Source organism: Vicugna pacos, unplaced genomic scaffold, assembly GCF_048564905.1.
Source record: "Vicugna pacos unplaced genomic scaffold, VicPac4 scaffold_20, whole genome shotgun sequence".
Taxonomy (NCBI): domain Eukaryota; kingdom Metazoa; phylum Chordata; class Mammalia; order Artiodactyla; family Camelidae; genus Vicugna; species Vicugna pacos.
The window spans coordinates 96,715,042-96,859,220 of record NW_027328741.1 but is presented as its reverse complement, the minus strand read 5'-3'; positions in this window follow the sequence as shown (position 1 = coordinate 96,859,220).

The window sequence follows — 144,179 nt, the reverse complement described above, 5'->3', positions numbered from 1 at the left end:
GAAGGTTGAGAATACTCCCCGGAATAGAAAAGCAGCAAGATGAAATGGAAAGAAGAAAACCATTATTGGAAATGCAAGAAGAGCATGAGTGGCAAAGAAGAAACAAGAAGAAGGCAAGGAGGACATCAAAACCTTAAAGATTGGAGAGGGAAGCAGGAAATCATAGGTGATTGGAAGCACTCTCTTAAGTGAATCAGCTTATTTGACTCTCTGTTTGAAGTGAAAGGAGAGATGCATGTCCTGACGTGTTTGCAAAACAAGCGAGAAGCAGACCAACAAAGAATCAAACCAACAAACATGCACCAAAATGGTACGGTTGGCTGACATATACCATGGGAAACATGATTATTCAAAAGAAAATACTCAAGGTGATGTCAAGGATCATTCAGCACGCATCGACCCAGTATTGCGGCTTGCATGTACTCAGCACACTTGTATTCGGAAATCAGAGGCGTGCATTCATATTCGTAAATATAGATTCATAAGAGCATATCGTGACCTCACCCAAATGCCGATTTGGAATCCAATGGATTCCTAGTCCGTGATGTAGTCTTGTATGTCTTCCAACAGGATGAAGGAATGCCATATTCTACGCTACGTAGAGAAGAATTGTAAGAAGCCTATAACAAAGGCAAGTAGCTCTGCCAAAGTGTACTAAGAGCAAAAGAGACAGACAGTAACGTGTACATTGGGGTTGGTTTCATTTCTTGGAAATTCAGCCCCCATGAAACCAATAGATCCATGTCCTGAGAGTGTGGGTTTTTCAGCAGAAATCATGCGACGCATATGTATTCCGGTTGTACGGATATTATAGGAACATAAGTCTCCTTTACTGGGTCTCTGTGTACTGTGAACTCTTAGAAAGTTTAAAGACGTGTGAAACCTTCAACTGAAAAGGGACACACTTCTCTCCATTGGTACTGTGCATACAGATCTGAACAAAAGGAAAGAGGGAAGATGAAAGGCCCATGGGACGCTAGTGGGCAGAACCACATTTACTTTAGGAACCTCTCGTCGGATGCAGCCCCTCCCCCAACACTGACAAGATGCAGCAGCCATTGGGGATGGCAGTTACCGGTTGGATTCCAGGTGGAATGTTGGTGTGTTCCACGAGGCTTGTTGTGGCTGTTGGATCCTAGGTAACCGGGCCGAGTTCTGTGGGTGGATCAGTGTGATGGAGGGGCTGCAGGCCTCTGTGGAGCTTGGCTTAGGTGTTTGGTCCGGGAAGCTGTGTAAGTTCGAGATACTTCTGCTGCCCAAAGACCTGAGTTCACAGGTCAGTTTCCAGAACCTGAAAGGGCAGACAGTGGAAGATCTGCCTGTCATCAGCTTACTGGTGAGGCTCCGAGGTACTTTCAGACTTGCCCAGTCCTGGTGAAGTCGACTTTAGGGGAGTCACGAAGAGAAGCTGGCCGAAAAGCTGGCTGCACGGATTGAGGAGAGATGCGAACACATGGATGAGAGATGTTCTGCTACAATGGAGAATACTGTCGTGGAGACAGCTGTAGAGGATACCAGGCTCAAAAGACATTCAGGAGACATATTGAACCTCGCTGATACTGGCAGAAACATACGGAGTGCCAACGTGGACTTGAGGAAGTTCCTCAATTCTCTTCTCCAAGAACGGGTCCAAGGTCCCTGACGTGTGCAAGAGAAGAGATGGCAGAGATGATCAAAACGCTCCTGTTCTTGGAAGAGGTCGTGAGAATCCACACGTCCCAAGGGGCCTTCCCAAGCCATTCAGACCAAAATTCACCAAGCCCAGGTAAGCCTTTTCCCAGGTTTGGTCCTAGCTAGCAAGCACTTGCCCTTCCCTCCCCTCCACTCACGCATCCATTTTGAAGGTTCAGTACCTGAGCGGCAATGAAGCCATTAGGAGAAGGGCAAGTCCCTCCTAGAATCAGAGTTCCTCCAGCTTCACACTCTGTGAACAACAGTGAACTCCTTAAAGGTCAAATATTCTCGGCTGAAATAGATAGGAATTGAATAGTTAGCTCACACCTAGAAACGATGGCCTTCCGCTAGATTCAGCAAATGTTGTGTTTATGTCTTCCCTGGGGTGAAGGGAGTGTGGTAAGTGAGGGGAATCTTTGACTGAACTTGAATCTGTATTAGGCCTCAGTTTTTCAAGACAGTATAGGTAAATAGTACAAGTCAGAAAGTGAAGTGTACTGTAAAAGTCGCCAATGACATTAAAGACACAGCTTATGTGGATCGTCTTTCACTTGAGTCAAGACCCCGGGGGCACTATATCATGTGGGTGTAGACTTGGTTGCGTTAAATGGCTTTACCCAACATGATCGGAAGATTAACTGTTCTCATCACTGATAGAAGAACACCTGGTCCTCCTTAGACAAGCATAAATGCAGCAGGGTTCTCCTAGCTATAATGCCTCTAGGTGCTTTTGGATTCAAACCTAAATGTATATATTTGGATTGTTTCCTCTTGTATTTTCCTAGAGAGGGATGTTACCCCTTGAAATGCCAACATTGGCCAGTAGGTGACAAATAGGACTAAAGGGCACCACATGCCCAAGTGTATCCAAGGTTGGGGGTTATTTCATGTTTCCAATAGTTATTTCATGGTTCCTGTTGGTCTCGGAGGCTTCAACCGTAAAGAGCTGACATGACCCCTTTAACAGTTTGGACTGCTAGTTTGCATTCTATCTGTCTAGGTTTTCCGTAGAGCTGACACAATGTTACCAAAATTGACAAGTCTGGCTTCTAGGTCGATTTAGTGTGTTTCAAAAAATAACTTCATTTTCGTATAACTCCCAAAACATGGAAATGAATTCTGTTAAAATTCTTAAAGACTGCAAATGAGATATCAACACAATGTCAAAACAGGTTTCTTTGGACAACCCCTCCCACCACGGCTGTATAGAAACCAAGAGCTAAGCAAATATCACATTTCTGTGAAATGTATCTGGATAGAGTTGATTCATCGATGCCCAGTTGGCAGAGAAGAAGTGCAACCTGCACTCACGCGCTCCTTTGTACAGAGAAATGTAAAACCCCACTCACCCAGCCTTTGGCACAGGACACTTGCCGAAGAGAGGTCTGTTACTTCCAATGACAGGATGAGGCCTCAGGACACCTGGAAGCAGGAGAAGGCAAAGCAGGGAATGGAAACCAGTGCAGGGTCTGACCAACAAGGGTGAAACCCTGTTTAACTTGGACGCACCCTCTCAAGCGGACAGGAGGCATGAGATTGAAGGTGATGTGCTGAGATTTACAAGAGTGCACAGCAGATGCTTGGCTGACAGAACTCAAAGTAACCAGTGCAAAATATCCCCACAGTTGATTCTGAGACCAAGATCCGTGATGCCAAATTACAGTTAGCAGAAGCATCGGTAAGTGAGGTATTGGGCTACGGTTGATGGCATACGCTGAGTCTCAGGGATCTGGAGTGCGTTGTGGGATGTGGTGGGTCTAATCAAGAGAGCAAACCGAACAGTGTACCAATGATAAATCAACCACACTGGTCGCGCGGTTGAGATTACCGATATGTCCCATGGCCACACCCAGTGCATCTGCAGGACCAGGGACCAATTGGGCATTTTGCCAATAGAGCACGTGTGGGGCTGAATCAGAGCTATCGTGCATCTGGTCTGAGGGATCCAGGGGGCCTTGGGTTTGAAATCAGAATGAAAAGCCTTAGGATCTGCTACATTCATAACCTGGGCTGGGATTATGGTTTGGTTTGAGGCACAGGATGCGAAACAGCTCTGTGGTGGCCTTCGTGCACCCGTGCCACAAGGATGATAGGACAAGGTAGAGTGGTCCAAGTCCACAGCGTGAGAAGAGGAAGCATTTCCTTCAGCACTATCTCCCAAAATCGGATGCTACATTTTGGATGGCACCGGCACGGTACGGCAGCGAGGACACCAAGGTCGGTCTGCGGGATCATTCCAGCAGGCCCTGATTTGTGACATCCATGGATGTGCTTCCACTGGTGTTTCAGTAGACAGAGAAGCTCTGGGAAGAACTGCTTTCATTGGGACATTCCCGTGGCACTACAAAGCACAAGCGCACTCTCAGTTTGCTGTTTTGGAAACACTCCAAAATGACATAGAGCAGAATGCAGAGCTGAGAAACTTTAGAATCCTCATTTCCACAAGAGGCCGTGTCCTGCGCACTTTCAGAATTGTGAGATAAGCGTAATCAAAATGAAGTTATGCTAATCGAAATAGTATGGGTTGTTCATCACAACAAATGCAACACCAGCAATTGGAGATATACCAGACAACACACACAGGAAGAGAATATGGCATCAATGTCTAGGAGAAATTGTCCTCACAGAAATCCCTTGGAATTGCGTAGAGACAAGAGTCTAAAGTTTTCACTTAACATAGCCCTAAAAATCTACATTAGATACCTGATATTACCTGACCAGTAGAGATGAAGAAGTACAGTAAAAGAAATAGGAAGTACCATTTTCAGTTCCAAAGATATTGAAGGCCCAAAAGATAAGCTTTCAAACAACTAGACTGCAAAACGCTATGCAGTCCAAGTGTTGAAAATGGAGGTCAGGAAAACACTGAATAACAAAAGAGTCTCAGAATCACAAAAGGCAGAATACCAGAAAAGGGGAAGAGAAAGTCTAAAGACGAGCCAAAAGATATCAGAAAACTCAGTGGATGTGATAATATCAGGGCTAAAATTCAGTCCTTAGCAGACTAGATAATGCAGAGGGACGCATGAATGACTGTGAAGACAGGGGAACAGAAATCCCTCGGTCAGATTCGGACATAGGAAAGCAAGTGCAAAACAATGAAAATATTGCTGTTGTATCCTGGGTTAAGACATGGCATGAAAGACTAGAATTCATAAGAGTCCCAGATGGAAAAGCAAGAGATAAAGAAATAAAATATGTCTGAAAATTTATCTATAGAATTATCAGACTGAAACTTGTTGAAAGCCAAGAAAAAATCATCTATGCGAATTCAGGAATTACACAGCATCCAAAGGAGGAGGAATCCCAATAGACCTACCAGCAGCTGTATGATTCCATTCAACAAAGTTCACGAATATCACAGTGATTTAAAATGCACCTGGAGGAAACAACATAGTCACAAGGGAACCTCCAGAGGGGTTTCAGCTTATAACTCGGCAGCAATATTGCAGGACAGGGAGGAGTGCCAGGACACAGAACATATCCTGAGTGGCCAAATGCTGCCACCTAGGGTAGCCTATGCCACATGACCACCATTTCTAATAACGGCAGAGCTAGAGCAATCCACAGACCGGCAAATCATAAAAGAATTCAGCAGTTCAAAACTTCTTCTAAAAGGAAGGTTGAGAATACTCCCCGGAATAGAAAAGCAGCAAGATGAAATGGAAAGAAGAAAACCATTATTGGAAATGCAAGAAGAGCATGAGTGGCAAAGAAGAAACAAGAAGAAGGCAAGGAGGACATCAAAACCTTAAAGATTGGAGAGGGAAGCAGGAAATCATAGGTGATTGGAAGCACTCTCTTAAGTGAATCAGCTTATTTGACTCTCTGTTTGAAGTGAAAGGAGAGATGCATGTCCTGACGTGTTTGCAAAACAAGCGAGAAGCAGACCAACAAAGAATCAAACCAACAAACATGCACCAAAATGGTACGGTTGGCTGACATATACCATGGGAAACATGATTATTCAAAAGAAAATACTCAAGGTGATGTCAAGGATCATTCAGCACGCATCGACCCAGTATTGCGGCTTGCATGTACTCAGCACACTTGTATTCGGAAATCAGAGGCGTGCATTCATATTCGTAAATATAGATTCATAAGAGCATATCGTGACCTCACCCAAATGCCGATTTGGAATCCAATGGATTCCTAGTCCGTGATGTAGTCTTGTATGTCTTCCAACAGGACGAAGGAATGCCATATTCTACGCTACGTAGAGAAGAATTGTAAGAAGCCTATAACAAAGGCAAGTAGCTCTGCCAAAGTGTACTAAGAGCAAAAGAGACAGACAGTAACGTGCACATTGGGGTTGGTTTCACTTCTTGGAAATTCAGCCCCCATGAAACCAATAGATCCATGTCCTGAGAGTGTGGGTTTTTCAGCAGAAATCATGCGACGCATATGTATTCCGGTTGTACGGATATTATAGGAACATAAGTCTCCTTTACTGGGTCTCTGTGTACTGTGAACTCTTAGAAAGTTTAAAGACGTGTGAAACCTTCAACTGAAAAGGGACACACTTCTCTCCATTGGTACTGTGCATACAGATCTGAACAAAAGGAAAGAGGGAAGAAGAAAGGCCCATGGGACGCTAGTGGGCAGAACCACATTTACTTTAGGAACCTCTCGTCGGATGCAGCCCCTCCCCCAACACTGACAAGATGCAGCAGCCATTGGGGATGGCAGTTACCGGTTGGATTCCAGGTGGAATGTTGGTGTGTTCCACGAGGCTTGTTGTGGCTGTTGGATCCTAGGTAACCGGGCCGAGTTCTGTGGGTGGATCAGTGTGATGGAGGGGCTGCAGGCCTCTGTGGAGCTTGGCTTAGGTGTTTGGTCCGGGAAGCTGTGTAAGTTCGAGATACTTCTGCTGCCCAAAGACCTGAGTTCACAGGTCAGTTTCCAGAACCTGAAAGGGCAGACAGTGGAAGATCTGCCTGTCATCAGCTTACTGGTGAGGCTCCGAGGTACTTTCAGACTTGCCCAGTCCTGGTGAAGTCGACTTTAGGGGAGTCACGAAGAGAAGCTGGCCGAAAAGCTGGCTGCACGGATTGAGGAGAGATGCGAACACATGGATGAGAGATGTTCTGCTCCAATGGAGAATACTGGCGTGGAGACAGCTGTAGAGGATACCAGGCTCAAAAGACATTCAGGAGACATATTGAACCTCGCTGATACTGGCAGAAACATACGGAGTGCCAACGTGGACTTGAGGAAGTTCCTCAATTCTCTTCTCCAAGAACGGGTCCAAGGTCCCTGACGTGTGCAAGAGAAGAGATGGCAGAGATGATCAAAACGCTCCTGTTCTTGGAAGAGGTCGTGAGAATCCACACGTCCCAAGGGGCCTTCCCAAGCCATTCAGACCAAAATTCACCAAGCCCAGGTAAGCCTTTTCCCAGGTTTGGGCCTAGCTAGCAAGCACTTGCCCTTCCCTCCCCTCCACTCACGCATCCATTTTGAAGGTTCAGTACCTGAGCGGCAATGAAGCCATTAGGAGAAGGGCAAGTCCCTCCTAGAATCAGAGTTCCAACAGCTTCACACTCTGTGAACAACAGTGAACTCCTTAAAGGTCAAATAGTCTCGGCTGAAATAGATAGGAATTGAATAGTTAGCTCACACCTAGAAACGATGGCCTTCCGCTAGATTCAGCAAATGTTGTGTTTATGTCTTCCCTGGGGTGAAGGGAGTGTGGTAAGTGAGGGGAATCTTTGACTGAACTTGAATCTGTATTAGGCCTCAGTTTTTCAAGACAGAACAGGTAAATAGTACAAGTCAGAAATTGAAGTGTACTGTAAAAGTCGCCAATGACATTAAAGACACAGCTTATGTGGATCGTCTTTCACTTGAGTCAAGCCCCCGGGGGCACTCTATCATGTGGGTGCAGACTTGGTTGCTTTAAATGGCTTTACCCATCATGATCGGAAGATTAACTGTTCTCATCACTGATAGAAGAACACCTGGTTCTCCATAGACAAGCATAACTGCAGCAGGGTTCTCCTAGCTATAATGCCTCTAGGTGCTTTTGGATTCAAACCTAAATGTATATATTTGGATTGTTTCCTCTTGTATTTTCCTAGAGAGGGATGTTACCCCTTGAAATGCCAACATTGGCCAGTAGGTGACAAATAGGACTAAAGGGCACCACATGCCCAAGTGTATCCAAGGTTGGGGGTTATTTCATGTTTCCAATAGTTATTTCATGGTTCCTGTTGGTCTCGGAGGCTTCAACCGTAAAGAGCTGACATGACCCCTTTAACAGTTTGGACTGCTAGTTTGCATTCTATCTGTCTAGGTTTTCCGTAGAGCTGACAAAATGTTACCAAAATTGACAAGTCTGGCTTCTAGGTCGATTTAGTGTGTTTCAAAAAATAAATTCATTTTCGTATAACTCCCAAAACATGGAAATGAATTCTGTTAAAATTATTAAAGACTGCAAATGAGATATCAACACAATGTCAAAAGAGGTTTCTTTGGACAACCCCTCCCACCACGGCTGTATAGAAACCAAGAGCTAAGCAAATATCACATTTCTGTGAAATGTATCTGGATAGTGTTGATTCATCGATGCCCAGTTGGCAGAGAAGAAGTGCAACCTGCACTCCCGTGCTCCCTTGTACAGAGAAGTGTAAAACTCCACTCACCCAGCCTTTGGCACAGGACACTTGCCGAAGAGAGGTCTGTTACTTCCAAAGACAGGATGAGGCCTCAGGAAACCTGGAAGCAGGAGAAGGCAAAGCAGGGAATGGAAACCAGTGCAGGGTCTGACCAACAAGGGTGAAACCCTGTTTAACTTGGACGCACCCTCTCAAGCGGACAGGAGGCATGAGATTGAAGGTGATGTGCTGAGATTTACAAGAGTGCACAGCAGATGCTTGGCTGACAGAACTCAAAGAAACCAGCGCAAAATATCCCCACAGTTGATTCTGAGACCAAGATCCGTGATGCAAAATTACAGTTAGCAGGGGCATCGGTAAGTGAGGTATAGGGCTACGGTTGATGGCATACGCTGAGTCTCAGGGATCTGGAGTGCGTTGTGGGATGTGGTGGGTCTAATCAAGAGAGCAAACCGAACAGTGTACCAATGATAAATCAACCACACTTGTCGCGCGGTTGAGATTACCGATATGTCCCATGGCCACACCCAGTGCATCTGCAGGACCAGGGACCAATTGGGCATTTTGCCAATAGAGCACATGTGGGGCTGAATCAGAGCTATCGTGCATCTGGTCTGAGGGATCCAGGGGGCCTTGGGTTTGAAATCAGAATGAAAAGCCTTAGGATCTGCTACATTCATAACCTGGGCTGGGATTATGGTTTGGTTTGAGGCACAGGATGCGCAACAGCTCTGTGGTGGCCTTCGTGCACCCGTGCCACAGGGATGATAGGACAAGGTAGAGTGGTCCAAGTCCACAGCGTGAGAAGAGGAAGCATTTCCTTCAGCACTATCTCCCAAAATCGGATGCTACATTTTGGATGGCACCGGCACGTTACGGCAGCGAGGACACCAAGGTCGGTCTGCGGGATCATTCCAGCAGGCCCTGATTTGTGACATCCATGGATGTGCTTCCACTGGTGTTTCAGTAGACAGAGAAGCTCTGGGAAGAACTGCTTTCATTGGGACATTCCCGTGGCACTACAAAGCACAAGCGCACTCTCAGTTTGCTGTTTTGGAAACACTCCAAAATGACATAGAGCAGAATGCAGAGCTGAGAACCTTTAGAATCCTCATTTCCACAAGAGGCCATGTCCTGCGCACTTTCAGAATTGTGAGATAAGCGTAATCAAAATGAAGTTATGCTAATCGAAATAGTATGGGTTGTTCATCACAACAAATGCAACACCAGCAATTGGAGATATACCAGACAACACACACAGGAAGTGAATATGGCATCAATGTCTAGGAGAAATTGTCCTCACAGGAATCCCTTGGAATTGCGTAGAGACAAGAGTCTAAAGTTTTCACTTAACATAGCCCTAAAAATCTACATTAGATACCTGATATTACCTGACCAGTAGAGATGAAGAAGTACAGTAAAAGAAATAGGAAGTACCATTTTCAGTTCCAAAGATATTGAAGGCCCAAAAGATAAGCTTTCAAACAACTAGACTGCAAAACGCTATGCAATCCAAGTGTTGAAAATGGAGGTTAGGAAAACACTGAATAACAAAAGAGTCTCAGAATCACAAAAGGCAGAATACCAGAAAAGGGGAAGAGAAAGTCTAAAGACGAGCCAAAAAATATCAGAAAACTCAGTGGATGTGATAATATCAGGGCTAAAATTCAGTCCTTAGCAGACTAGATAATGCAGAGGGACGCGTGAATGACTGTGAAGACAGGGGAACAGAAATCCCTCGGTCAGATTCGGACATAGGAAAGCAAGTGCAAAACAATGAAAATATTGCTGTTGTATCCTGGGTTAAGACATGGCATGAAAGACTAGAATTCATAAGAGTCCCAGATGGAAAAGCAAGAGATAAAGAAATAAAATATGTCTGGAAATTTATCTGTAGAAATATCAGACTGAAACTTGTTGAAAGCCAAGAAAAAATCATCTATGTGTATTCAGGAATTACACAGCATCCAAAGGAGGTGGAATCCCAATAGACCTACCAACAGCTGTATGATTCCATTCAACAAAGTTCACGAATATCACAGTGATTTAAAATGCACCTGGAGGAAACAACATAGTCACAAGGGAACCTCCAGAGGGGTTTCAGCTTATAACTCGGCAGCAATATTGCAGGACAGGGAGGAGTGCCAGGACACAGACCATATCCTGAATGGCCAAAGGCTGCCACCTAGGGTAGCCTATGCCACATGACCACCATTTCTAATAACGGCAGAGCTAGAGCAATCCACAGACCGGCAAATCATAAAAGAATTCAGCAGTTCAAAACTTCTTCTAAAAGGAAGGTTGAGAATACTCCCCAGAAAAGAAAAGCAGCAAGATGAAATGGAAAGAAGAAAACCATTATTGGAAATGCAAGAAGAGCATGAGTGGCAAAGAAGAAACAAGAAGAAGGCAAGGAGGATATCAAAACCTTAAAGATTGGAGAGGGAAGCAGGAAATCATAGGTGATTGGAAGCACTCTCTTTAGTGAATCAGCTTATTTGACTCTCTGTTTGAAGCGAAAGGAGAGATGCATGTCCTGACGTGTTTGCAAAACAAGCGAGAAGCAGACCAACAAAGAATCAAACCAACAAACATGCACCAAAATGGTACGGTTGGCTGACATATAACATGGGAAACATGATTATTCAAAAGAAAATACTCAAGGTGATGTCAAGGATCATTCAGCACGCATCGACCCAGTATTGCGGCTTGCATGTACTCAGCACACTTGTATTCGGAAATCAGAGGCGTGCATTCATATTCGTAAATATAGATTCATAAGAGCATATCGTGACCTCACCCAAATGCCGATTTGGAATCCAATGGATTCCTAGTCCGTGATGTAGTCTTGTATGTCTTCCAACAGGATGAAGGAATGCCATATTCTACGCTACGTAGAGAAGAATTGTAAGAAGCCTATAACAAAGGCAAGTAGCTCTGCCAAAGTGTACTAAGAGCAAAAGAGGCAGACAATAACGTGCACATTTGGGTTGGTTTCATTTCTTGGAAATTCAGCCCCCATGAAACAAATAGAACTATGTCCTGAGAGTGTGGGTTTTTCAGCAGAAATCATGCGACGCATATGTATTCCGGTTGTACGGATATTATAGGAACATAAGTCTCCTTTACTGGGTCTCTGTGTACTGTGAATTCTTAGAAAGTTTAAAGACGTGTGAAACCTTCCACTGAAAAGGGACACACTTCTCTCCATTGGTACTGTGCATACAGATCTGAACAAAAGGAAAGAGGGAAGAAGAAAGGCCCATGGGACGCTAGTGGGCAGAACCACATTTACTTTAGGAACCTCTCATCGGATGCAGCCCCTCCCCCAACACTGACAAGATGCAGCAGCCATTGGGGATGGCAGTTACCGGTTGGATTCCAGGTGGAATGTTGTTGTGTTCCACGAGGCTTGTTGTGGCTGTTGGATCCTAGGTAACCGGGCCGAGTTCTGTGGGTGGATCAGTGTGATGGAGGGGCTGCCGCCCTCTGTGGAGCTTGGTTTAGGTGTTTGGTCCGGGAAGCTGTGTAAGTTCGAGATACTTCTGCTGCCCAAAGACCTGAGTTCACAGGTCAGTTTCCAGAACCTGAAAGGGCAGACAGTGGAAGATCTGCCTGTCATCAGCTTACTGGTGAGGCTCCGAGGTACTTTCAGACTTGCCCAGTCCTGGTGAAGTCGACTTTAGGGGAGTCACGAAGAGAAGCTGGCCGAAATGCTGGCTGCACGGATTGAGGAGAGATGCGAACACATGGATGAGAGATGTTCTGCTACAATGGAGAATACTGGCGTGGAGACAGCTGTAGAGGATACCAGGCTCAAAAGACATTCAGGAGACATATTGAACCTCGCTGATACTGGCAGAAACATACGGAGTGCCAACGTGGACTTGAGGAAGTTCCTCAATTCTCTTCTCCAAGAACGGGTCCAAGGTCCCTGACGTGTGCAAGAGAAGAGATGGCAGAGATGATCAAAACGCTCCTGTTCTTGGAAGAGGTCGTGAGAATCCACACGTCCCAAGGGGCCTTCCCAAGCCATTCAGACCAAAATTCACCAAGCCCAGGTAAGCCTTTTCCCAGGTTTGGGCCTAGCTCGCTAGCACTTGCCCTTCCCTCCCCTCCACTCACGCATCCATTTTGAAGGTTCAGTACCTGAGCGGCAATGAAGCCATTAGGAGAAGGGCAAGTCCCTCCTAGAATCAGAGTTCCTCCAGCTTCACACTCTGTGAACAACAGTGAACTCCTTAAAGGTCAAATAGTCTCGGCTGAAATAGATAGGAATTGATTATTAACTCACACCTAGAAACGATGGCCTTCCGCTAGATTCAGCAAATGTTGTGTTTATGTCTTCCCTGGGGTCAAGGGAGTGTGGTAAGTGAGGGGAATCTTTGACTGAACTTGAATCTGTATTAGGCCTCAGTTTTTCAAGACAGTATAGGTAAATAGTACAAGTCAGAAAGTGAAGTGTACTGTAAAAGTCGCCAATGACATTAAAGACACAGCTTATGTGGATCGTCTTTCACTTGTGTCAAGACCCCGGGGGCACTATATCATGTGGGTGCAGACTTGGTTGCGTTAAATGGCTTTACCCAACATGATCGGAAGATTAACTGTTCTCATCACTGATAGAAGAACACCTGGTTCTCCATAGACAAGCATAACTGCAGCAGGGTTCTCCTAGCTATAATGCCTCTAGGTGCTTTTGGATTCAAACCTAAATGTATATATTTGGTTTGTTTCCTCTTGTATTTTCCTAGAGAGGGATGTTACCCCTTGAAATGCCAACATTGGCCAGTAGGTGACAAATAGGACTAAAGGGCACCACATGCCCAAGTGTATCAAAGGTTGGGGGATATTTCATGTTTCCAACAGTTATTTCATGGTTCCTGTTGGTCTCGGAGGCTTCAACCGTAAAGAGCTGACATGACCCCTTTAACAGTTTGGACTGCTAGTTTGCATTTTATCTGTCTAGGTTATCCGTAGTGCTGACAATATGTTACCAAAATTGACAAGTCTGGCTTCTAGGTCGATTTAGTGTGTTTCAAAAAATAACTTCATTTTCGTATAACTCCCAAAACATGGAAATGAATTCTGTTAAAATTCTTAAAGACTGCAAATGAGATATCAACACAATGTCAAAACAGGTTTCTTTGGACAACCCCTCCCACCACGGCTGTATAGAAACCAAGAGCTAAGCAAATATCACATTTCTGTGAAATGTATCTGGATAGTGTTGATTCATCGATGCCCAGTTGGCAGAGAAGATGTGCAACCTGCACGCACGCGCTCCCTTGTACAGAGAAATGTAAAACTCCACTCACCCAGCCTTTGGCACAGGACAATTGCCGAAGAGAGGTCTGCTACTTCCAAAGACAGGTTGAGGCCTCAGGACACCTGGAAGCAGGTGAAGGCAAAGCAGGGAATGGAAACCAGGGCAGGGTCTGACCAACAAGGGTGAAACCCTGTTTTACTTGGACGCACCCTCTCAAGCGGACAGGAGACATGAGATTGAAGGTGATGTGCTGAGATTTACAAGAGTGCACAGCAGATGCTTGGCTGACAGAACTCAAAGAAACCAGCGCAAAATATCCCCACAGTTGATTCTGAGACCAAGATCCGTGATGCCAAATTACAGTTAGAAGGGGCATCGGTAAGTGAGGTATAGGGCTACGGTTGATGGCATACGCTGAGTCTCAGGGATCTGGAGTGTGTTGTGGGATGTGGTGGGTCTAATCAAGAGAGCAAACCGAACAGTGTACAAATGATAAATCAACCACACTGGTAGCGCGGTTGAGATTACCGATATGTCCCATGGCCACACCCAGTGCATCTGCAGGACCAGGGACCAATTGGGCATTTTGCCAATAGAGCACGTGTGGGGCTGAATCAGAGCTATCGTGCATCGGGTCTGAGGGATCCAGGGGGCCTTGGGTTTGAAATCAGAATGAAAAGCCTTAGGATCTGCTACATTCATAACCTGGGCTGGGATTATGGTTTGGTTTGAGGCACAGGACGCACAACAGCTCTGTGGTGGCCTTCGTGCACCCGTGCCACAAGGATGATAGGACAAGGTAGAGTGGTCCAAGTCCACAGCGTGAGAAGAGGAAGCATTTCCTTCAGCACTATCTCCCAAAATCGGATGCTACATTTTGGATGGCACCGGCACGGTACGGCAGCGAGGACACCAAGGTCGGTCTGCGGGATCATTCCAGCAGGCCCTGATTTGTGACATCCATGGATGTGCTTCCACTGGTGTTTCAGTAGACAGAGAAGCTCTGGGAAGAAATGCTTTCATTGGGACATTCCCGTGGCACTACAAAGCACAAGCGCACTCTCAGTTTGCTGTTTTGGAAACACTCCAAAATGACATAGAGCAGAATGCAGAGCTGAGAGCCTTTAGAATCCTCATTTCCACAAGTGGCCGTGTCCTGTGCACTTTCAGATTTGTGAGATAAGCATAATCAAAATGAAGTTATGCTAATCGAAAAAGTATGGGTTGTTCATCACAACAAAAGCAACAACAGCAATTGGAGATATACAAGACAACACACACAGGAACAGAATATGGCATCAATGTCTAGGAGAAATTGTCCTCACAGAAATCCCTTGGAATTGCGAAGAGACAAGAGTCTAAATTTTCACTTATCATAGCCCTAGAAATCTACATTAGATACCTGATATTACCTGACCAGTTGAGATGAAGAAGTACAGTAAAAGAAATAGGAAGTACCATTTTCAGTTCAAAAGATATTGAAGGCCCAAAAGATAAGCTTTCAAACATCTAGACTGCAAAACGCTATGCAGTCCAAGTGTTGAAAATGGAGGTCAGGAAAACACTGAAGAACATAAGGGTCTCAGAATCACAAAAGGCATAATACCAGAAAAGGGGAAGTTAAAGTCTAAAGACGAGCCAGAAGATATCAGAAAACTCAGTGAATGTGATAATATCAGGGCTAAAATTCAGTCCTTAGCAGACTAGATAATGCAGAGGGACGCGTGAATGACTGTGAAGACAGGGGAACAGAAAACCCTCGGTCAGATTCGGACATAGGAAAGCAATTGCGAAACAATGAAAATATTGCTGTTGTATCCTGGGTTAAGACAGGGCATGAAAGACTAGAATTCATAAGAGTCCCAGATGGAAAAGCAAGAGATAAAGAAATAAAATATGTCTGAAAATTTATCTGTAGAAATATCAGACTGAAACTTGTTGAAAGCCAAGAAAATATCATCTATGCGAATTCAGGAATTACACAGCATCCAAAGGAGGTGGAATCCCAATAGACCTACCAACAGCTGTATGATTCCAATCAACAAAGTTCACGAATATCACAATGATTTAAAATGCACCTGGAGGTACAACATAGTCACAAGGGAACCTCCAGAGGGGTTTCAGCTTATAACTCGGCAGCAATATTGCAGGACAGGGAGGAGTGCCAGGACACAGACCATATCCTGAATGGCCAAAGGCTGCCACCTAGGGTAGCCTATGCCACATGACCACCATTTCTAATAACGGCAGAGCTAGAGCAATCCACAGACCGGCAAATCATAAAAGAATTCAGCAGTTCAAAACTTCTTCTAAAAGGAAGGTTGAGAATACTCCCCAGAAAAGAAAAGCAGCAAGATGAAATGGAAAGAAGAAAACCATTATTGGAAATGCAAGAAGAGCATGAGTGGCAAAGAAGAAACAAGAAGAAGGCAAGGAGGATATCAAAACCTTAAAGATTGGAGAGGGAAGCAGGAAATCATAGGTGATTGGAAGCACTCTCTTTAGTGAATCAGCTTATTTGACTCTCTGTTTGAAGCGAAAGGAGAGATGCATGTCCTGACGTGTTTGCAAAACAAGCGAGAAGCAGACCAACAAAGAATCAAACCAACAAACATGCACCAAAATGGTACGGTTGGCTGACATATAACATGGGAAACATGATTATTCAAAAGAAAATACTCAAGGTGATGTCAAGGATCATTCAGCACGCATCGACCCAGTATTGCGGCTTGCATGTACTCAGCACACTTGTATTCGGAAATCAGAGGCGTGCATTCATATTCGTAAATATAGATTCATAAGAGCATATCGTGACCTCACCCAAATGCCGATTTGGAATCCAATGGATTCCTAGTCCGTGATGTAGTCTTGTATGTCTTCCAACAGGATGAAGGAATGCCATATTCTACGCTACGTAGAGAAGAATTGTAAGAAGCCTATAACAAAGGCAAGTAGCTCTGCCAAAGTGTACTAAGAGCAAAAGAGGCAGACAATAACGTGCACATTTGGGTTGGTTTCATTTCTTGGAAATTCAGCCCCCATGAAACAAATAGAACCATGTCCTGAGAGTGTGGGTTTTTCAGCAGAAATCATGCGACGCATATGTATTCCGGTTGTACGGATATTATAGGAACATAAGTCTCCTTTACTGGGTCTCTGTGTACTGTGAATTCTTAGAAAGTTTAAAGACGTGTGAAACCTTCCACTGAAAAGGGACACACTTCTCTCCATTGGTACTGTGCATACAGATCTGAACAAAAGGAAAGAGGGAAGAAGAAAGGCCCATGGGACGCTAGTGGGCAGAACCACATTTACTTTAGGAACCTCTCATCGGATGCAGCCCCTCCCCCAACACTGACAAGATGCAGCAGCCATTGGGGATGGCAGTTACCGGTTGGATTCCAGGTGGAATGTTGTTGTGTTCCACGAGGCTTGTTGTGGCTGTTGGATCCTAGGTAACCGGGCCGAGTTCTGTGGGTGGATCAGTGTGATGGAGGGGCTGCCGCCCTCTGTGGAGCTTGGCTTAGGTGTTTGGTCCGGGAAGCTGTGTAAGTTCGAGATACTTCTGCTGCCCAAAGACCTGAGTTCACAGGTCAGTTTCCAGAACCTGAAAGGGCAGACAGTGGAAGATCTGCCTGTCATCAGCTTACTGGTGAGGCTCCGAGGTACTTTCAGACTTGCCCAGTCCTGGTGAAGTCGACTTTAGGGGAGTCACGAAGAGAAGCTGGCCGAAATGCTGGCTGCACGGATTGAGGAGAGATGCGAACACATGGATGAGAGATGTTCTGCTACAATGGAGAATACTGGCGTGGAGACAGCTGTAGAGGATACCAGGCTCAAAAGACATTCAGGAGACATATTGAACCTCGCTGATACTGGCAGAAACATACGGAGTGCCAACGTGGACTTGAGGAAGTTCCTCAATTCTCTTCTCCAAGAACGGGTCCAAGGTCCCTGACGTGTGCAAGAGAAGAGATGGCAGAGATGATCAAAACGCTCCTGTTCTTGGAAGAGGTCGTGAGAATCCACACGTCCCAAGGGGCCTTCCCAAGCCATTCAGACCAAAATTCACCAAGCCCAGGTAAGCCTTTTCCCAGGTTTGGGCCTAGCTCGCTAGCACTTGCCCTTCCCTCCCCTCCACTCACGCATCCATTTTGAAGGTTCAGTACCTGAGCGGCAATGAAGCCATTAGGAGAAGGGCAAGTCCCTCCTAGAATCAGAGTTCCTCCAGCTTCACACTCTGTGAACAACAGTGAACTCCTTAAAGGTCAAATAGTCTCGGCTGAAATAGATAGGAATTGAATACTTAGCTCACACCTAGAAACGATGGCCTTCCGCTAGATTCAGCAGATGTTGTGTTTATGTCTTCCCTGGGGTCAAGGGAGTGTGGTAAGTGAGGGGAATCTTTGACTGAACTTGAATCTGTATTAGGCCTCAGTTTTTCAAGACAGTATAGGTAAATAGTACAAGTCAGAAAGTGAAGTGTACTGTAAAAGTCGCCAATGACATTAAAGACACAGCTTATGTGGATCGTCTTTCACTTGTGTCAAGACCCCGGGGGCACTATATCATGTGGGTGCAGACTTGGTTGCGTTAAATGGCTTTACCCAACATGATCGGAAGATTAACTGTTCTCATCACTGATAGAAGAACACCTGGTTCTCCATAGACAAGCATAACTGCAGCAGGGTTCTCCTAGCTATAATGCCTCTAGGTGCTTTTGGATTCAAACCTAAATGTATATATTTGGTTTGTTTCCTCTTGTATTTTCCTAGAGAGTGATGTTACCCCTTGAAATGCCAACATTGGCCAGTAGGTGACAAATAGGACTAAAGGGCACCACATGCCAAAGTGTATCAAAGGTTGGGGGATATTTCATGTTTCCAATAGTTATTTCATGGTTCCTGTTGGTCTCGGAGGCTTCAACCGTAAAGAGCTGACATGACCCCTTTAACAGTTTGGACTGCTAGTTTGCATTTTATCTGTCTAGGTTATCCGTAGTGCTGACAATATGTTACCAAAATTGACAAGTCTGGCTTCTAGGTCGATTTAGTGTGTTTCAAAAAATAACTTCATTTTCGTATAACTCCCAAAACATGGAAATGAATTCTGTTAAAATTCTTAAAGACTGCAAATGAGATATCAACACAATGTCAAAACAGGTTTCTTTGGACAACCCCTCCCACCACGGCTGTATAGAAACCAAGAGCTAAGCAAATATCACATTTCTGTGAAATGTATCTGGATAGTGTTGATTCATCGATGCCCAGTTGGCAGAGAAGAAGTGCAACCTGCACGCACGCGCTCCCTTGTACAGAGAAATGTAAAACTCCACTCACCCAGCCTTTGGCACAGGACAATTGCCGAAGAGAGGTCTGCTACTTCCAAAGACAGGTTGAGGCCTCAGGACACCTGGAAGCAGGTGAAGGCAAAGCAGGGAATGGAAACCAGGGCAGGGTCTGACCAATAAGGGTGAAACCCTGTTTTACTTGGACGCACCCTCTCAAGCGGACAGGAGGCATGAGATTGAAGGTGATGTGCTGAGATTTACAAGAGTGCACAGCAGATGCTTGGCTGACAGAACTCAAAGAAACCAGCGCAAAATATCCCCACAGTTGATTCTGAGACCAAGATCCGTGATGCCAAATTACAGTTAGAAGGGGCATCGGTAAGTGAGGTATAGGGCTACGGTTGATGGCATACGCTGAGTCTCAGGGATCTGGAGTGTGTTGTGGGATGTGGTGGGTCTAATCAAGAGAGCAAACCGAACAGTGTACAAATGATAAATCAACCACACTGGTAGCGCGGTTGAGATTACCGATATGTCCCATGGCCACACCCAGTGCATCTGCAGGACCAGGGACCAATTGGGCATTTTGCCAATAGAGCACGTGTGGGGCTGAATCAGAGCTATCGTGCATCTGGTCTGAGGGATCCAGGGGGCCTTGGGTTTGAAATCAGAATGAAAAGCCTTAGGATCTGCTACATTCATAACCTGGGCTGGGATTATGGTTTGGTTTGAGGCACAGGATGCGCAACAGCTCTGTGGTGGCCTTCGTGCACCCGTGCCACAAGGATGATAGGACAAGGTAGAGTGGTCCAAGTCCACAGCGTGAGAAGAGGAAGCATTTCCTTCAGCACTATCTCCCAAAATCGGATGCTACATTTTGGATGGCAGCGGCACGGTACGGCAGCGAGGACACCAAGGTCGGTCTGCGGGATCATTCCAGCAGGCCCTGATTTGTGACATCCATGGATGTGCTTCCACTGGTGTTTCAGTAGACAGAGAAGCTCTGGGAAGAACTGCTTTCATTGGGACATTCCCGTGGCACTACAAAGCACAAGCGCACTCTCAGTTTGCTGTTTTGGAAACACTCCAAAATGACATAGAGCAGAATGCAGAGCTGAGAGCCTTTAGAATCCTCATTTCCACAAGAGGCCGTGTCCTGTGCACTTTCAGAATTGTGAGATAAGCATAATCAAAATGAAGTTATGCTAATCGAAAAAGTATGGGTTGTTCATCACAACAAAAGCAACAACAGCAATTGGAGATATACAAGACAACACACACAGGAACAGAATATGGCATCAATGTCTAGGAGAAATTGTCCTCACAGAAATCCCTTGGAATTGCGAAGAGACAAGAGTCTAAATTTTCACTTATCATAGCCCTAGAAATCTACATTAGATACCTGATATTACCTGACCAGTTGAGATGAAGAAGTACAGTAAAAGAAATAGGAAGTACCATTTTCAGTTCAAAAGATATTGAAGGCCCAAAAGATAAGCTTTCAAACATCTAGACTGCAAAACGCTATGCAGTCCAAGTGTTGAAAATGGAGGTCAGGAAAACACTGAAGAACATAAGGGTCTCAGAATCACAAAAGGCATAATACCAGAAAAGGGGAAGTTAAAGTCTAAAGACGAGCCAGAAGATATCAGAAAACTCAGTGAATGTGATAATATCAGGGCTAAAATTCAGTCCTTAGCAGACTAGATAATGCAGAGGGACGCGTGAATGACTGTGAAGACAGGGGAACAGAAAACCCTCGGTCAGATTCGGACATAGGAAAGCAATTGCGAAACAATGAAAATATTGCTGTTGTATCCTGGGTTAAGACAGGGCATGAAAGACTAGAATTCATAAGAGTCCCAGATGGAAAAGCAAGAGATAAAGAAATAAAATATGTCTGAAAATTTATCTGTAGAAATATCAGACTGAAACTTGTTGAAAGCCAAGAAAATATCATCTATGCGAATTCAGGAATTACACAGCATCCAAAGGAGGTGGAATCCCAATAGACCTACCAACAGCTGTATGATTCCAATCAACAAAGTTCACGAATATCACAATGATTTAAAATGCACCTGGAGGTACAACATAGTCACAAGGGAACCTCCAGAGGGGTTTCAGCTTATAACTCGGCAGCAATATTGCAGGTCAGGGAGGAGTGCCAGGACACAGACCATATCCTGAATGGCCAAATGCTGCCACCTAGGGTAGCCTATGCCACATGACCACCATTTCTAATAACGGCAGAGCTAGAGCAATCCACAGAACGGCAAATCATAAAAGAATTCAGCAGTTCAAAACTTCTTCTAAAAGGAAGGTTGAGAATACTCCCCAGAATTGAAAAGCAGCAAGATGAAATGGAAAGAAGAAAACCATTATTGGAAATGCAAGAAGAGCATGAGTGGCAAAGAAGAAACAAGAAGAAGGCAAGGAGGGCATCAAAACCTTAAAGATTGGAGAGGGAAGCAGGAAATCATAGGTGATTGGAAGCACTCTCTTAAGTGAATCAGCTTATTTGACTCTCTGTTTGAAGCGAAAGGAGAGATGCATGTCCTGACGTGTTTGCAAAACAAGCGAGAAGCAGACCAACAAAGAATCAAACCAACAAACATGCACCAAAATGGTACGGTTGGCTGACATATACCATGGGAAACATGATTATTCAAAAGAAAATACTCAAGGTGATGTCAAGGATCATTCAGCACGCATCGAACCAGTATTGCGGCTTGCATGTACTCAGCACACTTGTATTCGGAAATCAGAGGCGTGCATTCATATTCGTAAATATAGATTCATAAGAGCATATCGTGACCTCACCCAAATGCCGATTTGGAATCCAATGGATTCCTAGTCCGTGATGTAGTCTTGTATGTCTTCCAACAGTACGAAGGAATGCCATATTCTACGCTACGTAGAGAAGAATTGTAAGAAGCCTATAACAAAGGCAAGTAGCTCTGCCAAAGTGTACTAAGAGCAAAAGAGACAGACAGTAAAGTGCACATTGGGGTTGGTTTCATTTCTTGGAAATTCAGCCCCCATGAAACCAATAGATCCATGTCCTGAGAGTGTGGGTTTTTCAGCAGAAATCATGCGACGCATATGTATTCCGGTTGTACGGATATTATAGGAACATAAGTCTCCTTTACTGGGTCTCTGTGTACTGTGAACTCTTAGAAAGTTTAAAGACGTGTGAAACCTTCAACTGAAAAGGGACACGCTTCTCTCCATTGGTACTGTGCATACAGATCTGAACAAAAGGAAAGAGGGAAGAAGAAAGGCCCATGGGACGCTAGTGGGCAGAACCACATTTACTTTAGGAACCTCTCGTCGGATGCAGCCCCTCCCCCAACACTGACAAGATGCAGCAGCCATTGGGGATGGCAGTTACCGGTTGGATTCCAGGTGGAATGTTGGTGTGTTCCACGAGGCTTGTTGTGGCTGTTGGATCCTAGGTAACCGGGCCGAGTTCTGTGGGTGGATCAGTGTGATGGAGGGGCTGCAGGCCTCTGTGGAGCTTGGCTTAGGTGTTTGGTCCGGGAAGCTGTGTAAGTTCGAGATACTTCTGCTGCCCAAAGACCTGAGTTCACAGGTCAGTTTCCAGAACCTGAAAGGGCAGACAGTGGAAGATCTGCCTGTCATCAGCTTACTGGTGAGGCTCCGAGGTACTTTCAGACTTGCCCAGTCCTGGTGAAGTCGACTTTAGGGGAGTCACGAAGAGAAGCTGGCCGAAAAGCTGGCTGCACGGATTGAGGAGAGATGCGAACACATGGATGAGAGATGTTCTGCTACAATGGAGAATACTGGCGTGGAGACAGCTGTAGAGGATACCAGGCTCAAAAGACATTCAGGAGACATATTGAACCTCGCTGATACTGGCAGAAACATACGGAGTGCCAATGTGGACTTGAGGAAGTTCCTCAATTCTCTTCTCCAAGAACGGGTCCAAGGTCCCTGACGTGTGCAAGAGAAGAGATGTCAGAGATGATCAAAACGCTCCTGTTCTTGGAAGAGGTCGTGAGAATCCACACGTCCCAAGGGGCCTTCCCAAGCCATTCAGACCAAAATTCACCAAGCCCAGGTAAGCCTTTTCCAAGGTTTGGGCCTAGCTAGCAAGCACTTGCCCTTCCCTCCCCTCCACTCACGCATCCATTTTGAAGGTTCAGTACCTGAGCGGCAATGAAGCCATTAGGAGAAGGGCAAGTCCCTCCTAGAATCAGAGTTCCTACAGCTTCACACTCTGTGAACAACCGTGAATTCCCTAAAGGTCAAATAGTCTCGGCTGAAATAGATAGGAATTGAATACTTAGCTCACACCTAGAAACGATGGCCTTCCGCTAGATTCAGAAAATGTTGTGTTTATGTCTTCCCTGGGGTGAAGGGAGTGTGGTAAGTGAGGGGAATCTTTGACTGAACTTGAATCTGTATTAGGCCTCAGTTTTTAAAGACAGTATAGGTAAATAGTACAAGTCAGAAAGTGAAGTGTACTGTAAAAGTCGCCAATGACATTAAAGACACAGCTTATGTGGATCGTCTTTTACTTGAGTTGCGTTAAATGGCTTTACCCATCATGATCGGAAGATTAACTGTTCTCATCACTGATAGAAGTACACCTGGTTCTCCATAGACAAGCATAACTGCAGCAGGGTTCTCCTAGCTATAATGCCTCTAGGTGCTTTTGGATTCAAACCTAAATGTATATATTTGGTTTGTTTCCTCTTGTATTTTCCTAGAGAGGGATGTTACCCCTTGAAAAGCCAACATTGGCCAGTAGGTGACAAATAGGACTAAAGGGCACCACATGCCCAAGTGTATCCAAGGTTGGGGGTTATTTCATGTTTCCAATAGTTATTTCATGGTTCCTGTTGGTCTCGGAGGCTTCAACCGTAAAGAGCTGACATGACCCCTTTAACAGTTTGGACTGCTAGTTTGCATTCTATCTGTCTAGGTTTTCCGTAGAGCTGACAAAATGTTACCAAAATTGACAAGTCTGGCTTCTAGGTCGATTTAGTGTGTTTCAAAAAATAACTTCATTTTCGTATAACTCCCAAAACATGGAAATGAATTCTGTTAAAATTCTTAAAGACTGCAAATGAGATATCAACACAATGTCAAAACAGGTTTCTTTGGACAACCCCTCCCACCACGGCTTTATAGAAACAAAGAGCTAAGCAAATATCACATTTCTGTGAAATGTATCTGGATAGTGTTGATTCATCGATGCCCAGTTGGCAGAGAAGAAGTGCAACCTGCACTCACGTGCTACCTTGTACAGAGAAATGTAAAACTCCACTCACCCAGCCTTTGTCACAGGACAGTTGCCGAACAGAGGTCTGTTACTTCCAAAGACAGGATGAGGCCTCAGGACACCTGGAAGCAGGAGAAGGCAAAGCAGGGAATGGAAAACAGGGCAGGGTCTTACCAACAAGGGTGAAACCCTGTTTAACTTGGACGCACCCTCTCAAGCGGACAGGAGGCATGAGATTGAAGGTGATGTGCTGAGATTTACAAGAGTGCACAGCAGATGCTTGGCTGACAGAACTCAAAGAAACCAGCGCAAAATATCCCCACAGTTGATTCTGAGACCAAGATCCGTGATGCCAAATTACAGTTAGCAGGGGCATCGGTAAGTGAGGTATAGGCTACGGTTGATGGCATACGCTGAGTCTCAGGGATCTGGAGTGTGTAGTGGGATGTGGTGGGTCTAATCAAGAGAGCAAACCGAACAGTGTACCAATGATAAATCAACCACACTGGTCGCGCGGTTGAGATTACCGATATGTCCCATGGCCACACCCAGTGCATCTGCAGGACCAGGGACCAATTGGGCATTTTGCCAATAGAGCACGTGTGGGGCTGAATCAGAGCTATCGTGCATCTGGTCTGAGGGATCCAGGGGGCCTTGGGTTTGAAATCAGAATGAAAAGCCTTAGGATCTGCTACATTCATAACCTGGGCTGGGATTATGGTTTGGTTTGAGGCACAGGATGCGCAACAGCTCTGTGGTGGCCTTCGTGCACCCGTGCCACAAGGATGATAGGACAAGGAAGAGTGGTCCAAGTCCACAGCGTGAGAAGAGGAAGCATTTCCTTCAGCACTATCTCCCAAAATCGGATGCTACATTTTGGATGGCACCGGCACGGTACGGCAGCGAGGACACCAAGGTCGGTCTGCGGGATCATTCCAGCAGGCCCTGATGTGTGACATCCATGGATGTGCTTCCACTGGTGTTTCAGTAGACAGAGAAGCTCTGGGAAGTACTGCTTCAATTGGGACATTCCCGTGGCACTACAAAGCAGAAGCGAACTCTCAGTTTGCTGTTTTGGAAACACTTCAAAATGACATAGAGCAGAATGCAGAGATGAGAACCTATAGAATCCTCATTTCCACAAGAGGCCGTGTCCTGCGCACTTTCAGAATTGTGAGATAAGCGTAATCAAAATGAAGTTATGCTAATCGAAATAGTATGGGTTGTTTATCACAACAAATGCAACACCAGCAATTGGAGATATACCAGACAACACACACAGGAACAGAATATGGCATCAATGTCTAGGAGAAATTGTCCTCACAGAAATCCCTTGGAATTGCGTAGAGACAAGAGTCTAAAATTTTCACTTAACATAGCCCTAAATATCTACATTAGATACCTGATATTACCTGACCAGTAGAGATGAAGAAGTGCAGTAAAAGAAATAGGAAGTACCATTTTCAGTTCCAAAGATATTGAAGGCCCAAAAGATAAGCTTTCAAACAACTAGACTGCAAAACGCTATGCAGTCCAAGTGTTGAAAATGGAGGTCAGGAGAACACTGAAGAACAAAAGGGTCTCAGAATCATAAAAGGCAAAATACCAGAAAAGGGGAAGTGAAAGTCTAAAGACGAGCCAAAAAATATCAGAAAACTCAGTGGATGTGATAATATCAGGGCTAAAATACAGTCCTTAGCAGAGTAGATAATGCAGAGGGACGCGTGAATGACTGTGAAGACAGGGGATCAGAAATCCCTCGGTCAGATTCGGACATAGGAAAGCAAGTGCAAAACAATGAAAATATTGCTGTTGTATCCTGGGTTAAGACAGGGCATGAAAGACTAGAATTCATAAGAGTCCCAGATGGAAAAGCAAGAGGTAAAGAAATAAAATATGTCTGAAAAATTATCTGTAGAATTATCAGACTGAAACTTGTTGAAAGCCAAGATATATCATCTATGCGAATTCAGGAATTACACAGCATCCAAAGGAGGTGGAATCCCAAATGACCTACAAGCAGCTGTATGATTCCAATCAACAAAGTTCACGAATATCACAGTGATTTAAAATGCACCTGGAGGAAACAACATAGTCACAACGGAACCTCCAGAGGGGTTTCAGCTTATAACTCGGCAGCAATATTGCAGGACAGGGAGGAGTGCCAGGACACAGACCATATCCTGAATGGCCAAATGCTGCCACCTAGGGTAGCCTATGCCACATGACCACCATTTCTAATAACGGTAGAGCTAGAGCAATCCACAGACCGGCAAATCATAAAAGAATTCAGCAGTTCAAAACTTCTTGTAAAAGGAAGGTTGAGAATACTCCCCGGAATAGAAAAGCAGCAAGATGAAATGGAAAGAAGAAAACCATTATTGGAAATGCAAGAAGAGCATGAGTGGCAAAGAAGAAACAAGAAGAAGGCAAGGAGGACATCAAAACCTTAAAGATTGGAGAGGGAAGCAGGAAATCATAGGTGATTGGAAGCACTCTCTTAAGTGAATCAGCTTATTTGACTCTCTGTTTGAAGCGAAAGGAGAGATGCATGTCCTGACGTGTTTGCAAAACAAGCGAGAAGCAGACCAACAAAGAATCAAACCAACAAACATGCACCAAAATGGTACGGTTGGCTGACATATACCATGGGAAACATGATTATTCAAAAGAAAATACTCAAGGTGATGTCAAGGATCATTCAGCACGCATCGACCCAGTATTGCGGCTTGCATGTACTCAGCACACTTGTATTCGGAAATCAGAGGTGTGCATTCATATTCGTAAATATAGATTCATAAGAGCATATCGTGACCTCACCCAAATGCCGATTTGGAATCCAATGGTTTCCTAGTCCGTGATGTAGTCTTGTATGTCTTCCAACAGGATGAAGGAATGCCATATTCTACGCTACGTAGAGAAGAATTGTAAGAAGCCTATAAAAAAGGCAAGTAGCTCTGCCAAAGTGTACTAAGAGCAAAAGAGACAGACAGTAAAGTGCACATTGGGGTTGGTTTCATTTCTTGGAAATTCAGCCCCCATGAAACCAATAGATCCATGTCCTGAGAGTGTGGGTTTTTCAGCAGAAATCATGCGACGCATATGTATTCCGGTTGTACGGATATTATAGGAACATAAGTCTCCTTTACTGGGTCTCTTTGTACTGTGAACTCTTAGAAAGTTTAAAGACGTGTGAAACCTTCAACTGAAAAGGGACACACTTCTCTCCATTGGTACTGTGCATACAGATCTGAACAAAAGGAAAGAGGGAAGAAGAAAGGCCCATGGGACGCTAGTGGGCAGAACCACATTTACTTTAGGAACCTCTCGTCGGATGCAGCCCCTCCCCCAACACTGACAAGATGCAGCAGCCATTGGGGATGGCAGTTACCGGTTGGATTCCAGGTGGAATGTTGGTGTGTTCCACGAGGCTTGTTGTGGCTGTTGGATCCTAGGTAACCGGGCCGAGTTCTGTGGGTGGATCAGTGTGATGGAGGGGCTGCAGGCCTCTGTGGAGCTTGGCTTAGGTGTTTGGTCCGGGAAGCTGTGTAAGTTCGAGATACTTCTGCTGCCCAAAGACCTGAGTTCACAGGTCAGTTTCCAGAACCTGAAAGGGCAGACAGTGGAAGATCTGCCTGTCATCAGCTTACTGGTGAGGCTCCGAGGTACTTTCAGACTTGCCCAGTCCTGGTGAAGTCGACTTTAGGGGAGTCACGAAGAGAAGCTGGCCGAAAAGCTGGCTGCACGCATTGAGGAGAGATGCGAACACATGGATGAGAGATGTTCTGCTCCAATGGAGAATACTGGCGTGGAGACAGCTGTAGAGGATACCAGGCTCAAAAGACATTCAGGAGACATATTGAACCTCGCTGATACTGGCAGAAACATACGGAGTGCCAACGTGGACTTGAGGAAGTTCCTCAATTCTCTTCTCCAAGAACGGGTCCAAGGTCCCTGACGTGTGCAAGAGAAGAGATGGCAGAGATGATCAAAACGCTCCTGTTCTTGGAAGAGGTCGTGAGAATCCACACGTCCCAAGGGGCCTTCCCAAGCCATTCAGACCAAAATTCACCAAGCCCAGGTAAGCCTTTTCCCAGGTTTGGGCCTAGCTACCAAGCACTTGCCCTTCCCTCCCCTCCACTCACGCATCCATTTTGAAGGTTCAGTACCTGAACGGCAATGAAGCCATTAGGAGAAGGGCAAGTCCCTCCTAGAATCAGAGTTCCTCCAGCTTCACACTCTGTGAACAACAGTGAACTCCTTAAAGGTCAAATAGTCTCGGCTGAAATAGATAGGAATTGAATACATAGCTCACACCTAGAAACGTTGGCCTTCCGCTAGATTCAGCAAATGTTGTGTTTATGTCTTCCCTGGGGTGAAGGGAGTGTGGTAAGTGAGGGGAATCTTTGACTGAACTTGAATCTGTATTAGGCCTCAGTTTTTCAAGACAGTATAGGTAAATAGTACAAGTCAGAAAGTGAAGTGTACTGTAAAAGTCGCCAATGACATTAAAGACACAGCTTATGTGGATCGTCTTTCACTTGAGTCAAGCCCCCGGGGGCACTATATCATGTGGGTGCAGACTTGGTTGCGTTAAATGGCTTTACCCAACATGATCGGAAGATTAACTGTTCTCATCACTGATAGAAGAACACCTGGTTCTCCATAGACAAGCATAACTGCAGCAGGGTTCTCCTAGCTATAATGCCTCTAGGTGCTTTAGGATTCAAACCTAAATGTATATATTTGGTTTGTTTCCTCTTGTATTTTCCTAGAGAGGGATGTTACCCCTTGAAATGCCAACATTGGCCAGTAGGTGACAAATAGGACTAAAGGGCACCACATGCCCAAGTGTATCCAAGGTTGGGGGTTATTTCATGTTTCCAATAGTTATTTCATGGTTCCTGTTGGTCTCGGAGGCTTCAACCGTAAAGAGCTGACATGACCCCTTTAACAGTTTGGACTGCTAGTTTGCATTCTATCTGTCTAGGTTTTCCGTAGGGCTGACAAAATGTTACCAAAATTGACAAGTCTGGCTTCTATGTCCATTTAGTGTGTTTCAAAAAATAACTTCATTTTCGTATAACTCCCAAAATATGTAAATGAATTCTGTTAAAATTCTTAAAGACTGCAAATGAGATATCAACACAATGTCAAAACAGGTTTCTTTGGACAACCCCTCCCACCACGGCTGTATAGAAACCAAGAGCTAAGGAAATATCATATTTCTGTGAAATGTATCTGGTTAGTGTTGATTCATCAATGCCCAGTTGACAGAGAAGAAGTGCAACCTGCACTCACGCGCTCCCTTGTACAGAGAAATGTAAAACTCCACTCACCCAGCCTTTGGCACAGGACACTTGCCGAAGAGAGGTCTGTTACTTCCAATGACAGGATGAGGCCTCAGGACACCTGGAAGCAGGAGAAGGCAAAGCAGGGAATGGAAACCAGTGCAGGGTCTGACCAACAAGGGTGAAACCCTGTTTGACTTGGACGCACCCTCTCAAGCGGACAGGAGACATGAGATTGAAGGTGATGTGCTGAGATTTACAAGAGTGCACAGCAGATGCTTGGCTGACAGAACTCAAAGAAACCAGCGCAAAATATCCCCACAGTTGATTCTGAGACCAAGATCCGTGATGCCAAATTACAGTAAGCAGGGGCATCAGTAAGTGAGGTATAGGGCTACGGTTGATGGCATACGCTGAGTCTCAGGGATCTGGAGTGCGTTGTGGGATGTGGTGGGTCTAATCAAGAGAGCAAACCGAACAGTGTACCAATGATAAATCAACCACACTGGTCGCGCGGTTGAGATTACCGATATGTCCCATGGCCACACCCAGTGCATCTGCAGGACCAGGGACCAATTGGGCATTTTGCCAATAGAGCACGTGTGGGGCTGAATCAGAGCTATCGTGCATCTGGTCTGAGGGATCCAGGGGGCCTTGGGTTTGAAATCAGAATGAAAAGCCTTAGGAACTGCTACATTCATAACCTGGGCTGGGATTATGGTTTGGTTTGAGGCACAGGATGCGCAACAGCTCTGTGGTGGCCTTCGTGCACCCGTGCCACAAGGATGATTGGACAAGGTAGAGTGGTCCAAGTCCACAGCGTGAGAAGAGGAAGCATTTCCTTCAGCACAATCTCCCAAAATCGGATGCTACATTTTGGATGGCACCGGCACGGTACGGCAGCGAGGACACCAAGGTCGGTCTGCGGGACCATTCCAGCAGGCCCTGATGTGTGACATCCATGGATGTGCTTCCACTGGTGTTTCAGTAGACAGAGAAGCTCTGGGAAGAACTGCTTTCATTGGGACATTCCCGTGGCACTACAAGCACAAGCGCACTCTCAGTTTCCTGGTTTGGAAACACTCCAAAATGACATAGAGCAGAATGCAGAGCTGAGAACCTTTAGAATCCTCATTTCCACAAGAGGCCGTGTCCTGCGCACTTTCAGAATTGTGAGATAAGCGTAATCAAAATGAAGTTATGCTAATCGAAATAGTATGGGTTGTTCATCCCAACAAATGCAACACCAGCAATTGGAGATATACCAGACAACACACACAGGAAGAGAATATGGCATCAATGTCTAGGAGAAATTGTCCTCACAGAAATCCCTTGGAATTGCGTAGAGACAAGAGTCTAAAGTTTTCACTTAACATAGCCCTAAAAATCTACATTAGATACCTGATATTACCTGACCAGTAGAGATGAAGAAGTACAGTAAAAGAAATAGGAAGTACCATTTTCAGTTCCAAAGATATTGAAGGCCCAAAAGATAAGCTTTCTAACAACTAGACTGCAAAACGCTATGCAGTCCAAGTGTTGAAAATGGAGGTCAGGAAAACACTGAAGAACAAAAGGGTCTCAGAATCACAAAAGGCAGAATACCAGAAAAGGGGAAGAGAAAGTCTAAAGACGAGCCAAAAGATATCAGAAAACTCAGTGGATGTGATAATATCAGGGCTAAAATTCAGTCCTTAGCAGGCTAGATAATGCAGAAGGACGCGTGAATGACTGTGAAGACAGGGGAACAGAAATCCCTCGGTCAGATTCGGACATAGGAAAGCAAGTGCAAAACAATGAAAATATTGCTGTTGTATCCTGGGTTAAGACACGGAATGAAAGACTAGAATTCATAAGAGTCCCAGATGGAAAAGCAAGAGATAAAGAAATAAAATATGTCTGAAAATTTATCTGTAGAAATATCAGACTGAAACTTGTTGAAAGCCAAGAAAAAATCATCTATGCGAATTCAGGAATTACACAGCATCCAAAGGAGGTGGAATCCCAAATGACCTACAAGCAGCTGTATGATTCCAATCAACAAAGTTCACGAATATCACAGTGATTTAAAATGCACCTGGAGGAAACAACATAGTCACAAGGGAACCTCCAGAGGGGTTTCAGCTTATAACTCGGCAGCAATATTGCAGGACAGGGAGGAGTGCCAGGACACAGACCATATCCTGAATGGCCAAATGCTGCCACCTAGGGTAGCCTATGCCACATGACCACCATTTCTAATAACGGCAGAGCTAGAGCAATCCACAGACCGGCAAATCATAAAAGAATTCAGCAGTTCAAAACTTCTTCTAAAAGGAAGGTTGAGAATACTCCCCGGAATAGAAAAGCAGCAAGATGAAATGGAAAGAAGAAAACCATTATTGGAAATGCAAGAAGAGCATGAGTGGCAAAGAAGAAACAAGAAGAAGGCAAGGAGGACATCAAAACCTTAAAGATTGGAGAGGGAAGCAGGAAATCATAGGTGATTGGAAGCACTCTCTTAAGTGAATCAGCTTATTTGACTCTCTGTTTGAAGCGAAAGGAGAGATGCATGTCCTGACGTGTTTGCAAAACAAGCGAGAAGCAGACCAACAAAGAATCAAACCAACAAACATGCACCAAAATGGTACGGTTGGCTGACATATACCATGGGAAACATGATTATTCAAAAGAAAATACTCAAGGTGATGTCAAGGATCATTCAGCACGCATCGACCCAGTATTGCGGCTTGCATGTACTCAGCACACTTGTATTCGGAAATCAGAGGCGTGCATTCATATTCGTAAATATAGATTCATAAGAGCATATCGTGACCTCACCCAAATGCCGATTTGGAATCCAATGGTTTCCTAGTCCGTGATGTAGTCTTGTATGTCTTCCAACAGGATGAAGGAATGCCATATTCTACGCTACGTAGAGAAGAATTGTAAGAAGCCTATAACAAAGGCAAGTAGCTCTGCCAAAGTGTACTAAGAGCAAAAGACACAGAGAGTAAAGTGCACATTGGGGTTGGTTTCATTTCTTGGAAATTCAGCCCCCATGAAACCAATAGATCCATGTCCTGAGAGTGTGGGTTTTTCAGCAGAAATCATGCGACGCATATGTATTCCGGTTGTACGGATATTATAGGAACATAAGTCTCCTTTACTGGGTCTCTGTGTACTGTGAACTCTTAGAAAGTTTAAAGACGTGTGAAACCTTCAACTGAAAAGGGACACACTTCTCTCCATAGGTACAGTGCATACAGATCTGAACAAAAGGTAAGAGGGAAGAAGAAAGGCCCATGGGACGCTAGTGGGCAGAACCACATTTACTTTAGGAACCTCTCGTCGGATGCAGCCCCTCCCCCAACACTGACAAGATGCAGCAGCCATTGGGGATGGCAGTTACCGGTTGGATTCCAGGTGGAATGTTGGTGTGTTCCACGAGGCTTGTTGTGGCTGTTGGATCCTAGGTAACCGGGCCGAGTTCTGTGGGTGGATCAGTGTGATGGAGGGGCTGCAGGCCTCTGTGGAGCTTGGCTTAGGTGTTTGGTCCGGGAAGCTGTGTAAGTTCGAGATACTTCTGCTGCCCAAAGACCTGAGTTCACAGGTCAGTTTCCAGAACCTGAAAGGGCAGACAGTGGAAGATCTGCCTGTCATCAGCTTACTGGTGAGGCTCCGAGGTACTTTCAGACTTGCCCAGTCCTGGTGAAGTCGACTTTAGGGGAGTCACGAAGAGAAGCTGGCCGAAAAGCTGGCTGCACGGATTGAGGAGAGATGCGAACACATGGATGAGAGATGTTCTGCTACAATGGAGAATACTGGCGTGGAGACAGCTGTAGAGGATACCAGGCTCAAAAGACATTCAGGAGACATATTGAACCTCGCTGATACTGGCAGAAACATACGGAGTGCCAACGTGGACTTGAGGAAGTTCCTCAATTCTCTTCTCCAAGAACGGGTCCAAGGTCCCTGACGTGTGCAAGAGAAGAGATGGCAGAGATGATCAAAACGCTCCTGTTCTTGGAAGAGGTCGTGAGAATCCACACGTCCCAAGGGGCCTTCCCAAGCCATTCAGACCAAAATTCACCAAGCCCAGGTAAGCCTTTTCCCAGGTTTGGGCCTAGCTAGCAAGCACTTGCCCTTCCCTCCCCTCCACTCACGCATCCATTTTGAAGGTTCAGTACCTGAGCGGCAATGAAGCCATTAGGAGAAGGGCAAGTCCCTCCTAGAATCAGAGTTCTTCCAGCTTCACACTCTGTGAACAACAGTGAAATCCTTAAAGGTCAAATATTCTCGGCTGAAATAGATAGGAATTGAATACTTAGCTCACACCTAGAAACGATGGCCTTCCGCTAGATTCAGCAAATGTTGTGTTTCTGTCTTCCCTGGGGTGAAGGGAGTGTGGTAAGTGAGGGGAATCTTTGACTGAACTTGAATCTGTATTAGGCCTCAGTTTTTCAAGACAGTATAGGTAAATAGTACAAGTCAGAAAGTGAAGTGTACTGTAAAAGTCGCCAATGACATTAAAGACACAGCTTATGTGGATCGTCTTTCACTTGAGTCAAGCCCCCGGGGGCACTATATCATGTGGGTGCAGACTTGGTTGCGTTAAATGGCTTTACCCAACATGATCGGAAGATTAACTGTTCTCATCACTGATAGAAGAACACCTGGTTCTCCATAGACAAGCATAACTGCAGCAGGGTTCTCCTAGCTATAATGCCTCTAGGTGCATTTGGATTCAAACCTAAATGTATATATTTGGTTTGTTTCCTCTTGTATTTTCCTAGAGAGGGATGTTACCCCTTGAAATGCCAACATTGGCCAGTAGGTGACAAATAGGGATAAGGGCACCACATGCCCAAGTGTATCCAAGGTTGGGGGTTATTTCATGTTTCCAATAGTTATTTCATGGTTCCTGTTGGTCTCGGAGGCTTCAACCGTAAAGAGATGACATGACCCCTTTAACAGTTTGGACTGCTAGTTTGCATTCTATCTGTCTAGGTTTTCCGTAGAGCTGACCAAATGTTACCAAAATTGACAAGTCTGGCTTCTAGGTCGATTTAGTGTGTTTCAAAAAATAACTTCATTTTCGTATAACTCCCAAAACATGGAAATGAATTCTGTTAAAATTCTTAAAGTCTGCAAATGAGATATCAACACAATGTCAAAACAGGTTTCTTTGGACAACCCCTCCCACCACGGCTGTATAGAAACCAAGAGCTAAGCAAATATCACATTTCTGTGAAATGTATCTGGATAGTGTTGATTCATCGATGCCCAGTTGGCAGAGAAGAAGTGCAACCTGCACTCACGCGCTCCCTTGTACAGAGAAATGTAAAACTCCACTCACCCAGCCTTTGGCACAGGACACTTGCCGAAGAGAGGTCTGTTACTTCCAAAGACAGGATGAGGCCTCAGGACACCTGGAAGCAGGAGAAGGCAAAGCAGGGAATGGAAACCAGTGCAGGGTCTGACCAAAAATTGATACCCTGTTTAACTTGGACGCACCCTCTCAAGCGGACAGGAGACATGAGATTGAAGGTGATGTGCTGAGATTTACAAGAGTGCACAGCAGATGCTTGGCTGACAGAACTCAAAGAAACCAGCGCAAAATATCCCCACAGTTGATTCTGAGACCAAGATCCGTGATGCCAAATTACAGTTAGCAGGGGCATCGGTAAGTGAGGTATAGGGCTACGGTTGATGGCATACGCTGAGTCTCAGGGATCTGGAGTGCGTTGTGGGATGTGGTGGGTCTAATCAAGAGAGCAAACCGAACAGTGTACCAATGATAAATCAACCACACTGGTCGCGCGGTTGAGATTACCGATATGTCCCATGGCCACACCCAGTGCATCTGCAGGACCAGGGACCAATTGGGCATTTTGCCAATAGAGCACGTGTGGGGCTGAATCAGAGCTATCGTGCATCTGGTCTGAGGGATCCAGGGGGCCTTGGGTTTGAAATCAGAATGAAAAGCCTTAGGATCTACCACATTCATAACCTGGGCTGGGATTATGGTTTGGTTTGAGGCACAGGATGCGCAACAGCTCTGTGGTGGCCTTCGTGCACCCGTGCCACAAGGATGATTGGACAAGGTAGAGTGGTCCAAGTCCACAGCGTGAGAAGAGGAAGCATTTCCTTCAGCACAATCTCCCAAAATCGGATGCTACATTTTGGATGGCACCGGCACGGTACGGCAGCGAGGACACCAAGGTCGGTCAGCGGGATCATTCCAGCAGGCCCTGATGTGTGACATCCATGGATGTGCTTCCACTGGTGTTTCAGTAGACAGAGAAGCTCTGGGAAGAACTGCTTTCATTGGGACATTCCCGTGGCACTACAAGCACAAGCGCACTCTCAGTTTGCTGTTTTGGAAACACTCCAAAATGACATAGAGCAGAATGCAGAGCTGAGAACCTTTAGAATCCTCATTTCCACAAGAGGCCGTGTCCTGCGCACTTTCAGAATTGTGAGATAAGCGTAATCAAAATGAAGTTATGCTAATCGAAATAGTATGGGTTGTTCATCCCAACAAATGCAACACCAGCAATTGGAGATATACCAGACAACACACACAGGAACAGAATATGGCATCAATGTCTAGGAGAAATTGTCCTCACAGAAATCCCTTGGAATTGCGTAGAGACAAGAGTCTAAAATTTTCACTTAACATAGCCCTAAAAATCTACATTAGATACCTGATATTACCTGACCAGTAGAGATGAAGAAGTACAGTAAAAGAAATAGGAAGTACCATTTTCAGTTCCAAAGATATTGAAGGCCCAAAAGATAAGCTTTCTAACAACTAGACTGCAAAACGCTATGCAGTCCAAGTGTTGAAAATGGAGGTCAGGAAAACTCTGAAGAACAAAAGGGTCTCAGAATCACAAAAGGCAGAATACCAGAAAAGGGGAAGAGAAAGTCTAAAGACGAGCCAAAAGATATCAGAAAACTCAGTGGATGTGATAATATCAGGGCTAAAATTCAGTCCTTAGCAGGCTAGATAATGCAGAAGGACGCGTGAATGACTGTGAAGACAGGGGAACAGAAATCCCTCGGTCAGATTCGGACATAGGAAAGCAAGTGCAAAACAATGAAAATATTGCTGTTGTATCCTGGGTTAAGACACGGAATGAAAGACTAGAATTCATAAGAGTCCCAGATGGAAAAGCAAGAGATAAAGAAATAAAATATGTCTGAAAATTTATCTGTAGAAATATCAGACTGAAACTTGTTGAAAGCCAAGAAAAATCATCTATGCGAATTCAGGAATTACACAGCATCCAAAGGAGGTGGAATCCCAATAGACCTACCAGCAGCTGTATGATTCCAATCAACAAAGTTCACGAATATCACAGTGATTTAAAATGCACCTGGAGGAAACAACATAGTCACAACGGAACCTCCAGAGGGGTTTCAGCTTATAACTCGGCAGCAATATTGCAGGACAGGGAGGAGTGCCAGGACACAGACCATATCCTGAATGGCCAAATGCTGCCACCTAGGGTAGCCTATGCCACATGACCACCATTTCTAATAACGGCAGAGCTAGAGCAATCCACAGACCGGCAAATCATAAAAGAATTCAGCAGTTCAAAACTTCTTCTAAAAGGAAGGTTGAGAATACTCCCCGGAATAGAAAAGCAGCAAGATGAAATGGAAAGAAAGAAACCATTATTGGAAATGCAAGAAGAGCATGAGTGGCAAAGAAGAAACAAGAAGAAGGCAAGGAGGACATCAAAACCTTAAAGATTGGAGAGGGAAGCAGGAAATCATAGGTGATTGGAAGCACTCTCTTAAGTGAATCAGCTTATTTGACTCTCTGTTTGAAGCGAAAGGAGAGATGCATGTCCTGACGTGTTTGCAAAACAAGCGAGAAGCAGACCAACAAAGAATCAAACCAACAAACATGCACCAAAATGGTACGGTTGGCTGACATATACCATGGGAAACATGATTATTCAAAAGAAAATACTCAAGGTGATGTCAAGGATCATTCAGCACGCATCGACCCAGTATTGCGGCTTGCATGTACTCAGCACACTTGTATTCGGAAATCAGAGGCGTGCATTCATATTCGTAAATATAGATTCATAAGAGCATATCGTGACCTCACCCAAATGCCGATTTGGAATCCAATGGTTTCCTAGTCCGTGATGTAGTCTTGTATGTCTTCCAACAGGATGAAGGAATGCCATATTCTACGCTACGTAGAGAAGAATTGTAAGAAGCCTATAACAAAGGCAAGTAGCTCTGCCAAAGTGTACTAAGAGCAAAAGACACAGAGAGTACAGTGCACATTGGGGTTGGTTTCATTTCTTGGAAATTCAGCCCCCATGAAACCAATAGATCCATGTCCTGAGAGTGTGGGTTTTTCAGCAGAAATCATGCGACGCATATGTATTCCGGTTGTACGGATATTATAGGAAAATAAGTCTCCTTTACTGGGTCTCTGTGTACTGTGAACTCTTAGAAAGTTTAAAGACGTGTGAAACCTTCAACTGAAAAGGGACACACTTCTCTCCATAGGTACTGTGCATACAGATCTGAACAAAAGGAAAGAGGGAAGAAGAAAGGCCCATGGGACGCTAGTGGGCAGACCACATTTACTTTAGGAACCTCTCGTCGGATGCAGCCCCTCCCCCAACACTGACAAGATGCAGCAGCCATTGGGGATGGCAGTTACCGGTTGGATTCCAGGTGGAATGTTGGTGTGTTCCACGAGGCTTGTTGTGGCTGTTGGATCCTAGGTAACCGGGCCGAGTTCTGTGGGTGGATCAGTGTGATGGAGGGGCTGAAGGCCTCTGTGGAGCTTGGCTTAGGTGTTTGGTCCGGGAAGCTGTGTAAGTTCGAGATACTTCTGCTGCCCAAAGACCTGAGTTCACAGGTCAGTTTCCAGAACCTGAAAGGGCAGACAGTGGAAGATCTGCCTGTCATCAGCTTACTGGTGAGGCTCCGAGGTACTTTCAGACTTGCCCAGTCCTGGTGAAGTCGACTTTAGGGGAGTCACGAAGAGAAGCTGGCCGAAAAGCTGGCTGCACGGATTGAGGAGAGCTGCGAACACATGGATGAGAGATGTTCTGCTACAATGGAGAATACTGGCGTGGAGACAGCTGTAGAGGATACCAGGCTCAAAAGACATTCAGGAGACATATTGAACCTCGCTGATACTGGCAGAAACATACGGAGTGCCAACGTGGACTTGAGGAAGTTCCTCAATTCTCTTCTCCAAGAACGGGTCCAAGGTCCCTGACGTGTGCAAGAGAAGAGATGGCAGAGATGATCAAAACGCTCCTGTTCTTGGAAGAGGTCGTGAGAATCCACACGTCCCAAGGGGCCTTCCCAAGCCATTCAGACCAAAATTCACCAAGCCCAGGTAAGCCTTTTCCCAGGTTTGGGCCTAGCTACCAAGCACTTGCCCTTCCCTCCCCTCCACTCACGCATCCATTTTGAAGGTTCAGTACCTGAACGGCAATGAAGCCATTAGGAGAAGGGCAAGTCCCTCCTAGAATCAGAGTTCCTCCAGCTTCACACTCTGTGAACAACAGTGAACTCCTTAAAGGTCAAATAGTCTCGGCTGAAATAGATAGGAATTGAATACATAGCTCACACCTAGAAACGTTGGCCTTCCGCTAGATTCAGCAAATGTTGTGTTTATGTCTTCCCTGGGGTGAAGGGAGTGTGGTAAGTGAGGGGAATCTTTGACTGAACTTGAATCTGTATTAGGCCTCAGTTTTTCAAGACAGTATAGGTAAAAAGTACAAGTCAGAAAGTGAAGTGTACTGTAAAAGTCGCCAATGACATTAAAGACACAGCTTATGTGGATCGTCTTTCACTTGAGTCAAGCCCCCGGGGGCACTATATCATGTGGGTGCAGACTTGGTTGCGTTAAATGGCTTTACCCAACATGATCGGAAGATTAACTGTTCTCATCACTGATAGAAGAACACCTGGTTCTCCATAGACAAGCATAACTGCAGCAGGGTTCTCCTAGCTATAATGCCTCTAGGTGCTTTAGGATTCAAACCTAAATGTATATATTTGGTTTGTTTCCTCTTGTATTTTCCTAGAGAGGGATGTTACCCCTTGAAATGCCAACATTGGCCAGTAGGTGACAAATAGGACTAAAGGGCACCACATGCCCAAGTGTATCCAAGGTTGGGGGTTATTTCATGTTTCCAATAGTTATTTCATGGTTCCTGTTGGTCTCGGAGGCTTCAACCGTAAAGAGCTGACATGACCCCTTTAACAGTTTGGACTGCTAGTTTGCATTCTATCTGTCTAGGTTTTCCGTAGGGCTGACAAAATGTTACCAAAATTGACAAGTCTGGCTTCTATGTCCATTTAGTGTGTTTCAAAAAATAACTTCATTTTCGTATAACTCCCAAAATATGTAAATGAATTCTGTTAAAATTCTTAAAGACTGCAAATGAGATATCAACACAATGTCAAAACAGGTTTCTTTGGACAACCCCTCCCACCACGGCTGTATAGAAACCAAGAGCTAAGGAAATATCATATTTCTGTGAAATGTATCTGGTTAGTGTTGATTCATCAATGCCCAGTTGACAGAGAAGAAGTGCAACCTGCACTCACGCGCTCCCTTGTACAGAGAAATGTAAAACTCCACTCACCCAGCCTTTGGCACAGGACACTTGCCGAAGAGAGGTCTGTTACTTCCAATGACAGGATGAGGCCTCAGGACACCTGGAAGCAGGAGAAGGCAAAGCAGGGAATGGAAACCAGTGCAGGGTCTGACCAACAAGGGTGAAACCCTGTTTGACTTGGACGCACCCTCTCAAGCGGACAGGAGACATGAGATTGAAGGTGATGTGCTGAGATTTACAAGAGTGCACAGCAGATGCTTGGCTGACAGAACTCAAAGAAACCAGCGCAAAATATCCCCACAGTTGATTCTGAGACCAAGATCCGTGATGCCAAATTACAGTAAGCAGGGGCATCAGTAAGTGAGGTATAGGGCTACGGTTGATGGCATACGCTGAGTCTCAGGGATCTGGAGTGCGTTGTGGGATGTGGTGGGTCTAATCAAGAGAGCAAACCGAACAGTGTACCAATGATAAATCAACCACACTGGTCGCGCGGTTGAGATTACCGATATGTCCCATGGCCACACCCAGTGCATCTGCAGGACCAGGGACCAATTGGGCATTTTGCCAATAGAGCACGTGTGGGGCTGAATCAGAGCTATCGTGCATCTGGTCTGAGGGATCCAGGGGGCCTTGGGTTTGAAATCAGAATGAAAAGCCTTAGGAACTGCTACATTCATAACCTGGGCTGGGATTATGGTTTGGTTTGAGGCACAGGATGCGCAACAGCTCTGTGGTGGCCTTCGTGCACCCGTGCCACAAGGATGATTGGACAAGGTAGAGTGGTCCAAGTCCACAGCGTGAGAAGAGGAAGCATTTCCTTCAGCACAATCTCCCAAAATCGGATGCTACATTTTGGATGGCACCGGCACGGTACGGCAGCGAGGACACCAAGGTCGGTCTGCGGGACCATTCCAGCAGGCCCTGATGTGTGACATCCATGGATGTGCTTCCACTGGTGTTTCAGTAGACAGAGAAGCTCTGGGAAGAACTGCTTTCATTGGGACATTCCCGTGGCACTACAAGCACAAGCGCACTCTCAGTTTGCTGTTTTGGAAACACTCCAAAATGACATAGAGCAGAATGCAGAGCTGAGAACCTTTAGAATCCTCATTTCCACAAGAGGCCGTGTCCTGCGCACTTTCAGAATTGTGAGATAAGCGTAATCAAAATGAAGTTATGCTAATCGAAATAGTATGGGTTGTTCATCCCAACAAATGCAACACCAGCAATTGGAGATATACCAGACAACACACACAGGAAGAGAATATGGCATCAATGTCTAGGAGAAATTGTCCTCACAGAAATCCCTTGGAATTGCGTAGAGACAAGAGTCTAAAGTTTTCACTTAACATAGCCCTAAAAATCTACATTAGATACCTGATATTACCTGACCAGTAGAGATGAAGAAGTACAGTAAAAGAAATAGGAAGTACCATTTTCAGTTCCAAAGATATTGAAGGCCCAAAAGATAAGCTTTCTAACATCTAGACTGCAAAACGCTATGCAGTCCAAGTGTTGAAAATGGAGGTCAGGAAAACACTGAAGAACAAAAGGGTCTCAGAATCACAAAAGGCAGAATACCAGAAAAGGGGAAGAGAAAGTCTAAAGACGAGCCAAAAGATATCAGAAAACTCAGTGGATGTGATAATATCAGGGCTAAAATTCAGTCCTTAGCAGGCTAGATAATGCAGAAGGACGCGTGAATGACTGTGAAGACAGGGGAACAGAAATCCCTCGGTCAGAAGCAGACATAGGAAAGCAAGTGCAAAACAATGAAAATATTGCTGTTGTATCCTGGGTTAAGACACGGAATGAAAGACTAGAATTCATAAGAGTCCCAGATGGAAAAGCAAGAGATAAATAAATAAAATATGTCTGAAAATTTATCTGTAGAAATATCAGACTGAAACTTGTTGAAAGCCAAGAAAAAATCATCTATGCGAATTCAGGAATTACACAGCATCCAAAGGAGGTGGAATCCCAAATGACCTACAAGCAGCTGTATGATTCCAATCAACAAAGTTCACGAATATCACAGTGATTTAAAATGCACCTGGAGGAAACAACATAGTCACAAGGGAACCTCCAGAGGGGTTTCAGCTTATAACTCGGCAGCAATATTGCAGGACAGGGAGGAGTGCCAGGACACAGACCATATCCTGAATGGCCAAATGCTGCCACCTAGGGTAGCCTATGCCACATGACCACCATTTCTAATAACGGCAGAGCTAGAGCAATCCACAGACCGGCAAATCATAAAAGAATTCAGCAGTTCAAAACTTCTTCTAAAAGGAAGGTTGAGAATACTCCCCGGAATAGAAAAGCAGCAAGATGAAATGGAAAGAAGAAAACCATTATTGGAAATGCAAGAAGAGCATGAGTGGCAAAGAAGAAACAAGAAGAAGGCAAGGAGGACATCAAAACCTTAAAGATTGGAGAGGGAAGCAGGAAATCATAGGTGATTGGAAGCACTCTCTTAAGTGAATCAGCTTATTTGACTCTCTGTTTGAAGCGAAAGGAGAGATGCATGTCCTGACGTGTTTGCAAAACAAGCGAGAAGCAGACCAACAAAGAATCAAACCAACAAACATGCACCAAAATGGTACGGTTGGCTGACATATACCATGGGAAACATGATTATTCAAAAGAAAATACTCAAGGTGATGTCAAGGATCATTCAGCACGCATCGACCCAGTATTGCGGCTTGCATGTACTCAGCACACTTGTATTCGGAAATCAGAGGCGTGCATTCATATTCGTAAATATAGATTCATAAGAGCATATCGTGACCTCACCCAAATGCCGATTTGGAATCCAATGGTTTCCTAGTCCGTGATGTAGTCTTGTATGTCTTCCAACAGGATGAAGGAATGCCATATTCTACGCTACGTAGAGAAGAATTGTAAGAAGCCTATAACAAAGGCAAGTAGCTCTGCCAAAGTGTACTAAGAGCAAAAGACACAGAGAGTAAAGTGCACATTGGGGTTGGTTTCATTTCTTGGAAATTCAGCCCCCATGAAACCAATAGATCCATGTCCTGAGAGTGTGGGTTTTTCAGCAGAAATCATGCGACGCATATGTATTCCGGTTGTACGGATATTATAGGAACATAAGTCTCCTTTACTGGGTCTCTGTGTACTGTGAACTCTTAGAAAGTTTAAAGACGTGTGAAACCTTCAACTGAAAAGGGACACACTTCTCTCCATAGGTACAGTGCATACAGATCTGAACAAAAGGTAAGAGGGAAGAAGAAAGGCCCATGGGACGCTAGTGGGCAGAACCACATTTACTTTAGGAACCTCTCGTCGGATGCAGCCCCTCCCCCAACACTGACAAGATGCAGCAGCCATTGGGGATGGCAGTTACCGGTTGGATTCCAGGTGGAATGTTGGTGTGTTCCACGAGGCTTGTTGTGGCTGTTGGATCCTAGGTAACCGGGCCGAGTTCTGTGGGTGGATCAGTGTGATGGAGGGGCTGCAGGCCTCTGTGGAGCTTGGCTTAGGTGTTTGGTCCGGGAAGCTGTGTAAGTTCGAGATACTTCTGCTGCCCAAAGACCTGAGTTCACAGGTCAGTTTCCAGAACCTGAAAGGGCAGACAGTGGAAGATCTGCCTGTCATCAGCTTACTGGTGAGGCTCCGAGGTACTTTCAGACTTGCCCAGTCCTGGTGAAGTCGACTTTAGGGGAGTCACGAAGAGAAGCTGGCCGAAAAGCTGGCTGCACGGATTGAGGAGAGATGCGAACACATGGATGAGAGATGTTCTGCTACAATGGAGAATACTGGCGTGGAGACAGCTGTAGAGGATACCAGGCTCAAAAGACATTCAGGAGACATATTGAACCTCGCTGATACTGGCAGAAACATACGGAGTGCCAACGTGGACTTGAGGAAGTTCCTCAATTCTCTTCTCCAAGAACGGGTCCAAGGTCCCTGACGTGTGCAAGAGAAGAGATGGCAGAGATGATCAAAACGCTCCTGTTCTTGGAAGAGGTCGTGAGAATCCACACGTCCCAAGGGGCCTTCCCAAGCCATTCAGACCAAAATTCACCAAGCCCAGGTAAGCCTTTTCCCAGGTTTGGGCCTAGCTAGCAAGCACTTGCCCTTCCCTCCCCTCCACTCACGCATCCATTTTGAAGGTTCAGTACCTGAGCGGCAATGAAGCCATTAGGAGAAGGGCAAGTCCCTCCTAGAATCAGAGTTCTTCCAGCTTCACACTCTGTGAACAACAGTGAAATCCTTAAAGGTCAAATATTCTCGGCTGAAATAGATAGGAATTGAATACTTAGCTCACACCTAGAAACGATGGCCTTCCGCTAGATTCAGCAAATGTTGTGTTTCTGTCTTCCCTGGGGTGAAGGGAGTGTGGTAAGTGAGGGGAATCTTTGACTGAACTTGAATCTGTATTAGGCCTCAGTTTTTCAAGACAGTATAGGTAAATAGTACAAGTCAGAAAGTGAAGTGTACTGTAAAAGTCGCCAATGACATTAAAGACACAGCTTATGTGGATCGTCTTTCACTTGAGTCAAGCCCCCGGGGGCACTATATCATGTGGGTGCAGACTTGGTTGCGTTAAATGGCTTTACCCAACATGATCGGAAGATTAACTGTTCTCATCACTGATAGAAGAACACCTGGTTCTCCATAGACAAGCATAACTGCAGCAGGGTTCTCCTAGCTATAATGCCTCTAGGTGCATTTGGATTCAAACCTAAATGTATATATTTGGTTTGTTTCCTCTTGTATTTTCCTAGAGAGGGATGTTACCCCTTGAAATGCCAACATTGGCCAGTAGGTGACAAATAGGGATAAGGGCACCACATGCCCAAGTGTATCCAAGGTTGGGGGTTATTTCATGTTTCCAATAGTTATTTCATGGTTCCTGTTGGTCTCGGAGGCTTCAACCGTAAAGAGATGACATGACCCCTTTAACAGTTTGGACTGCTAGTTTGCATTCTATCTGTCTAGGTTTTCCGTAGAGCTGACCAAATGTTACCAAAATTGACAAGTCTGGCTTCTAGGTCGATTTAGTGTGTTTCAAAAAATAACTTCATTTTCGTATAACTCCCAAAACATGGAAATGAATTCTGTTAAAATTCTTAAAGTCTGCAAATGAGATATCAACACAATGTCAAAACAGGTTTCTTTGGACAACCCCTCCCACCACGGCTGTATAGAAACCAAGAGCTAAGCAAATATCACATTTCTGTGAAATGTATCTGGATAGTGTTGATTCATCGATGCCCAGTTGGCAGAGAAGAAGTGCAACCTGCACTCACGCGCTCGCTTGTACAGAGAAATGTAAAACTCCACTCACCCAGCCTTTGGCACAGGACACTTGCCGAAGAGAGGTCTGTTACTTCCAAAGACAGGATGAGGCCTCAGGACACCTGGAAGCAGGAGAAGGCAAAGCAGGGAATGGAAACCAGTGCAGGGTCTGACCAAAAATTGATACCCTGTTTAACTTGGACGCACCCTCTCAAGCGGACAGGAGACATGAGATTGAAGGTGATGTGCTGAGATTTACAAGAGTGCACAGCAGATGCTTGGCTGACAGAACTCAAAGAAACCAGCGCAAAATATCCCCACAGTTGATTCTGAGACCAAGATCCGTGATGCCAAATTACAGTTAGCAGGGGCATCGGTAAGTGAGGTATAGGGCTACGGTTGATGGCATACGCTGAGTCTCAGGGATCTGGAGTGCGTTGTGGGATGTGGTGGGTCTAATCAAGAGAGCAAACCGAACAGTGTACCAATGATAAATCAACCACACTGGTCGCGCGGTTGAGATTACCGATATGTCCCATGGCCACACCCAGTGCATCTGCAGGACCAGGGACCAATTGGGCATTTTGCCAATAGAGCACGTGTGGGGCTGAATCAGAGCTATCGTGCATCTGGTCTGAGGGATCCAGGGGGCCTTGGGTTTGAAATCAGAATGAAAAGCCTTAGGATCTACCACATTCATAACCTGGGCTGGGATTATGGTTTGGTTTGAGGCACAGGATGCGCAACAGCTCTGTGGTGGCCTTCGTGCACCCGTGCCACAAGGATGATTGGACAAGGTAGAGTGGTCCAAGTCCACAGCGTGAGAAGAGGAAGCATTTCCTTCAGCACAATCTCCCAAAATCGGATGCTACATTTTGGATGGCACCGGCACGGTACGGCAGCGAGGACACCAAGGTCGGTCTGCGGGATCATTCCAGCAGGCCCTGATGTGTGACATCCATGGATGTGCTTCCACTGGTGTTTCAGTAGACAGAGAAGCTCTGGGAAGAACTGCTTTCATTGGGACATTCCCGTGGCACTACAAGCACAAGCGCACTCTCAGTTTGCTGTTTTGGAAACACTCCAAAATGACATAGAGCAGAATGCAGAGCTGAGAACCTTTAGAATCCTCATTTCCACAAGAGGCCGTGTCCTGCGCACTTTCAGAATTGTGAGATAAGCGTAATCAAAATGAAGTTATGCTAATCGAAATAGTATGGGTTGTTCATCCCAACAAATGCAACACCAGCAATTGGAGATATACCAGACAACACACACAGGAACAGAATATGGCATCAATGTCTAGGAGAAATTGTCCTCACAGAAATCCCTTGGAATTGCGTAGAGACAAGAGTCTAAAATTTTCACTTAACATAGCCCTAAAAATCTACATTAGATACCTGATATTACCTGACCAGTAGAGATGAAGAAGTACAGTAAAAGAAATAGGAAGTACCATTTTCAGTTCCAAAGATATTGAAGGCCCAAAAGATAAGCTTTCTAACAACTAGACTGCAAAACGCTATGCAGTCCAAGTGTTGAAAATGGAGGTCAGGAAAACTCTGAAGAACAAAAGGGTCTCAGAATCACAAAAGGCAGAATACCAGAAAAGGGGAAGGGAAAGTCTAAAGACGAGCCAAAAGATATCAGAAAACTCAGTGGATGTGATAATATCAGGGCTAAAATTCAGTCCTTAGCAGGCTAGATAATGCAGAAGGACGCGTGAATGACTGTGAAGACAGGGGAACAGAAATCCCTCGGTCAGATTCGGACATAGGAAAGCAAGTGCAAAACAATGAAAATATTGCTGTTGTATCCTGGGTTAAGACACGGAATGAAAGACTAGAATTCATAAGAGTCCCAGATGGAAAAGCAAGAGATAAAGAAATAAAATATGTCTGAAAATTTATCTGTAGAAATATCAGACTGAAACTTGTTGAAAGCCAAGAAAAATCATCTATGCGAATTCAGGAATTACACAGCATCCAAAGGAGGTGGAATCCCAATAGACCTACCAGCAGCTGTATGATTCCAATCAACAAAGTTCACGAATATCACAGTGATTTAAAATGCACCTGGAGGAAACAACATAGTCACAACGGAACCTCCAGAGGGGTTTCAGCTTATAACTCGGCAGCAATATTGCAGGACAGGGAGGAGTGCCAGGACACAGACCATATCCTGAATGGCCAAATGCTGCCACCTAGGGTAGCCTATGCCACATGACCACCATTTCTAATAACGGCAGAGCTAGAGCAATCCACAGACCGGCAAATCATAAAAGAATTCAGCAGTTCAAAACTTCTTCTAAAAGGAAGGTTGAGAATACTCCCCGGAATAGAAAAGCAGCAAGATGAAATGGAAAGAAAGAAACCATTATTGGAAATGCAAGAAGAGCATGAGTGGCAAAGAAGAAACAAGAAGAAGGCAAGGAGGACATCAAAACCTTAAAGATTGGAGAGGGAAGCAGGAAATCATAGGTGATTGGAAGCACTCTCTTAAGTGAATCAGCTTATTTGACTCTCTGTTTGAAGCGAAAGGAGAGATGCATGTCCTGACGTGTTTGCAAAACAAGCGAGAAGCAGACCAACAAAGAATCAAACCAACAAACATGCACCAAAATGGTACGGTTGGCTGACATATACCATGGGAAACATGATTATTCAAAAGAAAATACTCAAGGTGATGTCAAGGATCATTCAGCACGCATCGACCCAGTATTGCGGCTTGCATGTACTCAGCACACTTGTATTCGGAAATCAGAGGCGTGCATTCATATTCGTAAATATAGATTCATAAGAGCATATCGTGACCTCACCCAAATGCCGATTTGGAATCCAATGGTTTCCTAGTCCGTGATGTAGTCTTGTATGTCTTCCAACAGGATGAAGGAATGCCATATTCTACGCTACGTAGAGAAGAATTGTAAGAAGCCTATAACAAAGGCAAGTAGCTCTGCCAAAGTGTACTAAGAGCAAAAGACACAGAGAGTACAGTGCACATTGGGGTTGGTTTCATTTCTTGGAAATTCAGCCCCCATGAAACCAATAGATCCATGTCCTGAGAGTGTGGGTTTTTCAGCAGAAATCATGCGACGCATATGTATTCCGGTTGTACGGATATTATAGGAAAATAAGTCTCCTTTACTGGGTCTCTGTGTACTGTGAACTCTTAGAAAGTTTAAAGACGTGTGAAACCTTCAACTGAAAAGGGACACACTTCTCTCCATAGGTACTGTGCATACAGATCTGAACAAAAGGAAAGAGGGAAGAAGAAAGGCCCATGGGACGCTAGTGGGCAGACCACATTTACTTTAGGAACCTCTCGTCGGATGCAGCCCCTCCCCCAACACTGACAAGATGCAGCAGCCATTGGGGATGGCAGTTACCGGTTGGATTCCAGGTGGAATGTTGGTGTGTTCCACGAGGCTTGTTGTGGCTGTTGGATCCTAGGTAACCGGGCCGAGTTCTGTGGGTGGATCAGTGTGATGGAGGGGCTGAAGGCCTCTGTGGAGCTTGGCTTAGGTGTTTGGTCCGGGAAGCTGTGTAAGTTCGAGATACTTCTGCTGCCCAAAGACCTGAGTTCACAGGTCAGTTTCCAGAACCTGAAAGGGCAGACAGTGGAAGATCTGCCTGTCATCAGCTTACTGGTGAGGCTCCGAGGTACTTTCAGACTTGCCCAGTCCTGGTGAAGTCGACTTTAGGGGAGTCACGAAGAGAAGCTGGCCGAAAAGCTGGCTGCACGGATTGAGGAGAGCTGCGAACACATGGATGAGAGATGTTCTGCTACAATGGAGAATACTGGCGTGGAGACAGCTGTAGAGGATACCAGGCTCAAAAGACATTCAGGAGACATATTGAACCTCGCTGATACTGGCAGAAACATACGGAGTGCCAACGTGGACTTGAGGAAGTTCCTCAATTCTCTTCTCCAAGAACGGGTCCAAGGTCCCTGACGTGTGCAAGAGAAGAGATGGCAGAGATGATCAAAACGCTCCTGTTCTTGGAAGAGGTCGTGAGAATCCACACGTCCCAAGGGGCCTTCCCAAGCCATTCAGACCAAAATTCACCAAGCCCAGGTAAGCCTTTTCCCAGGTTTGGGCCTAGCTAGCAAGCACTTGCCCTTCCCTCCCCTCCACTCACGCATCCATTTTGAAGGTTCAGTACCTGAGCGGCAATGAAGCCATTAGGAGAAGGGCAAGTCCCTCCTAGAAACAGAGTTCCTCCAGCTTCACACTCTGTGAACAACAGTGAACTCCTTAAAGGTCAAATAGTCTCGGCTGAAATAGATAGGAATTGAATACTTAGCTCACACCTAGAAACGATGGCCTTCCGCTAGATTCAGCAAATGTTGTGTTTCTGTCTTCCCTGGGGTGAAGGGAGTGTGGTAAGTGAGGGGAATCTTTGACTGAACTTGAATCTGTATTAGGCCTCAGTTTTTCAAGACAGTATAGGTAAATAGTACAAGTCAGAAAGTGAAGTGTACTGTAAAAGTCGCCAATGACATTAAAGACACAGCTTATGTGGATCGTCTTTCACTTGAGTCAAGCCCCCGGGGGCACTATATCATGTGGGTGCAGACTTGGTGGCGTTAAATGGCTTTACCCAACATGATCGGAAGATTAACTGTTCTCATCACTGATAGAAGAACACCTGGTTCTCCATAGACAAGCATAACTGCAGCAGGGTTCTCCTAGCTATAATGCCTCTAGGTGCATTTGGATTCAAACCTAAATGTATATATTTGGTTTGTTTCCTCTTGTATTTTCCTAGAGAGGGATGTTACCCCTTGAAATGCCAACATTGGCCAGTAGGTGACAAATAGGGCTAAAGGGCACCAAATGCCCAAGTGTATCCAAGGTTGGGGGTTATTTCATGTTTCCAATAGTTATTTCATGGTTCCTGTTGGTCTCGGAGGCTTCAACCGTAAAGAGCTGACATGACCCCTTTAACAGTTTGGACTGCTAGTTTGCATTCTATCTGTCTAGGTTTTCCGTAGAGCTGACCAAATGTTACCAAAATTGACAAGTCTGGCTTCTAGGTCGATTTAGTGTGTTTCAAAAAATAACTTCATTTTCGTATAACTCCCAAAACATGGAAATGAATTCTGTTAAAATTCTTAAAGACTGCAAATGAGATATCAACACAATGTCAAAACAGGTTTCTTTGGACAACCCCTCCCACCACGGCTGTATAGAAACCAAGAGCTAAGCAAATATCACATTTCTGTGAAATGTATCTGGATAGTGTTGATTCATCGATGCCCAGTTGGCAGAGAAGAAGTGCAACCTGCACTCACGCGCTCGCTTGTACAGAGAAATGTAAAACTACACTCACCCAGCCTTTGGCACAGGACACTTGCCGAAGAGAGGTCTGTTACTTCCAAAGACAGGATGAGGCCTCAGGACACCTGGAAGCAGGAGAAGGCAAAGCAGGGAATGGAAACCAGTGCAGGGTCTGACCAAAAATTGATACCCTGTTTAATTTGGACGCACCCTCTCAGGCAGACAGGAGACATGAGATTGAAGGTGATGTGCTGAGATTTACAAGAGTGCACAGCAGATGCTTGGCTGACAGAACTCAAAGAAACCAGCGCAAAATATCCCCACAGTTGATTCTGAGACCAAGATCCGTGATGCCAAATTACAGTTAGCAGGGGCATCGGTAAGTGAGGTATAGGGCTACGGTTGTTGGCATACGCTGAGTCTCAGGGATCTGGAGTGCGTTGTGGGATGTGGTGGGTCTAATCAAGAGAGCAAACCGAACAGTGTACCAATGATAAATCAACCACACTGGTCGCATGGTTGAGATTACCGATATGTCCCATGGCCACACCCAGTGCATCTGCAGGACCAGGGACCAATTGGGCATTTTGCCAATAGAGCACGTGTGGGGCTGAATCAGAGCTATCGTGCATCTGGTCTGAGGGTTCCAGGGGGCCTTGGGTTTGAAATCAGAATGAAAAGCCTTAGGATCTGCTACATTCATAACCTGGGCTGGGATTATGGTTTGGTTTGAGGCACAGGATGCGCAACAGCTCTGTGGTGGCCTTCGTGCACCCGTGCCACAAGGATGATTGGACAAGGTAGAGTGGTCCAAGTCCACAGCGTGAGAAGAGGAAGCATTTCCTTCAGCACAATCTCCCAAAATCGGATGCTACATTTTGGATGGCACCGGCACGGTACGGCAGCGAGGACACCAAGTTCGGTCTGCGGGATCATTCCAGCAGGCCCTGATGTGTGACATCCATGGATGTGCTTCCACTGGTGTTTCAGTAGACAGAGAAGCTCTGGGAAGAACTGCTTTCATTGGGACATTCCCGTGGCACTACAAAACACCAGCGCACTCTCAGTTTGCTGTTTTGGAAACACTCCAAAATGACATAGAGCAGAATGCAGAGCTGAGAACCTTTAGAATCCTCATTTCCACAAGAGGCCGTGTCCTGCGCACTTTCAGAATTGTGAGATAAGCGTAATCAAAATGAAGTTATGCTAATCGAAATAGTATGGGTTGTTCATCCCAACAAATGCAACACCAGCAATTGGAGATATACCAGACAACACACACAGGAACAGAATATGGCATCAATGTCTAGGAGAAATTGTCCTCACAGAAATCCCTTGGAATTGCGTAGAGACAAGAGTCTAAAATTTTCACTTAACATAGCCCTAAAAATCTACATTAGATACCTGATATTACCTGACCAGTAGAGATGAAGAAGTACAGTAAAAGAAATAGGAAGTACCATTTTCAGTTCCAAAGATATTGAAGGCCCAAAAGATAAGCTTTCTAACAACTAGACTGCAAAACGCTATGCAGTCCAAGTGTTGAAAATGGAGGTCAGGAAAACACTGAAGAACAAAAGGGTCTCAGAATCACAAAATTCAGAATACCAGAAAAGGGGAAGAGAAAGTCTAAAGACGAGCCAAAAGATATCAGAAAACTCAGTGGATGTGATAATATCAGGGCTAAAATTCAGTCCTTAGCAGGCTAGATAATGCAGAAGGACGCGTGAATGACTGTGAAGACAGGGGAACAGAAATCCCTCGGTCAGATTCGGACATAGGAAAGCAAGTGCAAAACAATGAAAATATTGCTGTTGTATCCTGGGTTAAGACACGGAATGAAAGACTAGAATTCATAAGAGTCCCAGATGGAAAAGCAAGAGATAAAGAAATAAAATATGTCTGAAAATTTATCTGTAGAAATATCAGACTGAAACTTGTTGAAAGCCAAGAAAATATCATCTATGCGAATTCAGGAATTACACAGCATCCAAAGGAGGTGGAATCCCAATAGACCTACCAGCAGCTGTATGATTCCAATCAACAAAGTTCACGAATATCACAGTGATTTAAAATGCACCTGGAGGAAACAACATAGTCACAAGGGAACCTCCAGAGGGGTTTCAGCTTATAACTCGGCAGCAATATTGCAGGACAGGGAGGAGTGCCAGGACACAGACCATATCCTGAATGGCCAAATGCTGCCACCTAGGGTAGCCTATGCCACATGACCACCATTTCTAATAACGGCAGATCTAGAGCAATCCACAGACCGGCAAATCATAAAAGAATTCAGCAGTTCAAAACTTCTTCTAAAAGGAAGGTTGAGAATACTCCCCGGAATAGAAAAGCAGCAAGATGAAATGGAAAGAAGGAAACCATTATTGGAAATGCAAGAAGAGCATGAGTGGCAAAGAAAAAACAAGAAGAAGGCAAGGAGGACATCAAAACCTTAAAGATTGGAGAGGGAAGCAGGAAATCATAGGTGATTGGAAGCACTCTCTTAAGTGAATCAGCTTATTTGACTCTCTGTTTGAAGCGAAAGGAGAGATGCATGTCCTGACGTGTTTGCAAAACAAGCGAGAAGCAGACCAACAAAGAATCAAACCAACAAACATGCACCAAAATGGTACGGTTGGCTGACATATACCATGGGAAACATGATTATTCAAAAGAAAATACTCAAGGTGATGTCAAGGATCATTCAGCACGCATCGACCCAGTATTGCGGCTTGCATGTACTCAGCACACTTGTATTCGGAAATCAGAGGCGTGCATTCATATTCGTAAATATAGATTCATAAGAGCATATCGTGACCTCACCCAAATGCCGATTTGGAATCCAATGGTTTCCTAGTCCGTGATGTAGTCTTGTATGTCTTCCAACAGGATGAAGGAATGCCATATTCTACGCTACGTAGAGAAGAATTGTAAGAAGCCTATAACAAAGGCAAGTAGCTCTTCCAAAGTGTACTAAGAGCAAAAGAGACAGACAGTAAAGTGCACATTGGGGTTGGTTTCATTTCTTGGAAATTCAGCCCCCATGAAACCAATAGATCCATGTCCTGAGAGTGTGGGTTTTTCAGCAGAAATCATGCGACGCATATGTATTCCGGTTGTACGGATATTATAGGAACATATGTCTCTTTACTGGGTCTCTGTGTACTGTGAACTCTTAGAAAGTTTAAAGACGTGTGAAACCTTCAACTGAAAAGGGACACACTTCTCTCCATTGGTACTGTGCATACAGATCTGAACAAAAGGAAAGAGGGAAGAAGAAAGGCCCATGGGACGCTAGTGGGCAGACCACATTTACTTTAGGAACCTCTCGTCGGATGCAGCCCCTCCCCCAACACTGACAAGATGCAGCAGCCATTGGGGATGGCAGTTACCGGTTGGATTCCAGGTGGAATGTTGGTGTGTTCCACGAGGCTTGTTGTGGCTGTTGGATCCTAGGTAACCGGGCCGATTTCTGTGGGTGGATCAGTGTGATGGAGGGGCTGCAGGCCTCTGTGGAGCTTGGCTTAGGTGTTTGGTCCGGGAAGCTGTGTAAGTTCGAGATACTTCTGCTGCCCAAAGACCTGAGTTCACAGGTCAGTTTCCAGAACCTGAAAGGGCAGACAGTGGAAGATCTGCCTGTCATCAGCTTACTGGTGAGGCTCCGAGGTACTTTCAGACTTGCCCAGTCCTGGTGAAGTCGACTTTAGGGGAGTCACGAAGAGAAGCTGGCCGAAAAGCTGGCTGCACGCATTGAGGAGAGATGCGAACACATGGATGAGAGATGTTCTGCTACAATGGAGAATACTGGCGTGGAGACAGCTGTAGAGGATACCAGGCTCAAAAGACATTCAGGAGACATATTGAACCTCGCTGATACTGGCAGAAACATACGGAGTGCCAACGTGGACTTGAGGAAGTTCCTCAATTCTCTTCTCCAAGAACGGGTCCAAGGTCCCTGACGTGTGCAAGAGAAGAGATGGCAGAGATGATCAAAACGCTCCTGTTCTTGGAAGAGGTCGTGAGAATCCACACGTCCCAAGGGGCCTTCCCAAGCCATTCAGACCAAAATTCACCAAGCCCAGGTAAGCCTTTTCCCAGGTTTGGGCCTAGCTAGCAAGCACTTGCCCTTCCTTCCCCTCCACTCACGCATCCATTTTGAAGGTTCAGTACCTGAGCGGCAATGAAGCCATTAGGAGAAGGGCAAGTCCCTCCTAGAATCAGAGTTCCTCCAGCTTCACACTCTGTGAACAACAGTGAACTCCTTAAAGGTCAAATAGTCTCGGCTGAAATAGATAGGAATTGAATACTTAGCTCACACCTAGAAACGATGGCCTTCCGCTAGATTCAGCAAATGTTGTGTTTCTGTTTTCCCTGGGGTGAAGGGAGTGTTGTAAGTGAGGGGAATCCTTGACTGAACTTGAATCTGTATTAGGCCTCAGTTTTTCAAGACAGTATAGGTAAATAGTACAAGTCAGAAAATGAAGTGTACTGTAAAAGTCGCCAATGACATTAAAGACACAGCTTATGTGGATCGTCTTTCACTTGAGTCAAGCCCCCGGGGGCACTATATCATGTGGGTGCAGACTTGGTTGCGTTAAATGGCTTTACCCAACATGATCGGAAGATTAACTGTTCTCATCACTGATAGAAGAACACCTGGTTCTCCATAGACAAGCATAACTGCAGCAGGGTTCTCCTAGCTATAATGCCTCTAGGTGCATTTGGATTCAAACCTAAATGTATATATTTGGTTTGTTTCCTCTTGTATTTTCCTAGAGAGGGATGTTACCCCTTGAAATGCCAACATTGGCCAGTAGGTGACAAATAGGGCTTAAGGGTACCACATGCCCAAGTGTATCCAAGGTTGGGGGTTATTTCATGTTTCCAATAGTTATTTCATGGTTCCTGTTGGTCTCGGAGGCTTCAACCGTAAAGAGCTGACATGACCCCTTTAACAGTTTGGACTGCTAGTTTGCATTCTATCTGTCTAGGTTTTCCGTAGAGCTGACCAAATGTTACCAAAATTGACAAGTCTGGCTTCTAGGTCGATTTAGTGTGTTTCAAAAAATAACTTCATTTTCGAATAACTCCCAAAACATGGAAATGAATTCTGTTAAAATTCTTAAAGACTGCAAATGAGATATCAACACAATGTCAAAACAGGTTTCTTTGGACAACCCCTCCCACCACGGCTGTATAGAAACCAAGAGCTAAGCAAATATCACATTTCTGTGAAATGTATCTGGATAGTGTTGATTCATCGATGCCCAGTTGGCAGAGAAGAAGTGCAACCTGCACTCACGCGCTCCCTTGTACAGACAAATGTAAAACTCCACTCACCCAGCCTTTGGCACAGGACACTTGCCGAAGAGAGGTCTGTTACTTCCAAAGACAGGATGAGGCCTCAGGACACCTGGAAGCAGGAGAAGGCAAAGCAGGGAATGGAAACCAGAGCAGCGTCTGACCAACAAGGGTGAAACCCTGTTTGACTTGGACGCACCCTCTCAAGCGGACAGGAGACATGAGATTGAAGGTGATGTGCTGAGATTTACAAGAGTGCACAGCAGATGCTTGGCTGACAGAACTCAAAGAAACCAGCGCAAAATATCCCCACAGTTGATTCTGAGACCAAGATCCGTGATGCCAAATTACAGTTAGCAGGAGCATCGGTAAGTGAGGAATAGGGCTACGGTTGATGGCATACGCTGAGTCTCAGGGATCTGGAGTGCGTTGTGGGATGTGGTGGGTCTAATCAAGAGAGCAAACCGAACAGTGTACCAATGATAAATCAACCACACTGGTCGCGCGGTTGAGATTACCGATATGTCCCATGGCCACACCCAGTGCATCTGCAGGACCAGGGACCAATAGGGCATTTTGCCAATAGAGCACGTGTGGGGCTGAATCAGAGCTATCGTGCATCTGGTCTGAGGGATCCAGGGGGCCTTGGGTTTGAAATCAGAATGAAAAGCCTTAGGATCTGCTACATTCATAACCAGGGCTGGGATTATGGTTTGGTTTGAGGCACAGGATGCGCAACAGCTCTGTGTTGGCCTTCGTGCACCCGTGCCACAAGGATGATAGGACAAGGTAGAGTGGTCCAAGTCCACAGCGTGAGAAGAGGAAGCATTTCCTTCAGCACTATCTCCCAAAATCGGATGCTACATTTTGGATGGCACCGGCACGGTACGGCAGCGAGGACACCAAGATCGGTCTGCGGGATCATTCCAGCAGGCCCTGATGTGTGACATCCATGGATGTGCTTCCACTGGTGTTTCAGTAGACAGAGAAGCTCTGGGAAGAACTGCTTTCATTGGGATATTCCCGTGACACTACAAAGCACAAGCGCACTCTCAGTTTGCTGTTTTGGAAACACTCCAAAATGACATAGAGCAGAATGCAGAGATGAGAACCTTTAGAATCCTCATTTCCACAAGAGGCCGTGTCCTGCGCACTTTCAGAATTGTGAGATAAGCGTAATCATAATGAAGTTATGCTAATCGAAATTGTATGGGTTGTTCATCTCAACAAATGCAACACCAGCAATTGGAGATATACCAGACAACACACACAGGAACAGAATATGGCATCAATGTCTAGGAGAAATTGTCCTCACAGAAATCCCTTGGAATTGCAAAGAGACAAGAGTCTAAAATTTTCACTTAACGTAGCCCTAAAAATCTACATTAGATACCTGATATTACCTGACCAGTAGAGATGAAGAAGTACAGTAAAAGAAATAGGAAGTACCATTTTCATTTCCAAAGATATTGAAGGCCCAAAAGATAAGCATTCATACAACTAGACTGCAAAACGCTATGCAGTCCAAGTGTTGAAAATGGAGGTCAGGAAAACACTGAAGAACAAAAGGGTCTCAGAATCACAAAAGGCAGAATACCAGAAAAGGGGAAGAGAAAGTCTAAAGACGAGCCAAAAAATATCAGAAAACTCAGTGGATGTGATAATATCAGGGTTAAATTCAGTCCTTAGCAGACTAGATAATGCAGAGGGACCCGTGAATGACTGTGAAGACAGGGGAACAGAAATTCCTCGGTCAGATTCAGACATAGGAAAGCAAGTGCAAAACAATGAAAATATTGCTGTTGTATCCTGGGTTAAGACAGGGCATGAAAGACTAGAATTCATAAGAGTCCCAGATGGAAAAGCAAGAGATAAAGAAATAAAATATGTCTGAAAATTTATCTGTAGAAATATCAGACTGAAACTTGTTGAAAGCCAAGAAAAAATCATCTATGCGAATTCAGGAATTACACAGCATCCAAAGGAGGTGGAATCCCAATAGACCTACCAGCAGCTGTATAATTCCAATCAACAAAGTTCACGAATATCACAGTGATTTAAAATGCACCTGGAGGAAACAACATAGTCACAAGGGAACCTCCAGAGGGGTTTCAGCTTATAACTCGGCAGCAATATTGCAGGACAGGGAGGAGTGCCAGGACACAGACCATATCCTGAATGGCCAAAGGCTGCCACCTAGGGTAGCCTATGCCACATGACCACCATTTCTAATAACGGCAGAGCTAGAGCAATCCACAGACCGGCAAATCATAAAAGAATTCAGCAGTTCAAAACTTCTTCTAAAAGGAAGGTTGAGAATACTCCCCGGAATAGAAAAGCAGCAAGATGAAATGGAAAGAAGAAAACCATTATTGGAAATGCAAGAAGAGCATGAGTGGCAAAGAAGAAACAAGAAGAAGGCAAGGAGGACATCAAAACCTTAAAGATTGGAGAGGGAAGCAGGAAATCATAGGTGATTGGAAGCACTCTCTTAAGTGAATCAGCTTATTTGACTCTCTGTTTGAAGCGAAAGGAGAGATGCATGTCCTGACGTGTTTGCAAAACAAGCGAGAAGCAGACCAACAAAGAATCAAACCAACAAACATGCACCAAAATGGTACGGTTGGCTGACATATACCATGGGAAACATGATTATTCAAAAGAAAATACTCAAGGTGATGTCAAGGATCATTCAGCACGCATCGAACCAGTATTGCGGCTTGCATGTACTCAGCACACTTGTATTCGGAAATCAGAGGCGTGCATTCATATTCGTAAATATAGATTCATAAGAGCATATCGTGACCTCACCCAAATGCCGATTTGGAATCCAATGGATTCCTAGTCCTTGATGTAGTCTTGTATGTCTTCCAACAGGATGAAGGAATGCCATATTCTACGCTACGTAGAGAAGAATTGTAAGAAGCCTATAACAAAGGCAAGTAGCTCTGCCAAAGTGTACTAAGAGCAAAAGAGACAGACAGTAACGTGCACATTGGGGTTGGTTTCATTTCTTGGAAATTCAGCCCCCATGAAACCAATAGATCCATGTCCTGAGAGTGTGGGTTTTTCAGCAGAAATCATGCGACGCATATGTATTCCGGTTGTACGGATATTATAGGAACATAAGTCTCCTTACTGGGTCTCTGTGTACTGTGAACTCTTAGAAAGTTTAAAGACGTGTGAAACCTTCAACTGAAAAGGGACACACTTCTCTCCATTGGTACTGTGCATACAGATCTGAACAAAAGGAAAGAGGGAAGAAGAAAGGCCCATGGGACGCTAGTGGGCAGAACCACATTTACTTTAGGAACCTCTCGTCGGATGCAGCCCCTCCCCCAACACTGACAAGATGCAGCAGCCATTGGGGATGGCAGTTACCGGTTGGATTCCAGGTGGAATGTTGGTGTGTTCCACGAGGCTTGTTGTGGCTGTTGGATCCTAGGTAACCGGGCCGAGTTCTGTGGGTGGATCAGTGTGATGGAGGGGCTGCAGGCCTCTGTGGAGCTTGGCTTAGGTGTTTGGTCCGGGAAGCTGTGTAAGTTCGAGATACTTCTGCTGCCCAAAGACCTGAGTTCACAGGTCAGTTTCCAGAACCTGAAAGGGCAGACAGTGGAAGATCTGCCTGTCATCAGCTAACTGGTGAGGCTCCGAGGTACTTTCAGACTTGCCCAGTCCTGGTGAAGTCGACTTTAGGGAAGTCACGAAGAGAAGCTGGCCGAAAAGCTGGCTGCACGCATTGAGGAGAGATGCGAACACATGGATGAGAGATGTTCTGCTCCAATGGAGAATACTGGCGTGGAGACAGCTGTAGAGGATACCAGGCTCAAAAGACATTCAGGAGACATATTGAACCTCGCTGATACTGGCAGAAACATACGGAGTGCCAACGTGGACTTGAGGAAGTTCCTCAATTCTCTTCTCCAAGAACGGGTCCAAGGTCCCTGACGTGTGCAAGAGAAGAGATGGCAGAGATGATCAAAACGCTCCTGTTCTTGGAAGAGGTCGTGAGGATCCACACGTCCCAAGGGGCCTTCCCAAGCCATTCAGACCAAAATTCACCAAGCCCAGGTAAGCCTTTTCCCAGGTTTGGGCCTAGCTAGCAAGCACATGCCCTTCCCTCCCCTCCACTCAAGCATCCATTTTGAAGGTTCAGTACCTGAGCGGCAATGAAGCCATTAGGAGAAGGGCAAGTCCCTCCTAGAATAAGAGTTCCTCCAGCTTCACACTCTGTGAACAACAGTGAACTCCTTAAAGGTCAAATAGTCTCGGCTGAAATAGATAGGAATTGAATACTTAGCTCACACCTAGAAACGATGGCCTTCCGCTAGATTCAGCAAATGTTGTGTTTATGTCTTCCCTGGGGTGAAGGGAGTGTGGTAAGTGAGGGGAATCTTTGACTGAACTTGAATCTGTATTAGGCCTCAGTTTTTCAAGACAGTATAGGTAAATAGTACAAGTCAGAAAGTGAAGTGTACTGTAAAAGTCGCCAAAGACATTAAAGACACAGCTTATGTGGATCGTCTTTCACTTGAGTCAAGCCCCCGGGGGCACTATATCATGTGGGTGCAGACTTGGTTGCGTTAAATGGCTTTACCCAACATGATCGGAAGATTAACTGTTCTCATCACTGATAGAAGAACACCTGGTTCTCCATAGACAAGCATAACTGCAGCAGGGTTCTCCTAGCTATAATGCCTCTAGGTGCTTTTGGATTCAAACCTAAATGTATATATTTGGTTTGTTTCCTCTTGTATTTTCCTAGAGAGGGATGTTACCCCTTGAAATGCCAACATTGGCCAGTAGGTGACAAATAGGACTAAAGGGCACCACATGCCCAAGTGTATCCAAGGTTGGGGGTTATTTCATGTTTCCAATAGTTATTTCATGGCTCCTGTTGGTCTCGGAGGCTTCAACCGTAAAGAGCTGACATGACCCCTTTAACAGTTTGGACTGCTAGTTTGCATTCTATCTGTCTAGGTTTTCCGTAGAGCTGACAAAATGTTACCAAAATTGACAAGTCTGGCTTCTAGGTCGATTTAGTGTGTTTCAAAAAATAACTTCATTTTCGTATAACTCCCAAAACATGGAAATGAATTCTGTTAAAATTCTTAAAGACTGCAAATGAGATATCAACACAATGTCAAAACAGGTTTCTTTGGACAACCCCTCCCACCACGGCTGTATAGAAACCAAGAGCTAAGCAAATATCACATTTCTGTGTAATGTATCTGGATAGTGTTGATTCATCGATGCCCAGTTGGCAGAGAAGAAGTGCAACCTGCACTCACGCGCTCCCTTGTACAGAGAAATGTAAAACTCCACTCACCCAGCCTTTGGCACAGGACACTTGCCGAAGAGAGGTCTGTTACTTCCAAAGACAGGATGAGGCCTCAGGACACCTGGAAGTAGGAGAAGGCAAAGCAGGGAATGGAAACCAGTGCAGGGTCTGACCAACAAGGTTGAAACCCTGTTTAACTTGGACGCACCCTCTCAAGCGGACAGGAGACATGAGATTGAAGGTGATGTGCTGAGATTTACAAGAGTGCACAGCAGATTCTTGGCTGACAGAACTCAAAGAAACCAGCGCAAAATATCCCCACAGTTGATTCTGAGACCAAGATCCGTGATGCCAATTTACAGTTAGCAGGAGCATCGGTAAGTGAGGTATAGGGCTACGGTTGATGGCATACGCTGAGTCTCAGGGATCTGGAGTGCGTTGTGGGATGTGGTGGGTCTAATCAAGAGAGCAAACCGAACAGTGTACCAATGATAAATCAACCACACTGGTCGCGCGGTTGAGATTACCGATATGTCCCATGGCCACACCCAGTGCATCTGCAGGACCAGGGACCAATTGGGCATTTTGCCAATAGAGCACGTGTGGGGCTGAATCAGAGCTATCGTGCATCTGGTCTGAGGGATCCAGGGGGCCTTGGGTTTGAAATCAGAATGAAAAGCCTTAGGATCTGCTACATTCATAACCTGGGCTGGGATTATGGTTTGGTTTGAGGCACAGGATGCGCAACAGCTCTGTGGTGGCCTTCGTGCACCCGTGCCACAAGGATGATAGGACAAGGTAGAGTGGTCCAAGTCCACAGCGTGAGAAGAGGAAGCATTTCCTTCAGCACTATCTCCCAAAATCGGATGCTACATTTTGGATGGCACCGGCACGGTACGGCAGCGAGGACACCAAGGTCGGTCTGCGGAATCATTCCAGCAGGCCCTGATGTGTGACATCCATGGATGTGCTTCCAATGGTGTTTCAGTAGACAGAGAAGCTCTGGGAAGAACTGCTTTCATTGGGACATTCCCGTGGCACTACAAAGCACAAGCGCACTCTCAGTTTGCTGTTTTGGAAACACTCCAAAATGACATAGAGCAGAATGCAGAGCTGAGAAACTTTAGAATCCTCATTTCCACAAGAGGCCGTGTCCTGCGCACTTTCAGAATTGTGAGATAAGCGTCATCATAATGAAGTTATGCTAATCGGAATAGTATGGGTTGTTCATCACAACAAATGCAACACCAGCAATTGGAGATATACCAGACAACACACACAGGAACAGAATATGGCATCAATGTCTAGGAGAAATTGTCCTCACAGAAATTCCTTGGAATTGCGTAGAGACAAGAGTCTAAAATTTTCACTTAACATAGCCCTAAAAATCTACATTAGATACCTGATATTACCTGACCAGTAGAGATGAAGAAATACAGTAAAAGAAATAGGAAGTACCATTTTCATTTCCAAAGATATTGAAGGCCCAAAAGATAAGCATTCATACAACTAGACTGCAAAACGCTATGCAGTCCAAGTGTTGAAAATGGAGGTCAGGAAAACACTGAAGAACAAAAGGGTCTCAGAATCACAAAAGGCAGAATACCAGAAAAGGGGAAGAGAAAGTCTAAAGACGAGCCAAAAGATATCAGAAATCTCAGTGGATGTGATAATATCAGGGTTAAAATTCAGTCCTTAGCAGACTAGATAATGCAGAGGGATGCGTGAATGACTGTGAAGACAGGGGAACAGAAATCCCTCGGTCAGATTCGGACATAGGAAAGCAAGTGCAAAACAATGAAAATATTGCTGTTGTATCCTGGGTTAAGACAGGGCATGAAAGACTAGAATTCATAAGAGTCCCAGATGGAAAAGCAAGAGATAAAGAAATAAAATATGTCTGAAAATTTATCTGTAGAAATATCAGACTGAAACTTGTTGAAAGCCAAGAAAAAATCATCTATGCGAATTCAGGAATTACACAGCATCCAAAGGAGGTGGAATCCCAATAGACCTACAAGCAGCTGTATGATTCCAATCAACAAAGTTCACGAATATCACAGTGATTTAAAATGCACCTGGAGGAAACAACATAGTCACAAGGGAACCTCCAGAGGGGTTTCAGCTTATAACTCGGCAGCAATATTGCAGGACAGGGAGGAGTGCCAGGACACAGACCATATCCTGAATGGCCAAAGGCTGCCACCTAGGGTAGCCTATGCCACATGACCACCATTTCTAATAACGGCAGAGCTAGAGCAATCCACAGACCGGCAAATCATAAAAGAATTCAGCAGTTCAAAACTTCTTCTAAAAGGAAGGTTGAGAATACTCCCCGGAATAGAAAAGCAGCAAGATGAAATGGAAAGAAGAAAACCATTATTGGAAATGCAAGAAGAGCATGAGTGGCAAACAAGAAACAAGAAGAAGGCAAGGAGGACATCAAAACCTTAAAGATTGGAGAGGGAAGCAGGAAATCATAGGTGATTGGAAGCACTCTCTTAAGTGAAACAGCTTATTTGACTCTCTGTTTGAAGCGAAAGGAGAGATGCATGTCGTGACGTGTTTGCAAAACAAGCGAGAAGCAGACCAACAAAGAATCAAACCAACAAACATGCACCAAAATGGTACGGTTGGCTGACATATACCATGGGAAACATGATTATTCAAAAGAAAATACTCAACGTGATGTCAAGGATCATTCAGCACGCATCGACCCAGTATTGCGGCTTGCATGTACTCAGCACACTTGTATTCGGAAATCAGAGGCGTGCATTCATATTCGTAAATATAGATTCATAAGAGCATATCGTGACCTCACCCAAATGCCGATTTGGAATCCAATGGAATCCTAGTCCATGATGTAGTCTTGTATGTCTTCCAACAGGACGAAGTAATGCCATATTTTACGCTACATAGAGAAGAATTGTAAGAAGCCTATAACAAAGGCAAGTAGCTCTGCCAAAGTGTACTAAGGGCAAAAGAGACAGACATTAAAGTGCACATTGGGGTTGGTTTCATTTCTTGGAAATTCAGCCCCCATGAAACCAATAGATCCATGTCCTGAGAGTGTGGGTTTTTCAGCAGAAATCATGCGACGCATATGTATTCCGGTTGTACGGATATTATAGGAACATAAGTCTCCTTTACTGGGTCTCTGTGTACTGTGAACTCTTAGAAAGTTTAAAGACGTGTGAAACCTTCAACTGAAAAGGGACACACTTCTCTCCATTGGTATTGTGCATACAGATCTGAACAAAAGGAAAGAGGGAAGAAGAAAGGCCCATGGGACGCTTGTGGGCAGAACCACATTTACTTTAGGAACCTCTCGTCGGATGCAGCCCCTCCCCCAACATTGACAAGATGCAGCAGCCATTGGGGATGGCAGTTACCGGTTGGATTCCAGGTGGAATGTTGGTGTGTTCCACGAGGCTTGTTGTGGCTGTTGGATCCTAGGTAACCGGGCCGAGCTCTGTGGGTGGATCAGTGTGATGGAGGGGCTGAAGGCCTCTGTGGAGCTTGGCTTAGCTGTTTGGTCCGGGAAGCTGTGTAAGTTCGAGATACTTCTGCTGCCCAAAGACCTGAGTTCACAGGTCAATTTCCAGAAACTGAAAGGGCAGACAGTGGAAGATCTTCCTGTCATTAGCTTACTGGTGAGGCTCTGACGTACTTTCAAACTTGCCCAGTCCTGGTGAAGTCGACTTTATGGGAGTCACGAAGATAATCTGGCCGAAAAGCTGGCTGCACGGATTGAGGAGAGATGCGAACACATGGATGAGAGATGTTCTGCTAAAATGGAGAATACTGGCGTGGAGACAGCTGTAGAGGATACCAGGCTCAAAAGACATTCAGGAGACATATTGAACCTAGCTGACACTGGCAGAAACATACGGAGTGCCAACGTGGACTTGAGGAAATTCCTCAATACTCTTCTCCAAGAACGGGTCCAAGGTCCCTGACGTGTGCAAGAGAAGAGATGGCAGAGATGATCAAAACGCTCCTGTTCTTGGAAGAGGTCGTGAGAATCCACACGTCCCAAGGGGCCTTCCCAAGCCATTCAGACCAAAATTCACCAAGCCCAGGTAAGCCTTTTCCCAGGTTTGGGCCTAGCTAGCAAGCACTTGCCCTTCCCTCCCCTCCACTCACGCATCCATTTTGAAGGTTCAGTACCTGAGCGGCAATGAAGCCATTAGGAGAAGGGCAAGTCCCTCCTAGAATCAGAGTTCCTCCAGTTTCACACTCTGTGAACAACAGTGAACTTCTTAAAGGTCAAATAGTCTCGGCTGAAATAGATAGGAATTGAATACTTAGCTCACACCTAGAAAAGATGGCCTTCCGCTAGATTCAGCAGATGTTGTGTTTATGTCTTCCCTGGGGTGAAGGGAGTGTGGTAAGTGAGGGGAATCTTTGACTGAACTTGAATCTGTATTAGGCCTCAGTTTTTCAAGACAGTATAGGTAAATAGTACAAGTCAGAATGTGAAGTGTACTGTAAAAGTCGCCAATGACATTAAAGACACAGCTTATGTGGATCGTCTTTCACTTGAGTCAAGCCCCCGGGGGCACTATATCATGTGGGTGCAGACTTGGTTGCGTTAAATGGCTTTACCCAACATGATCGGAAGATTAACTGTTCTCATCACTGATAGAAGAACACCTGGTTCTCCATAGACATGCATAACTGCAGCAGGGTTCTCCTAGCTATAATGCCTCTAGGTGCTTTTGGATTCAAACCTAAATGTATATATTTGGTTTGTTTCCTCTTGTATTTTCCTAGAGAGGGATGTTACCCCTTGAAATGCCAACATTGGCCAGTAGGTGACAAATAGGGCTAAATGGCACCACATGCCCAAGTGTATCCAAGTTTGGGGGTTATATCATGTTTCCAATAGTTATTTCATGGTTCCTGTTGGTCTCGGAGGCTTCAACCGTAAAGAGCTGACATGACCCCTTTAACATTTTGGACTGCTAGTTTGCATTCTATTTGTCTAGGTTTTCCGTAGAGCTGACAAAATGTTACCAAAATTGACAAGTCTGGCTTCTAGGTCGATTTAGTGTGTTTCAAAAAATAACTTCATTTTCGTATAACTCCCAAAACATGGAAATGAATTCTGTTAAAATTCTTAAAGCCTGCAAATGAGATATCAACACAATGTCAAAACAGGTTTCTTTGGACAACCCCTCTCACCACGGCTGTATAGAAACCAAGAGCTAAGCAAATATCACATTTCTGTGAAATGTATCTGGATAGTGTTGATTCATCGATGCCCAGTTGGCAGAGAAGAAGTGCAACCTGCACTCACGCGATCCCTTGTACAGACAAATGTAAAACTCCACTCACCCAGCCTTTGGCACAGGACACTTGCCGAAGAGAGGTCTGTTACTTCCAAAGACAGGATGAGGCCTCAGGACACCTGGAAGCAGGAGAAGGCAAATCAGGGAATGGAAACCAGGACAGGGTCTGACCAACAAGGGTGAAACCCTGTTTAACTTGGACGCACCCTCTCAAGCGGACAGGAGACATGAGATTGAAGGTGATGTGCTGAGATTTACAAGAGTGCACAGCAGATGCTTGGCTGACAGAACTCAAAGAAACCAGCGCAAAATATCCCCACAGTTGATTCTGAGACCAAGATCCGTGATGCCAAATTACAGTTAGCAGGGGCATCGGTAAGTGAGGTATAGGGCTACGGTTGATGGCATACGCTGAGTCTCAGGGATCTGGAGTGCGTTGTGGGATGTGGTGGGTCTAATCAAGAGAGCAAACCGAACAGTGTACCAATGATAAATCAACCACACTGGTCGCGCGGTTGAGATTACCGATATGTCCCATGGCCACACCCAGTGCATCTGCAGGACCAGGGACCAATTGGGCATTTTGCCAATAGAGCACGTGTGGGGCTGAATCAGAGCTATCGTGCATCTGGTCTGAGGGATCCAGGGGGCCTTGGGTTTGAAATCAGAATGAAAAGACTTAGGATCTGCTACATTCATAACTTGGGCTGGGATTATGGTTTGGTTTGAGGCACAGGATGCGCAACAGCTCTGTGGTGGCCTTCGTGCACCCGTGCCACAAGGATGATAGGACAAGGTAGAGTGGTCCAAGTCCACAGCGTGAGAAGAGGAAGCATTTCCTTCAGCACTATCTCCCAAAATCGGATGCTACATTTTGGATGGCACCGGCACGGTACGGCAGCGAGGACACCAAGTTCGGTCTGAGGGATCATTCCAGCAGGCCCTGATGTGTGACATCCATGGATGTGCTTCCACTGGTGTTTCAGTAGACAGAGAAGCTCTGGGAAGAACTGCTTTCATTGGGACATTTCCGTGGCACTACAAAGCACAAGCGCACTCTCAGTTTGCTGTTTTGGAAACACTCCAAAATGACATAGAGCAGAATGCAGAGCTGAGAACCTTTAGAATCCTCATTTCCACAAGAGACCGTGTCCTGCGCACTTTCAGAATTGTGAGATAAGCGTAATCATAATGAAGTTATGCTAATCGAATTAGTATGGGTTGTTCATCACAACAAATGCAACACCAGCAATTGGAGATATACCAGACAACACACACAGGAACAGAATATGGCATCAATGTCTAGGAGAAATTGTCCTCACAGAAATCCCTTGGAATTGCGTAGAGACAAGAGTCTAAAATTTTCACTTAACATAGCCCTAAAAATCTACATTAGATACCTGATATTACCTGACCAGTAGAGATGAAGAAGTACAGTAAAAGAAATAGGAAGTACCATTTTCAGTTCCAAAGATATTGAAGGCCCAAAAGATAAGCTTTCAAACAACTAGACTGCAAAACGCTATGCAGTCCAAGTGTTGAAAATGGAGGTCAGGAAAACACTGAAGAACAAAAGGGTCTCAGAATCACAAAAGGCAGAATACCAGAAAAGGGGAAGAGAAAGTCTAAAGACGAGCCAAAAGATATCAGAAAACTCAGTGGATGTGATAATATCAGGGCTAAAATTCAGTCCTTAGCAGACTAGATAATGCAGAGGGACGCGTGAATGACTGTGAATACAGGGGAACAGAAATTCCTCGGTCAGATTCAGACATAGGAAAGCAAGTGCAAAACAATGAAAATATTGCTGTTGTATCCTGGGTTAAGACAGGGCATGAAAGACTAGAATTCATAAGAGTCCCAGATGGAAAAGCAAGAGATAAAGAAATAAAATATGTCTGAAAATTTATCTGTAGAAATATCAGACTGAAACTTGTTGAAAGCCAAGATAAAATCATCTATGCAAATTCAGGAATTACACAGCATCCAAAGGAGGTGGAATCCCAATAGACCTACAAGCAGCTGTATGATTCCAATCAACAAGTTCACGAATATCACAGTGATTTAAAATGCACCTGGAGGAAACAACATAGTCACAAGGGAAACTCCAGAGGGGTTTCAGCTTATAACTCGGCAGCAATATTGCAGGACAGGGAGGAGTGCCAGGACACAGACCATATCCTGAATGGCCAAAGGCTGCCACCTAGGGTAGCCTATGCCACATGACCACCATTTCTAATAACGGCAGAGCTAGAGCAATCCACAGACCGGCAAATCATAAAAGAATTCAGCAGTTCAAAACTTCTTCTAAAAGGAAGGTTGAGAATACTCCCCGGAATAGAAAAGCAGCAAGATGAAGTGGAAAGAAGAAAACCATTATTGGAAATGCAAGAAGAGCATGAGTGGCAAACAAGAAACAAGAAGAAGGCAAGGAGGACATCAAAAACTTAAAGATTGGAGAGGGAAGCAGGAAATCATAGGTGATTGGAAGCACTCTCTTAAGTGAATCAGCTTATTTGACTCTCTGTTTGAAGCGAAAGGAGAGATGCATGTCCTGACGTGTTTGCAAAACAAGCGAGAAGCAGACCAACAAAGAATCAAACCAACAAACATGCACCAAAATGGTACGGTTGGCTGACATATACCATGGGAAACATGATTATTCAAAAGAAAATACTCAAGGTGATGTCAAGGATCATTCAGCACGCATCGACCCAGTATTGCGGCTTGCATGTACTCAGCACACTTGTATTCGGAAATCAGAGGCGTGCATTCATATTCGTAAATATAGATTCATAAGAGCATATCGTGACCTCACCCAAATGCCGATTTGGAATCCACTGGATTCCTAGTCCGTGATGTAGTATTGTATGTCTTCCAACAGGATGAAGGAATGCCATATTCTACGCTACGTAGAGAAGAATTGTAAGAAGCCTATAACAAAGGCAAGTAGCTCTGCCAAAGTGTACTAAGAGCAAAAGAGACAGACAGTAAAGTGCACATTGGGGTTGGTTTCATTTCTTGGAAATTCAGCCCCCATGAAACCAATAGATCCATGTCCTGAGAGTGTGGGTTTTTCAGCAGAAATCATGCGACGCATAGGTATTCCGGTTGTACGGATATTATAGGAACATAAGTCTCCTTTACTGGGTCTCTGTGTACTGTGAACTCTTAGAAAGTTTAAAGACGTGTGAAACCTTCAACTGAAAAGGGACACACTTCTCTCCATTGGTACAGTTCATTCAGATCTGAACAAAAGGAAAGAGGGAAGAAGAAAGGCCCATGGGACGCTAGTGGGCAGAACCACATTTACTTTAGGAACCTCTCGTCGGATGCAGCCCCTCCCCCAACACTGACAAGATGCAGCAGCCATTGGGGATGGCAGTTACCGGTTGGATTCCAGGTGGAATGTTGGTGTGTTCCACGAGGCTTGTTGTGGCTGTTGGATCCCAGGTAACCGGGCCGAGTTCTGTGGGTGGATCAGTGTGATGGAGGGGCTGCAGGCCTCTGTGGAGCTTGGCTTAGGTGTTTGGTCCGGGAAGCTGTGTAAGTTCAAGATACTTCTGCTGCCCAAAGACCTGAGTTCACAGGTCAGTTTCCAGAACCTGAAAGGGTAGACAGGGGAAGATCTGCCTGTCATCAGCTTACTGGTGAGGCTCCGAGGTACTTTCAGACTTGCCCAGTCCTGGAGAAGTCGACTTTAGGGGAGTCACAAGGAGAAGCTGGCCGAAAAGATGGCTGCACGGATTGAGGAGAGATGCGAACACATGGATGAGAGATGTTCTGCTACAATGGAGAATACAGGCGTGGAGACAGCTGTAGATGATACCAGGCTCAAAAGTCATTCAGGAGACATATTGAACCTCGCTGATACTGGCAGAAACATACGGAGTGCCAACGTGGACTTGAGGAAGTTCCTCAATTCTCTTCTCCAAGAACGGGTCCAAGGTCCCTGACGTGTGCAAGAGAAGAGATGGCAGAGATGATCAAAACGCTCCTGTTCTTGGAAGAGGTCGTGAGAATCCACACGTCCCAAGGGGCCTTCCCAAGCCATTCAGACCAAAATTCACCAAGCCCAGGTAAGCCTTTTCCCAGGTTTGGGCCTAGCTAGCAAGCACTTGCCCTTCCCTCCCCTCCACTCACGCATCCATTTTGAAGGTTCAGTACCTGAGCGGCAATGAAGCCATTAGGAGAAGGACAAGTCCCTCCTAGAATCAGAGATCCTCCAGCTTCACACTCTGTGAACAACAGTGAACTCCTTAAAGGTCAAATAGTCTCGGCTGAAATAGATAGGATTTGAATAAATAGCTCACACCTAGAAACGATGGCCTTCTACTAGATTCAGCAAATGTTGTGTTTATGTCTTCCCTGGGGTGAAGGGACTTTGGTAAGTGAGGGGAATCTTTGACTGAACTTGAATCTGTATTAGGCTTCAGATTTTCAAGACAGTATACGTAAATAGTACAAGTCAGAAAGTGAAGTGTACTGTAAATGTCGCCAATGACATTAAAGGCACAGCTTATGTGGATCGTCTTTCACTTGAGTCAAGCCCCCGGGGGCACTATATCATGTGGGTGCAGACTTGGTTGCGTTAAATGGCTTTACCCAACATGATCGGAAGATTAACTGTTCTCATCACTGATAGAAGAACACCTGGTTCTCCATAGACAAGCATAAGTGCAGCAGGGTTCTCCTAGCTATAATGCCTCTAGGTGCTTTTGGATTCAAACCTAAATGTATATATTTGGTTTGTTCCCTCTTGTATTTTCCTAGAGAGGGATGTTACCCCTTGAAATGCCAACATTGGCCAGTCGGTGACAAATAGGACTAAAGGGCACCACATGCCCAAGTGTATCCGAGGTTGGGGGTTATTTCATGTTTCCAATAGTTATTTCATGGCTCCTGTTGGTCTCGGAGGCTTCAACCGTAAAGAGCTGACATGACCCCTTTAACAGTTTGGACTGCTAGTTTGCATTCTATCTGTCTAGGTTTTCCGTAGAGCTGACCAAATGTTACCAAAATTGACAAGTCTGGCTTCTAGGTCGATTTAGTGTGTTTCAAAAAATAACTTCATTTTCGTATAACTCCCAAAACATGGAAATGAATTCTGTTAAAATTCTTAAAGACTGCAAATGAGATATCAACACAATGTCAAAACAGGTTTCTTTGGACAACCCCTCCCACCACGGCTGTATAGAAACCAAGAGCTAAGCAAATATCACATTTCTGTGAAATGTATCTGGATAGTGTTGATTCATCGATGCCCAGTTGGCAGAGAAGAAGTGCAACCTGCACTCACGCGCTCGCTTGTACAGAGAAATGTAAAACTCCACTCACCCAGCCTTTGGCACAGGACACTTGCCGAAGAGAGGTCTGTTACTTCCAAAGACAGGATGAGGCCTCAGGACACCTGGAAGCAGGAGAAGGCAAAGCAGGGAATGGAAACCAGTGCAGGGTCTGACCAACAAGGGTGAAACCCTGTTTGACTTGGTCGCCAAATCTCAAGCGTACAGGAGACATGTGATTGAAGGTGATGTGCTGAGGTTTACAAGAGTGCACAGCAGATGCTTGGCTGATAGTACTCAAAGAAACCAGCGCAAAATATCCCCACAGTTGATTCTGAGACCAAGATCCGTGATGCCAAATTACAGTTAGCAGGAGCATCGGTAAGTGATGTATAGGGCTACGGTTGATGGCATACGCTGAGTCTCAGGGATCTGGAGTGCGTTGTGGGATGTGGTGGGTCTAAACAAGTGAGCAAACCGAACAGTGTACCAATGATAAATCAACCAAACTGGTCGCACTGTTGACATTACTGATATGTCCCTTGGCCACACCCAGTGCATCTGCAGGACCAGGGACCAATTGTGCATTTTGCCAATAGAACACGTGTGGGGATGAATCAGAGCTATCGTGCATCTGGTCTGAGGGATCCAGGGGGCCTTGGGGTTGAAATCAGAATGAAAAGCCTTAGGATCTGCTACATTCATAACCTGGGCTGGGATTATGGTTTGGGTTGAGGCACAGGATGCGCAACAGCTCTGTGGTGGCCTTCGTGCACCCGTGCCACAAGGATGATAGGACAAGCTAGAGTGATCCAAGTCCACAGCGTGAGAAGAGGAAGCATTTCCTTCAGCACTATCTCCCAAAATCGGATGCTACATTTTGGATGGCACCGGCACGGTACGGCAGCGAGGACACCAAGGTAGGTCTGCGGGATCATTCCAGAAGGCCCTGATTTGTGACATCCATTAATGTGCTTCCAATTGTGTTTCAGTAGACAGAGAAGCTCTGGGAAGAACTGCTTTCATTGGGATATTCCCATGGCACTACAAAGCACAAGCGCACTCTCAGTTTGCTGTTTTGGAAACACTCCAAAATGACATAGAGCAGAATGCAGAGCTGAGAACCTTTAGAATCCTCATTTCCACAAGAGGCCGTGTCCTGCGCACTTTCAGAATTGTGAGATAAGCGTAATCAAAATGAAGTTATGCTAATCGAAATAGTATGTGTTTTTCATCACAACAAATGCAACACCAGCAATTGGAGATATACCAGACAACACACACAGGAACAGAATATGGCATCAATGTCTAGGAGAAATTGTCCTCACAGAAATCCGTTGGAATTGCGTAGAGTCAAGAGTCTAAAATTTTCACTTAACATAGCCCTAAAAATCTACATTAGATACCTGATATTACCTGACCAGTAGAGATGAAGAAGTACATTAAAAGAAATAGGAAGTACCATTTTCAGTTCCAAAGATATTGAAGGCCCAAAAGATAAGCTTTCAAACAACTAGACTGCAAAACGCTATGCAGTCCAAGTGTTGAAAATGGAGGTCAGGAAAACACTGAAGAACAAAAGGGTCTCAGAATCACAAAAGGCAGAATACCAGAAAAGGGGACGAGAAAGTCTAAAGACGAGCCAAAAGATATCAGAAAACTCAGTGGATGTGATAATATCAGGGCTAAAATTCAGTCCTTAGCAGACTAGATAATGCAGAGGGACGCGTGAATGACTGTGAAGACAGGGGAACAGAAATCCCTCGGTCAGATTCGGACATAGGAAAGCAAGTGCAAAACAATGAAAATATTGCTGTTGTATCCTGGGTTAAGACAGGGCATGAAAGACTAGAATTCATAAGAGTCCCAGATGGAAAAGCAAGAGATAAAGGAATAAAATATATCTGAAAATGTATCTGTAGATATATCAGACTGAAACTAGTTGAAAGCCAAGAAAATATCATCTATGCGAATTCAGGAATTACACAGCATCCAAAGGAGGTGGAATCCCAATAGACCTACAAGCAGCTGTATGATTCCAATCAACAAAGTTCACGAATATCACAGTGATTTAAAATGCACCTGGAGGAAACAACATAGTTACAAGGGAACCTCCAGAGGGGTTTCAGCTTATAAATCGGCAGCAATATTGCAGGACAGGGAGGAGTGCCAGGACACAGACCATATCCTGAATGGCCAAAGGCTGCCACCTAGGGTAGCCTATGCCACATGACCACCATTTCTAATAACGGCAGAGCTAGAGCATTCCACATACTGGCAAATCATAAAAGAATTCAGCAGTTCAAATCTTCTTCTAAAAGGAAGGTTGAGAATACTCCCCGGAATAGAAAAGCAGCAAGATGAAATGGAAAGAAGAAAACCATTATTGGAAATGCAAGAAGAGCATGAGTGGCAAAGAAGAAACAAGAAGAAGGCAAGGAGGACATCAAAACCTTAAAGATTGGAGAGGGAAGCAGGAAATCATAGGTGATTTGAAGCACTCTCTTAAGTGAATCAGCTAATTTGACTCTCTGTTTGAAGCGAAAGGAGAGATGCATGTCCTGACGTGTTTGCAAAACAAGCGAGAAGCAGACCAACAAAGAATCAAACCAACAAACATGCACCAAAATGGTACGGTTGGCTGACATATACCATGGGAAACATGATTATTCAAAAGAAAATACTCAAGGGGATGTCAAGGATCATTCAGCACGCATCGACCCAGTATTGCGGCTTGCATGTACTCAGCACACTTGTATTCGGAAATCAGAGGCGTGCATTCATATTCGTAAATATAGATTCATAAGAGCATATCGTGACCTCACCCAAATGCCGATTAGGAATCCAACGGATTCCTAGTCCGTGATGTAGTCTTGTATGTCTTCCAACAGGATGAAGGAATGCCATATTCTACGCTACGTAGAGAAGAATTGTAAGAAGCCTATAACAAAGGCAAGTAGCTCTGCCAAAGTGTACTAAGAGCAAAAGAGACAGACAGTAAAGTGCACATTGGGGTTGGTTTCATTTCTTGGAAATTCAGCCCCCATGAAACCAATAGATCCATGTCCTGAGAGTGTGGGTTTTTCAGCAGAAATCATGCGACGCATATGTATTCCGGTTGTACGGATATTATAGGAACATAAGTCTCCTTTACTTGGTCTCTGTGTACTGTGAACTCTTAGAAAGTTTAAAGACGTGTGAAACCTTCAACTGAAAAGGGACCCACTTCTTTCCATTGGTACTGTTCATACAGATCAGAACAAAAGGAAAGAGGGAAGAAGAAAGGCCCATGGGACGCTAGTGGGCAGAACCACATTTACTTTAGGAACCTCTCGTCTGATGTAGCCCCTCCCCCAACACTGACAAGATGCAGCAGCCATTGGGGATGGCAGTTACCCGTTGGATTCCAGGTGGAATTTTGGTGTGTTCCACGAGGCTTGTTGTGGCTGTTGGATCCTAGGTAACCGGGCCGAGTTCTGTGGGTGGATCAGTGTGATGGAGGGGCTGCAGGCCTCTGTGGAGCTTGGCTTAGGTGTTTGGTCCGGGAAGCTGTGTAAGTTCGAGATACTTCTGCTGCCCAAAGACCTGAGTTCACAGGTCAGTTTCCAGAACCTGAAAGGGCAGACAGTGGAAGATCTACCTGTCATCAGCTTACTGGTGAGGCTCCGAGGTACTTTCAGACTTGCCCAGTCCTGGTGAAGTCGACTTTAGGGGAGTCACGAAGAGAAGCTGGCCGAAAAGCTGGCGGAACGGATTGAGGAGAGATGCGAACACATGGATGAGAGATGTTCTGCTACAATGGAGAATACAGGCGTGGAGACAGCTGTAGAGGATACCAGGCTCAAAAGACATTCAGGAGACATATTGAACCTCGCTGATACTGGCAGAAACATACGGAGTGCCAACGTGGACTTGAGGAAATTCCTCAATTCTCTTCTCCAAGAACGGGTCCAAGGCCCCTGACGTGTGCAAGAGAAGAGATTGCAGAGATGATCAAAACGCTCCTGTTCTTGGAAGAGGTCGTGAGAATCCACACGTCCCAAGGGGCCTTCCTAAGCCATTCAGACCAAAATTCACCAAGACCAGGTAAGCCTTTTCCCAGGTTTGGGCCTAGCTAGCAAGCACTTGCCCTTCCCTCCCCTCCACTCACGCATCCATTTTGAAGGTTCAGTACCTGAGCGGCAATGAAGCCATTAGGAGAAGGGCAAGTCCCTCCTAGAATCAGAGTTCCTCCAGCTTCACACTCTGTGAACAACAGTGAACTCCTTAAAGGTCAAATAGTCTCGGCTGAAATAGATAGGAATTGAATACATAGCTCACACCTAGAAACGATGGCCTTCTGCTTGATTCAGCAAATGTTGTGTTTCTGTCTTCCCTGGGGTGAAGGGAGTGTGGTAAGTGAGGGGAATCTTTGACTGAACTTGAATCTGTATTAGGCCTCAGTTTTTCAAGACAGTATAGGTAAATAGTACAAGTCAGAAAGTGAAGTGTACTGTAAAAGTCGCCAATGACATTAAAGACACAGCTTATGTGGATCGTCTTTCAATTGAGTCAAGACCCCGGGGGCACTATATCATGTGGGTGCAGACTTGGTTGCGTTAAATGGCTTTACCCAACATGATCGGAAGATTAACTGTTCTCATCACTGATAGAAGAACACCTGGTTCTCCATAGACAAGCATAAGTGCATCAGGGTTCTCCTAGCTATAATGCCTCTAGGTGCTTTTGGATTCAAACCTAAATGTATATATTTGGTTTGTTTCCTCTTGTATTTTCCTAGAGAGGGATGTTACCCCTTGAAATGCCAACATTGGCCAGTCGGTGACAAATAGGACTAAAGGGCACCACATGCCCAAGTGTATCCAAGGTTGGGAGTTATTTCATGTTTCCAATAGTTATTTCATGGTTCCTGTTGGTCTCGGAGGCTTCAACCGTAAAGAGCTGACATGACCCCTTTAACAGTTTGGACTGCTAGTTTGCATTCTATCTGTCTAGGATTTCCGTAGAGCTGACAAAATGTTACCAAAATTGACAAGTCTGGCTTCTAGGTCGATTTAGTGTGTTTCAAAAAATAACTTCATTTTCGTATAACTCCCAAAACATGGAAATGAATTCTGTTAAAATTCTTAAAGACTGCAAATGAGATATCAACACAATGTCAAAAGAGATTTCTTTGGACAACCCCTCCCACCACGGCTGTATAGAAACCAAGAGCTAAGCAAATATCACATTTCTGTGAAATGTATCTGGATAGTGTTGATTCATCGATGCCCAGTTGGCAGAGAAGAAGTGCAACCTGCACTCACGCGCTCCCTTGTACAGAGAAATGTAAAACTCCACTCACCCAGCCTTTGGCACAGGACACTTGCCGAAGAGAGGTCTGTTACTTCCAAAGACGGGATGAGGCCTCAGGAAACCTGGAAGCAGGAGAAGGCAAAGCAGGGAATGGAAACCAGTGCAGGGTCTGACCAACAAGGGTGAAACCCTGTTTGACTTGGACGCACCCTCTCAAGCGGACAGGAGACATGAGATTGAAGGTGATGTGCTGAGATTTACAAGAGTGCACAGCAGATGCTTGGCTGACAGAACTCAAAGAAACCAGCGCAAAATATCCCCACAGTTGATTCTGAGACCAAGATCCGTGATGCCAAATTACAGTTAGCAGGAGCATCGGTAAGTGAGGTATAGGGCTACGGTTGATGGCATACGCTGAGTCTCAGGGATCTGGAGTGCGTTGTGGGATGTGGTGGGTCTAATCAAGAGAGCAAACCGAACAGTGTACCAATGATAAATCAACCACACTGGTTGCGCGGTTGAGATTACCGATATGTCCCATGCCACACCCAGTGCATCTGCAGGACCAGGGACCAATTGGGCATTTTGCCAATAGAGCACGTGTGGGGCTGAATCAGAGCTATCGTGCATCTGGTCTGAGGGATCCAGGGGGCCTTGGGTTTGAAATCAGAATGAAAAGCCTTAGGATCTGCTACATTCATAACCTGGGCTGGGATTATGGTTTGGTTTGAGGCACAGGATGCGCAACAGCTCTGTGGTGGCCTTCGTGCACACGTGCCACAAGGATGATAGGACAAGGTAGAGTGGTCCAAGTCCACAGCGTGAGAAGAGGAAGCATTTCCTTCAGCACTATCTCCCAAAATCGGATGCTACATTTTGGATGGCACCGGCACGGTACGGCAGCGAGGACACCAAGGTCGGTCTGCGGGATCATTCCAGCAGGCCCTGATGTGTGACATCCATGGATGTGCTTCCACTGGTGTTTCAGTAGACAGAGAAGCTCTGGGAAGAACTGCTTTCATTGGGACTTTCCCGTGGCACTACAAAGCGCAAGCGCACTCTCAGTTTGCTGTTTTGGAAACACTCCAAAATGACATAGAGCAGAATGCAGAGCTGAGAACCTTTAGAATCCTCATTTCCACAAGAGGCCGTGTCCTGCGCACTTTCAGAAATGTGAGATAAGCGTAATCATAATGAAGTTATGCTAATCGAAATAGTATGGGTTGTTCATCACAACAAATGCAACACCAGCAATTGGAGATATACCAGACAACACACAGGAACAGAATATGGCATCCATGTCTAGGAGAAATTGTCCTCACAGAAATCCCTTGGAATTGTGTAGAGACAAGAGTCTAAAATTTTCACTTAACATAGCTCTAAAAATCTACATTAGATACCTGATATTACCTGACCAGTAGAGATGAAGAAGTACAGTAAAAGAAATAGGAAGTACCATTTTCAGTTCCAAAGATATTGAAGGCCCAAAAGATAAGCTTTCAAACAACTAGACTGCAAAACGCTATGCAGTCCAAGTGTTGAAAATGGAGGTCAGGAAAACACTGAAGAACAAAAGGGTCTCAGAATCACAAAAGGCAGAATACCAGAAAAGGGGAAGAGAAAGTCTAAAGACGAGCCAAAAGATATCAGAAAACTCAGTGGATGTGATAATATCAGGGCTAAAATTCAGTCCTTAGCAGACTAGATAATGCAGAGGGACGCGTGAATGACTGTGAAGACAGGGGAACAGAAATCCCTCGGTCAGATTCGGACATAGGAAAGCAAGTGCAAAACAATGAAAATATTGCTGTTGTATCCTGGGTTAAGACAGGGCATGAAAGACTAGAATTCATAAGAGTCCCAGATGGAAAAGCAAGAGATAAAGAAATAAAATATGTCTGAAAATTTATCTGTAGAGATATCAGACTGAAACTTGTTGAAAGCCAAGAAAAATCATCTATGCGAATTCAGGAATTACACAGCATCCAAAGGAGGTGGAATCCCAATAGACCTACAAGCAGCTGTATGATTCCAATCAACAAAGTTCACGAATATCACAGTGATTTAAAATGCACCTGGAGGAAACAACATAGTCACAAGGGAACCTCCAGAGGGGTTTCAGCTTATAACTCGGCAGCAATATTGCAGGACAGGGAGGAGTACCAGGACACAGACCATATCCTGAATGGCCAAAGGCTGCCACCTAGGGTAGCCTATGCCACATGACCACCATTTCTAATAACGGCAGAGCTAGAGCAATCCACAGACCGGCAAATCATAAAAGAATTCAGCAGTTCAAAACTTCTTCTAAAAGGAAGGTTGAGAATACTCCCCGGAATAGAAAAGCAGCAAGATGAAATGGAAAGAAGAAAACCATTATTGGAAATGCAAGAAGAGCATGAGTGGCAAAGAAGAAACAAGAAGGCAAGGAGGACATCAAAACCTTAAAGATTGGAGAGGGAAGCAGGAAATCATAGGTGATTGGAAGCACTCTCTTAAGTGAATCAGCTTATTTGACTCTCTGTTTGAAGCGAAAGGAGAGATGCATGTCCTGACGTGTTTGCAAAACAAGCGAGAAGCAGACCAACAAAGAATCAAACCAACAAACATGCACCAAAATGGTACGGTTGGATGACATATACCATGGGAAACATGATTATTCAAAAGAAAATACTCAAGGTGATGTCAAGGATCATTCAGCACGCATCGACCCAGTATTGCGGCTTGCATGTACTCAGCACACTTGTATTCGGAAATCAGAGGCGTGCATTCATATTCGAAAATATAGATTCATAAGAGCATATCGTGACCCCACCCAAATGCCGATTAGGAATCCAATGGATTCCTAGTCCGTGATGTAGTCTTGTATGTCTTCCAACAGGACGAAGGAATGCCATATTTTACGTTACGTAGAGAAGAATTGTAAGAAGCCTATAACAAAGGCAAGTAGCTCTGCCAAAGTGTACTAAGAGCAAAAGACACAGAGAGTACAGTGCACATTGGGGTTGGTTTCATTTCTTGGAAATTCAGCCCCCATGAAACCAATAGATCCATGTCCTGAGAGTGTGGGTTTTTCAGCAGAAATCATGCGACGCATATGTATTCCGGTTGTACGGATATTATAGGAACATAAGTCTCCTTTACTGGGTCTCTGTGTACTGTGAACTCTTAGAAAGTTTAAAGACGTGTGAAACCTTCAACTGAAAAGGGACACACTTCTCTCCATTGGTACTGTGCATACAGATCTGAACAAAAGGAAAGAGGGAAGAAGAAAGCCCCATGGGATGCTAGTGGGCAGAACCACATTTACTTTAGGAACCTCTCGTCGGATGCAGCCCCTCCCCCAACACTGACAAGATGCAGCAGCCATTGGGGATGGCAGTTACCGGTTGGATTCCAGGTGGAATGTTGGTGTGTTCCACGAGGCTTGTTGTGGCTGTTGGATCCTAGGTAACCGGGCCGAGTTCTGTGGGTGGATCAGTGTGATGGAGGGGCTGCAGGCCTCTGTGGAGCTTGGCTTAGGTGTTTGGTCCGGGAAGCTGTGTAAGTTCGAGATACTTCTGCTGCCCAAAGACCTGAGTTCACAGGTCAGTTTCCAGAACCTGAAAGGGCAGACAGTGGAAGATCTGCCTGTCATCAGCTTACTGGTGAGGCTCCGAGGTACTTTCAGACTTGCCCAGTCCTGGTGAAGTCGACTTTAGGGTAGTCACGAAGAGAAGCTGGCCGAAAAGCTGGCTGCACGCATTGAGGAGAGATGCGAACACATGGATGAGAGATGTACTACTACAATGGAGAATACTGGCGTGGAGACAGCTGTAGAGGATACCAGGCTCAAAAGACATTCAGGAGACATATTGAACCTCGCTGATACTGGCAGAAACATACGGAGTGCCAACGTGGACTTGAGGAAGTTCCTCAATTCTCTTCTCCAAGAACGGGTCCAAGGTCCCTGACGTGTGCAAGAGAAGAGATGGCAGAGATGATCAAAACGCTCCTGTTCTTGGAAGAGGTCGTGAGGATCCACACGTCCCAAGGGGCCTTCCCAAGCCATTCAGACCAAAATTCACCAAGCCCAGGTAAGCCTTTTCCCAGGTTTGGGCCTAGCTAGCAAGCACATGCCCTTCCCTCCCCTCCACTCACGCATCCATTTTGAAGGTTCAGTACCTGAGCGGCAATGAAGCCATTAGGAGAAGGGCAAGTCCCTCCTAGAATAAGAGTTCCTCCAGCTTCACACTCTGTGAACAACAGTGAACTCCTTAAAGGTCAAATAGTCTCGGCTGAAATACATAGGAATTGAATACTTAGCTCACACCTAGAAACGATGGCCTTCCGCTAGATTCAGCAAATGTTGTGTTTATGTCTTCCCTGGGGTGAAGGGAGTGTGGTAAGTGAGGGGAATCTTTGATTGAACTTGAATCTGTATAAGGCCTCAGTTTTTCAAGACAGTATAGGTAAATAGTACAAGTCAGAAAGTGAAGTGTACTGTAAAAGTCGCCAATGAAATTAAAGACACAGCTTATGTGGATCGTCTTTCACTTGAGTCAAGCCCCCGGGGGCACTATATCATGTGGGTGCAGACTTGGTTGCGTTAAATGGCTTTACCAACATGATCGGAAGATTAACTGTTCTCATCACTGATAGAAGAACACCTGGTTCTCCATAGATAAGCATAACTGCAACAGGGTTCTCCTAGCTATAATGCCTCTAGGTGCTTTTGGATTCAAACCTAAATGTATATATTTGGTTTGTTTCCTCTTGTATTTTCCTAGAGAGGGATGTTACCCCTTGAAATGCCAACATTGGCCAGTAGGTGACAAATAGGTCTAAAGGGCACCACATGCCCAAGTGTATCCAAGTTTGGGGGTTATTTCATGTTTCCAATAGTTATTTCATGGTTCCTGTTGGTCTCGGAGGCTTCAACCGTAAAGAGCTGACATGACCCCTTTAACAGTTTGGACTGCTAGTTTGCATTCTATCTGTCTAGGATTTCCGTAGAGCTGACAAAATGTTACCAAAATTGACAAGTCTGGCTTCTAGGTCGATTTAGTGTGTTTCAAAAAATAACTTCATTTTCGTATAACTCCCAAAACATGGAAATGAATTCTGTTAAAATTCTTAAAGACTGCAAATGAGATATCAACACAATGTCAAAACAGGTTTCTTTGGACAACCCCTCCCACCACGGCTGTATAGAAACCAAGAGCTAAGCAAATATCACATTTCTGTGAAATGTATCTGGATAGTGTTGATTCATCGATGCCCAGTTGGCAGAGAAGAAGTGCAACCTGCACTCACGCGCTCCCTTGTACAGAGAAATGTAAAACTCCACTCACCCAGCCTTTGGCACAGGACACTTGCCGAAGAGAGGTCTGTTACTTCCAAAGACAGGATGAGGCCTCAGGACACCTGGAAGCAGGAGAAGGCAAAGCAGGGAATGGAAACCAGTGCAGGGTCTGACCAACAAGGGTGAAACCCTGTTTAACTTGGACACACCCTCTCAAGCGGACAGGAGACATGAGATTGAAGGTGATGTGCTGAGATTTACAAGAGTGTACAGCAGATGCTTGGCTAACAGAACTCAAAGAAACCAGCGCAAAATATCCCCACAGTTGATTCTGAGACCAAGATCCGTGATGCCAAATTACAGTTAGCAGGAGCATCGGTAATTGAGGTATAGGGCTACGGTTGATGGCATACACTGAGTCTCAGGGATCTGGAGTGCGTTGTGGGATGTGGTGGGTCTAATCAAGAGAGCAAACCGAACAGTGTACCAATGATAAATCAACCACACTGGTCGCGCGGTTGAGATTACCGATATGTCCCATGGCCTCACCCAGTGCATCTGCAGGACCAGGGACCAACTGGGGATTTTGCCAATAGAGCACGTGTGGGGCTGAATCAGAGCTATCGTGCATCTGGTCTGAGGGATCCAGGGGGCCTTGGGTTTGAAATCAGATTGAAAAGCCTTAGGATCTGCTACATTCATAACCTGGGCTGGGATTATGGTTTGGTTTGAGGCACAGGATGCGCAACAGCTCTGTGGTGGCCTTCGTGCACCCGTGCCACAAGGATGATAGGACAAGGTAGAGTGGTCCAAGTCCACAGCGTGAGAAGAGGAAGCATTTCCTTCAGCACTATCTCCCAAAATCGGATGCTACATTTTGGATGGCACCGGCACGGTACGGCAGCGAGGACACCAAGGTCGGTCTGCGGGATCATTCCAGCAGGCCCTGATGTGTGACATCCATGGATGTGCTTCCACTGGTGTTTCAGTAGACAGAGAAGCTCTGGGAAGAACTGATTTCATTGGGACATTCCCGTGGCACTACAAAGCACAAGCGCACTCTCAGTTTGCTGTTTTGGAAACACTCCAAAATGACATAGAGAAGAATGCAGAGCTGTCAACCTTTTGAATCCTCATTTCCACAAGAGGCCGTGTCCTGCGCACTTTCAGAATTGTGAGATAAGCGTAATCAAAATGAAGTTATGCTAATCGATGTAGTATGAGTTGTTCATCACAACAAATGCAACACCAGCAATTGGAGATATACCAGACAACACACACAGGAACAGAATATGGCATCAATGTCTAGGAGAAATTGTCCTCAGAGAAATCCCTTGGAATTGCGTAGAGACAAGAGTCTAAAATTTTCACTTAACATAGCCCTAAAAATCTACATTAGATACCTGATATTACCTGACCAGTAGAGATGAAGAAGTACAGTAAAAGAAATAGGAAGTACCATTTTCAGTTCCAAAGATATTGAAGGCCCAAAAGATAAGCTTTCAAACAACTAGACTGCAAAACGCTATGCAGTCCAAGTGTTGAAAATGGAGGTCAGGAAACACTGAAAACCAAAGGGTCTCAGAATCACAAAAGGCAGAATACCAGAAAAGGGGAAGAGAAAGTCTAAAGACGAGCCAAAAAATATCAGAAAACTCAGTGGATGTGATAATATCAGGGCTAAAATTCAGTCCATAGCAGACTAGATAATGCAGAGGGACGCGTGAATGACTGTGAAGACAGGGGAACAGAAATCCCTCGGTCAGATTCGGACATAGGAAAGCAAGTGCAAAACAATGAAAATATTGCTGTTGTATCCTGGGTTAAGACAGGGCATGAAAGACTAGAATTCATAAGAGTCCCAGATGGAAAAGCAAGAGATAAAGAAATAAAATATGTCTGAAAATTTATCTGTAGAAATATCAGACTGAAACTTGTTGAAAGCCAAGAAAAAATCATCTATGCGAATTCAGGAATTACACAGCATCCAAAGGAGGTGGAATCCCAATAGACCTACAAGCAGCTGTATGATTCCAATCAACAAAGTTCACGAATATCACAGTGATTTAAAATGCACCTGGAGGAAACAACATAGTCACAAGGGAACCTCCAGAGGGGTTTCAGCTTATAACTCGGCAGCAATATTGCAGGACAGGGAGGAGTGCCAGGACACAGACCATATCCTGAATGGCCAAAGGCTGCCACCTAGGGTAGCCTATGCCACATGACCACCATTTCTAATAACGGCAGAGCTAGAGCAATCCACAGACCGGCAAATCATAAAAGAATTCAGCAGTTCAAAACTTCTTCTAAAAGGAAGGTTGAGAATACTCCCCGGAATAGAAAAGCAGCAAGATGAAATGGAAAGAAGAAAACCATTATTGGAAATGCAAGAAGAGCATGAGTGGCAAAGAAGAAACAAGAAGGCAAGGAGGACATCAAAACCTTAAAGATTGGAGAGGGAAGCAGGAAATCATAGGTGATTGGAAGCACTCTCTTAAGTGAATCAGCTTATTTGACTCTCTGTTTGAAGCGAAAGGAGAGATGCATGTCCTGACGTGTTTGCAAAACAAGCGAGAAGCAGACCAACAAAGAATCAAACCAACAAACATGCACCAAAATGGTACGGTTGGATGACATATACCATGGGAAACATGATTATTCAAAAGAAAATACTCAAGGTGATGTCAAGGATCATTCAGCACGCATCGACCCAGTATTGCGGCTTGCATGTACTCAGCACACTTGTATTCGGAAATCAGAGGCGTGCATTCATATTCGAAAATATAGATTCATAAGAGCATATCGTGACCCCACCCAAATGCCGATTAGGAATCCAATGGATTCCTAGTCCGTGATGTAGTCTTGTATGTCTTCCAACAGGACGAAGGAATGCCATATTTTACGTTACGTAGAGAAGAATTGTAAGAAGCCTATAACAAAGGCAAGTAGCTCTGCCAAAGTGTACTAAGAGCAAAAGACACAGAGAGTACAGTGCACATTGGGGTTGGATTCATTTCTTGGAAATTCAGCCCCCATGAAACCAATAGATCCATGTCCTGAGAGTGTGGGTTTTTCAGCAGAAATCATGCGACGCATATGTATTCCGGTTGTACGGATATTATAGGAACATAAGTCTCCTTTACTGGGTCTCTGTGTACTGTGAACTCTTAGAAAGTTTAAAGACGTGTGAAACCTTCAACTGAAAAGGGACACACTTCTCTCCATTGGTACTGTGCATACAGATCTGAACAAAAGGAAAGAGGGAAGAAGAAAGCCCCATGGGATGCTAGTGGGCAGAACCACATTTACTTTAGGAACCTCTCGTCGGATGCAGCCCCTCCCCCAACACTGACAAGATGCAGCAGCCATTGGGGATGGCAGTTACCGGTTGGATTCCAGGTGGAATGTTGGTGTGTTCCACGAGGCTTGTTGTGGCTGTTGGATCCTAGGTAACCGGGCCGAGTTCTGTGGGTGGATCAGTGTGATGGAGGGGCTGCAGGCCTCTGTGGAGCTTGGCTTAGGTGTTTGGTCCGGGAAGCTGTGTAAGTTCGAGATACTTCTGCTGCCCAAAGACCTGAGTTCACAGGTCAGTTTCCAGAACCTGAAAGGGCAGACAGTGGAAGATCTGCCTGTCATCAGCTTACTGGTGAGGCTCCGAGGTACTTTCAGACTTGCCCAGTCCTGGTGAAGTCGACTTTAGGGTAGTCACGAAGAGAAGCTGGCCGAAAAGCTGGCTGCACGCATTGAGGAGAGATGCGAACACATGGATGAGAGATGTACTACTACAATGGAGAATACTGGCGTGGAGACAGCTGTAGAGGATACCAGGCTCAAAAGACATTCAGGAGACATATTGAACCTCGCTGATACTGGCAGAAACATACGGAGTGCCAACGTGGACTTGAGGAAGTTCCTCAATTCTCTTCTCCAAGAACGGGTCCAAGGTCCCTGACGTGTGCAAGAGAAGAGATGGCAGAGATGATCAAAACGCTCCTGTTCTTGGAAGAGGTCGTGAGGATCCACACGTCCCAAGGGGCCTTCCCAAGCCATTCAGACCAAAATTCACCAAGCTCAGGTAAGCCTTTTCCCAGGTTTGGGCCTAGCTAGCAAGCACATGCCCTTCCCTCCCCTCCACTCACGCATCCATTTTGAAGGTTCAGTACCTGAGCGGCAATGAAGCCATTAGGAGAAGGGCAAGTCCCTCCTAGAATAAGAGTTCCTCCAGCTTCACACTCTGTGAACAACAGTGAACTCCTTAAAGGTCAAATAGTCTCGGCTGAAATAGATAGGAATTGAATACTTAGCTCACACCTAGAAACGATGGCCTTCCGCTAGATTCAGCAAATGTTGTGTTTATGTCTTCCCTGGGGTGAAGGGAGTGTGGTAAGTGAGGGGAATCTTTGACTGAACTTGAATCTGTATTAGGCCTCAGTTTTTCAAGACAGTATAGGTAAATAGTACAAGTCAGAATGTGAAGTGTACTGTAAAAGTCGCCAATGACATTAAAGACACAGCTTATGTGGATCGTCTTTCACTTGAGTCAAGCCCCCGGGGGCACTATATCATGTGGGTGCAGACTTGGTTGCGTTAAATGGCTTTAGCCAACATGATCGGAAGATTAACTGTTCTCATCACTGATAGAAGAACACCTGGTTCTCCATAGACAAGCATAAGTGCAGCAGGGTTCTCCTAGATATAATGCCTCTAGGTGCTTTTGGATTCAAACCTAAATGTATATATTTGGTTTGTTTCCTCTTGTATTTTCCTAGAGAGGGATGTTACCCCTTGAAATGCCAACATTGGCCAGTAGGTGACAAATAGGTCTAAAGGGCACCACATGCCCAAGTGTATCCAAGTTTGGGGGTTATTTCATGTTTCCAATAGTTATTTCATGGTTCCTGTTGGTCTCGGAGGCTTCAACCGTAAAGAGCTGACATGACCCCTTTAACAGTTTGGACTGCTAGTTTGCATTCTATCTGTCTAGGATTTCCGTAGAGCTGACAAAATGTTACCAAAATTGACAAGTCTGGCTTCTAGGTCGATTTAGTGTGTTTCAAAAAATAACTTCATTTTCGTATAACTCCCAAAACATGGAAATGAATTCTGTTAAAATTCTTAAAGACTGCAAATGAGATATCAACACAATGTCAAAACAGGTTTCTTTGGACAACCCCTCCCACCACGGCTGTATAGAAACCAAGAGCTAAGCAAATATCACATTTCTGTGAAATGTATCTGGATAGTGTTGATTCATCGATGCCCAGTTGGCAGAGAAGAAGTGCAACCTGCACTCACGCGCTCCCTTGTACAGAGAAATGTAAAACTCCACTCACCCAGCCTTTGGCACAGGACACTTGCCGAAGAGAGGTCTGTTACTTCCAAAGACAGGATGAGGCCTCAGGACACCTGGAAGCAGGAGAAGGCAAAGCAGGGAATGGAAACCAGTGCAGGGTCTGACCAACAAGGGTGAAACCCTGTTTAACTTGGACACACCCTCTCAAGCGGACAGGAGACATGAGATTGAAGGTGATGTGCTGAGATTTACAAGAGTGTACAGCAGATGCTTGGCTAACAGAACTCAAAGAAACCAGCGCAAAATATCCCCACAGTTGATTCTGAGACCAAGATCCGTGATGCCAAATTACAGTTAGCAGGAGCATCGGTAATTGAGGTATAGGGCTACGGTTGATGGCATACACTGAGTCTCAGGGATCTGGAGTGCGTTGTGGGATGTGGTGGGTCTAATCAAGAGAGCAAACCGAACAGTGTACCAATGATAAATCAACCACACTGGTCGCGCGGTTGAGATTACCGATATGTCCCATGGCCTCACCCAGTGCATCTGCAGGACCAGGGACCAACTGGGGATTTTGCCAATAGAGCACGTGTGGGGCTGAATCAGAGCTATCGTGCATCTGGTCTGAGGGATCCAGGGGGCCTTGGGTTTGAAATCAGATTGAAAAGCCTTAGGATCTGCTACATTCATAACCTGGGCTGGGATTATGGTTTGGTTTGAGGCACAGGATGCGCAACAGCTCTGTGGTGGCCTTCGTGCACCCGTGCCACAAGGATGATAGGACAAGGTAGAGTGGTCCAAGTCCACAGCGTGAGAAGAGGAAGCATTTCCTTCAGCACTATCTCCCAAAATCGGATGCTACATTTTGGATGGCACCGGCACGGTACGGCAGCGAGGACACCAAGGTCGGTCTGCGGGATCATTCCAGCAGGCCCTGATGTGTGACATCCATGGATGTGCTTCCACTGGTGTTTCAGTAGACAGAGAAGCTCTGGGAAGAACTGATTTCATTGGGACATTCCCGTGGCACTACAAAGCACAAGCGCACTCTCAGTTTGCTGTTTTGGAAACACTCCAAAATGACATAGAGAAGAATGCAGAGCTGTCAACCTTTTGAATCCTCATTTCCACAAGAGGCCGTGTCCTGCGCACTTTCAGAATTGTGAGATAAGCGTAATCAAAATGAAGTTATGCTAATCGATGTAGTATGAGTTGTTCATCACAACAAATGCAACACCAGCAATTGGAGATATACCAGACAACACACACAGGAACAGAATATGGCATCAATGTCTAGGAGAAATTGTCCTCAGAGAAATCCCTTGGAATTGCGTAGAGACAAGAGTCTAAAATTTTCACTTAACATAGCCCTAAAAATCTACATTAGATACCTGATATTACCTGACCAGTAGAGATGAAGAAGTACAGTAAAAGAAATAGGAAGTACCATTTTCAGTTCCAAAGATATTGAAGGCCCAAAAGATAAGCTTTCAAACAACTAGACTGCAAAACGCTATGCAGTCCAAGTGTTGAAAATGGAGGTCAGGAAACACTGAAAACCAAAGGGTCTCAGAATCACAAAAGGCAGAATACCAGAAAAGGGGAAGAGAAAGTCTAAAGACGAGCCAAAAAATATCAGAAAACTCAGTGGATGTGATAATATCAGGGCTAAAATTCAGTCCATAGCAGACTAGATAATGCAGAGGGACGCGTGAATGACTGTGAAGACAGGGGAACAGAAATCCCTCGGTCAGATTCGGACATAGGAAAGCAAGTGCAAAACAATGAAAATATTGCTGTTGTATCCTGGGTTAAGACAGGGCATGAAAGACTAGAATTCATAAGAGTCCCAGATGGAAAAGCAAGAGATAAAGAAATAAAATATGTCTGAAAATTTATCTGTAGAAATATCAGACTGAAACTTGTTGAAAGCCAAGAAAAAATCATCTATGCGAATTCAGGAATTACACAGCATCCAAAGGAGGTGGAATCCCAATAGACCTACAAGCAGCTGTATGATTCCAATCAACAAAGTTCACGAATATCACAGTGATTTAAAATGCACCTGGAGGAAACAACATAGTCACAAGGGAACCTCCAGAGGGGTTTCAGCTTATAACTCGGCAGCAATATTGCAGGACAGGGAGGAGTGCCAGGACACAGACCATATCCTGAATGGCCAAAGGCTGCCACCTAGGGTAGCCTATGCCACATGACCACCATTTCTAATAACGGCAGAGCTAGAGCAATCCACAGACCGGCAAATCATAAAAGAATTCAGCAGTTCAAAACTTCTTCTAAAAGGAAGGTTGAGAATACTCCCCGGAATAGAAAAGCAGCAAGATGAAATGGAAAGAAGAAAACCATTATTGGAAATGCAAGAAGAGCATGAGTGGCAAAGAAGAAACAAGAAGGCAAGGAGGACATCAAAACCTTAAAGATTGGAGAGGGAAGCAGGAAATCATAGGTGATTGGAAGCACTCTCTTAAGTGAATCAGCTTATTTGACTCTCTGTTTGAAGCGAAAGGAGAGATGCATGTCCTGACGTGTTTGCAAAACAAGCGAGAAGCAGACCAACAAAGAATCAAACCAACAAACATGCACCAAAATGGTACGGTTGGATGACATATACCATGGGAAACATGATTATTCAAAAGAAAATACTCAAGGTGATGTCAAGGATCATTCAGCACGCATCGACCCAGTATTGCGGCTTGCATGTACTCAGCACACTTGTATTCGGAAATCAGAGGCGTGCATTCATATTCGAAAATATAGATTCATAAGAGCATATCGTGACCCCACCCAAATGCCGATTAGGAATCCAATGGATTCCTAGTCCGTGATGTAGTCTTGTATGTCTTCCAACAGGACGAAGGAATGCCATATTTTACGTTACGTAGAGAAGAATTGTAAGAAGCCTATAACAAAGGCAAGTAGCTCTGCCAAAGTGTACTAAGAGCAAAAGACACAGAGAGTACAGTGCACATTGGGGTTGGATTCATTTCTTGGAAATTCAGCCCCCATGAAACCAATAGATCCATGTCCTGAGAGTGTGGGTTTTTCAGCAGAAATCATGCGACGCATATGTATTCCGGTTGTACGGATATTATAGGAACATAAGTCTCCTTTACTGGGTCTCTGTGTACTGTGAACTCTTAGAAAGTTTAAAGACGTGTGAAACCTTCAACTGAAAAGGGACACACTTCTCTCCATTGGTACTGTGCATACAGATCTGAACAAAAGGAAAGAGGGAAGAAGAAAGCCCCATGGGATGCTAGTGGGCAGAACCACATTTACTTTAGGAACCTCTCGTCGGATGCAGCCCCTCCCCCAACACTGACAAGATGCAGCAGCCATTGGGGATGGCAGTTACCGGTTGGATTCCAGGTGGAATGTTGGTGTGTTCCACGAGGCTTGTTGTGGCTGTTGGATCCTAGGTAACCGGGCCGAGTTCTGTGGGTGGATCAGTGTGATGGAGGGGCTGCAGGCCTCTGTGGAGCTTGGCTTAGGTGTTTGGTCCGGGAAGCTGTGTAAGTTCGAGATACTTCTGCTGCCCAAAGACCTGAGTTCACAGGTCAGTTTCCAGAACCTGAAAGGGCAGACAGTGGAAGATCTGCCTGTCATCAGCTTACTGGTGAGGCTCCGAGGTACTTTCAGACTTGCCCAGTCCTGGTGAAGTCGACTTTAGGGTAGTCACGAAGAGAAGCTGGCCGAAAAGCTGGCTGCACGCATTGAGGAGAGATGCGAACACATGGATGAGAGATGTACTACTACAATGGAGAATACTGGCGTGGAGACAGCTGTAGAGGATACCAGGCTCAAAAGACATTCAGGAGACATATTGAACCTCGCTGATACTGGCAGAAACATACGGAGTGCCAACGTGGACTTGAGGAAGTTCCTCAATTCTCTTCTCCAAGAACGGGTCCAAGGTCCCTGACGTGTGCAAGAGAAGAGATGGCAGAGATGATCAAAACGCTCCTGTTCTTGGAAGAGGTCGTGAGGATCCACACGTCCCAAGGGGCCTTCCCAAGCCATTCAGACCAAAATTCACCAAGCTCAGGTAAGCCTTTTCCCAGGTTTGGGCCTAGCTAGCAAGCACATGCCCTTCCCTCCCCTCCACTCACGCATCCATTTTGAAGGTTCAGTACCTGAGCGGCAATGAAGCCATTAGGAGAAGGGCAAGTCCCTCCTAGAATAAGAGTTCCTCCAGCTTCACACTCTGTGAACAACAGTGAACTCCTTAAAGGTCAAATAGTCTCGGCTGAAATAGATAGGAATTGAATACTTAGCTCACACCTAGAAACGATGGCCTTCCGCTAGATTCAGCAAATGTTGTGTTTATGTCTTCCCTGGGGTGAAGGGAGTGTGGTAAGTGAGGGGAATCTTTGACTGAACTTGAATCTGTATTAGGCCTCAGTTTTTCAAGACAGTATAGGTAAATAGTACAAGTCAGAATGTGAAGTGTACTGTAAAAGTCGCCAATGACATTAAAGACACAGCTTATGTGGATCGTCTTTCACTTGAGTCAAGCCCCCGGGGGCACTATATCATGTGGGTGCAGACTTGGTTGCGTTAAATGGCTTTAGCCAACATGATCGGAAGATTAACTGTTCTCATCACTGATAGAAGAACACCTGGTTCTCCATAGACAAGCATAAGTGCAGCAGGGTTCTCCTAGATATAATGCCTCTAGGTGCTTTTGGATTCAAACCTAAATGTATATATTTGGTTTGTTTCCTCTTGTATTTTCCTAGAGAGGGATGTTACCCCTTGAAATGCCAACATTGGCCAGTCGGTGACAAGTAGGACTAAAGGGCACCACATGCCCAAGTGTATCCAATTTTGGGGGTTATTTCATGTTTCCAATAGTTATTTCATGGTTCCTGTTGGTCTCGGAGGCTTCAACCGTAAAGAGCTGACATGACCCCTTTAACAGTTTGGACTGCTAGTTTGCATTCTATCTGTCTAGATTTTCCGTAGAGCTGACACAATGTTACCAAAATTGACAAGTCTGGCTTCTAGGTCGATTTAGTGTGTTTCAAAAAATAACTTCATTTTCGTATAACTCCCAAAACATGGAAATGAATTCTGTTAAAATTCTTAAAGACTGCAAATGATATATCAACACAATGTCAACACAGCTTTCTTTAGACAACCCCTCCCACCACGGCTGTATAGAAACCCAGAGCAAAGCAAATATCACATTTCTGTGAAATGTATCTGGATAGTGTTGATTCATCGATGCCCAGTTGGCAGAGAAGAAGTGCAACCTGCACTCACGCGCTCCCTTGTACAGAGAAATGTAAAACTCCACTCACCCAGCCTTTGGCACAGGACACTTGCCGAAGAGAGGTCTGTTACTTCCAAAGACAGGATGAGGCCTCAGGACACCTGGAATCAGGAGAAGGCAAAGCAGGGAATGGATACCAGGGCAGGTTCTGACCAACAAGGGTGAAACCCTGTTTAACTTGGACGCACCCTCTCAAGCGGACAGGAGACATGAGATTGAAGGTGATGTGCTGAGATTTACAAGAGTGCACAGCAGATGCTTGGCTGACAGAACTCAAAGATACCAGCGCAAAATATCCCCACAGTTGATTCTGAGACCAAGATTCGTGATGCCAAATTACAGTTAGCAGGAGCATCGGTAAGTGAAGTATAGGGCTACGGTTGATGGCATACGTTGAGTCCCAGGGATCTGGAGTGCGTTGTGGGATGTGGTGGGTCTAATCAAGAGAGCAAACCGAACAGTGTACCAATGATAAATCAACCACACTGGTCGAGCGGTTGAGATTACCGATATGTCCCATGGCAACACCCAGTGCATCTGCAAGACCAGGGACCAATTGGGCATTTTGCCAATAGAGCACGTGTGGGGCTGAATCAGAGCTATCGTGCATCTGGTCTGAGGGATCCAGGGGGCCTTGGGTTTGAAATCAGATTGAAAAGCCTTAGGATCTGCTACATTCTTAACCTGGGCTGGGATTATGGTTTGGTTTGAGGCACAGGATGCGCAACAGCTCTGTGGTGGCCTTCGTGCACCCGTGCCACAAGGATGATAGGACAAGGTAGAGTGGTCCAAGTCCACAGCGTGAGAAGAGGAAGCATTTCCTTCAGCACTATCTCCCAAAATCCGATGCTACAATTTGGATGGCACCGGCACGGTACGGCAGCGAGGACACCAAGTTCGGTCTGCGGGATCATTCCAGCAGGCCCTGATGTGTGACATTTATGGATGTGCTTCCACTGGTGTTTCAGTAGACAGAGAAGCTCTGGGAAGAACTGCTTTCATTGGGACATTCTAGTGGCACTACAAAGCACAAGCGCACTCTCAGTTTGCTGTTTTGGAAACACTCCAAAATGACATAGAGCAGGATGCAGAGCTGAGAACCTTTAGAATCTTCATTTCCACAAGAGGCCGTGTCCTGCGCACTTTCAGAATTGTGAGATAAGCGTAATCAAAATGAAGTTATGCTAATCGAAATAGTATGGGTTGTTCATCACAACAAATGCAACACCAGCAATTGGAGATATACCAGACAACACACACAGGAACAGAATAGGGCATCAATGTCTAGGAGAAATTGTCCTCACAGAAATCGCTTGGAATTGCGTAGAGACAAGAGTCTAAAATTTTCACTTAACATAGCCCTAAAAATCTACATTAGATACCTGATATTACCTGACCAGTAGAGATGAAGAAGTACAGTAAAAGAAATAGGAAGTACCATTTTCAGTTCCAAAGATATTGAAGGCCCAAATGATAAGCTTCCAAACAACTAGACTGCAAAACGCTTTGCAGTCCAAGTGTTGAAAATGGAGGTCAGGAAAACACTGAAGAACAAAAGGGTCTCAGAATCACAAAAGGCAGAATACCAGAAAAGGGGAAGAGAAAGTCTAAAGATGAGCCAAAAATATCAGAAAACTCAGTGGATGTGATAATATCAGGGCTAAAATTCAGTCCTTAGCGGACTAGATAATGTAGAGGGACGCGTGAATGACTGTGAAGACAGGGGAACAGAAATCCCTCGGTCAGATTCGGACATAGGAAAGCAAGTGCAAAACAATGAAAATATTGCTGTTGTATCCTGGGTTAAGACAGGGCATGAAAGACTAGAATTCATAAGAGTCCCAGATGGAAAAGCAAGAGATAAAGAAATAAAATATGTCTGAAAATTTATCTGTAGAAATATCAGACTGAAACTTGTTGAAAGCCAAGAAAAATCATCTATGCGAATTCAGGAATTACACAGCATCCAAAGGAGGTGGAATCCCAATAGACCTACAAGCAGCTGTATGATTCCAATCAACAAAGTTCACGAATATCACAGTGATTTAAAATGCACCTGGAGGAAACAACATAGTCACAAGGGAACCTCCAGAGGGGTTTCAGCTTATAACTCGGCAGCAATATTGCAGGACAGGGAGGAGTGCCAGGACACAGACCATATCCTGAATGGCCAAAGGCTGCCACCTAGGGTAGCCTATGCCACATGACCACCATTTCTAATAACGGCAGAGCTAGAGCAATCCACAGACCGGCAAATCATAAAAGAATTCAGCAGTTCAAAACTTCTTCTAAAAGGAAGGTTGAGAATACTCCCCGGAATAGAAAAGCAGCAAGATGAAATGGAAAGAAGAAAACCATTATTGGAAATGCAAGAAGAGCATGAGTGGCAAAGAAGAAACAAGAAGGCAAGGAGGACATCAAAACCTTAAAGATTGGAGAGGGAAGCAGGAAATCATAGGTGATTGGAAGCACTCTCTTAAGTGAATCAGCTTATTTGACTCTCTGTTTGAAGCGAAAGGAGAGATGCATGTCCTGACGTGTTTGCAAAACAAGCGAGAAGCAGACCAACAAAGAATCAAACCAACAAACATGCACCAAAATGGTACGGTTGGATGACATATACCATGGGAAACATGATTATTCAAAAGAAAATACTCAAGGTGATGTCAAGGATCATTCAGCACGCATCGACCCAGTATTGCGGCTTGCATGTACTCAGCACACTTGTATTCGGAAATCAGAGGCGTGCATTCATATTCGAAAATATAGATTCATAAGAGCATATCGTGACCCCACCCAAATGCCGATTAGGAATCCAATGGATTCCTAGTCCGTGATGTAGTCTTGTATGTCTTCCAACAGGACGAAGGAATGCCATATTTTACGTTACGTAGAGAAGAATTGTAAGAAGCCTATAACAAAGGCAAGTAGCTCTGCCAAAGTGTACTAAGAGCAAAAGACACAGAGAGTACAGTGCACATTGGGGTTGGATTCATTTCTTGGAAATTCAGCCCCCATGAAACCAATAGATCCATGTCCTGAGAGTGTGGGTTTTTCAGCAGAAATCATGCGACGCATATGTATTCCGGTTGTACGGATATTATAGGAACATAAGTCTCCTTTACTGGGTCTCTGTGTACTGTGAACTCTTAGAAAGTTTAAAGACGTGTGAAACCTTCAACTGAAAAGGGACACACTTCTCTCCATTGGTACTGTGCATACAGATCTGAACAAAAGGAAAGAGGGAAGAAGAAAGCCCCATGGGATGCTAGTGGGCAGAACCACATTTACTTTAGGAACCTCTCGTCGGATGCAGCCCCTCCCCCAACACTGACAAGATGCAGCAGCCATTGGGGATGGCAGTTACCGGTTGGATTCCAGGTGGAATGTTGGTGTGTTCCACGAGGCTTGTTGTGGCTGTTGGATCCTAGGTAACCGGGCCGAGTTCTGTGGGTGGATCAGTGTGATGGAGGGGCTGCAGGCCTCTGTGGAGCTTGGCTTAGGTGTTTGGTCCGGGAAGCTGTGTAAGTTCGAGATACTTCTGCTGCCCAAAGACCTGAGTTCACAGGTCAGTTTCCAGAACCTGAAAGGGCAGACAGTGGAAGATCTGCCTGTCATCAGCTTACTGGTGAGGCTCCGAGGTACTTTCAGACTTGCCCAGTCCTGGTGAAGTCGACTTTAGGGTAGTCACGAAGAGAAGCTGGCCGAAAAGCTGGCTGCACGCATTGAGGAGAGATGCGAACACATGGATGAGAGATGTACTACTACAATGGAGAATACTGGCGTGGAGACAGCTGTAGAGGATACCAGGCTCAAAAGACATTCAGGAGACATATTGAACCTCGCTGATACTGGCAGAAACATACGGAGTGCCAACGTGGACTTGAGGAAGTTCCTCAATTCTCTTCTCCAAGAACGGGTCCAAGGTCCCTGACGTGTGCAAGAGAAGAGATGGCAGAGATGATCAAAACGCTCCTGTTCTTGGAAGAGGTCGTGAGGATCCACACGTCCCAAGGGGCCTTCCCAAGCCATTCAGACCAAAATTCACCAAGCTCAGGTAAGCCTTTTCCCAGGTTTGGGCCTAGCTAGCAAGCACATGCCCTTCCCTCCCCTCCACTCACGCATCCATTTTGAAGGTTCAGTACCTGAGCGGCAATGAAGCCATTAGGAGAAGGGCAAGTCCCTCCTAGAATAAGAGTTCCTCCAGCTTCACACTCTGTGAACAACAGTGAACTCCTTAAAGGTCAAATAGTCTCGGCTGAAATAGATAGGAATTGAATACTTAGCTCACACCTAGAAACGATGGCCTTCCGCTAGATTCAGCAAATGTTGTGTTTATGTCTTCCCTGGGGTGAAGGGAGTGTGGTAAGTGAGGGGAATCTTTGACTGAACTTGAATCTGTATTAGGCCTCAGTTTTTCAAGACAGTATAGGTAAATAGTACAAGTCAGAATGTGAAGTGTACTGTAAAAGTCGCCAATGACATTAAAGACACAGCTTATGTGGATCGTCTTTCACTTGAGTCAAGCCCCCGGGGGCACTATATCATGTGGGTGCAGACTTGGTTGCGTTAAATGGCTTTAGCCAACATGATCGGAAGATTAACTGTTCTCATCACTGATAGAAGAACACCTGGTTCTCCATAGACAAGCATAAGTGCAGCAGGGTTCTCCTAGATATAATGCCTCTAGGTGCTTTTGGATTCAAACCTAAATGTATATATTTGGTTTGTTTCCTCTTGTATTTTCCTAGAGAGGGATGTTACCCCTTGAAATGCCAACATTGGCCAGTCGGTGACAAGTAGGACTAAAGGGCACCACATGCCCAAGTGTATCCAATTTTGGGGGTTATTTCATGTTTCCAATAGTTATTTCATGGTTCCTGTTGGTCTCGGAGGCTTCAACCGTAAAGAGCTGACATGACCCCTTTAACAGTTTGGACTGCTAGTTTGCATTCTATCTGTCTAGATTTTCCGTAGAGCTGACACAATGTTACCAAAATTGACAAGTCTGGCTTCTAGGTCGATTTAGTGTGTTTCAAAAAATAACTTCATTTTCGTATAACTCCCAAAACATGGAAATGAATTCTGTTAAAATTCTTAAAGACTGCAAATGATATATCAACACAATGTCAACACAGCTTTCTTTAGACAACCCCTCCCACCACGGCTGTATAGAAACCCAGAGCAAAGCAAATATCACATTTCTGTGAAATGTATCTGGATAGTGTTGATTCATCGATGCCCAGTTGGCAGAGAAGAAGTGCAACCTGCACTCACGCGCTCCCTTGTACAGAGAAATGTAAAACTCCACTCACCCAGCCTTTGGCACAGGACACTTGCCGAAGAGAGGTCTGTTACTTCCAAAGACAGGATGAGGCCTCAGGACACCTGGAATCAGGAGAAGGCAAAGCAGGGAATGGATACCAGGGCAGGTTCTGACCAACAAGGGTGAAACCCTGTTTAACTTGGACGCACCCTCTCAAGCGGACAGGAGACATGAGATTGAAGGTGATGTGCTGAGATTTACAAGAGTGCACAGCAGATGCTTGGCTGACAGAACTCAAAGATACCAGCGCAAAATATCCCCACAGTTGATTCTGAGACCAAGATTCGTGATGCCAAATTACAGTTAGCAGGAGCATCGGTAAGTGAAGTATAGGGCTACGGTTGATGGCATACGTTGAGTCCCAGGGATCTGGAGTGCGTTGTGGGATGTGGTGGGTCTAATCAAGAGAGCAAACCGAACAGTGTACCAATGATAAATCAACCACACTGGTCGAGCGGTTGAGATTACCGATATGTCCCATGGCAACACCCAGTGCATCTGCAAGACCAGGGACCAATTGGGCATTTTGCCAATAGAGCACGTGTGGGGCTGAATCAGAGCTATCGTGCATCTGGTCTGAGGGATCCAGGGGGCCTTGGGTTTGAAATCAGATTGAAAAGCCTTAGGATCTGCTACATTCTTAACCTGGGCTGGGATTATGGTTTGGTTTGAGGCACAGGATGCGCAACAGCTCTGTGGTGGCCTTCGTGCACCCGTGCCACAAGGATGATAGGACAAGGTAGAGTGGTCCAAGTCCACAGCGTGAGAAGAGGAAGCATTTCCTTCAGCACTATCTCCCAAAATCCGATGCTACAATTTGGATGGCACCGGCACGGTACGGCAGCGAGGACACCAAGTTCGGTCTGCGGGATCATTCCAGCAGGCCCTGATGTGTGACATTTATGGATGTGCTTCCACTGGTGTTTCAGTAGACAGAGAAGCTCTGGGAAGAACTGCTTTCATTGGGACATTCAAGTGGCACTACAAAGCACAAGCGCACTCTCAGTTTGCTGTTTTGGAAACACTCCAAAATGACATAGAGCAGGATGCAGAGCTGAGAACCTTTAGAATCTTCATTTCCACAAGAGGCCGTGTCCTGCGCACTTTCAGAATTGTGAGATAAGCGTAATCAAAATGAAGTTATGCTAATCGAAATAGTATGGGTTGTTCATCACAACAAATGCAACACCAGCAATTGGAGATATACCAGACAACACACACAGGAACAGAATAGGGCATCAATGTCTAGGAGAAATTGTCCTCACAGAAATCGCTTGGAATTGCGTAGAGACAAGAGTCTAAAATTTTCACTTAACATAGCCCTAAAAATCTACATTAGATACCTGATATTACCTGACCAGTAGAGATGAAGAAGTACAGTAAAAGAAATAGGAAGTACCATTTTCAGTTCCAAAGATATTGAAGGCCCAAATGATAAGCTTCCAAACAACTAGACTGCAAAACGCTTTGCAGTCCAAGTGTTGAAAATGGAGGTCAGGAAAACACTGAAGAACAAAAGGGTCTCAGAATCACAAAAGGCAGAATACCAGAAAAGGGGAAGAGAAAGTCTAAAGATGAGCCAAAAATATCAGAAAACTCAGTGGATGTGATAATATCAGGGCTAAAATTCAGTCCTTAGCGGACTAGATAATGTAGAGGGACGCGTGAATGACTGTGAAGACAGGGGAACAGAAATCCCTCGGTCAGATTCGGACATAGGAAAGCAAGTGCAAAACAATGAAAATATTGCTGTTGTATCCTGGGTTAAGACAGGGCATGAAAGACTAGAATTCATAAGAGTCCCAGATGGAAAAGCAAGAGATAAAGAAATAAAATATGTCTGAAAATTTATCTGTAGAAATATCAGACTGAAACTTGTTGAAAGCCAAGAAAAATCATCTATGCGAATTCAGGAATTACACAGCATCCAAAGGAGGTGGAATCCCAATAGACCTACAAGCAGCTGTATGATTCCAATCAACAAAGTTCACGAATATCACAGTGATTTAAAATGCACCTGGAGGAAACAACATAGTCACAAGGGAACCTCCAGAGGGGTTTCAGCTTATAACTCGGCAGCAATATTGCAGGACAGGGAGGAGTGCCAGGACACAGACCATATCCTGAATGGCCAAAGGCTGCCACCTAGGGTAGCCTATGCCACATGACCACCATTTCTAATAACGGCAGAGCTAGAGCAATCCGCAGACCGGCAAATCAAAAAAGAATTCAGCAATTCAAAACTTCTTCTAAAAGGAAGGTTGAGAATACTCCCCGGAATAGAAAAGCAGCAAGATGAAATGGAAAGAAGAAAACCATTATTGGAAATGCAAGAAGAGCATGAGTGGCAAAGAAGAAACAAGAAGAAGGCAAGGAGGACATCAAAACCTTAAATATTGGAGAGGGAAGCAGGAAATCATAGGTGATTGGAAGCACTCTCTTAAGTGAATCAGCTTATTTGACTCTCTGTTTTAAGCGAAAGGAGAGATGCATGTCCTGACGTGTTTGCAAAACAAGCGAGAAGCAGACCAACAAAGAATCAAACCAACAAACATGCAACAAAATGGTACGGTTGGCTGACATATACCATGGGAAACATGATTATTCAAAAGAAAATACTCAAGGTGATGTCAAGGATCATTCAGCACGCATCGACCCAGTATTGCGGCTTGCATGTACTCAGCACACTTGTATTCGGAAATCAGAGGCGTGCATTCATATTCGTAAATATAGATTCATAAGAGCATATCGTGACCTCACCCAAATGCCGATTTGGAATCCAATGGATTCCTAGTCCGTGATGTAGTCTTGTATGTCTTCCAACAGGACGAAGGAATGCCATATTCTACGCTACGTAGAGAAGAATTGTAAGAAGCCTATAACAAAGGCAAGTAGCTGTGCCAAAGTGTACTAAGGGTAAAAGAGACAGACATTAAAGTGCACATTGGGGTTGGTTTCATTTCTTGGATATTCAGCCCCCATGAAACCAATAGATCCATGTCCTGAAAGTGTGGGTTTTTCAGCAGAAATCATGCGACGCATATGTATTCCGGTTGTACGGATATTATAGGAACATAAGTCTCCTTTACTGGGTCTCTGTGTACTGTGAACTCTTAGAAAGTTTAAAGACGTGTGAAACCTTCAACTGAAAATGGACACACTTCTTTCCATTGGTACTGTGCATACAGATCTGAACAAAAGGAAAGAGGGAAGAAGAAAGGCCCATGGGACGCTAGTGGGCAGAACCACATTTACTTTAGGAACCTCTCGTCGGATGCAGCCCCTCCCCCAACACTGACAAGCTGCAGCAGCCATTGGGGATGGCAGTTAACGGTTGGATTCCAGGTGGAATGTTGGTGTGTTCCACGAGGCTTGTTGTGGCTGTTGGATCCTAGGTAACCGGGCCGAGCTCTGTGAGTAGATCAGTTTGATGGAGGGGCTGAGGCCTCTGTGGAGCTTGGCTTAGGTGTTTGGTCCGGGAAGCTGTGTAAGTTCGAGATACTTCTGCTGCCCAAAGACCTGAGTTCACAGGTCAATTTCCAGAAACTGAAAGGGCAGACAGTGGAAGATCTGCCTGTCATTAGCTTACTGGTGAGGCTCTGAGGTACTTTCAAACTTGCCCAGTCCTGGTGAAGTCGACTTTATGGGAGTCACGAAGAGAAGCTGGCCGAAAAGCTGGCTGCACGGGTTGAGGAGAGATGCGAAAACATGGATGAGAGATGTTCTGCTACAATGGAGAATACTGGCGTGGAGACAGCTGTAGAGGATACCAGGCTCAAAAGACATTCAGGAGACATATTGAACCTAGCTGATACTGGCAGAAACATACGGAGTGCCAACGTGGACTTGAGGAAGTTCCTCAATACTCTTCTCCAGGAACGGGTCCAAGGTCCCTGACGTGTGCAAGAGTAGAGATGGCAGAGATGATCAAAACGCTCCTGTACTTGGAAGAGGTCGTGAGAATCCACACGTCCCAAGGGGCCTTCCCAAGCCATTCAGACCAAAATTCACCAAGCCCAGGTAAGCTTTTCCCAGGTTTGGGCCTAGCTAGCAAGCACTTGCCCTTCCCTCCCCTCCACTCACGCATCCATTTTGAAGGTTCAGTACCTGAGCGGCAATGAAGCCATTAGGAGAAGGGCAAGTCCCTCCTAGAATCAGAGTTCCTCCAGCTTCACACTCTGTGAACAACAGTGAACTCCTTAAAGGTCAAATAGTCTCGGCTGAAATAGATAGGAATTGAATAATTAGCTCACACCTAGAAACGATGGCCTTCCGCTAGATTCAGCAAATGTTGTGTTTCTGTCTTCCCTGGGGTGAAGGGAGTGTGGTAAGTGAGGGGAATCTTTGACTGAACTTGAATCTGTATTAGGCCTCAGTTTTTCAAGACAGTATAGGTAAATAGTACAAGTCAGAAAGTGAAGTGTACTGTAAAAGTCGCCAATGACATTAAAGACACAGCTTATGTGGATCGTCTTTCACTTGAGTCAAGCCCCCGGGGGCACTATATCATGTGGGTGCAGACTTGGTTGCGTTAAATGGCTTTAGCCAACATGATCGGAAGATTAACTGTTCTCATCACTGATAGAAGAACACCTGGTTCTCCATAGACAAGCATAAGTGCAGCAGGGTTCTCCTAGATATAATGCCTCTAGGTGCTTTTGGATTCAAACCTAAATGTATATATTTGGTTTGTTTCCTCTTGTATTTTCCTAGAGAGGGATGTTACCCCTTGAAATGCCAACATTGGCCAGTCGGTGACAAATAGGTCTAAAGGGCACCACATGCCCAAGTGTATCCAAGGTTGGGGGTTATTTCATGTTTCCAATAGTTATTTCATGGTTCCTGTTGGTCTCGGAGGCTTCAACCGTAAAGAGCTGACATGACCCCTTTAACAGTTTGGACTGCTAGTTTGCATTCTATCTGTCTAGGTTTTCCGTAGAGCTGACAAAATGTTACCAAAATTGACAAGTCTGGCTTCTAGGTCGATTTAGTGTGTTTCAAAAAATAACTTCATTTTCGTATAACTCCCAAAACATGGAAATGAATTCTGTTAAAATTCTTAAAGTCTGCAAATGAGATATCAACACAATGTCAAAAGAGGTTTCTTTGGGCAACCCCTCCCACCACGGCTGTATAGAAACCAAGAGCTAAGCAAATATCACATTTCTGTGAAATGTATCTGGATAGTGTTGATTCATCGATGCCCAGTTGGCAGAGAAGAGGTGCAACCTGCACTCACGCGCTCCCTTGTACAGAGAAATGTAAAACTCCACTCACCCAGCCTTTGGCACAGGACACTTGCCGAAGAGAGGTCTGTTACTTCCAAAGACAGGATGAGGCCTCAGGACACCTGGAAGCAGGAGAAGGCAAAGCAGGGAATGGAAACCAGGGCAGGGTCTGACCAACAATGGTGAAACCCTGTTTAACTTGACGCACCCTCTCAAGCGGACAGGAGACATTAGATTGAAGGTGATGTGCTGAGATTTACAAGAGTGCACAGCAGATGCTTGGCTGACAGAACTCAAAGAAACCAGCGCAAAATATCCCCACAGTTGATTCTGAGACCAAGATCCGTGATGCCAAATTACAGTTAGCAGGAACATCGGTAAGTGAGATATAGGGCTACGGTTGATGGCATATGCTGAGTCTCAGGGATCTGGAGTGCATTGTGGGATGTGGTGGGTCTAAACAAGAGAGCAAACCGAACAGTGTACCAATGATAAATCATCCACACTGGTCGCGCGGTTGAGATTACCGATATGTCCCATGGCCACACCCAGTGCATCTGCAGGACCAGGGACCAATTGGGCATTTTGCCAATAGAGCACGTGTGGGGCTGAATCAGAGCTATCGTGCATCTGGTCTGAGGGATCCAGGGGGCCTTGGGTTTGAAATCAGAATGAAAAGCCTTAGGATCTGCTACATTCATAACCTGGGCTGGGATTATGGTTTGGTTTGAGGCACAGGATGCGCAACAGCTCTGTGGTGGCCTTCGTGCACCCGTGCCACAAGGATGATAGGACAAGGTAGAGTGGTCCAAGTCCACAGCGTGAGAAGAGGAAGCATTTCCTTCAGCACTATCTCCCAAAATCGGATGCTACATTTTGGATGGCACCGGCACGGTACGGCAGCGAGGACACCAAGGTCGGTCTGCGGGATCATTCCAGCAGGCCCTGATTTGTGACAACCATGGATGTGCTTCCACTGGTGTTTCAGAAGACAGAGAAGCTCTGGGAAGAACTGCTTTCATTGGGACATTCCCGTGGCACTACAAAGCACAAGCGCACTCTCAGTTTGCTGTATTGGAAACACTCCAAAATGACATAGAGCAGAATGCAGAGCTGAGAACCTTTAGAATCCTCATTTCCACAAGAGGCCGTGTCCTGCGCACTTTCAGATTTGTGAGATAAGTGTAATCAAAATGAAGTTATGCTAATCGAAATAGTATGGGTTGTTCATCACAACAAATGCAACACCAGCAATTGGAGATATACCAGACAACACACACAGGAAAAGAATATGGCATCAATGTCTAGGAGAAATTGTCCTCACAGAAATCCCTTGGAATTGCGAAGAGACAAGAGTCTAAAATTTTCACTTAACATAGCCCTAAAAATCTACATTAGATACCTGATATTACCTGACCAGTAGAGATGAAGAAGTACAGTAAAAGAAATAGGAAGTACCATTTTCAGTTCCAAAGATATTGAAGGATCAAAGATAAGCTTTCAAACAACTAGACTGCAAAACGCTTTGCAGTCCAAGTGTTGAAAATGGAGGTCAGGAAAACACTGAAGATCAAAAGGGTCTCCGAATCACAAAAGGCAGAATACCAGAAAAGGGGAAGAGAAAGTCTAAAGACGAGCCAAAACATATCAGAAAACTCAGTGGATGTGATAATATCAGGGCAAAAATTCAGTCCTTAGCAGACTAGATATTGCAGAGGGACGCGTGAATGACTGTGAAGACAGGGGAACAGAAATCCCTCGGTCAGATTCGGACATAGGTAAGCAAGTGCAAAACAATGAAAATATTGCTGTTGTATCCTGGGTTAAGACAGGGCATGAAAGACTAGAATTCATAAGAGTCCCAGATCGAAAAGCAAGAGATAAAGAAATAAAATATGTCTGAAAATTTATCTGTAGATATATCAGAATGAAACTTGTTGAAAGCCAAGAAATATCATCTATGCGAATTCAGGAATTACACAGCATCCAAAGGAGGTGGAATTCCAATAGACCTACCAACAGCTGTATGATTCCAATCAACAAATTTCACGAATATCTCAATGATTTAAAATGCACCTGGAGGAAACAACATAGTCACAAGGGAACCTCCAGAGGGGTTTCAGCTTATAACTCGGCAGCAATATTGCAGGACAGGGAGGAGTGCCAGGACACAGACCATATCCTGAATGGCCAAATGCTGCCACCTAGGGTAGCCTATGCCACATGACCACCATTTCTAATAACGGCAGAGCTAGAGCAATCCACAGACCGGCAAATCATAAAAGAATTCAGCAGTTCAAAACTTCTTCTAAAAGGAAGCTTGAGAACACTCCCCGGAATAGAAAAGCAGCAAGATGAAATGGAAAGAAGAAAACCATTATTGGAAATGCAAGAAGAGCATGAGTGGCAAAGAAGAAACAAGAAGAAGGCAAGGAGGACATCAAACCTTAAAGATTGGAGAGGGAAGCAGGAAATCATAGGTGATTGGAAGCACTCTCTTAAGTGAATCAGCTTATTTGACTCTCTGTTTGAAGCGAAAGGAGAGATGCATGTCCTGACGTGTTTGCAAAACAAGCGAGAAGCAGACCAACAAAGAATCAAACCAACAATCATGCACCAAAATGCTACGGTTGGCTGACATATACCATGGGAAACATGATTATTCAAAAGAAAATACTCAAGGTGATGTCAAGGATCATTCAGCACGCATCGACCCAGTATTGCGGCTTGCATGTACTCAGCACACTTGTATTCGGAAATCAGAGGCGTGCATTCATATTCGTAAATATAGATTCATAAGAGCATATCGTGACCTCACCCAAATGCCGATTTGGAATTCAATGGATTCCTAGTCCGTGATGTAGTCTTGTATGTCTTCCAACAGGATGAAGGAATGCCATATTCTACGCTACGTAGAGAAGAATTGTAAGAAGCCTATAACAAAGGCAAGTAGCTCTGCCAAAGTGTACGAAGAGCAAAAGAGACAGACAGTAAAGTGCACATTGGGGTTGGTTTAATTTCTTGGAAATTCAGCCCCCAGGAAACCAATAGATCCATGTCCTGAGAGTGTGGGTTTTTCAGCAGAAATCATGCGACGCATATGTATTCCGGTTGTACGGATATTATAAAAACATAAGTCTCCTTTACTGAGTCTCTGTGTACTGTGAACTCTTAGAAAGTTTAAAGACGTGTGAAACCTTCAACTGAAATGGGACACACTTCTTTCCATTGGTACTGTTCATACAGATCTGAACAAAAGGAAAGAGGGAAGAAGAAAGGCCCATGGGACGCTAGTGGGCAGAACCACATTTACTTTAGGAACCTCTCGTCGGATGCAGCCCCTCCCCCAACACTGACAAGATGCAGCAGCCATTGGGGATGGCAGTTACCAGTTGGATTCCAGGTGGAATGTTGGTGTGTTCCACGAGGCTTGTTGTGGCTGTTGGATCCTAGGTAACCGGGCCGAGTTCTGTGGGTGGATCAGTGTGATGGAGGGGCTGCAGGCCTCTGTGGAGCTTGGCTTAGGTGTTTGGTCCGGGAAGCTGTGTAAGTTCGAGATACTTCTGCTGCCCAAAGACCTGAGTTCACAGGTCAGTTTCCAGAACCTGAAAGGGCAGACAGTGGAAGATCTGCCTGTCATCAGCTTACTGGTGAGGCTCCGAGGTACTTTCAGACTTGCCCAGTCCTGGTGAAGTCGACTTTAGGGGAGTCACGAAGAGAAGGTGGCCGAAAAGCTGGCTGCACGCATTGAGGACAGATGCGAACACATGGATGAGAGATGTTCTGCTACAATGGAGAATACTGGCGTGGAGACAGCTGTAGAGGATACCAGGCTCAAAAGACATTCATGAGACATATTGAAACTCGCTGATTCTGGCAGAAACATACGGAGTGCCAACGTGGACTTGAGGAAGTTCCTCAATTCTCTTCTCCAAGAACGGGTCCAAGGTCCCTGACGTGTGCAAGAGAAGAGATGGCAGAGATGATCAAAAGGCTCCTGTTCTTGGAAGAGGTCGTGAGGATCCACACGTCCCAAGGGCCCTTCCCAAGCCATTCAGACCAAAATTCACCAAGCCCAGGTAAGCCTTTTCCCAGGTTTGGGCCTAGCTAGCAAGAACATGCCCTTCCCTCTCCTCCACTCACGCATCCATTTTGAAGGTTCAGTACCTGAGCGGCAATGAAGCCATTAGGAGAAGGGCAAGTCCCTCCTAGAATCAGAGTTCCTCCAGCTTCACACTCTGTGAACAACAGTGAACTCCTTAAAGGTCAAATAGTCTCGGCTGAAATAGATAGGAATTGAATATTTAGCTCACACCTAGAAACGATGGCCTTCCGCTAGATTCAGCAAATGTTGTGTTTCTGTCTTCCCTGGGGTGAAGGGAGTGTGGTAAGTGAGGGGAATCTTTGACTGAACTTGAATCTGTATTAGGCCTCAGTTTTTCAAGACAGTATAGGTAAATAGTACAAGTCAGAAAGTGAAGTGTACTGTAAAAGTCGCCAATGACATTAAAGACACAGCTTATGTGGATCGTCTTTCACTTGAGTCAAGCCCCCGGGGGCACTATATCATGTGGGTGCAGACTTGGTTGCGTTAAATGGCTTTACCCAACATGATCGGAAGATTAACTGTTCTCATCACTGATAGAAGAACACCTGGTTCTCCATAGACAAGCATAAGTGCAGCAGGGTTCTCCTAGCTATAATGCCTCTAGGTGCTTTTGGATTCAAACCTAAATGTATATATTTGGTTTGTTTCCTCTTGTATTTTCCTAGAGAGGGATGTTACCCCTTGAAATGCCAACATTGGCCAGTCGGTGACAAATAGGACTAAAGGGCACCACATGCCCAAGTGTATCCAAGGTTGGGGGTTATTTCATGTTTCCAATAGTTATTTCATGGTTCCTGTTGGTCTCGGAGGCTTCAACCGTAAAGAGCTGACATGACCCCTTTAACAGTTTGGACTGCTAGTTTGCATTCTATCTGTCTAGGTTTTCCGTAGAGCTGACAAAATGTTACCAAAATTGACAAGTCTGGCTTCTAGGTCGATTTAGTGTGTTTCAAAAAATAACTTCATTTTCGTATAACTCCCAAAACATGGAAATGAATTCTGTTAAAATTCTTAAAGCCTGCAAATGATATATCAACACAATGCCAACACAGCTTTCTTTAGACAACCCCTCCCACCACGGCTGTATAGAAACCCAGAGCAAAGCAAATATCACATTTCTGTGAAATGTATCTGGATAGTGTTGATTCATCGATGCCCAGTTGGCAGAGAAGAAGTGCAACCTGCACTCACGCGCTCCCTTGTACAGAGAAATGTAAAACTCCACTCACCCAGCCTTTGGCACAGGACACTTGCCGAAGAGAGGTCTGTTACTTCCAAAGACAGGATGAGGCCTCAGGACACCTGGAATCAGGAGAAGGCAAAGCAGGGAATGGAAACCAGTGCAGGGTCTGACCAACAAGGGTGAAACCCTGTTTAACTTGGACGCACACTCTCAAGCGGACAGGAGACATGAGATTGAAGGTGATGTGCTGAGATTTACAAGAGTGCACAGCAGATGCTTGGCTGACAGAACTCAAAGATACCAGCGCAAAATATCCCCACAGTTGATTCTGAGACCAAGATCCGTGATGCCAAATTACAGTTAGCAGGAGCATCGGTAAGTGAAGTATAGGGCTACGGTTGATGGCATACGTTGAGTCCCAGGGATCTGGAGTGCGTTGTGGGATGTGGTGGGTCTAATCAAGAGAGCAAACCGAACAGTGTAACAATGATAAATCAACCACACTGGTCGCGCGGTTGAGATTACCGATATGTCCGATGGCAACACCCAGTGCATCTGCAGGACCAGGGACCAATTGCGCATTTTGCCAAAAGAGCACGTGTGGGGCTGAATCAGAGCTATCGTGCATCTGGTCTGAGGGATCCAGGGGGCCTTGGGTTTGAAATCAGAATGAAAAGCCTTAGGATCTGCTACATTCATAACCTGGGCTGGGATTATGGTTTGGTTTGAGGCACAGGATGCGCAACAGCTCTGTGGTGGCCTTCGTGCACCCGTGCCACAAGGATGATAGGACAAGGTAGAGTGGTCCATGTCCACAGCGTGAGAAGAGGAAGCATTACCTTCAGCACTATCTCCCAAAATCGGATGCTACATTTTGGATGGCACTGGCACGGTACGGCAGCGAGGACACCAAGGTCGGTCTGCGGGATCATTCCAGCAGGCCCTGATGTGTGACATCCATGGATGTGCTTCCACTGGTGTTTCAGTAGACAGAGAAGCACTGCTAAGAACTGCTTTCATTGGGACATTCCCGTGGCACTACAAAGCACAAGCGCACTCTCAGTTTGCTGTTTTGGAAACACTCCAAAATGACATAGAGCAGAATGCAGAGCTGAGAACATTTAGAATCCTCATTTCCACAAGAGGCCGTGTCCTGCGCACTTTCAGAATTGTGAGATAAGCGTAATCAAAATGAAGTTATGCTAATTGAAGTAGTATGGGTTGTTCATCACAACAAATGCAACACAAGCAATTGGTGATATACCGGACAACACACACAGGAACAGAATATGGCATCAATGTCTAGGAGAAATTGTCCTCACAGAAATCCCTTGGAATTGTGTAGAGACAAGGTTCTAAAATTTTCACTTAACATAGCCCTAAAAATCTACATTAGATACCTGATATTACCTGATCAGTAGAGATGAAGAAGTACAGTAAAAGAAATAGGAAGTACCATTTTCACTTCCAAAGATATTGAAGGCCCAAAAGATAAGCTTTCAAACAACTAGACTGCAAAACGCTATGCAGTCCAAGTGTTGAAAATGGAGGTCAGGAAAACACTGAAGAACTAAAGGGTCTCAGAATCACAAAAGGCAGAATACCATAAAAGGGGAAGAGAAAGTCTAAATTCGAGCCAAAAGATATCAGAACACTCAGTGGATGTGATAATATCAGGGCTAAAATTCAGTCCTTAGTAGACTAGATAATGCAGAGGGACGCGTGAATGACTGTGAAGACACGGGAACAGAAATCCCTCGGTCAGATTCGGACATAGGAAAGCAAGTGCAAAACAATGAAAATATTGCTGTTGTATCCTGGGTTAAGACAGGGCATGAAAGACTTAAATTCATAAGAGTACCAGATGGAAAAGTAAGAGATAAAGAAATAAAATATGTCTGAAAATTTATCTGTAGAAATATCAGACTGAAACTTGTTGAAAGCCAAGAAAAAATCATCTATGCGAATTCAGGAATTACACAGCATCCAAAGGAGGTGGAATCCCAATAGACCTACCAGCAGCTGTATGATTCCATTCAACAAAGTTCACGAATATCACAGTGATTTAAAATGCACCTGGAGGAAACAACATAATCACAAGGGAACCTCCAGAGGGGTTTCAGCTTATAACTCGGCAGCAATATTGCAGGACAGGGAGGAGTGCCAGGACACAGACCATATCCTGAATGGCCAAAGGCTGCCACCTAGGGTAGCCTATGCCACATGACCACCATTTCTAATAACGGCAGAGCTAGAGCAATCCACAGACCGGCAAATCATAAAAGAATTCAGCAGTTCAAAACTTCTTCTAAAAGGAAGGTTGAGAATACTCCCCGGAATAGAAAAGCAGCAAGATGAAGTGGAAAGAAGAAAACCATTATTGGAAATGCAAGAAGAGCATGAGTGGCAAAGAAGAAACAAGAAGAAGGCAAGGAGGACATCAAAACCTTAAAGATTGGAGAGGGAAGCAGGAAATCATAGGTGATTGGAAGCACTCTCTTAAGTGAATCAGCTTATTTGACTCTCTGTTTGAAGCGAAAGGAGAGATGCATGTCCTGACGTGTTTGCAAAACAAGCGAGAAGCAGACCAACGAAGAATCAAACCAACAAACATGCACCAAAATGGTACGGTTGGCTGACATATACCATGGGAAACATGATTATTCAAAAGAAAATACTCAAGGTGATGTCAAGGATCATTCAGCACGCATCGACCCAGTATTGCGGCTTGCATGTACTCAGCACACTTGTATTCGGAAATCAGAGGCGTGCATTCATATTCGTAAATATAGATTCATAAGAGCATATCGTGACCTCACCCAAATGCCGATTTGGAATCCAATGGATTCCTAGTAAGTGATGTAGTCTTGTATGTCTTCCAACAGGACGAAGGAATGCCATATTCTACGCTACGTGGAGAAGAATTGTAAGAAGCCTATAACAAAGGCAAGTAGCTCTGCCAATGTGTACTAAGAGCAAAAGAGACAGACAGTAAAGTGCACATTGGGGTTGGTTTCATTTCTTGGAAGTTCAGCCCCCATGAAACCAATAGATCCATGTCCTGAGAGTGTGGGTTTTTCAGCAGAAATCATGCGACGCATATGTATTCCGGTTGTACGGATATTATAGGAACATAAGTCTCCTTTACTGGGTCTCTGTGTACTGTGAACTCTTAGAAAGTTTAAAGACGTGTGAAACCTTCAACTGAAAAGGGACACACTTCTCTCCATTGGTACTGTGCATACAGATCTGAACAAAAGGAAAGAGGGAAGAAGAAAGGCCCATGGGACGCTAGTGGGCAGAACCACATTTACTTTAGGAACCTCTCGTCGGATGCAGCCCCTCCCCCAACACTGACAAGCTGCAGCAGCCATTGGGGATGGCAGTTACCGGTTGGATTCCAGGTGGAATGTTGGTGTGTTCCACGAGGCTTGTTGTGGCTGTTGGATCCTAGGTAACCGGGCCGAGTTCTGTGGGTGGATCAGTGTGATGGAGGGGCTGCAGGCCTCTGTGGAGCTTGGCTTAGGTGTTTGGTCCGGGAAGCTGTGTAAGTTCGAGATACTTCTGCTGCCCAAAGACCTGAGTTCACAGGTCAGTTTCCAGAACCTGAAAGGGCAGACAGTGGAAGATCTGCCTGTCATCAGCTTACTGGTGAGGCTCCGAGGTACTTTCAGACTTGCCCAGTCCTGGTGAAGTCGACTTTAGGGGAGTCACGAAGAGAAGCTGGCCGAAAAGCTGGCTGCACGGGTTGAGGAGAGATGCGAACACATGGATGAGAGATGTTCTGCTACAATGGAGAATACTGGCGTGGAGACAGCTGTAGAGGATACCAGGCTCAAAAGACATTCAGGAGACATATTGAACCTCGCTGATACTGGCAGAAACATACGGAGTGCCAACGTGGACTTGAGGAAGTTCCTCAATTCTCTTCTCCAAGAACGGGTCCAAGGTCCCTGACGTGTGCAAGAGAAGAGATGGCAGAGATGATCAAAACGCTCCTGTTCTTGGAAGAGGTCGTGAGAATCCACACGTCCCAAGGGGCCTTCCCAAGCCATTCAGACCAAAATTCACCAAGCCCAGGTAAGCCTTTTCCCAGGTTTGGGCCTAGCTAGCAAGCACTTGCCCTTCCCTCCCCTCCACTCACGCATCCATTTTGAAGGTTCAGTACCTGAGCGGCAATGAAGCCATTAGGAGAAGGGCAAGTCCCTCCTAGAATCAGAGTTCCTCCAGCTTCACACTCTGTGAACAACAGTGAACTCCTTAAAGGTCAAATAGTCTCGGCTGAAATAGATAGGAATTGAATATTTAGCTCACACCTAGAAACGATGGCCTTCCGCTAGATTCAGCAAATGTTGTGTTTCTGTCTTCCCTGGGGTGAAGGGAGTGTGGTAAGTGAGGGGAATCTTTGACTGAACTTGAATCTGTATTAGGCCTCAGTTTTTCAAGACAGTATAGGTAAATAGTACAAGTCAGAAAGTGAAGTGTACTGTAAAAGTCGCCAATGACATTAAAGACACAGCTTATGTGGATCGTCTTTCACTTGAGTCAAGCCCCCGGGGGCACTATATCATGTGGGTGCAGACTTGGTTGCGTTAAATGGCTTTACCCAACATGATCGGAAGATTAACTGTTCTCATCACTGATAGAAGAACACCTGGTTCTCCATAGACAAGCATAAGTGCAGCAGGGTTCTCCTAGCTATAATGCCTCTAGGTGCTTTTGGATTCAAACCTAAATGTATATATTTGGTTTGTTTCCTCTTGTATTTTCCTAGAGAGGGATGTTACCCCTTGAAATGCCAACATTGGCCAGTCGGTGACAAATAGGACTAAAGGGCACCACATGCCCAAGTGTATCCAAGGTTGGGGGTTATTTCATGTTTCCAAAAGTTATTTCATGGTTCCTGTTGGTCTCGGAGGCTTCAACCGTAAAGAGCTGACATGACCCCTTTAACAGTTTGGACTGCTAGTTTGCATTCTATCTGTCTAGGTTTTCCGTAGAGCTGACAAAATGTTACCAAAATTGACAAGTCTGGCTTCTAGGTCGATTTAGTGTGTTTCAAAAAATAACTTCATTTTCGTATAAGTCCCAAAACATGGAAATGAATTCTGTTAAAATTCTTAAAGCCTGCAAATGATATATCAACACAATGTCAACACAGCTTTCTTTAGACAACCCCTCCCACCACGGCTGTATAGAAACCCAGAGCAAAGCAAATATCACATTTCTGTGAAATGTATCTGGATAGTGTTGATTCATCGATGCCCAGTTGGCAGAGAAGAAGTGCAACCTGCACTCACGCGCTCCCTTGTACAGAGAAATGTAAAACTCCACTCACCCAGCCTTTGGCACAGGACACTTGCCGAAGAGAGGTCTGTTACTTCCAAAGACAGGATGAGGCCTCAGGACACCTGGAATCAGGAGAAGGCAAAGCAGGGAATGGAAACCAGTGCAGGGTCTGACCAACAAGGGTGAAACCCTGTTTAACTTGGACGCACACTCTCAAGCGGACAGGAGACATGAGATTGAAGGTGATGTGCTGAGATTTACAAGAGTGCACAGCAGATGCTTGGCTGACAGAACTCAAAGAAACCAGCGCAAAATATCCCCACAGTTGATTCTGAGACCAAGATCCGTGACGCCAAATTACAGTTAGCAGGAGCATCGGTAAGTGAAGTATAGGGCTACGGTTGATGGCATACGTTGAGTCCCAGGGATCTGGAGTGCGTTGTGGGATGTGGTGGGTCTAATCAAGAGAGCAAACCGTACAGTGTACCAATGATAAATCAACCACACTGGTCGCGCGGTTGAGATTACCGATATGTCCGATGGCAACACCCAGTGCATCTGCAGGACCAGGGACCAATTGCGCATTTTGCCAAAAGAGCACGTGTGGGGCTGAATCAGAGCTATCGTGCATCTGGTCTGAGGGATCCAGGGGGCCTTGGGTTTGAAATCAGAATGAAAAGCCTTAGGATCTGCTACATTCATAACCTGGGCTGGGATTATGGTTTGGTTTGAGGCACAGGATGCGCAACAGCTCTGTGGTGGCCTTCGTGCACCCGTGCCACAAGGATGATAGGACAAGGTAGAGTGGTCCATGTCCACAGCGTGAGAAGAGGAAGCATTACCTTCAGCACACTCTCCCAAAATCGGATGCTACATTTTGGATGGCACCGGCACGGTACGGCAGCGAGGACACCAAGGTCGGTCTGCGGGATCATTCCAGCAGGCCCTCATGTGTGACATCCATGGATGTGCTTCCACTGGTGTTTCAGTAGACAGAGAAGCTCTGGGAAGAACTGCTTTCATTGGGACATTCCCGTGGCACTACAAAGCACAAGCGCACTCTCAGTTTGCTGTTTTGGAAACACTCCAAAATGACATAGAGCAGAATGCAGAGCTGAGAACCTTTAGAATCCTCATTTCCACAAGAGGCCGTGTCCTGAGCACTTTCGGAATTGTGAGATAAGCGTAATCAAAATGAAGTTATGCTAATCGAAATAGTATGGGTTGTTCATCACAACAAATGCAACACCAGCAATTGGAGATATACCAGACAACACACACAGGAACAGAATATGGCATCAATGTCTAGGAGAAATTGTCCTCACAGAAATCCCTTGGAATTGCGTAGAGACAAGGGTCTAAAATTTTCACTTAACATAGCCCTAAAAATCTACATTAGATACCTGATATTACCTGAACAGTAGAGATGAAGAAGTACAGTAAAAGAAATAGGAAGTACCATTTTCAGTTCCAAAGATATTGAAGGCCCAAAAGATAAGCTTTCAAACAACTAGACTGCAAAACGCTATGCAGTCCAAGTGTTGAAAATGGAGGTCAGGAAATCACTGAAGAACCAAAGGGTCTCAGAATCACAAAAGGCAGAATACCAGAAAAGGGGAAGAGAAAGTCTAAAGACGAGCCAAAAGATATCAGAAAACTCAGTGGATGTGATAATATCAGGGCTAAAATTCAGTCCTTAGCAGACTAGATAATGCAGAGGGACGCGTGAATGACTGTGAAGACAGGGGAACAGAAATCCCTCGGTCAGATTCGGACATAGGAAAGCAAGTGCAAAACAATGAAAATATTGCTGTTGTATCCTGGGTTAAGACAGGGCATGAAAGACTAGAATTCATAAGAGTCCCAGATGGAAAAGCAAGAGATAAAGAAATAAAATATGTCTGAAAATTTATCTGTAGAAATATCAGACTGAAACTTGTTGAAAGCCAAGAAAAAATCATCTATGCGAATTCAGGAATTACAAAGCATCCAAAGGAGGTGGAATCCCAATAGACCTACAAGCAGCTGTATGATTCCAATCAACAAAGTTCACGAATATCACAGTGATTTAAAATGCACCTGGAGGAAACAACATAGTCACAAGGGAACCTCCAGAGGGGTTTCAGCTTATAACTCGGCAGCAATATTGCAGGACAGGGAGGAGTGCCAGGACACAGACCATATCCTGAATGGCCAAAGGCTGCCACCTAGGGTAGCCTATGCCACATGACCACCATTTCTAATAACGGTAGAGCTAGAGCAATCCACAGACCGGCAAATCATAAAAGAATTCAGCAGTTCAAAACTTCTTCTAAAAGGAAGGTTGAGAATACTCCCCGGAATAGAAAAGCAGCAAGATGAAATGGAAAGAAGAAAACCATTATTGGAAATGCAAGAAGAGCATGAGTGGCAAAGAAGAAACAAGAAGAAGGCAAGGAGGACATCAAAACCTTAAAGATTGGAGAGGGAAGCAGGAAATCATAGGTGATTGGAAGCACTCTCTTAAGTGAATCAGCTTATTTGACTCTCTGTTTGAAGCGAAAGGAGAGATGCATGTCCTGACGTGTTTGCAAAACAAGCGAGAAGCATACCAACAAAGAATCAAACCAACAAACATGCACCAAAATGGTACGGTTGGCTGACATATACCATGGGAAACATGATTATTCAAAAGAAAATACTCAAGGTGATGTCAAGGATCATTCAGCACGCATCGACCCAGTATTGCGGCTTGCATGTACTCAGCACACTTGTATTCGGAAATCAGAGGCGTGCATTCATATTCGTAAATATAGAATCATAAGAGCATATCGTGACCTCACCCAAATGCCGATTTGGAATCCAATGGATTCCTAGTCCGTGATGTAGACTTGTATGTCTTCCAACAGGACGAAGGAATGCCATATTCTACGCTACGTGGAGAAGAATTGTAAGAAGCCTATAACAAAGGCAAGTAGCTCTGCCAAAGTGTACTAAGAACAAAAGAGACAGACAGTAACGTGCACATTGGGGTTGGTTTCATTTCTTGGAAATTCAGCCCCCATGAAACCAATAGATCCATGTCCTGAGAGTGTGGGTTTTTCAGCAGAAATCATGCGACGCATATGTATTCCGGTTGTACGGATATTATAGGAACATAAGTCTCCTTTACTGGGTCTCTGTGTACTGTGAACTCTTAGAAAGTTTAAAGACGTGTGAAACCTTCAACTGAAAAGTGACACACTTCTCTCCATTGGTACTGTGCATACAGATCTGAACAAAAGGAAAGAGGGAAGAAGAAAGTCCCATGGGACGCTAGTGGGCAGAACCACATTTACTTTAGGAACCTCTCGTCGGATGCAGCCCCGCCCCCAACACTGACAAGATGCAGCAGCCATTGGGGATGGCAGTTACCGGTTGGATTCCAGGTGGAATGTTGGTGTGTTCCACGAGGCTTGTTGTGGCTGTTGGATCCTAGGTAACCGGGCCGAGTTCTGTGGGTGGATCAGTGTGATGGAGGGGCTGCAGGCCTCTGTGGAGCTTGGCTTAGGTGTTTGGTCCGGGAAGCTGTGTAAGTTCGAGATACTTTTGCTGCCCAAAGACCTGAGTTCACAGGTCAGTTTCCAGAACCTGAAAGGGCAGACAGTGGAAGATCTGCCTGTCATCAGCTTACTGGTGAGGCTCCGAGGTACTTTCAGACTTGCCCAGTCCTGGTGAAGTCGACTTTAGGGGAGTCACGAAGAGAAGCTGGCCGAAAAGCTGGCTGCGCGGATTGAGGAGAGATGCGAACACATGGATGAGAGATGTTCTGCTACAATGGAGAATACTGGCGTGGAGACAGCTGTAGAGGATACCAGGCTCAAAAGACATTCAGGAGACATATTGAACCTCGCTGATACTGGCAGAAACATACGAAGTGCCAACGTGGACTTGAGGAAGTTCCTCAATTCTCTTCTCCAAGAACGGGTCCAAGGTCCCTGACGTGTGCAAGAGAAGAGATGGCAGAAATGATCAAAACGCTCCTGTTCTTGGAAGAGATCGTGAGAATCCACACGTCCCAAGGGGCCTTCCCAAGCCATTCAGACCAAAATTCACCAAGCCCAGGTAAGCCTTTTCCCAGGTTTGGGCCTAGCTAGCAAGCACTTGCCCTTCCCTCCCCTCCACTCAAGCATCCATTTTGAAGGTTCAGTACCTGAGCGGCAATGAAGACATTAGGAGAAGGGCAAGTCCCTCCTAGAATCAGAGTTCCTCCAGCTTCACACTCTGTGAACATCAGTGAACTCCTTAAAGGTCAAATAGTCTCGGCTGAAATAGATAGGAATTGAATACTTAGCTCACACCTAGAAACGATGGCCTTCCGCTAGATTCAGCAAATGTTGTGTTTATGTCTTCCCTGGGGTGAAGGGAGTGTGGTAAGTGAGGGGAATCTTTGACTGAACTTGAATCTGTATTAGGCCTCAGTTTTTCAAGACAGTATAGGTAAATAGTACAAGTCAGAAAGTGAAGTGTACTGTAAAAGTCACCAATGACATTAAAGACACAGCTTATGTGGATCGTCTTTCACTTGAGTCAAGCCCCCGGGGGCACTATATCATGTGGGTGCAGACTTGGTTGCGTTAAATGGCTTTACCCAACATGATCGGAAGATTAACTGTTCTCATCACTGATAGAAGAACACCTGGTTCTCCATAGACAAGCATAAGTGCATCAGGGTTCTCCTAGCTATAATGCCTCTAGGTGCTTTTGGATTCAAACCTAAATGTATATATTTGGTTTGTTTCCTCTTGTATTTTCCTAGAGAGGGATGTTACCCCTTGAAATGCCAACATTGGCCAGTAGGTGACAAATAGGACTAAAGGGCACCACATGCCCAAGTGTATCCAAGGTTGGGGGTTATTTCATGTTTCCAATAGTTATTTCATCGTTCCTGTTGGTCTCGGAGGCTTCAACCGTAAAGAGCTGACATGACCCCTTTAACAGTTTGGACTGCTAGTTTGCATTCTATCTGTCTAGGTTTTCCGTAGAGCTGACAAAATGTAACCAAAATTGACAAGTCTGGCTTCTAGGTCGATTTAGTGTGTTTCAAAAAATAACTTCATTTTCGTATAACTCCCAAAACATGGAAATGAATTCTGTTAAAATTCTTAAAGACTGCAAATGAGATATCAACACAATGTCAAAAGAGGTTTCTTTGGACAACCCCTCCCACCACGGCTGTATAGAAACCAAGAGCTAAGCAAATATCACATTTCTGTGAAATGTATCTGGATAGTGTTGATTCATCGATGCCCAGTTGGCAGAGAAGAAGTGCAACCTGCACTCACGCGCTCCCTTGTACAGAGAAATGTAAAACTCCACTCACCCAGCCTTTGGCACAGGACACTTGCCGAAGACAGGTCTGTTACTTCCAAAGACAGGATGAGGCCTCAGGACACCTGGAAGCAGGAGCAGGCAAAGCAGGGAATGGAAACCAGTGCAGGGTCTGACCAACAATGGTGAAACCCTGTTTAACTTGGACGCACCCTCTCAAGCGGACAGGAGACATGAGATTGAAGGTGATGTGCTGAGATTTACAAGAGTGCACAGCAGATGCTTGGCTGACAGAACTCAAAGAAACCAGCGCAAAATATCCCCACAGTTGATTTTGAGACCAAGATCCGTGATGCCAAATTACAGTTAGCAGGGGCATCGGTAAGTGAGGTATAGGGCTACGGTTGATGGCATACGCTGAGTCTCAGGGATCTGGAGTGCGTTGTGGGATGTGGTGGGTCTAATCAAGAGAGCAAACCTAACAGTGTACCAATGATATATCAACCACACTTGTCACGCGGTTGAGATTACCGATATGTCCCATGGCCACACCCAGTGCATCTGCAGGACCAGGGACCAATTGGGCATTTTGCCAATAGAGCACGTGTGGGGCTGAATCAGAGCTATCGTGCATCTGGTCTGAGGGATCCAGGGGGCCTTGGGTTTGAAATCAGAATGAAAAGCCTTAGGATCTGCTACATTCATAACCTGGGCTGGGATTATGGTTTGGTTTGAGGCACAGGAGGCGCAACAGCTCTGTGGTGGCCTTCGTGCACCCGTGCCACAAGGATGATAGGACAAGGTAGAGTGGTCCAAGTCCACAGCGTGAGAAGAGGAAGCATTTCCTTCAGCACTATCTCCCAAAATCGGATGCTTCATTTTGGATGGCACCGGCACGATACGGCAGCGAGGACACCAAGGTCGGTCTGTGGGATCATTCCAGCAGGCCCTGATGTGTGACATCCATGGATGTGCTTCCACTGGTGTTTCAGTAGACAGAGAAGCTCTGGGAAGAACTGCTTTCATTGGGACATTCCCGTGGCACTACAAAGCACAAGCGCACTCTCAGTTTGCTGTTTTGGAAACACACCAAAATGACATAGAGCAGAATGCAGAGATGAGAACCTTTAGAATCCTCATTTCCACAAGAGGCCGTGTCCTGCGCACTTTCAGAATTGTGAGATAAGCGTAATCAAAATGAAGTTATGCTAATCGAAATAGTATGGGTTGTTCATCACAACAAATGCAACACCAGCAATTGGAGATATACCAGACAACACACACAGGAACAGAATATGGCATCAATGTCTAGGAGAAATTGTCCTCACAGAAATCCCTTGGAATTGCGTAGAGACAAGAGTCTAAAATTTTCACTTAACATAGCCCTAAAAATCTACATTAGATACCTGATATTACCTGACCAGTAGAGATGAAGAAGTACAGTAAAAGAAATAGGAAGTACCATTTTCAGTTCCAAAGATATTGAAGGCCCAAAAGATAAGCTTTCAAACAACTAGACTGCAAAACGCTATGCAGTCCAAGTGTTGAAAATGGAGGTCAGGAAAACACTGAAGAACAAAAGGGTTTCAGAATCACAAAAGGCAGAATACCAGAAAAGCGGAAGAGAAAGTCTAAAGACGAGCCAAAAGATATCAGAAAACTCAGTGTATGTGTTAATATCAGGGCTAAAATTCAGTCCTTAGCAGACTAGATAATGCAGAGGGACGCGTGAATGACTGTGAAGACAGGGGAACAGAAATCCCTCGGTCAGATTCGGACATAGGAAAGCAAGTGCGAAACAATGAAAATATTGCTGTTGTATCCTGGGTTAAGACAGGGCATGAAAGACTAGAATTCATAAGAGTCCCAGATGGAAAAGCAAGAGATAAAGAAATAAAATATGTCTGAAAATTTATCTGTAGAAATATCAGACTGAAACTTGTTGAAAGCCAAGAAAAAATCATCTATGCGAATTCAGGAATTACACAGCATCCAAAGGAGGTGGAATCCCAATAGACCTACAAGCAGCTGTATGATTCCAATCAACAAAGTTCACGAATATCACAGTGATTTAAAATGCACCTGGAGGAAACAACATAGTCACAAGGGAATCTCCAGAGGGGTTTCAGCTTATAACTCGGCAGCAATATTGCAGGACAGGGAGGAGTGCCAGGACACAGACCATATCCTGAATGGCCAAAGGCTGCCACCTAGGGTAGCCTATGCCACATGACCACCATTTCTAATAACGGTAGAGCTAGAGTAATCCACAGACCGTCAAATCATAAAAGAATTCAGCAGTTCAAAACTTCTTCTAAAAGGAAGGTTGAGAATACTCCCCGGAATAGAAAAGCAGCAAGATGAAATGGAAAGAAGAAAACCATTATTGGAAATGCAAGAAGAGCATGAGTGGCAAAGAAGAAACAAGAAGAAGGCAAGGAGGACATCAAAACCTTAAAGATTGGAGAGGGAAGCAGGAAATCATAGGTGATTGGAAGCACTCTCTTAAGTGAGTCAGCTTATTTGACTCTCTGTTTGAAGCGAAAGGAGAGATGCATGTCCTGACGTGTTTGCAAAACAAGCGAGAAGAAAACCAACAAAGTATCAAACCAACAAACATGCACCAAAATGGTACGGTTGGCTGACATATACCATGGGAAACATGATTATTCAAAAGAAAATACTCAAGGTGATGTCAAGGATCATTCAGCACGCATTGACCCAGTATTGCGGTTTGCATGTACTCAGCACACTTGTATTCGGAAATCAGAGGCGTGCATTCATATTCGTAAATATAGATTCATAAGAGCATATCGTGACCTCACCCAAATGCCGATTTGGAATCCAATGGTTTCCTAGTCCGTGATGTAGTCTTGTATGTCTTCCAACAGGATGAAGGAATGCCATATTCTACGCTACGTAGAGAAGAATTGTAAGAAGCCTATAACAAAGGCAATTAGCTCTGGCAAAGTGTACTAAGAGCAAAAGAGACAGACAGTAACGTGCACATTGGGGTTGGTTTCATTTCTTGGAAATTCAGCCCCCATGAAACCAATAGATCCATGTACTGAGAGTGTGGGTTTTTCAGCAGAAATCATGCGACGCATATGTATTCCTGTTGTACGGATATTATAGGAACATAAGTCTCCTTTACTGGGTCTCTGTGTACTGTGAACTCTTAGAAAGTTTAAAGACGTGTGAAACCTTCAACTGAAAAGGGACACACTTCTCTCCATTGGTACTGTGCATACAGATCTGAACAAAAGGAAAGAGGGAAGAAGAAAGGCCCATGGGACGCTAGTGGGCAGAACCACATTTACTTTAGGAACCTCTCGTCGGATGCAGCCCCTCCCCCAACACTGACAAGCTGCAGCAGCCATTGGGAATGGCAGTTACCGGTTGGATTGAGGGGGAATGTTGGTGTGTTCCACGAGGCTTGTTGTGGCTGTTGGATCCTAGGTAACCGGGCCGAGTTCTGTGGGTGGATCAGTGTGATGGAGGGGCTGCAGGCCTCTGTGGAGCTTGGCTTAGGTGTTTGGTCCGGGAAGCTGTGTAAGTTCGAGATACTTCTGCTGCCCAAAGACCTGAGTTCACAGGTCAGTTTCCAGAACCTGAAAGGGCAGACAGTGGAAGATCTGCCTGTCATCAGCTTACTGGTGAGGCTCCGAGGTACTTTCAAACTTGCCCAGTCCTGGTGAAGTCGACTTTATGGGAGTCACGAAGAGAAGCTGGCCGAAAAGCTGGCTGCACGGGTTGAGGAGAGATGCGAACACATGGATGAGAGATGTTCTGCTACAATGGAGAATACTGGCGTGGAGACAGCTGTAGAGGATACCAGGCTCAAAAGACATTCAGGAGACATATTGAACCTCGCTGATACTGGCAGAAACATACGGAGTGCCAACGTGGACTTGAGGAAGTTCCTCAATACTCTTCTCCAAGAACGGGTCCAAGGTCCCTGACGTGTGCAAGAGAAGAGATGGCAGAGATGATCAAAACGCTCCTGTTCTTGGAAGAGGTCGTGAGAATCCACACGTCCCAAGGGGCCTTCCCAAGCCATTCAGACCAAAATTCACCAAGCCCAGGTAAGCCTTTTCCCAGGTTTGGGCCTAGCTAGCAAGCACTTGCCCTTCCCTCCCCTCCACTCACGCATCCATTTTGAAGGTTCAGTACCTGAGCGGCAATGAAGCCATTAGGAGAAGGGCAAGTCCCTCCTAGAATCAGAGTTCCTCCAGTTTCACACTCTGTGAACAACAGTGAACTCCTTAAAGGTCAAATAGTCTCGGCTGAAATAGATAGGAATTGAATACTTAGCTCACACCTAGAAAAGATGGCCTTCCGCTAGATTCAGCAGATGTTGTGTTTCTGTCTTCCCTGGGGTGAAGGGAGTGTGGTAAGTGAGGGGAATCTTTGACTGAACTTGAATCTGTATTAGGCCTCAGTTTTTCAAGACAGTATAGGTAAATAGTACTAGTCAGAAAGTGAAGTGTACTGTAAAAGTCGCCAATGACATTAAAGACACAGCTTATGTGGATCGTCTTTCACTTGAGTCAAGCCCCCGGGGGCACTATATCATGTGGGTGCAGACTTGGTTGCGTTAAATGGCTTTACCCAACATGATCGGAAGATTAACTGTTCTCATCACTGATAGAAGAACACCTGGTTCTCCATAGACAAGCATAAGTGCAGCAGGGTTCTCCTAGCTATAATGCCTCTAGGTGCTTTTGGATTCAAACCTAAATGTATATATTTGGTTTGTTTCCTCTTGTATTTTCCTAGAGAGGGATGTTACCCCTTGAAATGCCAACATTGGCCAGTAGGTGACAAATAGGGCTAAATGGCACCACATGCCCAAGTGTATCCAAGTTTGGGGGTTATATCATGTTTCCAATAGTTATTTCATGGTTCCTGTTGGTCTCGGAGGCTTCAACCATAAAGAGCTGACATGACCCCTTTAACAGTTTGGACTGCTAGTTTGCATTCTATCTGTCTAGGTTTTCCGTAGAGCTGACAAAATGTTACCAAAATTGACAAGTCTGGCTTCTAGGTCGATTTAGTGTGTTTCAAAAAATAACTTCATTTTCGTATAACTCCCAAAACATGGAAATGAATTCTGTTAAAATTCTTAAAGACTGCAAATGAGATATCAACACAATGTCAAAACAGTTTTCTTTGGACAACCCTTCCCACCACGGCTGTATAGAAACCAAGAGTTAAGCATATATCACATTTCTGTGAAATGTATCTGGATAGTGTTGATTCATCGATGCCCAGTTGGCAGAGAAGAAGTGCAACCTGCACTCACGCGCTCCCTTGTACAGAGAAATGTAAAACTCCACTCACCCAGCCTTTGGCACAGAACACTTGCCGAAGAGAGGTCTGTTACTTCCAAAGACAGGATGAGGCCTCAGGACACCTGGAAGCAGGAGAAGGCAAAGCAGGGAATGGAAACCAGGGCAGGGTCTGACCAACAAGGGTGAAACCCTGTTTAACTTGGACGCAACCTCTCAAGCGGACAGGAGACATGAGATTGAAGGTGATGTGCTGAGATTTACAAGAGTGCACAGCAGATACTTGGCTGACAGAACTCAAAGAAACCAGCGCAAAATATCCCCACAGTTGATTCTGAGACCAAGATCCGTGATGCCAAATTACAGTTAGCAGGAGCATCGGTAAGTGAGGTATAGGGCTACGGTTGATGGCATACGCTGAGTCTCAGGGATCTGGAGTGCGTTGTGGGATGTGGTGGGTCTAATCAAGAGAGCAAACCGAACAGTGTACCAATGATAAATCAACCACACTGGTCGCGCAGTTGAGATTACCGATCTGTCCCATGGCGACACCCAGTGCATCTGCAGGACCAGGGACCAATTGGGCATTTTGCCAATAGAGCACGTGTGGGGCTGAATCAGAGCTATCGTGCATCTGGTCTGAGGGATCCGGGGGTCTTGGGTTTGAAATCAGAATGAAAAGCCTTAGGATCTGCTACATTCATAACCTGGGCTGGGATTATGGTTTGGTTTGAGGCACAGGATGCGCAAGAGCTCTGTGGTGGCCTTCGTGCACCTGTGCCACAAGGATGATAGGACAAGGTAGAGTGGTCCATGTCCACAGCGTGAGAAGAGGAAGCATTACCTTCAGCACACTCTCCCAAAATCGGATGCTACATTTTGGATGGCACCGGCACGGTACGGCAGCGAGGACACCAAGGTCGGTCTGCGGGATCATTCCAGCAGGCCCTCATGTGTGACATCCATGGATGTGCTTCCACTGGTGTTTCAGTAGACAGAGAAGCTCTGGGAAGAACTGCTTTCATTGGGACATTCCCGTGGCACTACAAAGCACAAGCGCACTCTCAGTTTGCTGTTTTGGAAACACTCCAAAATGACATAGAGCAGAATGCAGAGCTGAGAACCTTTAGAATCCTCATTTCCACAAGAGGCCGTGTCCTGCGCACTTTCAGAATTGTGAGATAAGCGTAATCAAAATGAAGTTATGCTAATTGAAGTAGTATGGGTTGTTCATCAAAACAAATGCAACACCAGCAATTGGTGATATACCAGACAACACACACAGGAACAGAATATGGCATCAATGTCTAGGAGAAATTGTCCTCACAGAAATCCCTTGGAATTGTGTAGAGACAAGGTTCTAAAATTTTCACTTAACATAGCCCTAAAAATCTACATTAGATACCTGATATTACCTGACCAGTAGAGATGAAGAAGTACAGTAAAAGAAATAGGAAGTACCATTTTCACTTCCAAAGATATTGAAGGCCCAAAAGATAAGCTTTCAAACAACTAGACTGCAAAACGCTATGCAGTCCAAGTGTTGAAAATGGAGGTCAGGAAAACACTGAAGAACTAAAGGGTCTCAGAATCACAAAAGGCAGAATACCAGAAAAGGGGAAGAGAAAGTCTAAAGTCGAGCCAAAGATATCAGAACTCTCAGTGGATATGATAATATCAGGGCTAAAATTCAGTCCTTAGCAGACTAGATAATGCAGAGGGACGCGTGAATGACTGTGAAGACACGGGAACAGAAATCCCTCGGTCAGATTCGGACATAGGAAAGCAAGTGCAAAACAATGAAAATATTGCTGTTGTATCCTGGGTTAAGACAGGGCATGAAAGACTAAAATTCATAAGAGTCCCAGATGGAAAAGCAAGAGATAAAGAAATAAAATATGTCTGAAAATTTATCTGTAGAAATATCAGACTGAAACTTGTTGAAAGCCAAGAAAAAATCATCTATGTGAATTCAGGAATTACACAGCATCCAAAGGAGGTGGAATCCCAATAGACCTACCAGCAGCTGTATGATTCCATTCAACAAAGTTCACGAATATCACAGTGATTTAAAATGCACCTGGAGGAAACAACATAGTCACAAGGGAACCTCCAGAGGGGTTTCAGCTTATAACTCGGCAGCAATATTGCAGGACAGGGAGGAGTGCCAGGACACAGACCATATCCTGAATGGCCAAAGGCTGCCACCTAGGGTAGCCTATGCCACATGACCACCATTTCTAATAACGGCAGAGCTAGAGCAATCCACAGACCGGCAAACCATAAAAGAATTCAGCAGTTCAAAACTTCTTCTAAAAGGAAGGTTGAGAATACTCCCCGGAATAGAAAAGCAGCAAGATGAAATGGAAAGAAGAAAACCATTATTGGAAATGCAAGAAGAGCATGAGTGGCAAAGAAGAAACAAGAAGAAGGCAAGGAGGACATCAAAACCTTAAAGATTGGAGAGGTAAGCAGGAAATCATAGGTGATTGGAAGCACTCTCTTAAGTGAATCAGCTTATTTGACTCTCTGTTTGAAGCGAAAGGAGAGATGCATGTCCTGACGTGTTTGCAAAACAAGCGAGAAGCAGACCAACAAAGAATCAAACCAACAAACATGCACCAAAATGGTACGGTTGGCTGACATATACCATGGGAAACATGATTATTCAAAAGAAAATACTCAAGGTGATGTCAAGGATCATTCAGCACGCATCGACCCAGTATTGCGGCTTGCATGTACTCAGCACACTTGTATTCGGAAATCAGAGGCGTGCATTCATATTCGTAAATATAGATTCATAAGAGCATATCGTGACCTCACCCAAATGCCGATTTGGAATCCAATGGATTCCTAGTCCGTGATGTAGTCTTGTATGTCTTCCAACAGGACGAAGGAATGCCATATTCTACGCTACGTGGAGAAGAATTGTAAGAAGCCTATAACAAAGGCAAGTAGCTCTGCCAAAGTGTACTAAGAGCAAAAGGGACAGACAGTAAAGTGCACATTGGGGTTGGTTTCATTTCTTGGAAATTCAGCCCCCATGAAACCAATAGATCCATGTCCTGAGAGTGTGGGTTTTTCAGCAGAAATCATGCGACGCATATGTATTCCGGTTGTACGGATATTATAGGAACATAAGTCTCCTTTACTGGGTCTCTGTGTACTGTGAACTCTTAGAAAGTTTAAAGAAGTGTGAAACCTTCAAATGAAAAGGGACACACTTCTCTCCATTGGTACTGTGCATACAGATCTGAACAAAAGGAAAGAGGGAAGAAGAAAGCCCAATGGGATGCTAGTGGGCAGAACCACATTTACTTTAGGAACCTCTCGTCGGATGCAGCCCCTCCCCCAACACTGACAAGATGCAGCAGCCATTGGGGATGGCAGTTACCGGTTGGATTCCAGGTGGAATGTTGGTGTGTTCCACGAGGCTTGTTGTGGCTGTTGGATCCTAGGTAACCGGGCCGAGTTCTGTGGGTGGATCAGTGTGATGGAGGGGCTGCAGGCCTCTGTGGAGCTTGGCTTAGGTGTTTGGTCCGGGAAGCTGTGTAAGTTCGAGATACTTCTGCTGCCCAAAGACCTGAGTTCACAGGTCAGTTTCCAGAACCTGAAAGGGCAGACAGTGGAAGATCTGCCTGTCATCAGCTTACTGGTGAGGCTCCGAGGTACTTTCAGACTTGCCCAGTCCTGGTGAAGTCGACTTTAGGGGAGTCACGAAGAGAAGCTGGCCGAAAAGCTGGCTGCGCGGATTGAGGAGAGATGCGAACACATGGATGAGAGATGTTCTGCTACAATGGAGAATACTGGCGTGGAGACAGCTGTAGAGGATACCAGGCTCAAAAGACATTCAGGAGACATATTGAACCTCGCTGATACTGGCAGAAACATACGGAGTGCCAACGTGGACTTGAGGAAGTTCCTCAATTCTCTTCTCCAAGAACGGGTCCAAGGTCCCTGACGTGTGCAAGAGAAGAGATGGCAGAGATGATCAAAACGCTCCTGTTCTTGGAAGAGGTCGTGAGAATCCACACGTCCCAAGGGGCCTTCCCAAGCCATTCAGACCAAAATTCACCAAGCCCAGGTAAGCCTTTTCCCAGGTTTGGGCCTAGCTAGCAAGCACTTGCCCTTCCCTCCCCTCCACTCACGCATCCATTTTGAAGGTTCAGTACCTGAGCGGCAATGAAGCCATTAGGAGAAGGGCAAGTCCCTCCTAGAATCAGAGTTCCTCCAGCTTCACACTCTGTGAACAACAGTGAACTCCTTAAAGGTCAAATAGTCTCGGCTGAAATAGATAGGAATTGAATACTTAGCTCACACCTAGAAATGTTGGCCTTCCGCTAGATTCAGCAAATGTTGTGTTTCTGTCTTCCCTGGGGTGAAGGGAGTGTGGTAAGTGAGGGGAATCTTTGACTGAACTTGAATCTGTATTAGGCCTCAGTTTTTCAAGACAGTATAGGTAAATAGTACAAGTCAGAAAGTGAAGTGTACTGTAAAAGTCGCCAATGACATTAAAGACACAGCTTATGTGGATCGTCTTTCACTTGAGTCAAGCCCCCGGGGGCACTATATCAAGTGGGTGCAGACTTGGTTGCGTTAAATGGCTTTACCCAACATGATCGGAAGATTAACTGTTCTCATCACTGATAGAAGAACACCTGGTTCTCCATAGACAAGCATAAGTGCAGCAGGGTTCTCCTAGCTATAATGCCTCTAGGTGCTTTTGGATTCAAACCTAAATGTATATATTTGGTTTGTTTCCTCTTGTATTTTCCTAGAGAGGGATGTTACCCCTTGAAATGCCAACATTGGCCAGTAGGTGACAAATAGGACTAAAGGGCACCACATGCCCAAGTGTATCCAAGGTTGGGGGTTATTTCATGTTTCCAATAGTTATTTCATGGTTCCTGTTGGTCTCGGAGGCTTCAACCGTAAAGAGCTGACATGACCCCTTTAACAGTTTGGACTGCTAGTTTGCATTCTATCTGTCTAGGTTTTCCGTAGAGCTGACACAATGTTACCAAAATTGACAAGTCTGGCTTCTAGGTCGATTTAGTGTGTTTCAAAAAATAACTTCATTTTCGTAAAACTCCCAAAACATGGAAATGAATTCTGTTAAAACTCTTAAAGACTGCAAATGAGATATCAACACAATGCCAAAACAGGTTTCTTTGGACAACCCCTCCCACCACGGCTGTATAGAAACCAAGAGCTAAGCAAATATCACATTTCTGTGAAATGTATCTGGATAGTGTTGATTCATCGATGCCCAGTTGGCAGAGAAGAAGTGCAACCTGCACTCACGCGCTCCCTTGTACAGAGAAATGTAAAACCCCACTCACACAGCCTTTGGCACAGGACACTTGCCGAAGAGAGGTCTGTTACTTCCAAAGACAGGATGAGGCCTCAGGACACCTGGAAGCAGGAGAAGGCAAAGCAGGGAATGGAAACCAGTGCAGGGTCTGACCAACAAGGGTGAAACCCTGTTTAACTTGGACGCACCCTCTCAAGCGGACAGGAGGCATGAGATTGAAGGTGATGTGCTGAGATTTACAAGAGTGCACAGCAGATGCTTGGCTGACAGAACTCAAAGAAACCAGCGCAAAATATCCCCACAGTTGATTCTGAGACCAAGATCCGTGATGCCAAATTACAGTAAGCAGGGGCATTGGTAAGTGAGGTATAGGGCTACGGTTGATGGCATACGCTGAGTCTCAGGGATCTGGAGTGCGTTGTGGGATGTGGTGGGTCTAATCAAGAGAGCAAACCGAACAGTGTACCAATGATAAATCAACCACACTGCTCGCGCGGTTGAGATTACCGATATGTCCCATGGCCACACCCAGTGCATCTGCAGGACCAGGGACCAATTGGGCATTTTGCCAATAGAGCACGTGTGGGGCTGAATCAGAGCTATCGTTCATCTGGTCTGAGGGATCCAGGGGGCCTTGGGTTTGAAATCAGAATGAAAAGCCTTAGGATCTGCTACATTCATAACCTGGGCTGGGATTATGGTTTGGTTTGAGGCACAGGATGCGCAACAGCTCTGTGGTGGCCTTCGTGCACCCGTGCCACAAGGATGATAGGACAAGGTAGAGTGGTCCAAGTCCACAGCGTGAGAAGAGGAAGCATTTCCTTCAGCACTATCTCCCAAAATCGGATGCTACATTTTGGATGGCACCGGCACGGTACGGCAGCGAGGACACCAAGGTCGGTCTGCGGGATCATTCCAGCAGGCCCTGATGTGTGTCATCCATGGATGTGCTTCCACTGGTGTTTCAGTAGACAGAGAAGCTCTGGGAAGATCTGCTTTCATTGGGATATTCCCGTGGCACTACAAAGCACAAGCGCACTCTCAGTTTGCTGTTTTGGAAACACTCCAAAATGACATAGAGCAGAATGCAGATCTGAGAACCTTTAGAATCCTCATTTCCACAAGAGGCCGTGTCCTGCGCACTTTCAGAATTGTGAGATAAGCGTAATCAAAATGAAGTTATGCTAATCGAAATAGTATGTGTTGTTCATCACAACAAATGAAACACCAACAATTGGAGATATACCAGACAACACACACAGGAAGAGAATATGGCATCAATGTCTAGGAGAAATTGTCCTCACAGAAATCCCTTGGAATTGCGTAGAGACAAGAGTCTAAAATTTTCACTTAACATAGCCCTAAAAATCTACATTAGATACCTGATATTACCTGACCAGTAGAGATGAAGAAGTACAGTAAAAGAAATAGGAAGTACCATTTTCAGTTCCAAAGATATTGAAGGCCCAAAAGATAAGCTTTCAAACAACTAGACTGCAAAACGCTATGCAGTCCAAGTGTTGAAAATGGAGGTCAGGAAAACACTGAAGAACAAAAGGGTCTCAGAATCACAAAAGGCAGAATACCAAAATGGGGAAGAGAAAGTCTAAAGACGAGCCAAAAGATATCAGAAAACTCAGTGGATGTGATAATATCAGGGCTAAAATTCAGTCCTTAGCAGACTAGATAATGCAGAGGGACGCGTGAATGACTGTGAAGACAGGGGAACAGAAATCCCTTGGTCAGATTCGGACATAGGAAAGCAAGTGCAAAACAATGAAAATATTGCTGTTGTATCCTGGGTTAAGACAGGGCATGAAAGACTAGAATTCATAAGAGTCCCAGATGGAAAAGCAAGAGATAAAGAAATAAAATATGTCTGAAAATTTATCTGTAGAAATATCAGACTGAAACTTGTTGAAAGCCAAGAAAAAATCATCTATGCGAATTCAGGAATTACACAGCATCCAAAGGAGGTGGAATCCCAATAGACCTACAAGCAGCTGTATGATTCCAATCAACAAAGTTCACGAATATCACAGTGATTTAAAATGCACCTGGAGGAAACAACATAGTCACAAGTGAACCTCCAGAGGGGTTTCAGCTTATAACTCGGCAGCAATATTGCAGGACAGGGAGGAGTGCCAGGACACAGACCATATCCTGAATGGCCAAAGGCTGCCACCTTGGTTAGCCTATGCCACATGACCACCATTTCTAATAACGGTAGAGCTAGAGCAATCCACAGACCGGCAAATCATAAAAGAATTCAGCAGTTCAAAACTTCTTCTAAAAGGAAGGTTGAGAATACTCCCCGGAATAGAAAAGCAGCAAGATGAAATGGAAAGAAGAAAACCATTATTGGAAATGCAAGAAGAGCATGAGTGGCAAAGAAGAAACAAGAAGAAGGCAAGGAGGACATCAAAACCTTAAAGATTGGAGAGGGAAGCAGGAAATCATAGGTGATTGGAAGCACTCTCTTAAGTGAATCAGCTTATTTGACTCTCTGTTTGAAGCGAAAGGAGAGATGCATGTCCTGACGTGTTTGCAAAACAAGCGAGAAGCATACCAACAAAGAATCAAACCAACAAACATGCACCAAAATGGTACGGTTGGCTGACATATACCATGGGAAACATGATTATTCAAAAGAAAATACTCAAGGTGATGTCAAGGATCATTCAGCACGCATCGACCCAGTATTGCGGCTTGCATGTACTCAGCACACTTGTATTCGGAAATCAGAGGCGTGCATTCATATTCGTAAATATAGATTCATAAGAGCATATCGTGACCTCACCCAAATGCCGATTTGGAATCCACTAGATTCCTAGTCCGTGATGTAGTCTTGTATTTCTTCCAACAGGATGAAGGAATGCCATATTCTACGCTACGTAGAGAAGAATTGTAAGAAGCCTATAACAAAGGCAAGTAGCTCTGCCAAAGTGTACTAAGAACAAAAGAGACAGACAGTAACGTGCACATTGGGGTTGGTTTCATTTCTTGGAAATTCAGCCCCCATTAAACCAATAGATCCATGTCCTGAGAGTGTGGGTTTTTCAGCAGAAATCATGCGACGCATATGTATTCCGGTTGTACGGATATTATAGGAACATAAGTCTCCTTTACTGGGTCTCTGTGTACTGTGAACTCTTAGAAAGTTTAAAGACGTGTGAAACCTTCAACTGAAAAGGGACACACTTCTCTCCATTGGTACTGTGCATACAGATCTGAACAAAAGGAAAGAGGGAAGAAGAAAGGCCCATGGGACGCTAGTGGGCAGAACCACATTTACTTTAGGAACCTCTCGTCAGATGCAGCCCCTCCCCCAACACTGACAAGCTGCAGCAGCCATTGGGGATGGCAGTTACCGGTTGGATTCCAGGTGGAATGTTGGTGTGTTCCACGAGGCTTGTTGTGGCTGTTGGATCCTAGGTAACCGGGCCGAGTTCTGTGGGTGGATCAGTGTGATGGAGGGGCTGCAGGCCTCTGTGGAGCTTGGCTTAGGTGTTTGGTCCGGGAAGCTGTGTAAGTTCGAGATACTTCTGCTGCCCAAAGACCTGAGTTCACAGGTCAGTTTCCAGAACCTGAAAGGGCAGACAGTGGAAGATCTGCCTGTCATCAGCTTACTGGTGAGGCTCCGAGGTACTTTCAGACTTGCCCAGTCCTGGTGAAGTCGACTTTAGGGGAGTCACGAAGAGAAGCTGGCCGAAAAGCTGGCTGCACGGATTGAGGAGAGATGCGAACACATGGATGAGAGATGTTCTGCTACAATGGAGAATACTGGCGTGGAGACAGCTGTAGAGGATACCAGGCTCAAAAGACATTCAGGAGACATATTGAACCTCGCTGATACTGGCAGAAACATACGGAGTGCCAACGTGGACTTGAGGAAGTTCCTCAATTCTCTTCCCCAAGAACGGGTCCAAGGTCCCTGACGTGTGCAAGAGAAGAGATGGCAGAGATGATCAAAACGCTCCTGTTCTTGGAAGAGGTCGTGAGAATCCACACGTCCCAAGGGGCCTTCCCAAGCCATTCAGACCAAAATTCACCAAGCCCAGGTAAGCCTTTTCCCAGGTTTGGGCCTAGCTAGCAAGCACTTGCCCTTCCTTCCCCTCCACTCACGCATCAATTTTGAAGGTTCAGTACCTGAGCGGCAATGAAGACATTAGGAGAAGGGCAAGTCCCTCCTAGAATCAGAGTTCCTCCAGCTTCACACTCTGTGAACAACAGTGAATTCCTTAAAGGTCAAATAGTCTCGGCTGAAATAGATAGGAATTGAATACTTAGCTCACACCTAGAAACGATGGCCTTCCGCTAGATTCAGCAAATGTTGTTTTTATGTCTTCCCTGGGGTGCAGGGAGTGTGGTAAGTGAGGGGAATCTTTGACTGAACTTGAATCTGTATTAGGCCTCAGTTTTTCAAGACAGTATAGGTAAATAGTACAATTCAGAAAGTGAGTGTACTGTAAAAGTCGCCAATGACATTAAAGACACAGCTTATGTGGATCGTCTTTCACTTGAGTCAAGCCCCCGGGGGCACTATATCATGTGGGAGCAGACTTGGTTGCGTTAAATGTCTTTACCCAACATGATCGGAAGATTAACTGTTCTCATCACTGATAGAAGAACACCTGGTTGTCCATAGACAAGCATAACTGCAGCAGGGTTCTCCTAGCTATAATGCCTCTAGGGGCTTTTGGATTCAAACCTAAAGGTATATATTTGGATTGTTTCCTCTTGTATTTTCCTAGAGAGGGATGTTACCCCTTGAAATGCCAACATTGGCCAGTAGGTGACAAATAGGAATAAAGGGCACCAAATGCCCAAGTGTATCCAAGGTTGGGGGTTATTTCATGTTTCCAATAGTTATTTCATGGTTCCTGTTGGTCTCGGAGGCTTCAACCGTAAAGAGCTGACATGACCCCTTTAACAGTTTGGACTGCTAGTTTGCATTCTATCTGTCTAGGTTTTCCGTAGTGCTGACAAAATGTTACCAAAATTGACAAGTCTGGCTTCTAGGTCGATTTAGTGTGTTTCAAAAAATAACTTCATTTTCGTATAACTCCCAAAACATGGAAATGAATTCTGTTAAAATTCTTAAAGACTGCAAATGAGATATCAACACAATGTCAAAACAGGTTTCTTTGGACAACCCCTCCCACCACGGCTGTATAGAAACCAAGAGCTAAGCAAATATCACATTTCTGTGAAATGTATCTGGATAGTGTTGATTCATCGATGCCCAGTTGGCAGAGAAGAAGTGCAACCTGCACTCACTCGCTCCCTTGTACAGAGAAATGTAAAACTCCACTCACCCAGCCTTTGGCACAGGACACTTGCCGAAGAGAGGTCTGTTACTTCCAAAGACAGGATGAGGCCTCAGGACACCTGGAAGCAGGAGGAGGCAAAGCAGGGAATGGAAACCAGTGCAGGGTCTGACCAACAAGGGTGAAACCCTGTTTAACTTGGACGCACCCTCTCAAGCGGACAGGAGGCATGAGATTGAAGGTGATGTGCTGAGATTTACAAGAGTGCACAGCAGATGCTTGGCTGACAGAACTCAAAGAAACCAGCGCAAAATATCCCCACAGTTGATTCTGAGACCAAGATCCGTGATGCCAAATTACAGTTAGCAGGGGCATCGGTAAGTGAGGTATAGGGCTACGGTTGATGGCATACGCTGAGTCTCAGGGATCTGGAGTGCGTTGTGGGATGTGGTGGGTCTAATCAAGAGAGCAAACCGAACAGTGTACCAATGATAAATCAACCACACTGGTCGCGCGGTTGAGATTACCGATATGTCCCATGGCCACACCCAGTGCATCTGCAGGACCAGGGACCAATTGGGCATTTTGCCAATAGAGCACGTGTGGGGCTGAATCAGAGCTATCGTGCATCTGGTCTGAGGGATCCAGGGGGCCTTGGGTTTGAAATCAGAATGAAAAGCCTTAGGATCTGCTACATTCATAACCTGGGCTGGGATTATGGTTTGGTTTGAGGCACAGGATGCGCAACAGCTCTGTGGTGGCCTTCGTGCACCCGTGCCACAAGGATGATAGGACAAGGTAGAGTGGTCCAAGTCCACAGCGTGAGAAGAGGAAGCATTTCCTTCAGCACTATCTCCCAAAATCGGATGCTACATTTTGGATGGCACCGGCACGGTACGGCAGCGAGGACACCAAGGTCGGTCTGCGGGATCATTCCAGCAGGCCCTGATGTGTGTCATCCATGGATGTGCTTCCACTGGTGTTTCAGTAGACAGAGAAGCTCTGGGAAGATCTGCTTTCATTGGGACATTCCCGTGGCACTACAAAGCACAAGCGCACTCTCAGTTTGCTGTTTTGGAAACACTCCAAAATGACATAGAGCAGAATGCAGATCTGAGAACCTTTAGAATCCTCATTTCCACAAGAGGCCGTGTCCTGCGCACTTTCAGAATTGTGAGATAAGCGTAATCAAAATGAAGTTATGCTAATCGAAATAGTATGTGTTGTTCATCACAACAAATGAAACACCAACAATTGGAGATATACCAGACAACACACACAGGAAGAGAATATGGCATCAATGTCTAGGAGAAATTGTCCTCACAGAAATCCCTTGGAATTGCGTAGAGACAAGAGTCTAAATTTTTCACTTAACATAGCCCTAAAAATCTACATTAGATACCTGATATTACCTGACCAGTAGAGATGAAGAAGTACAGTAAAAGAAATAGGAAGTACCATTTTCAGTTCCAAAGATATTGAAGGCCCAAAAGATAAGCTTTCAAACAACTAGACTGCAAAACGCTATGCAGTCCAAGTGTTGAAAATGGAGGTCAGGAAAACACTGAAAAACAAAAGGGTCTCAGAATCACAAAAGGCAGAATACCAAAATGGGGAAGAGAAAGTCTAAAGACGAGCCAAAAGATATCAGAAAACTCAGTGGATGTGATAATATCAGGGCTAAAATTCAGTCCTTAGCAGACTAGATAATGCAGAGGGACGCGTGAATGACTGTGAAGACAGGGGAACAGAAATCCCTCGGTCAGATTCGGACATAGGAAAGCAAGTGCAAAACAATGAAAATATTGCTGTTGTATCCTGGGTTAAGACAGGGCATGAAAGACTAGAATTCATAAGAGTCCCAGATGGAAAAGCAAGAGATAAAGAAATAAAATATGTCTGAAAATTTATCTGTAGAAATATCAGACTGAAACTTGTTGAAAGCCAAGAAAAAATCATCTATGCGAATTCAGGAATTACACAGCATCCAAAGGAGGTGGAATCCCAATAGACCTACAAGCAGCTGTATGATTCCAATCAACAAAGTTCACGAATATCACAGTGATTTAAAATGCACCTGGAGGAAACAACATAGTCACAAGTGAACCTCCAGAGGGGTTTCAGCTTATAACTCGGCAGCAATATTGCAGGACAGGGAGGAGTGCCAGGACACAGACCATATCCTGAATGGCCAAATGCTGCCACCTAGGGTAGCCTATGCCACATGACCACCATTTCTAATAACGGTAGAGCTAGAGCAATCCACAGACCGGCAAATCATAAAAGAATTCAGCAGTTCAAAACTTCTTCTAAAAGGAAGGTTGAGAATACTCCCCGGAATAGAAAAGCAGCAAGATGAAATGGAAAGAAGAAAACCATTATTGGAAATGCAAGAAGAGCATGAGTGGCAAAGAAGAAACAAGAAGAAGGCAAGGAGGACATCAAAACCTTAAAGATTGGAGAGGGAAGCAGGAAATCATAGGTGATTGGAAGCACTCTCTTAAGTGAATCAGCTTATTTGACTCTCTGTTTGAAGCGAAAGGAGAGATGCATGTCCTGACGTGTTTGCAAAACAAGCGAGAAGCATACCAACAAAGAATCAAACCAACAAACATGCACCAAAATGGTACGGTTGGCTGACATATACCATGGGAAACATGATTATTCAAAAGAAAATACTCAAGGTGATGTCAAGGATCATTCAGCACGCATCGACCCAGTATTGCGGCTTGCATGTACTCAGCACACTTGTATTCGGAAATCAGAGGCGTGCATTCATATTCGTAAATATAGATTCATAAGAGCATATCGTGACCTCACCCAAATGCCGATTTGGAATCCACTAGATTCCTAGTCCGTGATGTAGTCTTGTATTTCTTCCAACAGGATGAAGGAATGCCATATTCTACGCTACGTAGAGAAGAATTGTAAGAAGCCTATAACAAAGGCAAGTAGCTCTGCCAAAGTGTACTAAGAACAAAAGAGACAGACAGTAACGTGCACATTGGGGTTGGTTTCATTTCTTGGAAATTCAGCCCCCATTAAACCAATAGATCCATGTCCTGAGAGTGTGGGTTTTTCAGCAGAAATCATGCGACGCATATGTATTCCGGTTGTACGGATATTATAGGAACATAAGTCTCCTTTACTGGGTCTCTGTGTACTGTGAACTCTTAGAAAGTTTAAAGACGTGTGAAACCTTCAACTGAAAAGGGACACACTTCTCTCCATTGGTACTGTGCATACAGATCTGAACAAAAGGAAAGAGGGAAGAAGAAAGGCCCATGGGACGCTAGTGGGCAGAACCACATTTACTTTAGGAACCTCTCGTCAGATGCAGCCCCTCCCCCAACACTGACAAGCTGCAGCAGCCATTGGGGATGGCAGTTACCGGTTGGATTCCAGGTGGAATGTTGGTGTGTTCCACGAGGCTTGTTGTGGCTGTTGGATCCTAGGTAACCGGGCCGAGTTCTGTGGGTGGATCAGTGTGATGGAGGGGCTGCAGGCCTCTGTGGAGCTTGGCTTAGGTGTTTGGTCCGGGAAGCTGTGTAAGTTCGAGATACTTCTGCTGCCCAAAGACCTGAGTTCACAGGTCAGTTTCCAGAACCTGAAAGGGCAGACAGTGGAAGATCTGCCTGTCATCAGCTTACTGGTGAGGCTCCGAGGTACTTTCAGACTTGCCCAGTCCTGGTGAAGTCGACTTTAGGGGAGTCACGAAGAGAAGCTGGCCGAAAAGCTGGCTGCACGGATTGAGGAGAGATGCGAACACATGGATGAGAGATGTTCTGCTACAATGGAGAATACTGGCGTGGAGACAGCTGTAGAGGATACCAGGCTCAAAAGACATTCAGGAGACATATTGAACCTCGCTGATACTGGCAGAAACATACGGAGTGCCAACGTGGACTTGAGGAAGTTCCTCAATTCTCTTCCCCAAGAACGGGTCCAAGGTCCCTGACGTGTGCAAGAGAAGAGATGGCAGAGATGATCAAAACGCTCCTGTTCTTGGAAGAGGTCGTGAGAATCCACACGTCCCAAGGGGCCTTCCCAAGCCATTCAGACCAAAATTCACCAAGCCCAGGTAAGCCTTTTCCCAGGTTTGGGCCTAGCTAGCAAGCACTTGCCCTTCCTTCCCCTCCACTCACGCATCAATTTTGAAGGTTCAGTACCTGAGCGGCAATGAAGACATTAGGAGAAGGGCAAGTCCCTCCTAGAATCAGAGTTCCTCCAGCTTCACACTCTGTGAACAACAGTGAACTCCTTAAAGGTCAAATAGTCTCGGCTGAAATAGATAGGAATTGAATACTTAGCTCACACCTAGAAACGATGGCCTTCCGCTAGATTCAGCAAATGTTGTTTTTATGTCTTCCCTGGGGTGCAGGGAGTGTGGTAAGTGAGGGGAATCTTTGACTGAACTTGAATCTGTATTAGGCCTCAGTTTTTCAAGACAGTATAGGTAAATAGTACAAGTCAGAAAGTGAGTGTACTGTAAAAGTCGCCAATGACATTAAAGACACAGCTTATGTGGATCGTCTTTCACTTGAGTCAAGCCCCCGGGGGCACTATATCATGTGGGAGCAGACTTGGTTGCGTTAAATGTCTTTACCCAACATGATCGGAAGATTAACTGTTCTCATCACTGATAGAAGAACACCTGGTTGTCCATAGACAAGCATAACTGCAGCAGGGTTCTCCTAGCTATAATGCCTCTAGGGGCTTTTGGATTCAAACCTAAAGGTATATATTTGGATTGTTTCCTCTTGTATTTTCCTAGAGAGGGATGTTACCCCTTGAAATGCCAACATTGGCCAGTAGGTGACAAATAGGAATAAAGGGCACCAAATGCCCAAGTGTATCCAAGGTTGGGGGTTATTTCATGTTTCCAATAGTTATTTCATGGTTCCTGTTGGTCTCGGAGGCTTCAACCGTAAAGAGCTGACATGACCCCTTTAACAGTTTGGACTGCTAGTTTGCATTCTATCTGTCTAGGTTTTCCGTAGTGCTGACAAAATGTTACCAAAATTGACAAGTCTGGCTTCTAGGTCGATTTAGTGTGTTTCAAAAAATAACTTCATTTTCGTATAACTCCCAAAACATGGAAATGAATTCTGTTAAAATTCTTAAAGACTGCAAATGAGATATCAACACAATGTCAAAACAGGTTTCTTTGGACAACCCCTCCCACCACGGCTGTATAGAAACCAAGAGCTAAGCAAATATCACATTTCTGTGAAATGTATCTGGATAGTGTTGATTCATCGATGCCCAGTTGGCAGAGAAGAAGTGCAACCTGCACTCACGCGCTCCCTTGTACAGAGAAATGTAAAACTCCACTCACCCAGCCTTTGGCACAGGACACTTGCCGAAGAGAGGTCTGTTACTTCCAAAGACAGGATGAGGCCTCAGGACACCTGGAAGCAGAAGGAGGCAAAGCAGGGAATGGAAACCAGTGCAGGGTCTGACCAACAAGGGTGAAACCCTGTTTAACTTGGACGCACCCTCTCAAGCGGACAGGAGGCATGAGATTGAAGGTGATGTGCTGAGATTTACAAGAGTGCACAGCAGATGCTTGGCTGACAGAACTCAAAGAAACCAGCGCAAAATATCCCCACAGTTGATTCTGAGACCAAGATCCGTGATGCCAAATTACAGTTAGCAGGGGCATCGGTAAGTGAGGTATAGGGCTACGGTTGATGGCATACGCTGAGTCTCAGGGATCTGGAGTGCGTTGTGGGATGTGGTGGGTCTAATCAAGAGAGCAAACCGAACAGTGTACCAATGATAAATCAACCACACTGGTCGCGCGGTTGAGATTACCGATATGTCCCATGGCCACACCCAGTGCATCTGCAGGACCAGGGACCAATTGGGCATTTTGCCAATAGAGCACGTGTGGGGCTGAATCAGAGCTATCGTGCATCTGGTCTGAGGGATCCAGGGGGCCTTGGGTTTGAAATCAGAATGAAAAGCCTTAGGATCTGCTACATTCATAACCTGGGCTGGGATTATGGTTTGGTTTGAGGCACAGGATGCGCAACAGCTCTGTGGTGGCCTTCGTGCACCCGTGCCACAAGGATGATAGGACAAGGTAGAGTGGTCCAAGTCCACAGCGTGAGAAGAGGAAGCATTTCCTTCAGCACTATCTCCCAAAATCGGATGCTACATTTTGGATGGCACCGGCACGGTACGGCAGCGAGGACACCAAGGTCGGTCTGCGGGATCATTCCAGCAGGCCCTGATGTGTGACATCCATGGATGTGCTTCCACTGGTGTTTCAGTAGACAGAGAAGCTCTGGGAAGAACTGCTTTCATTGGGACATTCCCGTGGCACTACAAAGCACAAGCGCACTCTCAGTTTGCTGTTTTGGAAACACTCCAAAATGACATAGAGCAGAATGCAGAGCTGAGAACCTTTAGAATCCTCATTTCCACAAGAGGCCGTGTCCTGCGAACTTTCAGAATTGTGAGATAAGCGTAATCAAAATGAAGTTATGCTAATCGAAATAGTATGGGTTGTTCATCACAACAAATGCAACACCAGCAATTGGAGATATACCAGACAACACACACAGGAACAGAATATGGCATCAATGTCTAGGAGAAATTGTCCTCACAGAAATCCCTTGGAATTGTGTAGAGACAAGGGTCTAAAATTTTCACTTAACATAGCCCTAAAAATCTACATTAGATACCTGATATTACCTGACCAGTAGAGATGAAGAAGTACAGTAAAAGAAATAGGAAGTACCATTTTCAGTTCCAAAGATATTGAAGGCCCAAAAGATAAGCTTTCAAACAACTAGACTGCAAAACGCTATGCAGTCCAAGTGTTGAAAATGGAGGTCAGGAAAACACTGAAGAACAAAATGGTCTCAGAATCACAAAAGGCAGAATACCAGAAAAGGGGAAGAGAAAGTCTAAAGACGAGCCAAAAGATATCAGAAAACTCAGTGGATGTGATAATATCAGGGCTAATATTCAGTCCTTAGCAGACTAGATAATGCAGAGGGACGCGTGAATGACTGTGAAGACAGGGGAACAGAAATCCCTCGGTCAGATTCGGACATAGGAAAGCAAGTGCAAAACAATGAAAATATTGCTGTTGTATCCTGGGTTAAGACAGGGCATGAAAGACTAAAATTCATAAGAGTCCCAGATGGAAAAGCAAGAGATAAAGAAATAAAATATGTCTGAAAATTTATCTGTAGAAATATCAGACTGAAACTTGTTGAAAGCCAAGAAAAATAATCTATGCGAATTCAGGAATTACACAGCATCCAAAGGAGGTGGAATCCCAATAGACCTACAAGCAGCTGTATGATTCCAATCAACAAAGTTCACGAATATCACAGTGATTTAAAATGCACCTGGAGGAAACAACATAGTCACAAGTGAACCTCCAGAGGGGTTTCAGCTTATAACTCGGCAGCAATATTGCAGGACAGGGAGGAGTGCCAGGACACAGACCATATCCTGAATGGCCAAAGGCTGCCACCTAGGGTAGCCTATGCCACATGACCACCATTTCTAATAACGGTAGAGCTAGAGCAATCCACAGACCGACAAATCATAAAAGAATTCAGCAGTTCAAAACTTCTTCTAAAAGGAAGGTTGAGAATACTCCCCGGAATAGAAAAGCAGCAAGATGAAATGGAAAGAAGAAAACCATTATTGGAAATGCAAGAAGAGCATGAGTGGCAAAGAAGAAACAAGAAGAAGGCAAGGAGGACATCAAAACCTTAAAGATTGGAGAGGGAAGCAGGAAATCATAGGTGATTGGAAGCACTCTCTTAAGTGAATCAGCTTATTTGACTCTCTGTTTGAAGCGAAAGGAGAGATGCATGTCCTGACGTGTTTGCAAAACAAGCGAGAAGCAGACCAACAAAGAATCAAACCAACAAACATGCACCAAAATGGTACGGTTGGCTGACATATACCATGGGAAACATGATTATTCAAAAGAAAATACTCAAGGTGATGTCAAGGATCATTCAGCACGCATCGACCCAGTATTGCGGCTTGCATGTACTCAGCACACTTGAATTCGGAAATCAGAGGCGTGCATTCATATTCGTAAATATAGATTCATAAGAGCATATCGTGACCTCACCCAAATGCCGATTTGGAATCCAATGGATTCCTAGTCCGTGATGTAGTCTTGTATGTCTTCCAACAGGATGAAGGAATGCCATATTCTACGCTACGTAGAGAAGAATTGTAAGAAGCCTATAACAAAGGCAAGTAGCTCTGCCAAAGTGTACTAAGAACAAAAGAGACAGACAGTAACGTGCACATTGGGGTTGGTTTCATTTCTTGGAAATTCAGCCCCCATTAAACCAATAGAACCATGTCCTGAGAGTGTGGGTTTTTCAGCAGAAATCATGCGACGCATATGTATTCCGGTTGTACGGATATTATAGGAACATAAGTCTCCTTTACTGGGTCTCTGTGTACTGTGAACTCTTAGAAAGTTTAAAGACGTGTGAAACCTTCAACTGAAAAGGGACACACTTCTCTCCATTGGTACTGTGCTTACAGATCTGAACAAAAGGAAAGAGGGAAGAAGAAAGTCCCATCGGACGCTAGTGGGCAGAACCACATTTACTTTAGGAACCTCTCGTCGGATGCAGCCCCGCCCCCAACACTGACAAGATGCAGCAGCCATTGGGGATGGCAGTTACCGGTTGGATTCCAGGTGGAATGTTGGTGTGTTCCACGAGGCTTGTTGTGGCTGTTGGATCCTAGGTAACCGGGCCGAGTTCTGTGGGTGGATCAGTGTGATGGAGGGGCTGCAGGCCTCTGTGGAGCTTGGCTTAGGTGTTTGGTCCGGGAAGCTGTGTAAGTTCGAGATACTTCTGCTGCCCAAAGACCTGAGTTCACAGGTCAGTTTCCAGAACCTGAAAGGGCAGACAGTGGAAGATCTGCCTGTCATCAGCTTACTGGTGAGGCTCCGAGGTACTTTCAGACTTGCCCAGTCCTGGTGAAGTCGACTTTAGGGGAGTCACGAAGA